The sequence below is a fragment of the Dermacentor andersoni genome, chromosome 1, assembly GCF_023375885.2.
Source record: "Dermacentor andersoni chromosome 1, qqDerAnde1_hic_scaffold, whole genome shotgun sequence".
Classification (NCBI taxonomy): Eukaryota; Metazoa; Arthropoda; class Arachnida; order Ixodida; family Ixodidae; genus Dermacentor; species Dermacentor andersoni.
This window is the reverse complement of record NC_092814.1, coordinates 72,086,897-72,231,075: the sequence shown is the minus strand read 5'-3', so window position 1 is coordinate 72,231,075 and position 144,179 is coordinate 72,086,897. Positions and strand designations below refer to the sequence as shown.

General features: G+C 46.8%; 3 protein-coding genes and 1 non-coding gene across 5 annotated transcripts; 2 read left to right on the top strand and 2 right to left on the bottom strand.

The window, feature by feature from the left end:
- The first annotated feature begins 10,077 nt into the window (after positions 1-10,077).
- LOC126543232 (uncharacterized) lies at positions 10,078-12,213 on the top strand. Its single transcript, XM_050190365.3, has 2 exons — positions 10,078-11,081; positions 12,198-12,213. The coding sequence occupies exons 1-2, from the start codon at positions 10,078-10,080 to the stop codon at positions 12,211-12,213; spliced, it is 1,020 nt and encodes a 339-aa protein (XP_050046322.2).
- Positions 12,214-13,183: 970 nt separating this feature from the next.
- On the top strand, positions 13,184-14,880 carry LOC140215227 (uncharacterized). Its single transcript, XM_072285900.1, has one exon. The coding sequence runs from the start codon at positions 13,322-13,324 to the stop codon at positions 14,732-14,734; it is 1,413 nt and encodes a 470-aa protein (XP_072142001.1). The 5' UTR covers positions 13,184-13,321; the 3' UTR covers positions 14,735-14,880.
- A 16,236-nt stretch (positions 14,881-31,116) lies between these two features.
- jp (junctophilin) lies at positions 31,117-140,652 on the bottom strand. 2 transcript variants are annotated; one of them, XM_050193506.3, is made up of 7 exons: positions 140,013-140,650; positions 74,819-75,117; positions 67,820-67,990; positions 63,603-63,937; positions 61,261-61,379; positions 37,974-38,905; positions 31,117-36,328 (listed from the first exon to the last, which is right to left on the bottom strand). In XM_050193506.3, exons 1-7 carry the CDS (start codon positions 140,389-140,391, stop codon positions 36,242-36,244), a joined length of 2,322 nt encoding a protein of 773 aa, XP_050049463.1. In that variant the 5' UTR covers positions 140,392-140,650; the 3' UTR covers positions 31,117-36,241. The 2 variants fall into 2 exon arrangements, with proteins under 2 accessions (XP_050049463.1, XP_054917580.1); XM_055061605.2 differs by lacking the exon at positions 67,820-67,990 and having other exon boundaries at positions 140,013-140,652.
- TRNAT-CGU (transfer RNA threonine (anticodon CGU)) lies at positions 124,459-124,532 on the bottom strand. The gene has a single exon. It is a non-coding gene; the product is annotated as a tRNA-Thr (tRNA).
- Positions 140,653-144,179: the final 3,527 nt, after the last annotated feature.

The window sequence follows — 144,179 nt, the reverse complement described above, 5'->3', positions numbered from 1 at the left end:
GCAGCAGCTTCAAAGCAATATCCGTGTGGCCTTGACTTATGGCGAGAATTACAGGCGTGCTTCCGTCCTTTAAGTAAACAAAGAGAACGCCTTTATGTCATGATGCAAGCTGACGTGTCGCGTTAAACTTATAGAACAGACTGTGAGCCCCATACAGTACACCAAGAAATTAATATGCGAAGAGGCATGACCGATTATTAATTTGATGCAAACATTCAATTAAAGACGCTGATTAAGGCAAAGGAAAACGGGTCATAGTGGCGCGAGATTGCATATGATTCTTAATGAACCGAGGCACATCCGTCTCATGCAATTAAATTTTAGTCACGGAATGGATTTTAAAAACAGAAAATGAATGAAAAAGGACAATGTGGCCATACATGGCGACCTTCAGCACACTGTGCGCTATGTCATGGCGGGCTGAGAAATTTCGCAAAACAGTATAACTGAGGCTCAAAGCCGTTAGCATGCATGTATTATTTTTTGCCTTTGCTCAGAAGATGGGTGCCCTTCGCAGTGGTACACAGCAGGCGGAATGTTCGGCGTTTCATTATTTTCCAGAAATATACATGAGAAGGAATGATTACAATGTCTACCGCTCATTGCGTTGATCCGTAAATAAACGAGCAAAAGACGTCTCGTAGTTATAGGCATCTTGCGTTTAATGTGTCATGAGAAGAGCATAAACGCAATAAGCACTTCAGAAGACAGCCAATCAGTAGCCTCTTGTGCTGACAGCACTTTCGCATTTGCTGTTATGCGAAGCAGTTCTGACACCTAAAAAGAGGTTACCCCTCCGCTTGCCCTGGCACAAAGCGCGTCTCTCCATGTACCCGCCCGCGCTTTTGATTGGTGGCTGTCTACTGTGGTGTGAGCAAAATGAGACTCACCCTGGCGGTGACATTTACATCGTTTCCAGCATTCAACAACGCTTCTACTGATGGATGGTGGCCGCAGTAGGCTGCAGCAAGTAATGGCGATCTCTTGTACTGAAAAGTAGAAAGACCGTATTATGCTTAAAATAGAAAAGAGAAGATTCAAAGAAAATGGCTTGTTGCAATGCTACAGTAATTTACGTACCCAAAAGGCTTCGCGAATTACTACTGAAGTTACGCCGGCAATTATTAAATTGTGGGGTTTTACGTGCCAAAACCACTTTCTCATTATGAAGCACGCCGTAGTGGAGGACTCCGGAAATTTCGACCCCCTGGGGTTCTTTAACGTGCACCTGAATATATAGGTACACGGGCGTTTTCGCCCCCATCGAAATGCGGCCGCCGTGGCCGGGATACGATCCCGCGACCTCGTGCTCAGCAGCCCTCACCATAGCCACTGAGCAACCACGGCGGGTACGCCGGTAATGCGCAAAAACCTGTCACTTACTAAAACGACTATTACGGCCGTGACCTATATGCGTCGCACTCATGAAGTGAAAATTTTTCGCAGATGTAGAGGAGTGCCGGGTTAGCATTCCTAGGTCGCAGAGAGGGAGCTTATGGATACAGTTCCAATTTCGATTGACCTGTTTTAACGCCTACGTAATAAAGGCACTAATATTTGCTATTGTTTCTTGCATTTATTCGTAAGATCTGCGCTAATATCTGCGTATTGGTCTGGTCTGCACACGGAAACAGGAACATACATGCGCAACGCCGCGGTGCACATCCCGTTTCTTTCGCCCCAAATTTGTCGCCATTCCTGCGAGTGCCGTACGCCCACGATAAACGAGGGGCGGAGCATGGCTTTCAGTTTCTTTCAAATCAACTTCAACAACAAAGTTGGAGCGAGTTGTGCGCTTTTAGGATCTAATCGTGATTTTCAGCACTCTTGGATTCGGTGAGTCGTTCGCTCAGATGTTCAAGTTTATTGAGAAAAAGTGGCCATCAGTAAATCAGATAATAAATTATGCCTCGTTCTCCGATACCTTGTTACAATACACGTACGCCCGAAAAAAAGATAAAGGAACATGGTCGACATTCACCAAATTTCCATTATTTCCTTATTATTTGTGCATATTATTTGTTACTGATGATAACAATCGGCGTGATCAGTACACAAAGGGTGTGCTAAAGATGGTGTGAGCAAATATAGATCTGTAGCCTTGGCGAGAACGCGTTGTAAAAATGTGGAGCATGTATTGACTAAACTTTTAATATAATTTGTTAAAACTGATCAAACACTGATCACTCATCAACATGGTTTCGACGAATATGCTGGGCCTGTATTGACAAAAAAGAACGGCTTCTTACGCTAGAACTGTTGGTAAGAGCAGATGCGAACCAAGCGTGACGTCGGAAATATCAGCGAAGGTGGCCAGCCAATGAAAAATAAGTACGAAGAACAAAAGTTTCGTGAATCCGGCCCCTGAACTGCAGGTATTCTTACTGAATTAACGGATTACCTTGGAGTATGTGTAGGAGTATGTTTACCTGGGTCAATTAATCTCAGGGAACCTGATCATGAGAAGGAAATTCGTAGAATAAAAATGGGTTGGATCGCATACGGCAGACATTGTCAACTACTGACTGGAAGCTCACCATTATCATTGAAAAGGAATGTGTGCAATCGGTGCATTTTACCACTGCTGACATAAGGGACAGAGACTTGGAGACTGACAAGGAAGCTTTAGAACAAGTTAAGGACCGCACAGCGATGGAACGAATCTGTGTAGTTTGGATCAGAGAGCAAACGGGTATAGACGATATTCTAATTGACATCAAGAAAGAAAAATGGAGCTGGGCAGGTCATGTAATGCGCCGGTTAGATAACCATTGGACCATTAGGGTTACAGAATGGGTACCAAGAGAAGGGAAACGCAGTCGAGGACGGCAGAGGACTAGGTGGAGCGATGAAATTAGGAAATTCGCGGGCTCTAGTTTGAGTCGGTTGGCGCAGGACAGGGGTAATTGGAGATCGCAGGGAGAGGCCTTCGTCCTACAGTGGACATAAAACAGGCTGCTGCTGCTGCTGCTGCTGATGATGATGATTATGTTGATGACGACGACGACGACGACGACGATGATGATGATGATGATGGTGGTGGTGGTGGTGATGATGATGATGATGATGATGATGATGATGACATGCAAGGAGACAAGTTGATATTTTTCTCGATTTTAGACAAGGTTCTAACAAAAATTTCCACCCTGAGTTACAGCCTTACGAATAATCTGCGCGTGTGCAGTGGATTAAATCTTGTCGCAAAGAAAGCAGCTTTTATTTTTAGTTCATTTTTGTTCAGACGGCGTGACAAGCTTAAGAAGGACGTAGGTTCAGGTGCTCCCCCGGAATCTGTAATAGGACTATTACTGTTGTCTGTTTATATTAGTGACATGAATGGTGATTTTTCGAAGCAATTTGTACCGTGATTAAGAAATATGCTGATGACACCGTCGTTAACTCAAGATACTAGTCCCTTGATGACAAAACGAAACTAAACGGACACTTAAATTAACAATAATTGTTGTTGGCGTGCATAGCGGGAAACAAATAGGAACACTAGCAAGAAAAAAAGAAGGTTGTATGCAAACGACACTGGAAAAAGCACCACTTAAACCTCATTACGACATTATATATCTTATATACGCGTATGTACTTTTGTAGTGAAATAAAACAATCGACTGTACTTTAGTCTGCATTCGTCATACACCACTCACTGAGTATCGAAATACAGACGTAAGCTGTATCTATATACGTCACAAATAGCATAAAGTGGACGTTTCATGTTGGTAACAGTTGCGATAAGTGGAAAAATAAACTTTGAATGCTACGTCGAAACTTTAACGAAACGGCTCTAAGCAGAAGCTTATCGCGTACAAAACAATTGTGTTGCTGGGATAGGCAAGACCGGTATGGCAGCCATACAAACAATAAAACATAAGCAAAAGTGAGCGCATTCGAAATAAGGCACTTAAGCTTACTGTATACTCATTCCACCGTGTACACTGATAATTTAACTTAGGAGAAAGGCCGGAGCACTGACTGCACGGCCATGAGGCCAAAAATTTATCAGCTTCAGATTCTTAATTTATAACATGACTATTTCAAGTCGAAAATTTCAAACTATTTATCTCTCAGCACGTCACAGTCACGTACTAAGTTCGCCAAGCACATCAAATCTTTAATGAACTGAGCGTTTAAAAACATCTCTTTTTTCCAGAAATGTGGATAAGTGGAACAAGCAGAATAATACATGTACTTGTCTAATAAAATGTTAAGTTTCTCTGTTAAATATGCTATTGTAGCTGGGTGAGGTGACTCAAGGCACGTAGTAATGCGGAAGTTTGCTTCATGTAACATTTCGGCTACGAATGAGCCAGTGTGCTTACTCCCATTTTTTTTTTCCTTTTTTTCGCTTTTGTATCTGCTAAAATTTAAATTACAAATATATGGAATTATTTTTGTTCTTGTAACCAGAATGAATGGCTTATTTGTACCCAACCACATCAACTCCTGTTCTGGCATGTATGCTGACAGTATGAATGAATGAATGAATGAATGAATGAATGAATGAATGAATGAATGAATGAATGAATGAATGAATGAACAGTTGACACGATGATGGCCAGAAGCGCACGGTAATATCGTAAGGAAAGCTTTGTGAACACGGCCTGAAATATCCCCCTGTTTTTCTTTCGACAAAGTGGAGACGAAGGCGACTCTGGCAACACGGTACAAGCAGTTCGCTACGCCATCAAAGAAGCGGTATAGAAAACATGAACCATGCTCTGTTCTTGCAGCCAGAAAGTTTTCTAGCTTTCAACACCGAGTTCTCAAGTGCGAATGTATCATAAACGCATGTGACATCACTGTTAACTTGTGGCACATGACATAGCGAGTCCTACATTTCGCACTTTCGAGGCGTATGATTCAAGTAGTAGAGCGGCTGAAGGCGCTGGCTTCTAGAACAAGATGGCGTAGGCTTGACTCTCATAGGACACATACAAGACGTGAAGTATTTGATACACATCTGCGAATCGGGTCCCACCTCGATCAACAAGCTACACGTGTACACGTTCAAACTTGGAAGATGATTGAAATGTAGACCCCAAAAAAAAGCCAGAAAAAAATTTACCGTATTTACTGGACTATAGTCCGCAGAATATACAAGTTTAAAAGTTGAAGTTTGCGGGATGCGGTTTATCTATGGTTGAAAACTATAAATGATCTTTTTTTTAAGGTCGGAAGCACGCTTGAAAAATAAAAAAACTGATTCACACTGCGCCCACAAAGGTCTTCCGTGCTAAAACACGGCGCAATCAACTGCGCAATTAATCGTCGATGCGCACGAGCAATATTTTCCACCCTATACTGGCAGCTCATGATATGCAAGCGAATGCTGCTTGTGATATGTAAAGTGGCGGCTTTTGAGTGCTTCGACTTGTGAGCGCATGCGTGAAACCTCGTTGCAAAACGCACCGCGCACGTCTGCAATACGCAGCTTCACAGATGCGCAAAACACAAGAACACTTGCGATGGCACTGAAAAGGCATAGAGCCTTCACGACATCGTTCAAGCTCAGCGTAGTCGCGCGTACTCAAGAACGAAAGTGTTCTGACTCAGAAGATTCTGAAGACATTGACGAGGCGTTCGTTGAATCCAACATGCTTGACTTGTTTTGCTCTGACAGCACCGACCAGAGTGATTTTGACGGGTTTTAGGTTTGACTACTATATGCAGTCTATATGCAGTCTGCTAGTTGACAATAAAATGTTTGCTTCTTTACTGTATAACGATTCGTCCCTGCGGACTATACAGCAGGTGCGGACTATAGCACGGTAAATACGGTATATCAGCGCTGCCAGTTCCTTCTGACGATTATGTATGTCAGTTCTTGAACAACCCAACAGATACAAGTCTTTAGCGAACGTGGGAAAATGACCCTATTCAATGCGCTCGAGCAGTTGGCATGAGCTCCAAGAACATGCCAAACTAGCGCCTCCATTCTGACAATCGTGCCTATGAGGTAAAAAAAAAGAACACAAAGAGAACAACAACCCTGTAGAGAAAAGCACGCACCAGTTCTTTGAGCAGAGCCGACTTGCAACGATCGTTGGCGCCCTGAAACACGAGACCTTGCAGGGCCTCCAAGGCGTGACAGACGGTCGAGTCCCACTTGGGTTCCTCCTCGTCGGCCTTCCAGCGCGATCGCTTCTTGGCGCGGTCGAGCTGCTTCTTGCGGACCATGGTCGTGGAAAGAAGTCGCTTCCGGAAGACACGTTTCTGCTATGTGGCACACGTGCTCCTCCACGAGGCGCGCGGCCGCTGTTCTCGGCGCCATAGCATTGCGCGTGGCAGCTTTTGAGCTTCGTCTTCTTTTCTCCGACAGCACCTAGGACGCCGTCGATCGTGACAGAATAGCTTGTGAATTGCTACGGGCCCGTGCATCATGGCCCTTTGCGCTAACAGAGTTGGTTAAACGAGGAAGAAAAGTCAAGCAACGAAATTGAAGTAGGCGCAATGATTGAAGTGAATTGAAGCTGCATGGTCACGTCCCCTGATGCGAATTTTTGATGGATAATTGATAGAGATTTTATTTTCAGGAAAGACAGTGAGGTCGGCCTGCGCTGGTGCGTTCTAGCCTGCTACGCTGTACTAGGAAAGAGAGAAAAGAGCGAACTTATAGAGATTAATGATGATGAGAACAAGGGAAGAAGTGAATGCATGTGTGCATTACACAATAGCCCTACAAAAGCTGCTAAAGCTGCTAAAGCTGCTACTAAAGCTGAATTAGTGGCATGTATTAATTCCAACAACGCTTCCGTTGTCTACCTCGCGCTTTTATTGTTAGGCTGCGCGCCGAGAACGCGCCGACAGTGACTGCCCTCCCAACGCTGGCTAGGAAACCGTCCAGGGCGTCCGTCGCTCCTGCACGTAAGCTTGCCAATCAAACAAAGAAACAAGAGGACATCTAAGCATTTCTTATCACTTGCGAATGCGAAAGCATTAACGTCGAATTGAACGCCGCTGAGCAGTCCTTCGAGTTTTGCACCGCGAGTAATGTACCATAGCGGTACATGCTGCCAGAGCCAACAAGCAGCAGCCTGCGGTGCCAACGCCGCATGTCACTGACGTCCTGCGCGACGAGTGAGCGAGACGTCACGTCACTGGGACGCGATGCCATCACCACGACGCCACGTCCCTGAGCAATAGTGCGCCAGGTGTTGCAACACCTGGCGTGCTATCGCCCAGCAGTTGTTCTGATTCGCCCGCTCTGTTCCGCAGAGGCGCGATCGTGACGTCGCGTCACAGCCAGTAGGAATTTAGGTGCCGTTTCGCTACTGCAGACACCGCCGGCATTTTCACCCAATGGGCAATTTGATGCTTTGGCATCAATAAGTGTTTCAGGCGTCTGGCAGCGTTCGTATTCAACTGGCCTAAAGCGGCAAACACATGCACGCGATGTTCGAGCGACAGCGACGAGCGCGTCGTGGCGTGGAGCAACCATGTGAATGCGACATCCCAAGAAAAAAAGTGGTGGCAGATTTCCATTGTTGCGCGAATAAATGCAATCGGACACTCGTAAAGAAATCTCAAACGTGCCAAGTGGTCAATGTTTGACGTAGATCTAGCTTCAATATGATATCATCCCCAGTGTAAATCTGTCCCATGCAGCCAGCGTAAAATGCTGTGGCGCCATCTGGTGAACAAAATTTAAAACACTTTCGCAGCTCTCGGTAGCATCTCAGGCCTAAGAGCATCAAAACAAACAGCCGATCACAATAATAACGACAAGATAGCGTCGATAGTTTGTCCTCAGTTTGAGATGAGACGAAGCGATTATTGATTTTACTACTTATTTTTTGCTGTCACGGCACAGAGCAAATTGCAAGAGTGAATTCAGATCGAAGGGGGCGTACAAGGACGGACTGGTTGGTGCCATGTTGTTGTGCAATCGCTGTTACCAGTGGATGTTGCTGCGCTGACTTCCTGGCGTCAAGCGATATTTTCTGGCTGGCCAAAAAACCAGCGACGCGACAGGCGACAGCGAGGGATCGCCCTCCGCGACGGCAAAACCTGCCGCTCATCGCCGTCGCTTGTCGCTGTCGCTCGAAAACCGCAAGCAACGCCTCCTCAAATCCTGTGTCGATAAGATGCCTGGCTTCGCGTAACCTTGAGGTGTATACATAATTTCTCATCTGGGTCGAATACATGCAGATGTCTGTCCGTGGTTGTTAGCGGGAGCATTGTACATTATCGTAGCGTCATGCGTGAGCGACGTGAGTGATGAGTTGACACCTGATCGTGAGATGGCAATCCGATCTGCATCAAAAGCATAGAAGGCCGATCTTGCCTCGCTGTTAGCAAGTTCATTGCAGACACCACCATATTGCCGAGACAACCATCGAAACGTGATGGCCACGCTCCAGCGTGAACTTCTGCAATATCTGGCTCCATTTCCTGCGCGTGCAATCTACCGCCTACAAAGCTGGCTTAGAATCACATTTCAATGTAACTGCTGCTGAGGTTGGACAGCTAAGGCCTCATTGTGGTCTTTATAGAGCGCAGCTATTAGGCGCCCGTTCCTGTGGCAAGCGTCGGCGTCGGTGTCGGCGAAACCGAGCGAACGAGCACACCGAAGGATCAAGGAGCGAACGGGGAGCGCAGGTGGGGATGATAGACGCGAGGAGGAAAGCGGAGGAGGACGGTATAGCCAAAACGTGAGCAGAAAAGCGTAGTGCGGCGAAGATAGCTACGAGATGGCGCCAGAGTAGCACGAGTCGTCTGGGAGGTCTGTGTGCGGCGGCTGCTGTGGATCGCGCACACACGTCCCCCATGCGCTGTCTCTCGCGATCACCAGATTAGCGAGGCAGTGGCGCCGCACTTCGCTTCGCTCACGTGCCGCACCACGAGACAGATTGTCCGCGCCAGCCAATATATCGCGAAATGAAAACAGGTATAGTTTACTAAGGTACGTGACTGTTTGGGCGTGTTGGTAGGACATGAATGCAGCTTTTTGCGCACAAGACGACAATGTTGTAAGTCTGCGCTCGTGTGTCTCAGCCTCTCCTTCGTCCTCGTCTTCTGCGCAAAAAGCTACATATACGTATAGTGCTGCGCTCAAATTTTGCATTAGGAGGCATAGTAATCGTCGGCGAATTTCTTTTTTAATATTTCAGACAGAATCTTATTTCATATTTCTCTGGTCGTTTCAGAGCACTTCGCGAGTGCTACTAAGGTCGCGAAGGATAGCTTTAACGTTGCCTTACGAGAATAAGCGGGACTACTAGTGATATAATAATAATAATAATAATACCTTTATTTACATCAAAAAGATTAGGGTTAAATGAAAAAAATTGTGTATCAACAGCTTGACCAGTTCCCTTCCTCTCAAAATAACAATACAAAAAATTGGAGGACGCTTAAGCTTCGCCTTCAAGAGTGAAACACGACAGCGTTCCCGTCGACCCGCCAAGGGGTGTAAGACAATGCGCTACGGCGCAGCGATCACTTACGAGGCGCCACGCATAGAACTTTGCACCCACCAATCACGCGGTGAGCGTCGAGCAACGCAGCGTTCGGCGCGGCAACGAAACGTGCGCCTGAGCAAGCGGAACGAACCAAAGAACTCGGTGTCTCGGAAGGGGAAACGATCTACGCCAGCCAAACGTCGTGATCGGCACGGGCAGAGAGATATATAGATAGTGATCTAAAGAAAGAGAGGACGCTTGATTCTGCAACCCGTGAGAGAGCACGGCGAAGCGTCGTCAGGGGAGAGGGAGTCGGGGCCGCGACGCGCTTCGCACTGGTCCCCGCACAGCCCCAATGCGCGCGTGGCGCGCCACCTGTCGGGGCAGCGCCGTACATTGAAAGGAAGGGGTCTTCTGCGTTTGCCGCAAGATGGCTCTGCTTGTGCGGAAAGCGCAGAAGAAATGTAGCGGAAACGTACTTCGCTACTCGTGTAACGGTAACTTCTGTAAGTTACGTGCTCATAATTACCGATATACACCGCAGTATAACTTTCTACGGCACGTTTCTAAGACAACACCGCATTCACTAGAGGCGCTTTTGTACCACTTTGAAGCATCGAACTCGTGGCTGAGGAAGAAGACGGTGTTCCGAACGGTCGCTTTTTTCATGTTCTCCGCTCCAAAGGTTTTATCGGCCCCTGGCCGAGGTGCTGCTCAGGCTTCAGCCAGCAGCAATGACTACCGTGTTGTGTTACCCCGTCTTCCTACCGGTAAGCTGGTTGCGGACTCCATTTTCCTGCATGCTGACTTAAGTGGTCGACCGTACAGAGCCCAAGACTTCAGAGACGCCCTTCGGAACGTTATTGACCTGAAGGAAATAAGTTCCATCGGACAATTTCAGATGTCGCACGTGTGGATGGTGACGTGCAAATCATCAATTACAAAATCAAAGCTAGTCACGTGCGGAGAATTATCCGTAAAAGGTAGACGCTGCCTTGTTATTGACCCCGAGCCCACGGAAGTAAAAATGAAGCTTTTATGGCTTCCTGAGCGTTTGGAAGACGATTACATTCGAGATGCGCTCCAGGCTTACGGGAAAGTGAAGTCCATATCAGTAGAAAGCTGGAGAGTATCGGAAATGGAGCAAATGCGCACCCTCAATCGTGACGTGGTGTTGACTCTTGCCGATGGAGTCGGCGTGGGCGACGTTCCGCATCTGCTACACGTTTGTGGAGTGCAGAGCCTTGTATTGATCCCAGGCCGGCCCCCGCTTTGTCTCCGCTGTAACAAGGTTGGACACATTCGTCGAAACTGCAGAACCCCACGTTGTGAAGCCTGCCGACGCTTTGGTCACACAGATGAAGAATGTGTTGTGACATACGCCGACAAGTTACGGCACAGGACAAGGCCTCCAGAAGAAAGCTTGCAGGAACACATAATGGATGTTACTGAGGTTCTCGATGCAACGGGAGACGTTCACTCTTGCGCGGATACCAGCTGTGCCAGTAAGGCCCCTCTACATGTTAAAGAGAATGACATCGCAGAACTGCCCGTGGAAAAGGAAAGTACCGAAGAGAAAGAAGCGCCCGCTACCACGCAGCCAGTTGCCGCCCAGCCAGCGAATGAGACAGCCGCTGATGACTCATCTGCTGCACCGAAGCACCTCAACACGTGCGCTGTGCTGGCAGAGGTCAACCGAAGTAGCGCGGATACGTCAATTCCGAAGCGCCGTGCGACTAACAGATCAGAGTCAAGCACGGACAGCGAGACGGCCAGTACCACAAGAAAAGCACGTCGCCGCAAAACATCGACACATTCAGGAAAGTGCCGGCGATCACGGTCCAGGAGGCCTGGTGAGAGTTCGGAGGGAGCCTCGCCGTTACCCTCTAGGACCGACCGCATAGAAAATCAAGTCTAAATAGTGGGTAGTCACCATGGCCCTGTCCCAGCAACTTCTCTTCGCAACTTTGAACGTGCGAGGCCTTAGGTCTTTGCAGAAACAGGCGCAGCTTCGCCGGCTTTTGTCTAGGAAGCGCCTCGACTTCGTCGCCGTGCAGGAGACGAAGATTGAGAGTGATGACGAGACAGAAAGGGCTTTGCGACCTTTTCTGTCTGAATATAACGTCTGCGTTTCACACGCTCTTGGTTTATCCGCGGGCTGTTTCCTGTTTCTGAAAAAGAGCCTATTTTGTTCAGCACTTAGTTACCATGTAGACACTGAAGGTCGATATATATGTTGTGATTTTGTGTTGCAGGGTGTGCCATGGCGATTAGTCAACGTCTATGCATTTAATGACGCTGCAAAACGAATTGTCTTCTTTGATACTGTGCGTAGTCTAATGGACTGTGATCGTTGCATTGTGTTAATGGGAGATTTCAATTGTGTATGTGATCCGTGCGATCGAAGCGGCATTAACACTCAGCGGGACAGGAGTGGTGAAGTTTTATCTAACCTATTAGAAAGTGCAGGGCTCATTGACATAGGAGTGTCGGGACAGGGAGCTCGCTCTTATACACGAATTCAAGGTCGCTCTTATGCCCGCCTTGATCGGATTTATGTTTCTTCATCCCTCCTCTCCCGGGAACTGTCCTGCACTACTATCCCAGTTTCGTTCTCTGATCATTGCATGGTTATCGCAAAAATTGGTGAGAAATCTGTAACTAATTTCCGACCACAGTGGGCACTCTGGAAGCTTAACTCTGAGCTCCTAAATGATCAGGAATTTATTAATCGCGTGCGCATGACCCTAAAAAATTCTCTTTCTACTGACTTGCCGTTATTTGCAGCTTGGGAACTCTTTAAACAAGAGGTTCGTACAGTGGCTATAGAAATTGGATCGCTGAAAGCATTCCATAGAAAGAATGAAGAAACAATACTTCTTAAAAGCCTACACAACCTTTATCAGATGGAATGCGAAATGCCAGGCACTTACATTGTTGACATAGAAAATCTTAAATGTGAGTTGCAAAAGTATGACGCACTGCGTTACAGAGGTGCGCGAATTCGATCTCGAAACATGCGCGCTCTGCAATCTGAGCAACCAACACGTCAAGCTTTACTTGACGAGCGACGTCACGCTGTTTCCAAAGTAATTCCGGAAATATACTCCGAAGGTAGTCTTCTAACAAATACTAATGACATAATTTCTCAGTTCGAAACTTTCTACACTATGTTGTTTAGTGCCCCTCCGGATGATCACGATGCAAAAGTTTTAGAGAGTTTTGTATCTCTTGTAAAACCATTACAGGATGATGAATGTGCAGTTATGAGTGGTAGCCTTACGATCCAAGAAATTGAACTAGCTATTGATCAGCTGCCTATGTCGAAAACACCCGGCCCTGATGGACTTTCCTGTGAATTTTACAAAGCTTTCAAACCAATTATCAGCCCCATATTATTGGACATTTTTATTACAAGTTTAGAGGTAGACGCCCTTCCGCAATCTTTTTGCAAAACCCACACAGTTTTAATTCCAAAAAGTGCAGATAAGGAGAAACTGCGTTCTGTTGAAAGCTACCGACCAATCACATTGTCAAACGTGGATTATAAAATTTTTGCAAAAGTTCTATCGAATAGATTGCAATTTGCGATGTCAATTCTCATTGGTTCCCATCAGACGTGTGGAATTAGGGGCCGATCCATTCAAACCAACATACATATCGCCCGTACACTCCTTCAATACTGTTACGGTTCCACTGAGCAGCTTGCAATGCTCCAGGTAGACCTTGCTAAAGCTTTTGATCGTGTCAGTCACTCCTATTTATTTACTCTTCTGGAGCATGCCAATGTCGGCTCCGTTGTGCTTAAAGGCGTTAAGCTTTGTTATACGTGTTGTACTACTCGTTTAGTTATTAATGGCCAACTCTCTAAACCCGTTTCCATTTGCTCTTCGGTAAAACAAGGATGCCCTATGTCCCCATTACTATTCGCCCTTTATCTGGAACCGCTATGCTTAAGCGTTATTCAGTCGAGTTACATCCATGGCTTCAATATACTGGGTCATGAAGTAAAAGTCTTAGCTTATGCAGATGATTTAGCGTTCTTCTGCACGGATAAGTCGAGTGTTGAAAAGGTAGTATCAACAATAGAGGAATTTGGCAGCGTATCAGGAGCACGAATGAACTCCGCAAAAAGCTTAGGCTTATGGTTTGGCTCATGGTGCTATACACCAGAACAGTTTGCAGGCGTTAATTGGACCGGTGTCCCGCCAAAGTATCTCGGCGTGCCGCTAGACGCATATAAATTAAGCGCACACTATTGGAAAGAACAAGTTTCGGCCCTGCAAAGTTACGCCCAGACATTCGTTCCACACCGACTTTCTATTTTTGGGAAAGCCGAGGCCTGCAATAAGTTCTTGGCAACAAAAATTTACTATGTATTGCAAGTTATACATTGTGCCAGGCTCTACATCCAACGCTTTCACCGAATCTTTGCAACCTTCGTATGGTCTTCAACTTTTGAGCCCATGAGGCGAGACAATATTTTCAGGCCCGTTAGTGAAGGTGGGCTGGGTTTAGTGCATCTTTATGTGCGGCAAATAGTGTCTCGTTTCTTCTTTTTTCGCGATACATCGCATCCTATACTTCGGTCATTCATGCAAGTCACACTTGTTAATGCGTTACCCGACTTAATTGTTTCTTCGAATTTTTCTTCGCGTTTATGCTTGTGGGGATTCATGCAAGAAGTTTACTTGGCGATTCGTTTCCTGACAGTTCGGTTTTCCACTGAATACTTGTACTTTGCGTCGCGTGAAACGTTATACAAAGATCTATTGTGCATGCTTTTTCCGCCTCCATGTTACCGATCACTATACATTCAATGGCCAGGTCACGATGTTCTAAAGCGAGTTCGTAAAATGTATGTATCCCCTTGCTGCAAAACGTTCTTTTATAAACTTCATAGTGAAACCATACCGGTTAAAACATGGCTACAGAAAAAGGGTATCTTTGTCTCTTCTGTTAACTGTCGCCTTTGTGACGTGCCAGAGACGATTGAACATTGTTTTATTAGCTGCACCGACGCCATACTATTTTGGGATGTCCTCCAACGGACTTTACAAAAAGACTTTCACATCAACGCTCATACTGTGCGATACCTGCTGCCGACCGCTGATAATAGTGCCCCTTTTGATATGTTTTTTCTCATCGGAATGCACAGTTTGTGGAAAACGCGAATGATGGACAGAAACGCCGAAACGGTTGTACCTACAAGGGTGAATTTCATCCAAATGACCCTACACCTAAAGCAAGTTTATGATGAACTTGATACCCAGCCGGACTGGTACCCCATTTTGGTGAGGTGCCTATCCTTACCACCCTTCTAAAGTGGAACCACATTTCTACCCACAGTATGCACGATGCCTTTTCTCTGAGTGACTGTCAGTGTGCTCTCCATTCTCTGACTATGCACAACTGGTGAATATCGGGTTGTTGCTACTGTAATAAATACCATGAAAGAAAAAAAAAAAATCGTGGCTGAGTGGTAGCGTCTCCGCCTCATACTCCGGAGACCCTGGTTCGATTCCCACGCAGCCCATGTTGCAAGTTATTTTTATTTATAAATTGCCTGCCGGGATTTTTCACTCACGGCCAACGCCGCGGACGCCGACACCGACGACACCGGCTTTTCGGCGACGCGAGCTCTTTAACGCTGTCGCGTTAAAAATCTAGCACCGCACAAGTACTCAGCCTTCATTATTGTCCCTGGAGGCCACTTATGGTAGGCGTAACGCTTAGTTGCATTGCCAGAGCACTCGGAAAGTACCAGTCGGGTATGTCATTATAAAACATTAGTTTGTTGCAGGTGGCGGACGTCTCGTTTTTGTGCCCGGGTTATATTATACTACGTGAAGAGACGTATGTACATAAATTTGGTACAATTAATCGTATCAATGCATCAAATAACAAAACGATATTTATTAATGTGCTTCGTTGCAGTTTGAGCACAGGTGCTCAAATGTGCAGCTTAATTTTTTTTCATAGCTATTCTACTTTCTCTTACTTTTCGTAGTAAGATCGTGAATCAAATATCACCTGTTAAAACTGCGATTTAAATTTCCTATTGGCGCGTTCTGAAAGTGAGAAACTTGTGCCGAGGCTAGTTTTATTTTGACTGACGAGAAGAATACCTGCTCTAGTATTTCCACAGCCTGCCAACGGATAGACTCCTGTCAGCACTGATGCTGAGCGAGCTCACGTTGACCTTTTCCCTATACTGTATTTGCTGCAGTCGAGACATGCACCATTGCTTGCGTAAGCTGCTCCTGCCGCGGACAGCTTTATGTATAGCATGCACCCCTACTGGAGACAGAGGTCATGTATTTACTGAAAACAGCGTGGTTAGCCACAGCTATTGTGCTGTGGCTAACCACAGCACAATATATATATATATATATATATATATATATATATATATATATATATATATATATATATATATATATATATATATATATATATATATATATATATATATATATACTGGTACTTTGAAGACGTGCACGCTGTTTGAAAGAAATGAAAGTCAAGTCCTGAAAGCCAAGTCAAGTCCTGAAAGTCAATCAGAAATCTCAATCCTTGTAGAAGTTTCTTCAAAGATACGTCCGGACCAAAATGTCAGACGATTACGACACTCCTTAACGGGACCCTCACCAGGCCCCATAGCAAATTTTGGCTATACGCTGGAAGTTGTTACGTGTCCTATAGGGAGCGTTCTGCAGCAAAAACTTTTCAAATCGGCTCATTAATAGCCGAGGTAGTAATATTTCAGCACCGCGAACCCATGATTTGAGTAGGCGAGCTCCGCTGCCAAGGGAGACACTTTTTCCACTTGCCCCGTCTACCGTGCGCTAGCGAAATTCCTTCCCTGCGTTCTCCCATACCGGACCTCGAGGATCGCGTGACGCATACATCATGGGCCTGCCTTCATTTATTTTTCCTCGCTCTTTTGCGGCGCGGCGCACTTTCGCTGACGGCGTCGCACGTGAGCTGTTGTGATTGTCTCGTTTCGCCCAGCGCATGATTTTGCGTGCTGTGCACGAGGACACCTGACTAGCCGTATAATTCAGTGCTACACGAATACTGAGGCAGAACAAGCGGATCGTAGAGCATGATCACGCACTGGAACACGGTAGAAAATGGCATAGTTTCGGTACCTGCGCACGTGACTGCACGGACGTGGAAACAAGCAGACTAAACGGAAGTCCATCTCTCTTGCTGCGGAGCGAAGTAAAACAAAAACATGCACACATTCGGTTTGTGTGTTTTATTACTTCTCTGAGCTTTAATTCGTCTATTCAAGCAAGATATTGCACAAATAACAGATGTTGCCTTGAATAATTCTCGAAGTGACGTGTCCCCACGAGCGACGTCACAGCACAAACACGTGCACGTAGGCGCACTAGCACGTGTACGTCATCCTCCAGCTTGGAGCGCAGTGACCGCGAGGAGAAGGGAAAACGATGTTAGGTTTGAACATCGTTTTCCTTTCTTTCTGCGGCGCGTAGCGATGTGATACTTTGCATGACACGATCTTTATGGCTCATTGTATGCTCTGTGCTTGTCAGCTCAAGATAGACCTGGTGTGGGGGCCCTTTAAAGTGAAACTGTCGATTTTTCGATGTCGACGGATGTTGGTGAAATTTGCTGGGTAAGTTCCTCTGAACAGAGAACGGCCGCTAGGGCGCCGTAGCGAGTGGACGTGTGTCACGTCGGCTCTGTCTTCCTACAGTGATTTCTAGCGGCAAATGTTGGATCGACCATGCAGAGCTGGTTAAAATCGTCAATCGGAAGTTGAGACGACTGTGCAGACACCAGTGTTTTGTCCGTAAGTGTATTTTTCGCCACTTAAGAGCCAAAAGTCTGCCAGCCGTGCAGGCGACGCGCTAACCCTAACGCCGGCCACTAGGCCTAACGAGAGAGAGAGAAAGAGAGAAACATTTATAGGCTAGGGCTTACCGAGGCCCCCCGTGCCGCCGCGTCAGCCGTGCGGCAGCCAACAGGCGGCATGAATATCACCGTGCAAGGTCGCAGCGCCCGAAAGGGCGAGCTCGACGCCACAGATTGGTTCACAGTCGTCAACAAATGCAACCTCGAGGAGAAATGGGCACTGAAAGCCAAGCTCGCCTCAGAAAAGGTGAAAATGATAGACACCCTACCACCATCACCGAAGCGCGACGGCAAACAGCAAGCGGAGAAATCGATCGCCTCGAACCAAGTCAAGCTTTCCGAGAATGGCTGGAGAATAATTTTCCGCCCCAAGGGGGCATGGTAGTCAAACAGTACCATGGACGACCCTGACCGAAGTCATACATGTAACAGCGAAGATAGAATGGAACAAGGCGTGCCAGCTCGTCAAGAACGAATAGGAAGGAATTTTTTTCTTCTTCACCCCTAGCACGGAGGCAAGAGACAAGCTCCTACGCCTCACACCTGGACATTGAAGGGAAAGTGCACTGGGTGACCATTCACCTGGCAGTACCCGACGACTTCTCGAGAGGAGTCATCCACGGAATAGGACTCAACACTACAAAATATCAACCAGGGGATAGCAGAACATGAGGAGAATCCCAAGGTATACTGGAGATCAGACGACTAGGACAGAGCAAGACCATCATGCTCACATTCCCAACCAAGGAGGTACCACGAAAAATCAAATGCCTAGGTGCCATCCTGAACTGTTACTTGTACAAGGAAAAGTACGACGTATGCTATAAGTGCGGAGACCTGGGACACCGATCTGACGTATGCGAGAGCGAGGAGGAGAAGTGCAGGGACTGCGGCATCCCCAACCCAACCGAGGGACATGACTGCAACCCCACCTGCAAGCTGTGCGGTCAGCCGCACCCCACCGGCAACAGAACCTGCAAAGAGATCTTCAGAACCCTATACATCGTTAAGAAACGACAATGGGAGAAGCTCCAGCAACAGGAGGAGGAGAAGAAACTACCAGAACATCGCAGCAGGCGGGACGAGTGCAAGACGCGGGTCACGAGCAAGGAGCGACTCCGGTCCACATCCTTCCCAAGGCTACCGCAGAAGGCCACCACCACCCCGCCCAAGAAGCAAGGGGCACCACCCACCAAAAAGGTAGGCTGGGAAGCGGGGAATTCCCATGACTGAGACATAGTGAGAGAGCTCAAAGAGCAAATGAAACAACAATACGAAATGATGAAACAGCAACAGGAGCAATGGAAGCTTTACCAGGAGCAAACACAAGCTCAGACGCTGGAGCTCCGTAATCACGTTATCGAGCTGCAAAGGGAGAACAATGATCTCAAAATTCAACCCCGTCAACCGGAAGCGCTTCAGGAGGCCATAGACGATAAGTCACCCGAAACCGAGCCAGAGGCGGCTGCACTGCCAAAAAAGGTGAGTTAAAAAGACCGATTCGGGCCTTGAGAAGGCCGAGGGCAGAGTAGACAAACTTGAGGTAGACATGCAGCAACTCAAAGAGGTAGTACAGCAGGTGGCCATAGCTACCCAGCGTAACGCGGAGAGGGTACACCAAGTCTCAGCCCAGCTCATCCAACTTGTCACCCCAATGGGAACTAGAATGGACCAACTAACTGGCAGAACAGCAAAAGTAAATCCTTCTGCGGTTGAATTATGGCCAGACTCAACACTATAGGGCAAACACAGTATATGGCATTGGAACTGTAGGAGCTTCACACACAAAAAAAAAGAAACGTTCTCCAAGCCTACCTTGCGAGACGCGATGGTCCCTACATCATCGCGCTGCAAGATTGTGGAAAAGACGCTAAACTGAACGGATACAAAACGTACCCAGGCCGGTTGCCAAACACTCAGACTGCTGCCCTGGTGAAGAGAAATATCACCGTCATGCAGCATGAGGTAGGATGCACGCAGATTGACTACGTGTTAACGGAGATTATACCGCAGAGGAGGAAAGAACGCAGCCTGCTAGTCCTGAACGTCTACAGCTCTCTTAAACTAAGGAAAGGCTGTGGCTTCAGGGAGCTCTTTGCCAAAGCGCAAGCACTGGTACAAGGGCAGCAGCGTCTCATAATAGTAGGGGGTTTTAATGCGCCACACCAAGCATGCGGCTACAACCACTCCCAGATAAAGGGGAGGGAATTATGGGACGCCATGATACAGTGCAATTTAACACTCCTCAACGATCCACTCGCACCGACCAGGCAGGGGAACAACGTGACATACGAACCCACCCCCGACCTGGCCATGATCGGAGCGGATGTTGAGGCTACATGATGATGATGATTTGTTGTGTTTTATGGCGCAAGGGCCAGGTATGGCCAAAGAGTGCCAAGCCAATGGCAATGAGATCAAAGTGAAACGTTAAATTACAAGCAATGAATGTTACAGGGCTGTAGAGGGGCCTAAAAGACGGTCACTGCAAAATGCATAATAGCTACATGTAATAAAACTATGACTATGATTATGAGGCTACATGGAACAACCCGAGAGAGAACCTAGGCAGTGACCACAGAATCATAGAGATCGTTGTCCAAAACGGGGTCAAAATCAAACGTGAGAGGAAAACACTCAAATACATCAATTGCCATTCCTTCCGCGACAACGGATGGGGTTGCAGGGAGATCACCGACATAGCTGAATGGACCAATGGCATCAAGCAGGCGTGCAAAGAGGCTGAGGAGGAAATAGAATTAGATGAGGAACAAGACTGGGTTGATAGCCACATGAGACAACGTGGCAAAAGAAAAGAGGCAGAAATCGAGCTCGCCCAAAAAAGGGGCAACCATGACCTGAGAAGGAGAATAGCAGCTCTCAACAAGGAAATTGAGAGCCATGCCCAAACACTAAACAGACAACACTGGAACGACATCTGCGATAGACTAGACGAGCAATTAAGCTCCGTCACCACCTGGAAACTGTTGAGACACCTTCTGGACCCAGACAACACCAAAGCTGAGACCAGGAGAAAAATGCACAGACTAACACACAATTTCCATGGGTCGGAGGAGGATATGATCAACCAGATAAAAGAGAAGTACATAGGGGAAACAAATATCAAAACATTCCCCGACTATAGCGGCGAAAACAACGAGGAGCTAGACCTATAAGAGAGGTCCAAGCTGCCTTAAACAAGCTCAGAGGAAAAACCGCGGCTGGCCCAGATGGGATCAACAACAAGATGCTTAGACACCTCGATGACAACTCCCTGCAGCAACTAACGGCATTCATGCAAAAGTGTTGGGAGCGGGGGGAGTTACCTGGGGAGTGGAAAAAAGCAAATCTAGTCCTCATCCCCAAACCAGGGAAAGAACTCAATCTAGAGAACCTTAGGCCAATATCGTTAACCTCCTGTGTAGGCAAGCTCATGGAGCACGTCATACAGAACAGGCTCAACGGATACTTGGAAAGTAAGGAACTCTACCGAGACAGCATGATTGGATTCAGACAACAACTATCCACAAACGACGTCATGCTACAACTCAAAGAGCAAGTATTGGAAAGAAAGACTAGCGACTCGAGAGTCATAGTGGGACTGGACGTCAGCAAAGCGTTTGACAACGTCAAACAACAAGTGATCCCGTCACACCTCAATCACCTAAATGTAGGAATCAAGCTATACAACTATATCAAAAGCTTCCTCATGGACCTCACGGAATCAGGGGCACAATAAGAGAAAACATTAAGCTAGGCAACAAGGGAACACCGCAGGCATCGGTGCTATCCCCTAACCTTTTTAACGTTGCAATGATTGGGCTGCCGGAAAAACTCATAAAGCTAGAGGGCCCCCGCCACACTCTCTACGCTGACGACCTCACCCTTTGGGTCGACAGAGGTGGGAGCGATGGCCAAATAGGACACCCTACAAAGGGCAATCTGGGAAACGGAAAGCTATCTGAGACCCATAGGGTTAAAATGCTCGCCGGAAGAATCGGAGATGCTAATCATGAGCAAGCAGCAGGTCAATATCCAGCTCGTGGTCGACAACACCCCGGTCCCAAGGGTGGACAAGATCAGGATACTGGGTATGTGGATACTAGAAAATGGGAGAAACACCGAAACGATAAACAGACTAGAAGCCACGACCAACCAAACTTGCAGGCTTCTCAAGAGGATAGCAAACGAAAATGCGGGGATGAAGGAGGCGAACCTACTTAGGCTTGTCCACTCTTTCATCATTAGCCGAATCACCTACGCTATCCCGTACTTAAAGACAACTAAAGCAGAGAGAGACAAGGTAGACATCCTCATCAGGAAAGGTGTCAAAACTGCCCTAGGTTTACCACCGTGCACATCAACCGAGACGATCCTCAACCTAGGAGTCTCAAACACCATAGAGGAAATGTGCGAGGCAAAACTCATGGCACAATATGTCAGACTAACTGGCGCAGAACGCGCAGATTCATCCTTAGGAAACTGGGCTACCAGAGCCCAGAATCGCGAGAGAAGATAACCGCCATCCCCAAAGGAATTGCCAACAGGTTAAGAATACACCCCCCCCCCCCCCCATCCCAAGAAACATTCACCCCATACACAACGAGAAACGCCGGAGAAGCACAAAGACTCCAAAGCTCCCTCCTCCATAAGCAAGGGGTAGTGTACACCTATGTGGCAGGGTACCCAGAAGGGCACTACGCTGCAATAGTAGTGAGCGACAAAGGCGAGCTAATCTAATCGTGAGACACTCTTCACCAGGGGAGGCAGAGATGGCGGCGATTGCCCTGGCAATCACAAACCCATCAACCGGAATAATTATTACCGATTCTAAAACTGCAATCAAAGCCTATGACACCGGTAAGGTGTCCAAAGAGGCCGGCAAAATCCTGCAAGCAGGTAAGGAGAACGTACCCAACGACCTAATTAGAATAATATGGGCGCCCGCCCATAGTGGACCCACAGGGAACGAGATCGCCAACGAGGTCGCCCGAGGACTCACACCGGGCCCCCGCGCAGGCAGCCTCCCTGTCCAAAAAGCGAGACTTAACCACATACCGAGAAGTTCTAGAACACTGTAGAATGGGAAGGAGAACGCCCCCCCCCCCCCCCCCCATAGATCTCTCACAAAGAAAGAAGAAGTAATCTGGCGAAAACTGCGGACAGGTACCTTCCCAATCCCGTATATCCTACACAAATGGCATCCTAAGGTGCACTCTTCCAAATGCAAAAACTGTGAAGGCATAGCGACCCTAAATCACATGCTCTCGGCTTGCCCAGTACTAAACGGTCTACATGGGAACAAAAAGTCATGGAAATTCTCCCTCCATAGCTAGGAAGAACAAGCCCAAAAATAAGTCATCGGTCAAGCCCAGGTGGCCACCTGAAGCCAACTGATTCCGGCCGACGTCTAGGGCGGAGGCAGACGGTGAAAGGGGGAGCAGCGTCTCACCCCGATCACCCATACTCCCTGACGGTTGCAAATAAAGTGCTTTCTCTCTCTCTCTCCTCTGAACACTTTCGTCATGTCCTCAAAAAAGCAGGTTTGAGAGTTGCACAGATTTCTTACAAATTAATTTTTAATATAATTGCCTCGAACACCCTACCTTACCTCCTTCTCAGTTAAAGGCCACATTGTGTATGACGTCAGAAGTGTTCCATGCAGAGCATGCCGGGATCATGCAGACGACAGTGACAAGAGCATCGAGGAGTCGACGATCGTGAGCTAGTGCATGGCGTGAGAAGTTGCTGTCGCGAGAAGTTGTGTTTCCTGTAGCCGGGCAAGAGATGAGAGGCAAGTGGTGTTGCGTTGTTGGCTGCACGAAGTTCAGCCCTCGCCATCCGCAGGCAGTTTGAGCCGATGCCGATCGCGTTCAGCCGAGGTTAAGCATATGTGTCACAGTCGCGTAGTTCATGCGTGTACTGCTGGCGGACCTGAGAGTCTGACTTGAATATAATTAAGCTACAGGATGAAGAAAACTGTTTCTGTAGTTCAGTTTTGACCATACAGATTTAAACCATTCCTCATTTCAGACAGTGAACACACAAATAAGCAAGAAGCAACGACACCGAGCAGTATCTACATGAGTACGTTGCCGTTTTCGACGGAAAGCTTCCAGCCGCACTCACCGGCACTTCCCTAAATTAAATGTGACTAGGAACATGGGTGTATTTTTACGTATTTTCATGCAGACTCATTATTTAGCTTTCGAGGTGCACTGTTTGCCTCGTATCCCAAATGGGCAGCAAGCGTAGGCCCCTTTGATACAGCAGCATATATAAACAGCCGCCTCGTTCAGGTGCCAACGGTGTTGATACTTGCAACCAGGCGTTCTCTAAATGAACTATCATACGCGCAAAGTCGTCATCTGTGTCTGCTTTACGGAACATATTGCGTACATGAAGATTATACGAAGAATGACAAGGAGGCAGCATAGCAATGCTCCCGTACTACGGCCTCCTGCTCGCTGTTTTCGAAGTTATGTGGTCGCTCTTATCAGCGCAATTCAGAGTGATGCAACGGTGCTTACATGCACAAAATCTGCCTGTTTTATATGTTATGACATTGATTGATGACACCTATGAGCGGCTAGCATTATATATTAAGCGAACGACAAGTGGGGACGCTGTACCTGCTGTAAGAGTTGGGGTCGGGCATGAAATAGATGATAGCTGGCCCGTGCCGTGGTCCGACTCATCCACGCTAAGGACGTTGTTGAAGGGAAGGACTTGTTCTTATCGAGAATGAGGAATATGGGATTTATTTACAGTATCTACATGAAGGGTGGATAAAATTACAGTTCATCAATGTAGCATGACTGAAAGAGAATGCACACAGAAGAGCCGGAAATGGCTGCTTAAAAAATCTCTGTCCTCGCTAGATCCCTAGGTGAGGGAAAACTGCCGTTCAACCTTCGTCCAATGGGGGCGTCCAAAGTCATCGGAGTCGACCAGCCTTTGAGTGGGAGGGTTCACACACTCACTTCCGCACTTTGGTTTCACGGAACACACCAAGGGGAGTGCGACGTCGTAGACAGGTGTTGATACTCTTGACCCGAGGCGCCTCTTGATTTCAGAGCTGACCCCGCAGTCAGCTGCCGCGTCTGTCAAATGACTGTGACGATCTCTGGGGCCCGTGAGAAAGCACCGTGAAACGCTCTTTTCCAGGAGTTCGGTTGCTCCAAGTAGACCGTGAACGCGACGGCGAATCAACTAACAATACTCGGTCCACCGAGCGTGGCTAGCGTCGCTGGCGCTGATGGGCTGTCCGAGGAGGCGCATTGTAGGCTTCCCAAAACGACTTGTCGCGGCGGGCCAGGAGGGTTCGAAGGTCGCTTCTCCGAAGGATGCCACCCCCGCAGCTGCAGCGGCTGGGAAAATTTTGCAGATCGGTACCTCTGCAGGCCGATCGTAACACTGCCGATGTAAACAAATGCACCGGTAGGTGCTTTGGACTGTCAATGGCGTTCTTGCGGGATACAAATGCGGAAAGTCGTGCTCCACATCTTACAGTGAGCATGCGAAGCGCTTCCCTGAGAAGGGGTAAAACACCTAAGATAGCAAGCAGCACGTATAAAATCAGTGGTTCGGGCTACCCTTGTCTTCATGTGTCAGCGCGATATGTAGCGCATGGGCGGTGGCTCTGGTGGTGGCGGGTCGAATGCGAACGGAGATTCGTGGCTGTTGAATTCGTCAGAATCATAACTGTCAATATTTGACTGATCCGAAGAGCTGGTGCAGCTGGCATTGTCACCCGAAGGTCCGGCGCAGTCACGAATCAGCTGAGCCTCTGCTGTTCGCTGGTTCCGTTCGGCCAGCGGGCGAGACCGGCATGCCTTGCGCGCCTTCCACGTTGGGGACACGTGTGACGTCACACGAAGAGGTTCGTTCGGCAGCTTGGTTAGGTTTCGGTTTCGTTTTTGCGCTTTCTTGCTTACTTAAAATTATTTTCGAATTTGCGAAACAATTATACTATCAGACGCGTGACAGGGGGGTCTCGGGAACCTAAATATTCCGTTACATTGACATGGTAAAAAGTCACCGGAGTTGCCCTTTAATGAGAAATTCGAGCGCAGCTCGATACGTGTTTTCATTTCGCGATATATTCAGGCAAACAATTTGAGACCAGAACCATCGCACCGACTGGCAGTGGGCCAGTGCCATATGCGCCTTCGCAGAGCGAGGGGCAGTATGGGAATGCTGGCATGATGAGCGGCATCGGAGTCAACTGTGGAAGAAGACGACGTCGAAGGCGCGAGCAGTGGCACGAGCGCATTCTCGCGGTTACGCCCAGCAGGAGCGCCGCCGCTCAACCCAGGAACGGGCGCAGAGCTGCGCTCTTAAAGCTTAAGTTATCGGGTTTTACGTGCCAAAACCACTTTCTGATTATGAGGCACGCCGTAGTGGGGGACTTCGGAAATTTCGACCCCCTGGGGTTCTTTAACGTGCACCTAAATCTACGTACACGGGTGTTTTTGCATTTCGCCCCCATCGAAATGCGGCCGCCGTGGCCGGGATTCGATCCCGCGACCTCGTGCTCAGCAGCCCAACACCATAGCCCCTGAGCAACCAGGGCGGGCTCTTAAAGCTCAACTTGTCGTGCACAATTCGCCGTACATCCGCAGCGACTCCTCTGCCATGGCCTGAAAGTTTGTCCGTTTTCACTGAATTTAGCACCGTATATTTGGCTTTTACATGGGTATTGTTAGGAGCAAGACCGATTGTTGAGCTAGCTTACCCATACTGTACTGCTGAAGACCAATGAGAGCGAATTGAAAGATAACAAGAAAACATGTAAACAGGACAAAGACTCGTTTTCGGTGGCCGAGTGAGCTTCATGCAGCATACACGGCTGATTGGTGCGTGCGTCGGGGGTATGAAGTACGCGCACGACGTGACGAGCAACTCCGATTTTTGCATTCTAACCTGTGTTCCAGTTCACACCTAAACGCGCGGAGTGCCTAGAGTGTTTCGCAGTGGTCGTAGTAAAAGACTATAGAAGGTGTTCCACACAACTTGAGCCAAGAATTTAAAAATGAAAGACGCGTCGGAAGCGAATTGAACCGAACGCATACTATACGCAATAGCCTATAGTAACTCGGACAATTTTTTCCCCATAACTCACAAATTAAGTTTGATTACCCAACTTTCTAATTATTGGCTGAGGACCCCAAGTAAGATACGCAGATTCGTCGAGCCTCTTCAGAAACCACCGATCGAGTTGTTTCCTTTACGATACGTCTCACGTAGTCCTTTTTTCTGGGTTGCAAAGAAAGCCCGCGAAATTATGAAAAAAGTCGCGGGACGCAGCGCTTGCGCAGTGGTATTGTGCTGCTCTCAAGCGTGCGTTCGGTGAACAAGGTCGGCTGCGTCGTGACTGGCGACGAGGAAGCCTCCGGGCGTTCTTTATCTCATCGGCAGCGCTCTGCCAGCAGCATGCATTTTCGCCGTTATCCTTCGGGAGCCGACCTTGTTCACCGAACGCAGGCTTGAGAGCAGCCCGATACCACTGCGCAAGCGCTCCGTGACGTGGCTTTTTTCATATTTTGCGGTCTTTCTTTGCAACCCGGAAAAAAAGGTCAACGTGAGACGTATCGTAAAGGAAACAACTCGATCGGTGGTTTCTGAAGGTGCTCTAGAAATCTGCCTATCATACTTGAGGTCCTCAGCCAATAATTAAGAAGTTGGGTAATCAAACTTAATTAATTAGTGAGTTCCAGGGGGAAAAAACGTCTGAGTTACTATATATAGGCTATTGCGAATAGTACGCGTTCGGTTCAATTCGCTTCCGACGCGCCTTTCATTTTTAAATTCTTGGCTCAGGCAGGAGGCACTGGCTCAGGTTATGTGGGACACCCTGTATAACAAAGGGTTTGTTGCCCTGTGGAGGAATCACTGTGCGAACACTGGCCTAAATGGGGCCAAATTCACAGAAGCTTTAGTTCTTAAGAGCTGTTCGCCATTGGTCAGCCGCCTTCGCACATATGTCAATCATCACTATTTACCGGCACTTGCTCTTACGAACAGTTCGATCGTAACAAATACTTTGTGAACGCTGACACTGATCTACTAACGAGCATTAATGTTACAATAAACTTATGCGGTTTGAAAAGAACTTCGCCTGTCTATGCGACTCAACAGACTAGAAGAAGATTAAGTGGTGCCACTGAAACTACGAAATATAAGAGCACATGTATACAATAGGTAATGGCGCTCCTTGGTCTTCAGTGCCTTTGCGTCAGAAAACCTCGTCAATCACGAGAGAGAGAGAGAGAGAGAGAGAGAGAGCAAGGACAGGAAAGGCAGAGAGGTCAACCAGAAGAGCACCCGGTTTGCTACCCTACACAGGGTGTGGGGGAAAGGAATAGAAAGAGGAAAAAAGGGAGAGGGTAAGCACTGAGTGCGTGTGGGAGGGACACTATAAACGGTCTTTTAAGCCGGTGCACTTCAAGTGTTGCGCTAGTGCACGAATCGCTTTTCGTGCCAGTGACGAGCGTGGCCACGGCCCGAGTATCTTTGACTCGGAGAACGGTCTTGAGTCCAGTCGGTGTAAAGTTTCCCGCAGAGAGAGGCGTTGTGCATCGTAACGAATATCTAGATTTCCAAGCATGTTAAACAAATTTGAACAGAGCAACAAATAATGGTATATGAGCACAAGTTTCAATATTACAGCGGCGTTATCCATATTGTACTTGCTCTTATAGTTGTTGCTTACTATTGTCTTTTCTGATAGAGTGCGTTGCGTATTAGTTGATTTATATTCAGTTTCTTTTATTTCGAAGTTTTTTTATTTTGCGTGTGTGACTTTATTGTGCGCGATTATACGTTGCAAACATTTTAAATATCTTTGCTGTTTCCACTGTCTTAATCACTTCATTCTCGGTATTATCGCTGCTTGCTCTCTTTATGCTATTTATAGCTATTACATATTCGTGTGATTAGATAACCTGATTTTTTTTTTTTTTTGCATACGTCTTTTGTTCATGTATTCTCAGGAGGACTTTCTGACGAATTTTTTTCATGGGACCTCTTTTTGTAACAATTCTGTAACCCGCCATGGTTGCTTAGTGGCTATTCATGGTGTTGGGCTGCTAAGCACGAGATCGCGGGGTCAAATCCCGGCCACGGCGGCCGTATCTCGACGGGGGCCAAATGCGAATACACTACTGTACTTAGATTTAAGTGCACGTTGTACCACCCCAGGTGGTACAAATTATTCTGGAGTGTCCCACTACGGCGTGCCTGATAATCAGATCGTGGTTTTGGCACGCAAAACTCCATATATCTTTTTAAACTCCTGCAGTGTATTGTTTTTGAAACAAATGTGCAAGGGATCTTAATCTCAATTGTACCTAACCTTTTCCCTCTTTATTCTTCTCTACTTCTGGGCAAAATTGATTTCTGAACTTCCAGTAGATGGCAGTTCTTGCGGAAATCAGTTGACTTTTCTTTGTTGGGCGTGCTCTTAAGGTCCTTCGTGTTTCCGTTCTTCTTTCTACACAACTCCTTTTCATTACTTGCAGTGTAAAAACATGTCTGCAGCTTTGATACGTTGTATAGTGCGATTGCACACGATATTTATTTATCCTGTTCAGCCTTTTCGTCGGTGTTGCTGGTCGCCAAGGGTAACATTACCGGAAACGGAAAACCATGAAGCAGCTTCCAGCATTCTTTCCTATAGTGCAAATCAACCATTGCGTAAAATAAATTAATTATATTGTTATGAATGTGGACGGTTTCTTATAAGAATCTGATCAGTATATCTGAAGATTTCCGAGGCGCCAACCAAAATGCCGTCCACAACACTTTTCTTGGTGCCCCGGATGACTTAGACGTTGGCCACCATTTTCGAAACATCACAAATTGTGAGCCACTACGCTATTGGCCTATGCGGATGGTGGTAGCGCGAAACAGGGTGTACCGTCCTCTACCGTATTTATGAGACTGTTAAAAAAATCGACAGATGGTAGCATGATATGTACTCCGGACAGTGGCGCTCAGGAGGCGCTGTTGCCGGTACAGCGCTTTTTTTTCATGACATTTATGCACATGTAATTCTTCAATCATGCTATTCATACTAAAATCTGTAATTCTTCCATGTTAACGATTTGTAGAAACTGCTGTAATTTGTTTTATTACGCTTACTTTGTAAAGGAGGTCCCATTTCAGTCTTTGACTTCGGGACCTCCTTCTGTATATTAACATCTTGTAATCTTTCTAATCATCTCAATAAAAACCGATTCTGATTCTGTAGCAACACCACCACCAACATAGTTGTAAGGCTGCACTCATAGCGCTTTGGTCTTGTTGATCTGAAAGAATTTCTCTTATTTCCTACGGTTCTCGACCCAGCCCTCTTTAACGATATACTGCGAGCTCCAGAGCAAAGTGCACATGAATTGGTTAAAACATTAATTAAATTATGGGGTCTTACGCGCCAAACCCACTATCTGATTATGAGGCACACCGTAGTGGAGGACTCCGGAATAATGTGGAGCACTTGGGGTTCTTTAACGTGCTCGTAAATCTAAGTAGACGGCTGTTTTTACATTTCGCCTCCATCTAATGTGGCCGCCGTGGCCGGGATTTGATCCCGCGACCTCGTGCTCAGCAGCGGTACATGAGTGGATATGGTAACGACAATTATTGCTTGCGTTTAAAGACTCACGCGCACGCGAATGCTCGCAAGAGTACTGCGAGCTTCATGCACCGTGTTCCCGCGTGGACAAGGGTTGCAAATTTTAGCAACGCAATTCCACTTTCACGAAGAGCCACTTTCACTGCCACACACGACGGAGATGTTATTCTCCACGTGTCCCGTGCTGGGCGAGGTCACTAAATACGTATCTCGCGGCGTCAGCACTATGCAGTCTTTTAAAACAAGACTGGCTCGTCTGTGCAGCTCTTTCGTAACCGACGTGAAACGAGGGTCAAACAAAGTACACCCTAACGTCGACTTACCACTCGTTTATGTATTGAGCACGAGCACATCCCGACAGCCCCATCAAAATTGAGCGGTTCATTCCAGCGCACGTTGGACGCATGAAACATCTGGAGCTGCACACATATCGACGTTGCGGGTTGCTGCACAAACCACTATTACAGCGCGGACAAATCAAACACGCACAAAGCAGAGCATGAACAGCGTTCGTGTTCGCCTCTCTTCTTTGTCCGCGTTTGATATGTTCGCACTGTAGTAATAATGCAGATGTACCGACCCGCCCAGCTAGCCATCGTACTGCGCAAACCCTGCCACACTCTGAGAAATCCATGCTAGTTCCGTGCTCGCGTTTGTCTTCCACAAACGCCTATAAAAATTTTGCATTACGCTACACCAGAGCCATGCTCTTTCATTTCTAATGTAAAGCGTTTGTCAAAATTTTCAAAGTCCTTGCGTGAGTTGCCGGTGCTGACGTCGGGTGTTGAACTGATGCCCCTGTAGAAGTTTCACCGGTACTATGTCCCACAGGCATGATGGGACGGTACTTCGTTAGCTACATTAAATTTCTTAGTGTCTGGAAGGGTATACAAGCACTGCAACAAGGCCCGGCGGCAGTGCTCGTAACTCGCCCAGTGGCTTCAGAACTTTTGACAAAGGCTGTACGTTCAGGCTGAACTTCGTCAAAAGCCATCAGAAAGCTTCGCTTGCCTGCTGTGTTGAAGTTGCCCATTGAAAGTTAGAATTTTGAAATTGACTCTTGAGCATACCGGCAAGAGAGTGCACATAAACTTAGTTGACGCTGTGTAGTCCATGGCGCTCACTGCCACATTTCTATAAATTCCATTCTACGCATGCAAATTCAAACACGCGGAAATGATGTCACTATAAAAGAATTTATTTCAGAATGTGTTCACGTCACATCGCTGTGTCTTGAAGGCAAAGAACGGGTGGTCACGAACGGCAACAAAGAATAACTGCAAGAGGCATAGGCACAACCGCTTCTCACAAAATATCAGAACACAACATTATAAGTAAAGGGAAGAAGTTCGTTCAACTTTGATAAATAGCTGGCTTTAAAAATGAAGAAAAAAAAAAAGACGGAAGAAATACGAAAGACTAGGAAATTCAAATAGTTTGTGCATTGCAAAACAAGTTTTCTTATTTATTTTCTCGTCGGGCTCGGCCTTCGTAAAGAGCATAGTACAGTTCGAGGAACACAAAACAAAGAGCTGTCATAATCCCGTTACACCAGACACGAACTCACGTCCTCGCGGAGGTGGGGCGATCGAACGGAAGTTCCTTCGCATTCGATTACCACACTCGGCGGTCACCGAAAGTCTATACGTCACAGGGCTTGGTTCCGTACAGCCTGGAGTAACGAGGATTACGATCGCTCACGCGAAAGTGGCCGCCGTCTAGGTAACAAAAGAAAAAAAAAAACGAGACGCACGGTGTTGTTATACCACAGCGCGATGGAGCCACGTTTTAGGAAACCTCACGGCACCGCCCAAAAGGAGCACAAGAAAGAGAAAGGAGGAAATGCTTGTGCGCGCACACGGAGTAGGCCGTCCAACCAGTAGCATACAGTTATCTCAGTTGTCGTTGCCAGATGCAACTGGTACACGAAGTTAATTAGGGGACACTGGCGAACAGTGAAACCTCTCCGGGTGACACGAGTGTGTGATGGGTAGCTCAAAAAAGAAAACTGCCACGTGGTTGGTCGGCGGAATCCGTGTCATTTACAGTGCAAGGGAATCGGGCAGGAAAAAACGTGCGTACTGGAATATCTGCACGCGATGGTGCTAGGCTAAAACCTGTGGTTTAATCGCGTCGCTCCATCCACTTTACATCAATAGAGCGAGTGGCGAGGAGGCAATCGCCTGCACAAAAATACATGCGCATAAAGTATTTGCGACGACGCCTGCAAAACGAACGGCACATGAGCCCGAATAGGAGACGTTGGGCCAAGCCAGTGGCAAAGCTGCAAAAAAAAAAAGTGCCAGTTCACATTTATTTCTGGTTAATTAAAGTGTCGCGTACGGGTTCTGATGTTGAACGCCCGTCGGTACAACCACGTAAATTCTTTGGATCAAAGCAAATAAATAAGGAAGTTTCGCGTAAATAACAAACGACACAGTTAAAATAAACTGTTGAACTGTCGTCCTAAAATAACATAACATCTTGAAGAATGAGAATCAAGTATAGTTTGGGCAACAATAATGGCTGCTTTGTTTTACTGCGGGCACACGAAAGGTTAACGCGCTCAGAGCCGCACGCCTAGAAAATCGTCAAAGCTTCTAACGTATAAATTTCTCCTAACAGTTGTTATCAGCGTTTGGCATATAACAGGTAATGAAAAGCTTCCGAGATAATTTGAAACATTAACTGGTTTGTAACATAAGTGTCATTACCAAGGCTTACAACTTTGTCTGCCGTGTAAATTCGCAAGTGACTGGTTTTCGTAATTCCACCATCCCTTTTAAAGGTTAACATCCAATACCGACGCGTATTGCCTTGGAAACATAGCATTTGGAGTTGAAGCAAACAGTTCTTCGTGCATCCGTGAGTGGTTTATCAGTAATGAGTTGGCTGAGTACACAATAAATGATTAGCGACTTAAAGTATACGTCATTGGTTCTTCAGCGATACTAATTGTTAGGTAATCATGATAATCGCAATTCTACGTGAGACGATCTATTTTATAAGCAAGATCTTAAGGCTCACTGCGATCGCGAATGCTCACCTGTATTGTAACTCGGTCTCCGAAGACTCAGCCGCCCATATGCCTCGAAAAACTTCCTGGTTATATTTTTATGTATCGGGAATCTCGAGTGACTTAATCCGTTTTCCAGTCACTTCTTGCGTGCACAAGCAGCGTTCACCATCTCCAGCAACTACGGTGCGGCCGAGAAGCCGAATGACTAGACGACAGGCACAAGTTCCTGTGCTCATATAACCGAGTGATCCGAACAAGACTAGACGATGTTCCCTCTGCGTCTACCGAGAACCTACGCGGCAAGATGAAGCCGCATTTTTTGTTCACTACACAAGAAACCTCTATCGTATGCTCCCTACCTTTTCACAACACACAACTTCCGGCAGGGTAAAATGCACCGCGCGTACGCGGCGAGAACAAAATGGTTTAATAAGAAAGCAAAATTTCGACAACCAGAAAAGAAAGCAAGCAAGATTTACAAACAAACCGTGACATACGTCCTGTCAATCCACGGCAGTGGACAATATTGATTCCCAAAGTAAGTGGCAAAAAACAGAGGACATGAACAATGTAAGCATTGATCATCGTTCCGAAACACCGAAAGAAGAACGGTAAAAAAAAATAATCCCAGGATTCCTATATAATCGGGCTTATGCCAGAAAGCAGAATTAAACGCAACTGAAGGACGGGCGCAAAAATAGGTAAATCCCAAGTCGAACTAACGCTACAGCATCGCTACCACTAGAAATCGAGGCACTAATGGTGCTGCAGTACATGCTGTCACGAAAGCTGCTTTGCGCAGCGCCACCACGTAGCACTGTAGCGTTGTCGAGGTTCCCGGAAAGAAGACTGCGAACATCGTGCTTCATCGGTGTGCGCGTATGAAAGGCCAGCCACTGCGCAGGCCGAAGAAAAATAGGATTTAAAAAAACTACGGCAACCAGAGGGCACCAAAATACTCCTTTTGAACAGATCCACTTCTGGCTGCGCGCTGCGTGCGAACAATGACTTGTGACAGGCTCCTCAAGCGAGCGAAGTGCCCCACCACGTCCCGCCTTTCTGATTGCTTTTCAACAAGCGACTCGAACATGTCGGCCGCACTAGCGGATATGTTGCCACACGGCAGTGGCCCGTCCCAAGGAGCAGAGCACGGCGCCCTAGAAGATCGTGGCCCCTTACGGCGGGGCGACACATAGAGTCGCCAGGGTACGCATCGAGATTGTATGCACTGCTCTTCAACCGCAGCTACCTCTCTTGATACCAATGCCGTGCGTGCCGATATATGTAACAAAAACGTCGTCTCTAGCGATCGTGAACGTGCCGGAAAGGTACAACCGTCAAGCTGCTTCTGTCCTTTTCAACTTCGCCGATCCCAGCGGCCTAACCTTAGTCGAAATCCAGCCGACATGATGCGACAACAACGCGTTCCCAACAAACAGCGCAGTTCTTCCGAGTGAAACGTGGCGACAGGCAAGAACAAACGGCAGCCTTTCACCGTACAACGCCGCACCGCAAGAAAGCGTCTCGTGCGCGTGCTTCTATATAGAGAAAACGAGCACCTAATTGGAAGCGCGTAAACAGGTGTGCTTCCGAACCAAACCTGTTCGGTTGTGCGAAACACGGCCCACCGTGCTGTGCATCCTAGCGATGCGCTATAGCTAACACTGGAGTAGGGCACTAGTGTGCCCGTCTGAAACCATCACAATGTTTGTGAATGCGCTTTGCTTGAGCTATAACATGCAAAAGTCTAACCTGAAAGAAACAGGAAAAGAAACGGATAGAGAGAGGCCCGTAGAAAGGGCACACAGCACAACTAAGAACAACCACAGATTGTTTTTTTATATATATATGTATATATATCAATGCTAGGTCTACATTTTGCGTGCACTTGTGTTTGCACGTTTTAAAAATGCGTATCACCCGGGGCAAAACATCACCTCGTGTTCGTATGCTCGTGACCTTCTAAAGGTACGCTTCTCATTCACTCGCTTGACACGTGATCACCTGAAAGATGTACTCTAAGATAAATATAGTGCACAGCACGAACAGAAGCCACTAGCCGGTTTCTTCGCGCAGGCAGGTGTGTGTATGTACGAAGAAAAAAATGCATGATTCACGTCAAGTTTTGTAGTAGGGCTCTGAGACATGACGATGAAACGTGTGCCTGGCCGCTGGCGCGGTGCGGGCTAGTAGTATGAAACACCAAATGCAATATTCACTGACAATAGGCTTAGTCGAGGGCTTGACCAAGTGCAAGCGAAAAACTGAAAAACGACATGGCGTCCGCTCGCTATTAGATCTGCTGTAAAAATATGAGACCGGTGCCTGCAGCAGGTTACAGGTGATGGTGCGATTGTGCATTAAGACGTTGTATTCGTACACCATGTGTTACAAGGAAGAAGAGCGAAAAATGCACGTCATGGGAAGAAAGGAACGGCGACAGTTGGCAGGGGGGTTTCGCGCCTTCCGAGACCTGAAGTTGTCCTTTGATTTTACAGTCGTCACCCGCCTGCTGCACTCTCCTTCGCCAACCACACCGCCTAAGCGAGAAATTGAGAGGTGACAGTGCTTAGACGAGAACAGGACGCAGCCGCGCCTGGTGGAAATTGTAAACGGCTCGGGCAAACGAGGGTACACCCGGGGCACGACACTGCGTACTGCAGGTCGGCCACCTGAGACAAAGCGAACAAGGGCAAGCACCGCGCATGGAGCTACGAGGCGATTCTGGAAAGAACGTGGCAACAAGCTGCGTTATGTATACAACCTGACGGCTCGGCCGAAGGAGGCGGGGAACATTTCTCTCTGTCTTTTTGGGCGTCTCGCGTCTCCTCGCCCTCAAAAGCAACCCTCCTCGACGATTCTGCGGCGCCGGCCGTACGGTAGAGCCCGCTCGGATTCCGCTGGCAATTGGTGCGGCGCAACCGGGGGTGGACGCGCGTCGTTCGAGGCTGCGCGTATACGAACCGGCGATCTCGCTGCCGTGCACGCCGCTGGGTGGAACGCGAGAGAATTGAGCAGAAAGCTGACAAGTGCATGACAGTGAGGTACGTTGCAGAGAGGGAGAGATTATGTGTCGTCGTCGTCAGCCAGCCAGTAACACGAACAGCCACCGCCGGCCGCCGCAGGTCCGTGCCGCAGTGACAAGGCGAAGTCCATGCACCCGGTGCAGGTCACGGAGCAGGAGTCCGGGGCAGGGGGACTGACGGGCGCCGCCGGCACACGGGCCGCGCGACCGGCGCGCCGGAGACACACACGGGGTCCGAGTCCAGCTGCTCCCAAAGGGAACGGCTACGTCAGCAGCTTGAAAAACATGATGGCCAGGCTGATGTTTATGAACAGCACGAGCATCACCAGCTGCTGCCTCGAGAACCAATCCTGTAAAAGCGGCGGCGAACAAAGGAAACCCGCAAGGCGGTTGGTGAGACGCTCCAAGAACTACATCACAGGCGCTTCATAACCGAAGGCATGATATACACCGGGTGTGTCAAGGCAAGATTCGAGACCAGCGCCCATATTCACAAAACTTCTGTTAACGTTTCCTCGTCGATAGGTGTTCAGGCGCGCGCCAGTTATGGTAGCGATCGAGGTGATAATGAGATGGTCGACCGTGGGTGGCACTTACGTGCGATAAGTTTTGTGAATACGGCCCCTGCTTGACATCATACACACAAGAGGTCGTCTCGCGTCCCATTATTTTGGTCGTGTCAAGAAAAAAGAAAAGGGAAGCGCACATTCGCTTGCCAGTTTTCGAATCAACAATGAAAGCAGGGAAGCGGAACTCAAGAGCAGATTTCTTAGTTAAAATCACCTAATAAGCGATTTTACCATATTGTATCTCTTCTGCAAAAAACAATTGTTCTCTTTTAAGATGCTTGGAGAGCGAGGTCACACAAACATGAAAATATCATTTCGCTTTAACGCCTTTTTTTATTATTCGGACTGCACAGACAGCAGAGCGTATGTAGATCAAGCCGAAAAGCCGCTTATGCATAAGCACCTTCAAAATAAGAGAGCTCTGTTTGTCCCCTTCTGTGCACCTATAGGCTTTTTATTTTTTTCAACAAAGCCAAGTAACGAACAATACTGAATGAGAAGGTGAAGTCAGGGTAAAATAATGAAAGTTAAATAGCAAGCAGTCAGACGACGCAGCACTGTTTATGATCCAGCCGCGTTGGTTTACTGCACCGGGTTGCGTTTTTTTCGTAATATCTTTATTTCTCGTTTGTCCGCAAGTTTCCGAAGCACTTAAATATGTTCAATTGAAAAGTTACTCAGAGAAAACTTAATAGTGAATCTAAACTGTCATTCGCTAGTTTAGCGAAGTGGCGACATCACCAAAGTGATACTATATGAACAGCTATCTTTTTTTTTTTTTTTCATTTTAGTGCGACATTGACGCGGCCGGACATTGAGAACCTGTTTCGCTTATTTTGCAGCTAAAGCTGAACACGACTCAGCCTAAGACTCCTATAGACGCTGCCGATCGGAACAATACCACTCGCACCAAGAGACAGAGGGAGAGAAAAAAACACAGGGTAAGTTGGGGTGCGGACACGAGGCTGGGGACGCCCCTTGACGACAGCGAGAGTAGGCGACGCGATAAATAACTCACGCACGTCATACGGCGCAGGGCGTAACGAGGTAGCAGGACATGGCGGCCTGTTTACCAGGTGTCAGACGCTGTACACGCGCTCTCAGGCGGCGTACATTGCTGAAGCACAGGCAGCCACGTCCCAGTGCACGCAACGCGAGATGCGGCATCCATGGATGCCGGATCAAACTTGGCGCATGCAGTAAGATATCTGCCCGGGGGCAGATTTCAAGACACGTCACGTTTGTACCCTTTAGAATGATTATCACACGTATATATCACGTGAAAATTGACGCTTAGTGCTTTCGAAGGGCATCCGCAAGCCTGAAAGGCGGCAAGCGAAAGTATAGCCGCAGGCGTTTCGGCAAACTCGGGCAGAGAAAATTGGCGGTGCTTCGTGCGTTCGCATTTATGTACGGGCGGACGCACCTTGACGTCGGAATTGAAGAGGTAGAGCAGCGGGTTGGTGCGCAGCCTGTGCGCCTGCTCCTGCATCCTGCGCAGCTCGTCCCTGCGCTGGGAGCTGAGGACGGACACCTCCTCGCGCGACATGAAGGGTGGCGCGGCAGCCGCGGCGTCGGCGATGTTGGGAAGACTCTTCTTGCGCGTCAGCGCCTCGGCGGGCGCCGGCGCGGCCAGCCGGCGCCGTGGCGCAGCCACGTACAGGCTGGCCGCCCGGTGGTGGCTGCCCTCGTCCGGTGGCATGTTGGGCAGCGTCGAGCGCCGGCCGCCGCCGCCTCCGCCCGGCACTCGCGTCGGCGACGAGTCGCCGTCCATGGACTCGGAGACGCCAGAGTCCGGCGTACAGTCGGCGCCGCCGTAGATGGCCGTCAGCGGCGGCAGCTGCTGGTCAGCTTTGTGGTGCGGCGGCGTGCGGGACGGTGGCCGCTCGCGCCGGTACTGCTCGAAGTGGTCATTCATCGCCTGCTGGAAGGAGTAGCCGTCGCGTTGTGTCTGCCGGCCGTGCAGCGAGCCGTGTGGCGTGCGCGGCGGTGGCTCCGGCGCGCCGGGCACCTGCGGCATGGTGTCTTCGACGCGCTGCGGCAACTGCTGCGGCAGCGACACGGGCTGCGCGTGCTGCACGGGCGCCTGCGGCGGCGGCTGCAGCGGCGGCGCCGGCTTGGCGTTGGCCACGGGCGGCGTGCCCTGGCGCGACCCGGCGGGCTTGCTGCTCTGCTGCTGGTGGGCCTTGGTGAGCGCGTTGAGGAGCTGCTGCTGAGCTGCGTCCAGCTGCGGCGCCGTCAGTTCCTGGGCGCGTGTCGGCTGGAACAACGAGCGCCTGCGCTGCGGCGTCGCGCCGCCGGCACTCACGCGGAGCTTGGCCAAGTCCGGAACCTCCGCTAGCTTCTTTAGCAGGTCCACTGCAAGCACAAGCAGCCGCCATTGCGCCGACAGTCACGAACAGCAGAAGCGTGCAAGGAAAACGCAATTTTGATCTATAGGTGACACCTCATGCAAAAGAGGCGTCACATAATAAGCTCGCCCTCCTGACACCGACTTCGCAGTTCGTAAGAGCTGCGCCTGCATGCCATTGGCCGGCCGTCTTCGCAATAACACGTCCAACCTCACGAGACTTAGCCGACCCCTGCTCTTACGAAAAAAGATATACGAGAGAGTTAAGTCATAAGAGAAAGGTAGGGGGTCATTCGCTAGTTTAGCGAAGTGGTAGGAATGACGTTGCTCTTACGAAGAGTTCTATAGTATCGTGCCTCATAGGTAGGTAGGGTTAAATGGGCATCAACTGGACAAGTTTGACTCCGGCTACCCCATTTCACTTGTATGAAAAATATAAATTTGGTTTAAGGAATGAATAAATGAAGATGAATAAGGAATAGCAGAATAATTAGAAAATTACACTTGAGCACGCGCAAACACGTATACTAAACAAGAAGAAAAGATGAGGGGAAGGGTTGGAAGAACAACGAACATGAGCCATTGTGCCTAAAATCGTCCCTGTATTTTGACCACATCTTCGTACTAATAGAGAAGTATTTCAGTTAAGTGACAGCTGTTCTTTCAAGTCCAGCAACTCCACGGTCTAAGTAACGTCCCCTAGTGACAATGGATGGTTGCCCAGCGCCATAAGTTTGTAGCATAGCTGTTGCCTTTGCTGCTAATATGGAGACAGTCCAGCAAATCGATAACTACGTCCTCGTCCGACACTCCACACGCACGCGACGCGTAGTTTGCAAGATCAGTTTTTAAAAAATTTACCGCCCTTCCACTACTATCAAGAGGGCTGCAAGCGAAGCTCGGGATCCGCAGCTCTTCGTTGTCGTAGCGCCTCGGCTTCGCGCTCCCTCACAGAGCAGTCGGAACATCGACGAGGAGCCCTTTCTCGAGCGAGGTCCCGGTGGCGTTCACGAAACGCCGCCTGCTCTTCGGCCGAACGCACCACGCACGGCCCGCTCCCGCTGCCGTTCCTTCAACGCAGCCTGCTCTTCGGCAGAACGAACCAAATGCGGCCTCCCCATCTGACGGCTGGGCCTGAACTGGGCGGAAACGGCGGTCGCGAGGCGAGCGAACTCGCAATCACACGCTTCCCCTCCTCCGGAGGGAGGGGACGCCTGTGACTGGCTCACACCTTGCGTTAAGTCTACTTCTTCGCACATATAAAACACCGCTGTAAAACGCGCGTATGATGAGCCGACAGTAGCTGAATCGATCAGCGTGGTGGTCTTGCAACCCGTAGGTCCGTGGTTCGAAACCGCAGCCCGACAAGCATTTTTTTTTTTAATTTTCGTTCGGCAACACCGACACGAGTGAGGCAATACAAGCTTCGCCTGAAAAAGGAACTGCTTAGGGCATGCAATACGAAGGCGAAAGTGTTGAAACAGGGCATCTGCACTTCCCATGTACGCCTATTTCTGTCGATGGATCTGTGCATTATATAAAATTGAACTCCTGACCTTCTCATCGAACCATGCCACAGGTGATCCTCTGGCTAAGTTTCCGTATTATATTTTAATGTCGTGACTGAACAACGGAATTGCGTTTTCTTCTCTACGTCCATTCTCCCACCCTCACCCCTGTAAACCTGCGCGAATAGCCACTGAACCTGGAGATTGACTTCTCGCTTCCAGAATCTGTGCTACGCAAAGTCCAGTGTAAGACCTTTTTCGTGAAGATGCATGGTCCCTCTCTTCTGTCTGCATTGAAATGAGCAGTAACAAAGATGCAAAAAATATTGGCTATAGCGCATTGCATCGTATTCAATCATAATTATGAACTTTCCTAAACTTCAGATTTCTTCGCATTCGGCGTCCTACCGATTTTAATGACGCAGATATTTCATTTCCTTTTGCAAAATATTTGCCATTTCCACCCGGAGAAGTCATTGAAGAAGCCCTGCCTTCGATAAAGAAACCTTTGCTTGTCTTTTCTTTTTATGGGCTTTATTTTTATTTTTGCGCAGCCGTGAAGTACGCGAAGGGCGTGTCGAATCCATTGGGGGAACCAGCCAGCAAAAACAACGAGAGTTGCATGGTTTAGTTGCGTAACAGACAAAACAATTTGCTTAAACGTTCAGTTGGCTTCGTTACTTAGCCATAATTCATGTGCACCCATGGACAAACCCAATTTTAGTGGGGGTATTCGATGCAGCACTCCTGTGTAGAGCCCGAAGCAGGCGCGTTTAGCAGCAGGCTGCACGCATCTCTATGATCATAAAGATCCATACGTACGACATATATATGACAAGAAGGCGATGCTAACCATTAGTGACTAAAACAAATTGCATTGGCGCAGATTTGTTTAGGGTCGAAGTGTTTAGCTCAACATCTGTGTTGCGAGGAGTTGATTATCGATCGTAAACAGCACAAATAATAACACCACATCATTTAATAGATATAATCTAAAATGTGCATCTCCCTCATTCCTCCCCTACCCCACTTTATTTTATCAAAAAGGTCATGATCCGCCCTGTCAGGCACGCACCCACGATTTTTTTTTGGGGGGGGGGAGGGGGGGGGGCAACCCCAGGTAACATTTCTGTGCAAATGAGGGGGGGGGGTACCTTTACTAGTGTATATACGAATAATGCCCCCCCCCCCCCCCCCCCGTTCGCCATAAAAACGCGTAAGCGCGCAAAAAAGAAATGAAATAAGGTGTATCTCACAGGTATACGCCTGTGAGAAACACCTTTATTTTGCTTTACAAACAAGGAACCACATCAAATGGACTCGCGCAGAAAGAAGCGCAGGAAGAACACTGCCAAGAACTAGTAGACAAGCGAAAGTGTAAAATAAAGATTTCTAGTATCATATTTTAAAATTAGATCTGGAGGAAATACACAGAACTATATATTTGCGGAACAGTCAAATTTTTTTTTTTGGAACCCTCATTTACTGCTCTACCAAGTGCCAAAACCGACTCGTAATGTTATTTGGGAAGTTGCGTAACGATACGTTGCTGCCAGTCCCGTACAACTGCGTAGAGCGCAGGACACTGCGGTTCTAGACGTACTGCGCCCACCGCGGAAGGTTAGAAAAGCACCCACATAAGCATAGCAGAGAAGTGGCTACGTCAGGCGGTTAGACTGATAACGGTAGAAGCGTCATTCAAGACATACGGAATCCTTCTCCACTTCTGGCGGCGATTTCTCTACTTCCTCTTTAAATAAAAAGATGTTGATCAATAAATAGTTTCACAAGCAACGGTTAAATTCGTTCATTTTCGTTTTTATTTCCTGTTTGGCTATTGCCTCGGCTCTCTCCCTTAGTAGACCGCTTAATTTCTCAACTCCTTGCGACTCTTGTACCCAGTTGCCAATTTTGCAGAAAAATTGCTGCACAATTAGGGAAAAACCCGACGAGGTAACAGATGACAGTAATATTGCTTATGGGTTTAAGGGTTATTGCAGGGTTTGATGATAGATGCTGTTTTGCATTTTATTTTCCACCTTATCTAACCTATATCACGGGTATAAGGTTTCGAGGATATGCCAGCGTCGCGGCAAGCCATCGCTCGAGGCAATAATGAAACAAAAGGAAAAGTTAAGCGCAACTGGCGTTGTCTCCGGCCGCAACTCGTTTCACAAGCATACATACCAGCTGACTACGAAGTGAATCCCCTTCTTTGTCCCTGGATCAGACTAAACAAAGAAGGTTGAACTAACGAAGCAACAAATATGTGCCTGACCGTTGCAATAGATGGTGACAACTTAGATGGTGACAACTGAACGCATCTCGAGTTAATCGCGCGGGCACCGAATCGATGAGAAATCTGGCCTTCACACTCCAGGAGATACCTATAACTACCGCCATCCAAAAGGAGTGAAAAAGGCAGCAAAATGTTGACCGCCGAATAGCTGTCAAGTCTCACGATTGATTGGGCGGCGCTTTAGGAATGTGTGTGAGCCTTCAGGAGTGGTGGCGCAGGTAGGGGAGGGGGTGGGTATGCCGCTTGGTTTGGGGGGGGGGGGGCTTCCTCCCCCTGGGTACGTGCCTGCCCACCGTAGTTTAGTTATACTTACACGGGCTTTGGAACACAATGATATGCTTTCTATATGTAACATTTGCTTAAGGACGCAGACGCTAATTTCCGAGTAATATTGAGCTGTTTGTAATACGGAGTTTATTTTCGCGAATGAACAGCTTGAACGAAGAAGCGGGAGTGTTATACAGTACACTCGTCTGTCGAATTCGTGAGAAACGCCACACAGTATGGTCAACAGAGCGAACTAACAACTAACGCGTCTATTCGTATTGTACTGATTGGCTTCGCTATCTCTTGCAACCAACAAGTTGCTTTGGTGGTAGCAGTGCTATGACGTAAAACTGGATGAAAAAATTGTACCTGAAGTTATGTTTCGGAATGCATTATTTATGGTAGACTCCGATACTGCAATCGTATGCTCATAGCTTGTCGTTTCTAATTTTTTGGCACTGTTGCACTTAGTCGCATCGCAGTGCCAGATATGGAAAGCCAGTCGAAGCTGAAGGCTTCCTTTGTTCGTCGTTCTTTACTGCATTGGCTTGCAACAGAAACTGCTGTTTTGAGCTCTCTCTCCCTCTCTCTGTTTTTTTTTCTTTCCTTTTTTTTTTCTTTGTCAGTGCAGACGTCTGAACCAACTCGTTAGGTGGTCCATGATTGTTTTCTTTCGTGAGAAGCTACATCATTGGATTTCTTTTTTTTCTCTTTCACGTAATTTGGATCTAAAATATTTTGATCTTTCATTGGTTAATGAACGCCTTAAGTTTTAACTATTCCTATATATTAGTATTTATAACTAGATGAGGAGTTTGGAATTTCAGACACGTTATAAGTAAAGATCGATTAAATACACATGTTTCTCATTCCTGTGGAGATCGTAAACAGGTGCTGGGCATTCGGCAGGTGATTACCACTAAGCTGTGGGCTGTACTCGTCAAGGCGGCAATGGTTTGAAGTTTGAAGTTTATTTTATTTTCCTTTCTTTCTTGCAGAAAGAGGAAACAAGAGCTAAAGGCCCTGTGGCCTGACAGGGGCTCTTGTTCTTGCTTCTCCCCCTCGAGTTGTTTCATACTCGGGACAAGTTATCCAGGTTCTTTTTATACGGCGCAACGGCGCCATTGCGTCTTCATGAAGTTATTTTTTCATTGTCAGCGACTTCCTGCTAACTTTTCCAAAGACTAAACGATACATACCGCAGCAACGCCGGTTTCTAAGACGCAGGCGCTGACAAGTCGAATGATCTAACTTAAAAATATATTTCATTTCTTTTTCATTTCTTTTTTTTTTTCAGTATGAGGGATGAAAAAGAAAACGTAATGCTGGGACCCTTCCGAATAGGTATAGGCACTTTGCCAAGAAGCCGTGCTCTTCGCCGCAAACAGCTGCGCTGCCTTCCAGATACTGGAGAAGCTGACAATGAAAACATGACTGTTGAGGGAAAACAGTGTTTCTCCATGACACTTATACACGAATGTTTCTCAACTCTATAGAAATGACAGGCTTTACGCACAAAAACATAAATGTGACATTAAAGTTGAAGCAAGTTGACAAATAACATGGGAACATACGAAATACAGTCCCATGACGTTGAACATTGTCGACCTGAAGCCCCATAATTCTCGCAATTCTTTCTCATGGTACTAACAAGGAGCAGTGTAGTTCAATTTCTTAGCGAAGTTTTGTTCTGTTTTGCATGTTTGTTTGTTTTATGGAGGGGCGGGGGGGGGGGGGGGGGGGGGGGTCAGTCTGAATATGGCGAACGACAAAGTTGTGGATTGTGCGACGCATAAGCACAAGGCTGGTAGGTTTATCAGTAACAAAGGCAGTCTATATGTAACAGAACACTTGAGTCAGAGTGCTTAAAGCGCTAGTTTTTCAGAACGAAGTTAGGTCAGCAATGCCGAGGCCTGCTTGACAGCAGGCGGGAGAAAGGTAAGGGCTAGAAATGAAGTTTTCTAGCGGTAATACACACAGACAGATCACTCCACACTAGGCTGCCATTTCTCCGCTTCGTGAATGATTCACCTGAACCGTCATTTTCAAACGGAGGGTGCCAGTAAAAAACTTAAACTCAATTCTTCTTCTCAATTGCCTTGCCGTGTAAAGTTTTCATTGCGTTTAACATTTATGCCTCGCGATCGATAGTTTGCTACCAACGACCTTGAACCACAGCACGATGCAAAAGTACTTGCAAAATATTCAAGTCGGAAGAACGCCTGCACAGAAAGCAACCTACCGTAGCCAAAAATAATTCACGCAACTACAGTGACATAAGTTTAAAAATTACGACTATAGCTGCAAACGCCCTAAACTAGGAACATGCGAGCGCAGTGACGGCTCGGACGACTTGCTGAGAGCTGGGCGCCCTCAAAGCAGCCCAGCTGGCCGGGAGATCGACGAGAAGCCAGCGCAAAGCCGGTGTGGCCGCGGCGAGCAGGCGAGATGCAGCGTGCTCGACGAGCGATTGCGGCTGGGCGCCGTTACGCGGCATATTCCGAGCCTACTCCAAGAAGCTGAGCAGAGGTCGATTGCTGATCGTTTGCCGCAGGGCAGGCATACGCTCGCGAAGGCGCGTTACCGCAAAATGCGGTCAAGTGCAGAGAAAACTCACCCAGCGCCGGTGAAGAGTCACCTCAATTCCGAGTGTCGCGCGCGCGGGGCCGACCGCTTTGGGCCACTCTCGATTTAGCTGTGGAGCAAGGTGGCGCGGCCAAAGGCGCGCGTCCCGAAGAAAGGGGAGCCATTCCGCCCCCGAGAGAACTCGTGCCAACATTCCCCCGGCGGCGCAGCGGCCACTTCAGGCGACGCGGCGGGTGCTTGTCGCGTGCAAAAACGCTCGCGTGCAGCAGCAGCAGCAGCAGCGGCAGCGCAGGTCTCGCTGCCGCGCACCCGCTCCGCTACGGAGGGTTTTCATTGTATGATCCAATAAGCATAGGGCGCAGGTGCGCGTACGTCCGTCCGTCCGCGTGTTTGTGTGTCTGTGCGCGCGTGTGCGTATGTGTTTGTACGTGTGTTTGTACGGGTGCGAGTGCGCACGCGTGTCAGTGCGCGCGCGCCTGCACGTGTGTGAGTGCGTGTGTGCTGTGTGCGTGCGCATTGTGCGCGTATTTTCATGGCCGAGCACTTTGCGTCAGTGATGTGTACGCGTCGCGATCCTCACCGCGTCAAATTTCCGTCCTTCACCGGAGAGCTCAGGATAATGGAAGCCACATGAGCCAAGTATTCTTGGACGGAGATATGTCAGACTTCACTCCGAAGCCAGATTATGCAGTTTGAATTATGACAATCTGTCCGCCAACAAATAATTTTCCGGGTAGGTTACGATGATAGTCAACTCACATTCAGTGAACTAAACCTCGAATGCGCGTATAGAAAATACATATCCGGTCGTGGTTTCCAAGATTGCTGCATCTTGCGTTTCAGACAGCTGCGGCAAGCTCGTAATTTTTGGCGTTTGTTTCATGCAAGCACAAGCTAAAGAAAACATCCCCATTTCACATGTTCATGCATCCACATTTCACAATGACGCTGACGACGACAACGGCGGCGGCGGCGGCATAACAGGGACCACGCACGACAGTGACGACGTCGTCATGATGACGAAAGCGGCACGATGATGATAACGATGAAGGCACAACGAGCATGGCCACAAGGACGACGATGACGGGAAATCTTATACTCGTTGCTACAACATACTGCGCGGCCGACGGGACACAAAGAAAGGAAACAAATTAGTGTTGTTCTGTTTGTTTCTTTGTGTCCAGTCTATCGGGCAGTTCGTAGCAATGAATTCGCAACAACTCACCCAGCTGTCAACTGTAATCTCCGTATCTCTCTTAGCTTGACGACGAGAACGATTTCGAGAGCGCACATTGGACGTTGCACTATAGCGTTACGCTCAAGCGTTGTTCCGTATAGACATGACTGTTTTGAACAGTAAAACGAAACAGAAAATAAAAAAGGAACGGGAAATGCAAGCTTGAGATAGGAGGCAGTGGAACCGTCGTTGTAACCTGTGGCTTCATGACAGCAGATTCCAGGTTCAAGTCGGTAAGCATAGTTCAATGGAAATGTAGCAGCCTGATGAGCCATCGCATAGTTCGCAAGGTATAGTCAACAAGCCCGCAACCGAATCAAGTGAGCGCACGAATGTGACAATCGCAGCACGCGGCGTCCACTGTCGCGCTCGACCTGAGTGGACGGACGGGCAAACAACTATAGCCGCGCAGTAAAGCGTGCCGCAAGATGTCACCGCGCAATTTATGCCCCGAGCGGAGACGAACAAAAGTCGTTGTTTGTCGTGTACAGCCTCGATAGCCGAGGTATTCGGCAGTGAGCTTTTCCGCGAGCAGTGGGAGGAGGCGGCTGCGCTGGAGACACGAAACGCACGCGGAGGACTCTCGTTCGGATTTACGATCACGATAATAAAGGTTCAAGCCGAAAGAAGCGTTCCGCGGAGCCACCCCGGCGCCGGCGCGACAAACATTCGATATTTCACCTCTGCCTTGACGGGGCAAACTTTGCCGAAGAAGCGCGCCTCCCCGCGCTCTCCCTCTACCCGCTGCAGGCGAAGGTGATCCCCAGAGCACTGCTGCTGGGTCGGCCGCTGGCAACATCGACAGAACCAGGGGCGCCCAGCCGCGGCGAGCAAACACCTTGCGTCACACCGAGAAGACCGGGCACAACGAGTCCTTGGCGTCGCGCGAAGAAGCCGGCGAAGCAGTGGCCCCGCTCTTCTAGATAATGCGGGGCACGTGATGTCACAATGTGCGTGGAATATAACCTTTATGAAGCGATCGGAAACAAGTGGGTGTGCCTTAGAAACGTCGTGACATCATCCTTATCCTTTCGTCGTACGCGTTGTTTCATATAGGGAATTATTTGCATTTCGTAACAACGGCGATTATCAGTGTTTGGTTGTTGTACTTAACAACAAGACTAGATTTAATATAAAACCTTCAACGAGAAAGGTCGGCAGAGTAATAATAGACGCGTACAAAACCCTTAAGGTTCCAACTAATTTCTAGTTTTTTTGGAATTTCCCATAGTCCTGATGAAAAGGAGTCCACAGTTCACTGAGTATTCAAGTCTAGGAATAAGGGGCATGAACAACCAACGCGCCTAGCGGCCGCGATGTCACCGAAAGCACGCTTTCTATCGGAAAGTCCTGTTTCTCGGGCATAACTTATCACACAGGCCACTAATGAAAAAAGATGTCCAGAAAAATAGAGAGAGAGAGAGAGAGAGAGACGAATAAACCAAGGTTGTGCCCAATTCGCTACCCAACAGTGGAGGAGTAGTACAAGTGGACAGATAAATAAGAAAAAGTGAAGATAGCAATAATAATAAAGAGACAATCAGTCTGAAAAAAACTTCAGTTCACTGTCAGAAACAAGCGTTCGTACAGGCCAGTCGCCATCAAGAAGCGCAATAATACTTTTGCGGCCTTGTGCATGTTGGAGTGCATGAACCAAGGTTCTAGGATGTTTTCCTCTAAGATCGGTTTGTCTTTCAAGTGGCTGAGACTAGTTCGCGGAGCACACAGTTCAGCGTCGTAGGGTGGATATAGTGGCCCAGAATAGATTCTACAAATATAGAATCACGTCGATACATAAGCTTCACTGTCCGAAAAACCGTCCCAAATTGCATGCGACGTTTCAAGCATGGAAACTCAAAATTAGGAGGCATTTGTTTTACGCAGAGGAAAAAAAAACAACTAAGAAGCTTCGGTGTCGATTGGAATGTTCAAGTGTTTTAAAAACACGCCGCAGTGGCTCAGTCAAAATGGCGTTGCGATGCTGAGCACGAGGGCGCGGGTTCGACACCCAGCCGTCAAAAATCCCCAGGTGGTGAAATTTAATCCGGAGCCCTCCACTACGGCGTCCAGCTCGTAACCCACTGTGTAATTTCGGGACATCAAACCGCACTATTCAAACTTATTGCACTATTCAAATTTAAGGGTATTATAATGTTGGAAGACTGCTTGTTGCAACAACGTGTCTCGAAGCGACCAAAAAGATGTTCCGAAATCGCTGTCCTCATATAGCGCCAAGTGCCAGTCACAGCACCAAACCCAAAATTAGAGATATGCTCCTGAGACTTGATGACAGCCAGGGATATAATCAGTTTTGAAGTGGATTTTCATTACTGACTAGTGGGTCATACTGCGCCAAACGCACGAGGCGAAAACTTGACCCTCTCCGATTTCTCTATAAAAAATTGTCGGCACTTATTGGGCCTATAGAAATGCACTAACAAAATATTTTGGGTGAAAAAAAAATAGTTGGCTGCGTGAGCACCATTTGAATTGTGATTCAAATGACGCTCAAGCAGACAAAGGCAGGAAAACATGACGTACATGGTAAAAGAAAAAGAAAAATTCTTGAATCCTAATTTAAGGAAAGCGGATATTTAAATTGAACTTTACTATGCACTCTCCTTTGTTGGACCCGACTTTATTTTTAGCATATTAATAATGCAGGCAGAAAGACCAATTTAGGGCAAATTCTGAGATTTTCTATACACATTTAGATTTATCCGTAGTTGTTTTGTCAAATATTCCTGGCAGTCTTGTGTCCAAATAGTCAGCTAAAATATTTTAGCTAGCGACAACTACGATATGTTCGAGAACAATGGTCCCAAATGTACAACAGTTGCATTAGTGTCACGTTTACCGCTGTGAATTTTTCCTTGAGGTGGACAACCTAAAAATATGAAGATTTCTGTGTTTCATAGAAGGGCACCTAAAAATTTGTCGAAAAGTTTAATGAGAGTAATTTCTGCGTTTTAGGCGAGAAAAACAATTTCAATTTCAGTCCCTACTCCGAAAGGCGCCGTTGAGCAGCCAGCCGTGCGTCTTCACAACAATACGCACCTCGAGGAGGCGAGAAAGTTTGTGCACTAAGCGCGTTTTTTAGCAAAAGGGCGATGAAAAATTGCTTGAGACTGGTGTGCCACCGTTTATTCAACAACGTCCAACTCCTCTGTCCATGACCACGAAGTCAGCCCCACACAATTCACGGAGAGTGACTATTGGTGGAAGGAGTGGAATAGTCGTGTACCTGTGACTTACGCAGCTCTTTCGTAGCATGGCACTGGTTTGACCTTGAATGCGATTAGCATTCTTCGGGAACTTGACCCATTTCGCGGTTTGTCCGCTTGTATTTAACCTATTTTCCGTCAACTTGGGTAGCTGGGGAATTAGTGATGTTACGCCCTTGTAGCCCATGCTCTTCGTAGTCGAAGGAGATATTTAATGATTGACTTCCTATTAGAAGATGCCAAATGATACAGAAAAGAAAATTTACCGACGATTACGATACTATGTAATGCGAAATTTTAGCGCAGCTCTTTAGGTGTCTTGAATTCCACCGGTTGCGTCGCTCACTGTTTAGAAAGAAAGCGTGAACACGGGAACGCATGGCTCGCGCGCAGCAAATTCTTCAACGGCGGCGGCGCAGGCGAAGCAGCGCATGCCAGCGCTTTGTTTCCATATATGGTATCGGTGGACGCGCTCGCCGCATGCCTTAGTAATGACGTCATCGGCAACCGGGTGACGGCGCACGCTACTATAGGACCATCTTGTAGCGGGTCGCCGCCGTGGAGCCCGTCTCGCGCGGCACTACGCTTTCCTCTTCTCCCTGTCGCCATACTCTCCTCCTCCGCTTTCCTCCTCGCGCTCTCTTCGCTATCGGCGGCTTTCATCCCCCGCTGCGCTCCGCCTGTTGGTTCTGCCAGTTACGCCAAAGCCGAGGCTATGGCTGACGCCGTGGCCGATGCTCAAGATAGGAACGGGCGCCTAGGAGCTGCGCTCTAAAAGGTAAACCTCCTTCAATGAACCTCATTTATTTAAAAAAATATGAACGTACACACACGTGTACGCTAGGAATACAGGGTTTCACTTTGTTCAATCGACCTACCGAAGCAATTTGCTGATGCATCTTCCTCAATGCGAAGATACCCCTAGCACTTTTTGTAGTGAGACCTTGCTCTGCGTGTACGTATATATGTAAAAATAAAATTCTTGCGATGTTCCGGCTTGGGAAAGAACTCTACAAAACGATGTAGAGAAGCTGAAAATCCGGGAAACTGAAAATCCTGAGAAATTCCGCTTGGAACGCTAACAGATATTTTGTGACGTGTTCTAGGCACTCTGTAATGGTGACAGATGATTTAACACAGATGGCATCGCTGCTTTCATCCGAACTGAAGTAGACGACGGTTGTACTGACGGCGGCCTATTCGTTGATTCAAAGAAAAGACTGTGGAGTATCCTGAACACTGAAGTATCAATTTTCAGCATAACCCATAGCGACAATTTCCTCTGCCACGGTGGGCGCCGATTCTTTTTAGTAATAACTTCTTGCTCCCGGAACTAGTTGGCTAGTTGTTCGCTATGTAAGACAACAAACTTTCAAATCCGGACTGACTTAATTACTGTTTGTCGACAAAGGAGTTGGAGGTGGCTAAATAGACGAAGCCAAGGCATCCTCAACCAATTATGCAACGCCTTCCTGAGAAAAACGCGCTCCGTACGTGAAGCTTCCTGCCACCTTGAGGCGTGTATTGCAGTAAAGGCGCACTGCTGGTCAACGGCCCCGCATGGAGTAGGGACAGAACTTAATTTTTTTTTACCTCTGGTGGACTGGGCACGGGCCGCGGCATTAACCAACGGCTTTCTGGACTGAGAGAGCCGCCTGCCTATAGGCGAAGAAAGAGCACTTTCTCGCTGTTTCGCACAATAAACGTTTATTCCTCCTCCACTTGGCCTAAAACAAAAATTACTCTGATTAAACTTTCTGAAACAAATTGTCAGGCGTCGGTATGAAACACGCCGCCTTTTATATTTTTAGGAGGACCTACCTCGATGTGGAATTTACAGCCGAAATGTTTTTCAATTTTAGTATCATTTCTCTCCACTATTTCGTTGTTGCATGTCAAAATATGTTTGCCGATTATTTAGACACAGCGCTGCCAGGAATAGTTAATAAAACAACTGTGGATAAATCGAAAGTCTTATAAAGAATGTCAAAAATGCCCCGAATTGGCGTTTATGCCCACGTTATAAATAGATTTAAAATAAACTCGGGGCCTACAAAGAAAAGTGCATAATAAAGCACCATTCTTTTAAAGGAATTCAAGCGAAATTTCCGCTTTCAGTTAACGAAGATTCATTTGTATAATATATATATATATATATATATATATATATATATATATATATATATATATATATATATTATTGCAATATGTCTTGCTCTAAGGGTAAAATTAATTGAACCTCAGGCAAACAAACTTTTTTTTTCGCACAAAATATGTTGTGAATGCATTTCATTAAACTAATTTTTTTTTTTTTTTCAGGACATCGGCTAGGGCCGAGTTTTTGGCTGCTACGTTTGGCATGGAATGACCATGGTGCGTCACGAACATGTGAACACCCCCTTATTTTTCTTTTCGGAGCGAAGCTGGGTGCTGCGGCCTGGCTGTTCCCTAGCCGAATAGGCCAACCAATCACAATTGAGTACACGCACCGCGCACGCTGCTGGATTCCTTGCACCGACGCCAGATGGCGCCCGCGCATCCGTGGCAGAGGCATTGCATTAGCTTCTCTACAATGCCTCGATAAAGCCTTCCGCATCACTCTGTGCGGACATTCAATAAACACGAGCTCGTGTTTCGGCTCTTTATGCATTCACACAAAGTTTCGCTGTATGTAGATTCGGAGTCATTGGATCTGCTGCACTTTTTACTGCCCGTCAGTTTCTCAGTGTAAATGAATAAAAAAAGCAACCATCTCCTGATATTTCACGTGGTAAAAACGGCTTTCCTTTGCATAAACGTAGAGATTAAGATAACGTCATGTGGCTGGTTGCCATACTGGCGCTGCATCCAAGATTTTTTTGGTCACTTGACGGTACTCGCAACGTACTTACGCGGTTATTTTTCATAGTCTGTGACAACACAACTGTCTGCATCAAATTCGCACCAATTTTTTCGAAATCTGGGGGCAAGAGTACGATTAAACCGCCTTCACACAGTTGCGCATGCATCTGACATCGTATCAAGGGTGAATATGTTACTAATCGCTTCCTAGTTGTATTTGAAAAGGATTGAAGGTAATGCGCAATATAATGTACAAGAGGTCACAGGAGGCTATACGGGGTGTTTCAGCGAACACTTTCAGATTTTTTTTTAATTGCCTGTGGCAAGTAGCATAATTCTAGTGTGTGAGCTGGTCTACTCCAAAAGGCGGACATTACTTGCTCCAAAATTGAAATGTATAATCGACTAATTAAAAAATTCACTAATTCAGTTTTTTAACTAAAAACATTATGGCACATATTGCAATTGACGCATTCTAGCCGGAAAGTTCGCAAGGAGGATTCACTCAGAACGAATTCTCAGGATGACACCAGTTCCGAGATATTAATTCCCGAACTTTCCGGAGAAATGCGTTGGCGTTGCACTTACTTTTGTGTTTCATTGTATAAAAAGCAATTTTGTTCAGAAACTAAGTAGCAGTTCAGTATACTAAGTATACTAAGAAACTAAGTTCAGAAACTAGGCATATCTCGTAAATGGTGTCATCCATACACTTCTCTTCAAGTGGATAGGCCTTGCAGTCTCACCCGCTAGAATATGCAAATTGGAGTACGTGCCACAGGGTAATTAGTTAACCCGTGGATTTTCGTTAATTAGTCGATTATGAATTCCATTTTATTTGTGTGTGTGTGTATGTGCATGTCCGCCTCTTCGAGTAGACCAGCTCATCTACTATAGTTGTGCTACCCGCCACAGGCAGTTATTTATTTTTTTTTTTTAATTTGAAAGTGGTCGCCGATACAGCCGGTATAAGCCTGCTGGAGCCCAGGAGCGCGGTTGCGACGAGTCGCGGCCAAATTCTACGATGAGGTGAACGCGGCGAGTTCACTGCCGGGGTGCGCTGCCTCGATTTCGGCGCTTGCCGCATTGCGTTTTCGCCAACCCCGTCCACACTGGAATGTGACAGCCGGAAAAGCAAGCCTGCGACATCGTGCTTAGCAGTGAAACGCTACGTGGTCGCTGACAGGGTTAGATTAGTTAGAAATATAACAGGGTTACATCTTCTCTCGACGTTGTCGCAGAACAAGGCCAAAGTTCCTTTTTTCCATATATCGTAAAAAAAAAAAAAAGGGGTGTCCGCATAGAGCCATTACAATCGGCCTCTTTGCGAGCGCCGTATTTTTAAGCTCGTCATTTTCCCTTGAACTTTATTCTACGCGTGTTGCACGCCTTCTTCGACACTTTATTCAAATGCCTCGCTACATGGCATCTTATAGCGAGCTTCGAGCAGTCCAAGTGCCATTAATAATATCAGTGTCAGTCACGTAAGTCTTGTCGTCGGGCATGCGCCGCGTATGTGAGAGCAGTAGGTTCTTCAAATGCGAACGAACATAAGTTGTTTGGGCAAAATGTCAAAGTTTATTAAAATGATGAACCTGAAAGAGCGTGGGTAGCCCAATGTGCGTCTCCAATATAGTGCGCTCCTTTTTCTTCTTTTTTTGCTTCGAGCACTTTTTTATTTAAGTCTAAAAAGTTTACGCAAATTACGTCACTAAGAATGAATTATCTGCCCAGGCGGGCATCATTTGCAAGAAAAACAAAGCAATTCATTTACCAATCGAATTAATTACAATAATTAAGTTAGTAGTTAGTAAATCTGCGGCACATTTTATATTGACAGGCTCTAGGCAATCGCCATAGAAATCTGTTGACGTGTTTCTCCTAGAGGTGGGCCAATGTAAACTTTTTCGAATGTGAATAGTGAGTATCCAATATTGAATCGAATAATCGAATAGGCATACGGAGACACATGCATTTACAGCAAGAATATTTATTTTTGTGTAATTAGGTAACGCTCCTGTACTGAACAGCGCAAGAAAGGACAGCTAACGATAAAGAACAAAGGATTGTTTAAACGCATGATCACTAATTGTCAAAAAAAAGAAAAACTGCTCAAGTAGCCTTACAACAAATTTAGAGCTTCGTTGCAAGAAAGCCTTCTAAAACAGGATGGCTGCTGTATGACTAGCTTTCCAAAACGCCAAATAAATGGTTGCCGAAAAAAATACCAGAAGTTGTGAAAAAAGAATAGAAATGTTCCTAAGGGCTTGTGTGCCGTAGACGCATGTAATAGATGCTGTTGAAAAGAAACCACCAAAGATTGTAGCGTAAAAGATGAAGCTGCTACATGGCTAGACTTCCAAAAACACTAAATGGCAGACTACAAGAAAAATGGCAGGCTCTCATATAGGCTTTCGCCGCGAAACCCAAAACAAAGCTTGCATCACCCATTTTGTTTCTGCATTGCTTCGAAACATTTCGCTATTCACTCCTGATAATTAGCGATACTTTGTTTAGCAGATGCAGAACAGTAACCAGACTTTAAGATTCGGTTGTTGCGAAATATTTCGTAGGTGAGTTTTGAAATATTCGAAAATGCCGAAACAGTTTCTTTTGGTTTCCCTTCGAATACGAATAGTTAGTGTGAAGTATTCGATGCACATTCCACACTTGGAATATTTGCCCACCCCTAGCTACAGGGTGCCTACCGGAAGATTGGAAAACAGCATTAGTGATACCGGTATTTAAATCTGGTAATACAGCAGACCCTAATAATTACAGACCTATATCACTGACATCTATCTGCTGCAAATTACTGGAACACATCCTATACTCTCACATTATAGCCTATCTTAACGATAATAACCTGCTCCTCAATAACCAACATGGCTTTCGCCAAAATCGCTCATGTCAGACGCAACTTTATGAACTTGTAACAGATATTCACATTTCTTTGCACAGATTGATTAGTACAGACGCCATTTTTATTGACTTTTCTAAAGCTTTCGACCGAGTACCTCATAATCGACTAAAACTGAAAGTTAGAAACCTACAGCTTAACTACAACACGACGCGATGGATTGAGGAGTTCCTAACGAACCGATTTCAAGTAATCAGTCTCAACAACTGTTTTTCTAACTGCACTCACGTCACTTCGGGAGTTCCTCAAGGATCCGTCCTTGGGCCACTGCTATTTTTAATATACATAAATGACATCGCAACTAATATTACCTCACAAATACGTCTCTTCGCAGATGACTGCGTCTTATATAATGAAATAAGCTGCCCTGCCGACATCTCTGTATTGCAGTCTGATTTAACAAAACTAACTGACTGGTGTGACACATGGCAGATGGAAATTAACATAGCCAAAACTAAACACGTAAAATTTGCTTCGATACCTCGACCTACCTCTGACCAATATGCAATACGCGGTATTACTGTTGACTCAGTATCTTCAATCAAGTACTTGGGTGTCCTGTTTACCTCCAATTTAAGCTGGAATGCTCACATTGAACACATCACCACAAAAGCATGCAAAAAACTTGGTTACCTGAAACGTCACTTACACCTTGCTAACACAGATACCAGACTTCGAGCATACAGTTCTCTTATCAGGCCTTCTTTAGAATATGCGTCAATAATTTGGCACCCCCATCAGTCTAATCTCACGAACCTACTCAAATCAGTTCAAAATAAAGCTGCGCGGTTCATCTTAACTTCATACTCGCGATATCAAAGTGTGTCCGCCTTAAAGAAATTACTTAATCTCCCTTCACTTGACATGCGCAGGAAATGATCACGGTTGACCTTCTTCCATAGCCTTTACCACAGCAACACTGCATTCGCTCGAGCCCATATTCTTCCCGCTCCCCACATCTCTACCCGCACAGACCATGTTCATAAAGTAAAACCTATATTTGCCAGGACTAACGCTTATCAAAATTCGCCTCTAGTTTTATCTATTGCCGAATGGAACTCGCTACCTGCAAACATTGTCTCGCTTACGGAATCATCATCATTTCATGCAGCACTGCTAACCTTTTTAGAGTGTGTCAACCTGTCAGAACCCACATTTTCTTGAATATTTACTTAAACAGCGTTTTCAAGTGCTTGGCATTGTGTAAAATTCATTCCGTTTCATCTGCTATGTATCTGTGTAGGCTGTTTACCTAAATGTTTGTTTGATTGTATCCTTAAACTCGTGTTCCGATGGGTACTGATTGTTCGCATCACATTTTAGGTTCTTATGCGTGTTTCACACTACTAAACATTGTATAAATTTCGTTACCCTTTTCTTTCTTTCTTTCTTTTTTTGTTCGCTTCTGCTAGATGTTTTTTATGGTATATCGTTCCTAATGCCTTCATATATTTACATTGTACAGATTTCACTCATGCTTGAACTTTTTCGTCCCCCCCTATGTAATGCCCTAATGGGCCCTTAGGGTACTCAAATAAATAAATAAATAAATAAATAAATAAATAAATAAATAAATAAATAACTGGCGTCAAATTATTCGTTCAATTTACCTGATTACGCATGCGGCGCCGCGAAGGGTGGCTATCTGCCCACAGCTCTCTGATGTGACGCACCGAGTCTCCAGAATGCGAGCTATGCCATGTGCGCGAGACTATATCTGCTCTGTGGCATACATTTTACATACACACGCACACGCACGCGCACACGCGCACGCACGCGCACGCACACACGCGCACGCACACACGCGCGCGCACACACGCGCGCGCACACACGTGCGCGCACACACGTGCGCGCACACACGTGCGCGCGCGCGCTTATGGGTTTCCTTTGTAGCAATTGCTACCAACGGGTGGATGTCTGATTTTCGCTATATTCATTACTTCTCTCCACCTTGCGGGTTTCCGCAGAACTACTACGTCAATCACTTTGCTTTGCTTCGTGTTGTCGACAAATTCGACTTCGCCCTGCCATATGCTAGCCGCTTGGCTAGCTCACATGGTAGAGCGGCTGCCCCGGAAAGGCGGTGGTCCCGGGTTCGAGTCCCGGACCAGGACGAATTTTTCTTCAACTCTGAGGCTTTTCTTTCGAGGATCCCGTATGGGTTTCCTTTGTAGCAATTGCTACCAACGGGTGGATGTCTGATTTTCGCTTTATTCATTACTTCTCTCCACCTTGCGGGTTTCCGCAGAACTTCTACGTCACACACACTACGAGGAGGAGCGACAGAAGTTGACTAATGAGTTTGCGTGCTTCGACAGCCAACCGTTGTCAGAGGACGTCATTTTAGGTCCTTGGCGTGACGTTGAATTGCTTTCGTTTCTTATGCAAATTATGTCCACCTGGGCAGATAATTCATCTCTAAAGGCGTGATTCGAGTAAAATTTTAGGGCTTTAACAAAAAGGCTCAAAATAAAATAAATGAAGTGACTCTATAAGCAGCCACGCGACGAATAATTCGGGTATTCAATATACCAACAATGTATTTAAATGCCGTTGAAGCGACTCACTTAACTGATTTGCCAGAGCATGGAAGTAGACCAGTCATCCTTTTACAAACAATACTTTAAAAGCTGGTGGTCGACACTCTTCTACCGCGTAGAGATAGGGAAAGTTAAAGGAGTGCTGGCATGACATTTTCTACTTGCCATTTGTTGCTTTGAATGAAGGTCGTAACCTTCTAAACCATAGAAAAAACATTGGTGAGTGCCAGAGTGCCCTGAATAATCTACTACAACATTTTTAAACCGGAAGAATTTGCCTCGAGGCATAAATAACAACAGAAGGTTAAATAAAAGTTTCCAACTATTGATCGTGCAAGAACTGCAACAGTATCTCTTCAAACTTATTGTGCATCAGCCAGCGGTCGTAGCCTTTCGTAAATTCTTAAGTCTGGTCGCCCGCGTTCCAGGACACATCCGAAGCAGGGGTCGAGCATCTGACGTTGACACACAGGATGCAAGTACATGGCGAAACTATCAGGTTCGATTTCCGTGCCCTGGAGGTGGATGCGTCATGACATCACGATAAACGTGCTCCGCTCCGTTCCTGCGACCGCTGCGGATGCCACACGCGAGCGCAGGCACAAGAAGCTCGTGCAGCATTCCAGTATTTTTTTTTTTATTGGCAACAACACCATACATAACACCTTACTGCTCGGCAAAATATTCTTGTGTAATGGCGCCGTGATAGCGTCTATGTATGGCATTTCGAGACAGCTTTAGTAGATCGTTAAAGTATAAGCGTTTCCCTACCTGCGCATATTTGCCATGTCGGACCATTCTGCGTGCGAGAAGCACTTGGAAAAGTTACTACAATCTAGAAAACATATGTCACTAGTCGTTTAAGCGAGGCCTACGCAAAAGAAGAAGAAAGACGAGGAAGGAGTCTATTTGCCGTCGGCGCGCCGTAAACAACGACACATCGGCAATATTCCTCGGAACACGAAACAAAACGAGCAAGGAATAGAGGAGTTGAAGACGCGAACGAGAATAGGTAGGGGGTGAGGCATCGCTAACAGACCAGCGATTGAACGATCCCACACTGTGTTGCGTGTTTTTCAAGAGCAAGCAACGTTCTTTTATATCATAGTAGGAAAAGATGTCGCGAACATAACAAAAAAAGACAAGGTAAAAAAAAAAAGAAGTGATTGGCGCTACTATGTTCAGGTTTGATTCCGACAAACTGCCGGTCAATCCAATCCTATCAATACCTGTCGCCAGGGCTGTCGTCTACTCGTCTCCTTGTCTGCTACCCTAATCGCCTGCTAGAAAAAGATGTCACAATGAAAAAAAAAATTACGCGTTTCTTCAGCTGCTGTGTAAGGTGACAATACTTTAACGTTTTTATGCGAAGAGAGTAATCCAGTATTTTCACTTCTCTGCTAACTATAAATCAAAAGAGTGTAACATAATGTACGTCAACAAGGAAAGCAGTTGTTCCTATTGAAGTTGTGAGGCAAACTAACTTATATTACAGCAGCCTTACGCCCTTTGCTTAGATTGATTAGGAATATACCGTGCACTACACATTTTCTTTCTCTACTAGCCTAAATAGCAAATCTACCGTGAAATTTCAAGAGAAAGGTGTCTTTCTAGGGAGATGTAGCGTTTATAAAAGGCATAGCTCAGATATACCTAATATTTACTGAGAACGATTTGTTTCAAGCTAATGTGAAACTGCACTGAGAAATCAGCACTGCGAAGGTGATCTTCAGTATCAGCAGTGTAAGCTAATTGCCCCTTACAGCACGCATACTTTCCCGGTCAGTTTGAAATGCGCGGAGCCGCCCAGAAAATTGCTGTTGTCCGCTTATAGTATAACCGTAACTGTGAAAGGCTGTGCAGCTTTCCTTTTGTTCAAATCTGTTTTCAAACAGCGCAAGCACAGCTTAAAATCACCTTGTTGAAGAATGTGAGTCCCACAATACCTAAAAAAATAAAAAAAATCACAAGTACAACATATTCAGAACTTCTTGCAAACGCGGCACAGGCGGCATGCTAGTAAAGTAAATAAATCTCTTGGACTCTTTCTGTACGCTGAAAAACACAAATATGTTGTGAATCAAACCCATGTGATATCACAAGAGATCTCACCGGCAGTGCCCTAAAAAGCATTCTGTCGTGTTAAAAAAAATAACACCTATATACGCATATCACATTGTAAAGAAGTTTACCAGTGCACTGTCGACGACTCGGTTACGGCTCGTAAGAGAGGTCTCGTCATATACCTTAAAAATGTCCTCGCTGGAATGTCTGTTCTGCTAACATTTTAGAGTTGAGACCTGAATTATGCTATTTCTTGCACTGTGCGCAAGATATTGGAGCTTCGTCACCGTTCTCGCATCGCGCGACAACCAAAGTGCGCGTGTTTGCGGTGGTAAGCATAACAAGGGAGCTCTCATGGCGTTCTTTTGCTTCGCGAATACACTAACGTGATATGGCTTGTGTTGCGCAAACATTTGCTCAAAAGGGAGTCGTTCGCTCATACCACTGCACAGTTCGTACGTTGGAGAGATTCGTATGAACACACGCTGGCTAATGTTACACCGAACACATTAATGAAGACGACCGGCCAGCGACAACCAGTTCTTGTGAGTAAAAAGCTTTGCGAGTTTCGGCCTAGACTCCGGACTGCTGCTCATTCTTGGTGCACGCTAGTTCACGCTGATCAGGTCGTAGCGTACTATAGTGTGTACAGACAAGGCTAGCGAGGGCTTAGCAGCATTTGAAGCATATAGCAATCTATTGTGGCATTTCAATTAGAAGTCAAATTGTGGTTGTTTTTTCTACTGTACTTCGTACTTAATCTATTGCTCATCTGAACGCATGAATCTATCAACGACCTCACGAACGTTAGATGCTGATAGGAAAACCGCCAGCGTCTAACGGACTGGCATTGCAAGACACTGTCGACACCGCTTACCTGGTGTGTAAAGCTCGGGAGCGAACTGCTTGGATACGCTGCGTGCCACCTCTGCATCGTCCTTGGCATGCAGGGCTGCAACATCTGCCTGCTCAGCCTTGCCCCTTGCCGTTGCCGTCCTGCAGAAATGTCGACAGGCGTCAATGCAGAGGGGAAAGTGGGCCGTTATGCACAAAGTACCAGGAGCAAAGGAATTCGTACCTGCCGAGACAATGCCTCGCCGAGAATGGCCTAGATCGGGAGCAAACAAAAACTAAGCGGCTGCAAGTGTTCGTCAGTCTCTCCCTTTCGTTTGACCAATGTCACTCGGTCGCGTCTTCTCCTGAAACCACGCTAAATGGTATAGCTTCAGTCGAGTAGAACTTGTTGCTGGGCGAGTTGGTCGGGATATAATGAATACATTGTTGCACCAAAAATGAAAATAAAGACTTAGGAGGGAGAGTATATCTGTCGTTCCACACTCTCCCTCCTAAGTCCTTATTTTCCTTTTTGGCGCAACAATGTATTCATTATTGGTATAGCTTCAATATGGCGAACACGCGAGGACAAGCGTAGCGATAGCTCTTATTAGCGTTCCAGCTCCACTGGTTCGGAACCCAGTTAAAGCTGGGAGGGTTTGTATTTAAGGGAAGCTTCCTTACCGAACCCTTCTGGACTTGCCTGACCGTGGCTGTTGCTGCCTTGCCGAAAAGGCGAGTGCCTCGCGTTGCGTATCACCTCCGCGCGAGGACATGTGCGCGAGCACCAGCAGTTTACATTAGGCCACCGACGCAAGGCGGAAACGGGAAAAGAAATAGTCCACCTCACCCCTGTCTTTCGCGTCGCATAATCCTCTCGGCATACATATCTCCTCACCACTCTTCCCTCGACAAACATCCCTTTCGTCCTCGGGACATCACGGCATCGACGTCTCACAGTGTGCATTCGCATGAACTGCTGCTTGCATTTCGACTTAGATGGTGGACGGTATAGCGTATAAACATAAACGTGGCATCACAGTAAAGTTGTGGCCGCCGCTACGATGGATAAAAATAAGCACTGCATGAGATTACATGTCGCATCGATGAAAATGAATGCAATTGTACTCACCGCATTTAGTTTTATACAGCATTTGAGCAATCGCTTCACAAAAGATTCGATTCAGAGCGATTCAAACGTCTGCGTTGGACCTGCACAATCTTTTTTTTTTCGTGAGCGGCGTCATAGTCGCACAGTCATGCGCTGAAGCATGACTGTGCATGATTAAGCAGACATTAAGCATCATTTTTTCACATAGGACGAACGTAATGGCAGTTAGAACAGCGGAACTAGTTCAGTCTAATTTTTGGCATGGGTGCAGCTGTCGCTCTTTGCCATGTCTCGTAAAGTTAGAACTAGAAATTAACAGGACCGCAGCTTCGCAACAAGCGCGAGTTTCGACCAGCGCTTGCGTTGGTCAAGACACAGAAGAAAAAAAAAACTCCTTTTTCGAGACGTTGGAGCAGGAGTGAGGCTCACCGCTTGTTCGTTTCCACTTCTCCTAAGTCCCCATATCCGATATATCTCTCCTGTGTTTTATCCTGCATTTGCATAAAGCCCATAACTCAGTGCTGCAGTCAAGCGACGCTGGTTTCCAGTAAAGCACCTCCATCCACGCGCCACCGCACGCGAAAACGTGTAGGGGGGGGGGCTTTAGTTTCCGGCTGCCTTGGTCAGGGATAGGCACGGGAAAGTACCCGGTCGCCTGCTCCACCACGTGATTGTATCTTTTGTGCTGTTTGTCCAGCGTTCCTTCACTGAAATTCCGCAAGACGACGTACTGCAGTGAGCAGGTATGCAAGCAGTGCGTCTACGTTGACAAAATACTACCTTTTCTGTTTGTCTCTATGTATACGCGCCGCCCCGCCTGTGATATGCATGTTTCACCGAAGTATATTCGACCGAAATCAGACACTTTGGGAGATACTAGAAGTAACTGGTGGTGTGCACATCAACCAAATAGGTCTTTTTTTCTTTAACAGAGCTTAACATCTCAGAGACGCGTTCCGACTCATTCATCAGGGGTGACTTCGTGAAGCCGCAGATACTTTCTACGGATTTGACGTGCGCACCTGGCTGCGGTTTTCGCGGAACGTTACCTTGTGCAAGATACTGTAGGATTCCAATGACCATCGGTTTCTGCTGGGTTCTGACATTGGTCTCCCATTAATAAGTTAGCGTTTTGGTGTTTACTTCATTAGCCTATTCGCAAGCGTTCCACAACGTGCCATAGGCGCGCCGGAACTCTCGGTGACTGGGACTTAATGCTTAATACCGCTCGACTTTCGCCGCACGCGCGACACACACTGCGGCCACCGACTCACCTGGAGATGGCGATGTCGGCTTTCTGCAGCGCGATCTGCGAGGCCCGCAGCGCGGCCGCGACGGCGGCCTCCACTCGCTCGCGGAACTTGGCCGAGCGCAGCAAGAACAGGTGCTTCTTCTTGCCCGACGTGACCAGCAGGTTGTTCTTGTACTTGCCCTCTTCCCGGGCGCCGTCCTTGAAGGTGGTGACGCCGTAGCCGTACTTCTTGTTGTTGTACCACTCGCCCTCGTACTTGAGGCCGTCCGAGCGCTCGGCGATGCCGTAGCCCGAGCGTCGGTCGTTCTTCCACTCGCCCATGTACGTCTCCATGACGTTCTGGTCTGTCATGTCCTCCTGCGAAGCACACCCCGCCCGGAACCCTGACGGCGCGCTGACAGCCACGCGGGGCTGCAGCAACGTCTCTCGAATGCACACTTTCGACGTAAGCGGCGTGCACGCGTCAGAACCCTTGGTTGTGCCAAGGTTAGAACAGCCTTGAAAAGAATGCAGCCGCTGTCACAGCATGATGGAAGTTGGAGACTCCAATTGGGTGACCACATAAATTAAAGACGATTCGGCTAGCACTTGCCAATTTTAAACAGCGAGGAATTATCTCAAGATGAATACGTGTTTTCAGTTAGCTCAGAAGCGATACACCCAACTTAGCAGGTTTAACCTACGACCTCTATGTTGCAGATACTGCGCAGTAATTTCTAGTTAGTACAAAAGAAGCTGCAAAAGCTAAAGCATCTACAAAAGCTAAAGATATAAATTATAGCTAATATATTTCAACATTCCTTAGTTAAATTTTTGTTAAAACTGTTCCACTCACATGTAGATAACAGAGACATACGCTTGAATATTTCTCAGCAGAATGCACCAACCAATAATTCGGAGCGAGAGAAAAAAAAATGACCACTTAAATATGCGTATCTTGAAACATTTTCTTCGACGCTTTGTTCCGCGCGGTAGGCAGAACGAATGAAGCATACCACATAGCAGTTTATTTGACAATGCAACTCATTGCGCGGTCGCAAAAAAAAAAAATGTTATGCGTTGTAGTGTACTACACGTATTCGCCTGAAGAGAAATTCGAGCTTAAGGGGGATTGTGGGATGTATTACGGTGAGTAATGGAAATAATCTGCGAGCTGTGCTTCGTAAAAAAGAGCGACATGTATCACACAATAAAGAAAAGGCGGAAAAGAGGGCATAAATGGAATCAGTAACCGAAAAGCACTTGCTCAGAACTAGTAGAAAAAGCAAACGATAAGCAAACAAATGATACCCCAGCAAAAATAATTGCATAAATTCAAATACGCGATGGTTGCACCGGAAACATGTAGCATTCTGATTTGTTTGCGCAACCGTGTTTGAGTTTTATATTAGGACCTTAGTGTTTTAGCGAGGTACTACACGTACACTAGTTCTTTCTGGCATAAATTGACATTCTGTCAAATTTCATCACGGATAAATAGATTTATTTTCGAGGCCACGTCCAGAAAACTGCAGGCAAACTTCACGGAAAGCGGGCGGCGATGTTCATGTTAACGTACGTCGGTTAACAGTAAGATACCATCTAATTTTCCGAATTTTTAAGCGTTCGGCAAATCGACCGAGGTTTGTATTGAAAGAACATCGGTGTTGCGTGTTAATTAGAAGGCAAGGTCTTCGCGGCTTCGTCGCGTGATACTTGACAACAGTGTGGTTGTGATCGACCGCGGACGCAAAACGCAGCGCACTCTCCCCCAGCAGTTGCGCAGCAACTGCTGGGGGAGAGTGCGCTGATGATGCGGACTGGCTGCGTCCTTTAGACAAGGCGCAGCTATAATAACCATATGTAGCGAAATACTAATTTCTGCTTCGTGAAGTGCGAACAGCCGTTCGCTGCTTGCGCTACTCTTTTTACCGCGGGTCATTACGCGGCCAGCGATGGCGGTGCTTCAATAGCGCGTTGTGAACATTCGTTATCAACTGTAGTCAACGCGTTACCTATGGTGACCTTCGTATTACAGCTCACCGCGAAGCGCTACAGAACTAAGCGAACACAGACTACGGACTACAAATCGCTGAACGTGTTCGGACTCTCATCAATTTCCAAACGCGAGAGTGAAAACTGAGCCACATGAGCGGGCTAGCGGGGCGAGATAGGATGGATGACGTTCGCTCTACTGCGCCTTCTTCAGTCCCGTATTCTTCTGTAAAGTCTCGTGACTAGTCTCTTCAGTGACGCCGTGTAAACCTAGATTCTGTGTTCATTGGGCGCATTGAAAGAAAGAGAAGACTCTGCCGCACTTGTTAGGCGATGCTTTCGCGTAGTATACTAGTTACCCTTGGTATCAGCATAAGTACTCTTGCTGCATCTAACCCGCGTATACTCCACCTTCATGTGGAGTATGATCCGCGGCATCCATCTTAGAAATTGAGAAGAACGTACAGGAGCCAGGATTGCGCTGTTTTTTTTTTTCTGTTAAATTTTAGTTCAGTCAAGCAGAGCAAGAATCTCAGCTGTCCTGTGTTTCGGAGAGTCTTAACACGCAAAATTTGAAACAAAATTGCTGTATTCTTCAGTTATAAGCGACTCGCTGTGTCAAAGCCTCGTTTCTCGACGGTCTGCGTCTCCCACGTGGCCTCGAAAACATTAAAACATTAAAAAAGCAACATTAATCCAGATTTATCGCTTGAAAAGAAGTTGGCATTACTCGTCAAAAAAGAGCTAGCATAGCAGCTATACAATACATCTGACATGTTAAGGTTGTAAAAAATGATAGCTACTGAAATGCGAATGAAAAGTTATTTCATTCGGGCATCCTTTCAAATGGTAGCAAAATTATTTTAATTAACCAACGCTTGTTCGAAGAAACACACGCAAAAATACGTTAGTAACGCATGCCACACTCAAATTAATAAAATTATGTAACTGTAATCAAAGCTGAATGCCAGTGAAACATTTTTTTTTTTGGTAATTGAGGAACATGCCTTGATGTATCAGTACACCAACAGCGCAGTCAAGACCCGGTGTAACGAAACAGAAAATAATGTTCTAATTATTCTGTCCGGAATCTAGCCGCGCTTGTTATCATGAAAGCCAATAACAAATATACCACCAACGGAAAAAATGAAGGCGGTGTAAAACTTAAAGAAAAAATTAAATCCTGCCCGGCAGACAAAACAAACATGCACAGAGCAAACAAACAAATAACCTACAGAACATTCCACCAAACATTCAAACGTGCATGCAGTGTTATGCATTGTTTAGGTTGTTTAAGTTGTATGTAGACCATGTCGCTGAAAACCAAATGTATGACGAACACCGCAACAGTTGCCAATGGCATTTGTTTTGCAGGACCCCTAACGGTTAGGAAGGACTTCAGAAGTATCAAAGTTGCTTGCGAAATACAGGAACGATGTCGCAAACATGTACTCGGCACATGTTGATCCACACAATTTCCTGTGACGATCACGGCTAAGTAGCACGTGAAGCGGTATAACTTGAAATTTGTTAGGTTAGGAAAAGAAAAGAAATATTTGAACAGAAGTAAATTTTCTTGCATAATTAACCTTAACGCTTTTTTTTTTCAATGATTCCGTGACGGCGCATAAAAATGAGTAGCGCTTCGCAATTCCGATAATTTTCTTTCTTCCTTATCCTCCCTCCCCGTTTCGTGGTAGCAAATGCACCGCACATTCCGCCAGCACACGCCGGCATGCAGCTTTCTCCGCTATGCTTTACAGCCCCGCAGCAAAGCCAACCTGCAAACAGCTTTTCAGCGGCGTGTTTTGCCAGACTTTCGCTAGATGGCGCTAGAGTGCCAGAAACGCCCGCCGTCCGCCGTTTTTTTGGCGCCATCTGACGTTGGTTATGGCAAACGTGGAAAACGCAGAACGAAAGAAGCAAATAACAGCGTTGACCAAGAGGATAAATCAAAACGAAAAGAAACCGCTTCAAAGAAGACAAAAAAAAAAAAAAAATTCAAGAAGCGGAAAAAACATGTAACATGCTCGCAGCTTTTACAGGCTGTAGCACGGAAGCTTGTCTCGGGCAAGCAGTAAGCAGCCACTGCAGTTGGCCTGTTCTAATATTTTTTTTTTTTTTTCCTAGCAGCCGTTGCGACGGCATCGAGCCCGCAGGCCGTGCTCGTTATACCGGGTTTCGACTATTGTGCGTCTAGCTGCGCACGCGAAAAAAAAAAAAGAAACATGCAGAGTAATGGAAAAACAATGAAAAGGCACAAACTTGTGACACGAAGGAGGCGTTTGAATCGGTGTGCGCTTCTGTGAGCCCAGACTGGGCAGACTCAGAGCTGGCCGAGCTCATATTTGAGCCCGACGAACGCAGCGACGAGCCCGAGCTCACACCCCGCTTATCGATGTCGCCTGTGCTGTGCTGCTTCTTGATTCGGAGGCCCTGGAAGCAAAGTGCTCAAACAGTGAGTTCCCAGTGTCCCAAACAAACGGTCGGTCCACGCCATGCAACGGCACGCGTGTCCTAATACCGCGCCGCTGTGAATGCAACGGTTTGCCGGAGGAAGCCCCCACTTTTCGCCTCCCCAGTTTGAGCTGAAAGCAGTACGAACTTCGGCACACATGGCCACATGCACGGCTCACACAGTAGGGATAGTTGCAGGGGTCATTAGAGAGTTTTAGAATAGGGGCCCCAAACGTTTTGGGGCCCCAAAGAAATAGCGTCGAATCCACTGCGCATGCGCGAGACGCAAACTGCGTTTGGGTTTTGCGTTGGGAACGCTATTTCACCGATTTAGCGGGAGCCCAAATAGCGGTCCCAAAAGCTTTGCGTCAACAAACATGGCGGCACCCATCGAAGCGACGGCTCTAACCTAGCACCAAACTGGGTTTGATTCGCGGTAACGCGTGAAGTTCGCAAGCTAGGAGAAGTGACTGCGGTTATCGCTTTCTCTCAACTAGCGGGTGTTATGAACATTGATTCATTAGACGCCGCTGATTCGAATTCGAGTGTGGATTTTACTGCTCGTAGGCCTAACACGACTAAGCTTGGCTGGTGAAGGCACGTAAAGTTGGGTTTGTTGCTCAAAACTAAGCGCAACTAATTGTTGGCTGCTTGAAGAATAACCTCTAAATTTTAATTAAACGCGAATACACGCAAGTCAAAATTACTATTCCTATCATAAAATGGTATATTTTATTTAATTATTTCTAATAGCTTTTCTTAGACGCCGTAGTGGAGCTGTCAGCGCAACACGCTATCCGCAAACGCAAAGCCCTATTCTAAAGCTCTTCATTCCTGCGTGCCCCAACGCTAATACCCGCAAAGCTCTTTGGGGCCCCTATTCTAAAACTCTCTATTAATTAATTCACTGTGTCGTAACTGAGAGTTCTTATAGGGCAAGGGCACGTTACGTGGCCTTAAATTGACTAGAACTTTTGTAAAAAATAAATGTAACGCCTCTGCGTGTGGAGTAATGTTCAAGTGAGTAGCTTGCCACCAATATATTAACCCAAGAGGTAGAAAAAAAGATTATCTTCAGCAGAAGAAAAAAAAAAAAACGTTGAGAAGTTGTATTTTTCTGCGTGGCATGGCCAATGACAATAACATATATATATCTTCAATGGAATTCGTTCCTGTATTTGCGAAGAAACTTAGTTGTGTGGTTGCACAGCCCCTGCCAATAACCTGGTAATGTTGTTTATGCTGCAAGCAGAAAAACAGCAACAAAAGAAAAAATAACACCTGAAGCTTTGTCGCGGCTGCTAGTGCAACCAAATTAACACGACAAGCTGGGCGAGTTGGTGATTGAACATGTTCCTATGGGTGGGCAGCGCAACCCGGACGAAAGGCGAGAGGAAGTACACAATACGAGCGCTCGTATTGTGTACTTCCTCTCGTCCTTCGTCCGGGTTGCGCTGCCCACCCATAGGAACAAGTGCAGCCAAGTTATATCGAAAGCGACCCGCTAGGTTTACGACAAAGAATGGGGCCCATAGCGTGGCAACAGGAACAGACATACTGCGAGTGCGACTTGCGTTCCGAATGGGCCTGCCGCCTGTGGGTGGTACTTTGCCGCTTGTCTCACGCTGCAATACGAGCTCCCCTCAGAAAAAAAAAAAAAAAAGTACGACTGCCTGGAACATTTTAGCGAGTGACATTTTATGTGCGATGTCAGGCAGCTGGCAGTGAAAAGTTGACACAGAAACGTCCGTCCGTTTCCGTACCAACTCTGGCTTCATAATAAATTCTACGTTGAAAGTTGCGAAAAACCCTCGTAAGCAGAAAGTAACCAGTAGTTTTTTTGTCACAGTTCTTTTTTTCGTTGGTGTTGCACGACATGATGGTCTTTTTTTTCTTCTTCTTTACTCGTACAAGTACGCGACAGTGACTTTTCGTAGCAGTCTGTTTTAACTGTACGTTTTTATGCTTTGATAATTATTTTTCTCCTAATGCGTTTAGCCCTCAGACCTAGAACTCCTTCGCTATACTGTGTTTACTCTTACTTACTCTGGTGTCCTAGTCTACGCAATTCTGAGTTCGTCATCCTTAACTTACATTTGTTTATCCAAAACTCGGTATATACAAAAAAAAAAAAGAAAAACCATTCAGAGATGATCTGGACATACGCAAATTCTTGTACAGTCTAAAATGCGATAGTTATTTTCGTGTGATACTGCAATATGAAATATGGAAATGACCTCTGCCAAAAACTAGCGCCATCTGAATTGTCTTCATTCGCCTACGAGAAGCTGAGGGTGTTTCACCTAATAAGCAGAACGTTTAAGGCGTAGCCAGCTTTCGGTAGTAAAGCAAGATGTTCATCTTGTCGGCATGAAATGCGGGGGGATAATGGCCCTTCGGTAAAAAACGGCGGGTGTCAGGTCGTTCTTGCTTGACTTAAAACAGGTGTGACAGAGAGTCACTGCTACCCATCTTTTCCCTTTCTTTCTTTCTTTCTTTCTTTCTTTCTTTCTTTCTTTCTTTCTTTCTTTCTTTCTTTCTTTCTTTCTTTTATGTGCGAAAGGTAACATTTCAGCAGACCTTGATGTTGGATAAACTTACTTCAATTCGCCCATGGCTTGGCTCGATAAACTCCTGCTCCAGGGTGTGACGTCGGGTCGAGACCAACCCAGCACTTTTTCTTTCTTTCTTTTTACCGGTAGTGGACACGCATCCTGTCTATCGCCATAAAGTGAAAAGTTGCAGTAGACCAGTATTCCGGCCATAATGTGGAGAACAATATTTGATCTGTTATACATGTGCTCGTATCGCACACCATGCTGGCATCTGACTCCTAGGGTTGCATTCACAAAGATTTACTAAGTGTATATCCAAGGCCAGCGCCTTAGCTAATATGCCGTTTGCTGTCACAATTGTCCGGCACCCGCGCTTACAAGGCGCGCTTGCTTACGAACGGTTTCGCGAATCCTAGCACTATACGCTGCTATTAAGTTGCGATGTTCATGATCTCTCCCGTGTTTTGCGGTCCTATGCTTTTCTCTTCATTACTTTCAAAACTTATTATTTTCTAATTTCAAGGCGGAGGCCGCTGTAGGCTGTTGGGACCAGAGTTATCGGCCAGAGGAAGATGGATAGGGAGATAGAGATGCCCGCTTTTCTTTAGCTTGCATTTCTCACTTGCAAGTTTGCAAGTGTTCAGAAATTTCTTGTTAGTTCCCGCATAGTTGCAATGTTCAAAGAAAAATACCGCGATAAGACGAAGAACAATGGTAGAAAATACACAGAACTGCCTCAGTTCGTAATGTTATTGCTTCCTGCGCGTTCTGCTTTGGCGTCGTGATTTGCAGCGCTATCTTTCTTCAATGCTTTCAGTGTGCTAGCTAAAGTGGCATCTCAAGCAGCAAGTGACCAGACGTCCTGGGTTCTAACGGGGCAAGTCCCACTTTTTCGGGTGTGGTCCTACATTTCTGAAGGCGCTTTGTATTGCCCCGTGCCAGCGACCTATACGAAGCTGAAATGAAGAAAACGAAACAAGCGCCGACCAAGGTGAAGAAATTATTAAAAACTTGATGTTTAGGCCCCCCACACGGCCATCCATATTCACAATGCATCACAATTAATCACAGGACTCCCGTGTGGGAACCGAAACGACAAATTCTTGACAATTTTTGTTCCTCTTGGTCGGCATCTCTTTCGTTTTATTCATGATTCTACGTGACTTGGCCCTCTTGGTCGGCATCTCTTTCGTTTTATTCATAATTCTACGTGACCTGATGAGATTACGTCAGATGTTTGACTTCACCAAGCTGAAATGCAGCTTGGCGTATTCAAGATAGGGGATATGGGGAGCTGCAGTTGTGACGCTTCGGAACCTAGGCGTTGATGCCGGATCCCCTCGCTTTTGAAATAAAATGTCAGGTGATGTCGACTAATGTTGCCTGTATAGGAAACGCGTATGCAAGAATCGTCTGGTTATCCTGGCCAAGAAGAGGAAGGATGTGAGCGCAATATTCTTGCGTCACGTCGGAAGTACACCTGAAGCATAAATCAAAGCGTTTGGTTCGTCAAAAATTATTTGTCATTAGCCTTCGCTAATCATATGTTAGCTACCACAATTAGTCTGTGCCTGTTTTTACGAAACACTAGTGTGCGAAATGTCTTGTGATAAAGGCCTCAGATTTGGCCAATACGCACAAGCACAGCTCTTTATATACTTACCTCGAAGGGCAAACTAGACCCTTCCTAACCCAGAAAATAAGAAGCAAAACTGGTCATTGACACCGAACCCGAAATCAGAACTTCGCTCTCTCACGCCTTAAACATCAAGAACATTTCTTTTGTTTTTTCGTGCGAGATGTAATGGCATAAGATAAGATACAGTTTAATCAAGAGCATTACATCTTTCCACTACTGCGAGAAGGCTATTGCGTGGAATAAGCAAATTAGCAGAGATATCCTGACCCCGTGCGCGATGCAATTGTTTGTAACTTTATGCCTTCCATCCTCTTCCGTGACCTCTCCATCTTCACGACGGTTTCACAGACTCAGAAACCTGGTCATTTTACTCGAGCAAAGAAATTTGCATGTGCGTGCACGAATGCCTCTGGCAATCATCGTTTTCTTTAACGTTCGAACGCTTCGTTCATATAACTCTGTGTGCGTGTTTTTCAGTGATTTCTACGTTTCTGCTTGGTTTGATTCAAGCAGCTGAAGGTCAACTAGACTTCACCTAATATATTATTTGATAACAGATGCCGTTTGCTTCAAAACAAGTGTTGAACGCATTGAACGCAACAGAACTGTGCACGGGCGGAGTATATACGATATATACGACTCAAATAGACGCGTACGTTGCTGAATCGTGTCACTAGAGAATCTTTGTTAAAATTTACGTATCTGCCGAAGTCCCTGCACTTATCGTCACAATGCATTTATTTTTTTCTTTGCACAACTTCCGTAGGTGCCACGAGCGACATTTATTGATGAATAAACTCTACAGACACAAGCGTTCCAGCAAGAATGTAATCTACTGAGCAGCGATCTTCGTGTGGCGTGGCAGAAACGTTCAAATTGTGAAAATTCAGATAAATTCACGAGTCATTGCAACCATGTAAACATTATATGGATAAAACAGCTGCGTTTGTCAAACGCATAGAGATAACGAACGTGCGGTTACACGTGTTATTAAAGGTGTGAAGTTCTCAGTACCTAAAGCGTAACGCGCAAGAGAGAATTCAGCCATTTTCGGCACCTATACGGTACATCCTTGAACTGATTTATGCCTTTCAAATAAATGAGAAAGCTCGTACCCTTCTTGGTCCATATTATGTAAAAAAAAAAAATACCAGTGACATTTCCGCATTATGTTCTAGAATTTATTCAGAAAGAGCTTTCTACTTGCATAAGAAAGTGAATGCGTTCCGTCGAGTGTTATTATTACGTTTATAATGCCTACAACAGCTTTCTTTTTTTTTTGTAATATAGTCACACAAAAATAACGGGCGAACTTCTTTATTGCCTTTCGTAACACCACTTTGATACTTTTAAAACTTAACTTTGTTTATATCTGCTTTGTTTATCTTTTCGCCCACCCTGCTTGGACCTGTACAAGGTTTGCAGCACTGAATAAATAAACAAATAGAAAATATTCTACGTCGTATATGTGTACGATGGCGTGCTAAGGAACGTTTCTGTGCCGGATATGGTAATGGCGAAAGGAAGCTGTGTGCGTGTGCTATTGGCTACTTTTGCTCCATCGCATAAATTATGCAAGTTTAACTACAGAGCATAATTTACCGAAATACCAGTTACTACGCTGCAGTTGTTGCCAACATGCAGCGCACGCAAGCACATGTATGCGGCTATGTGCATTGGTGAAAAATACACAACAGATTTGAAGCAACAAAAATTCAAAAAAGAAAGATAGAAATCGGTTATTTGGATCTTGTGTAGCAATCCAATGGCTGCAGTACTTCAGGAAGAACCTCGAAATATGACATATGTGACATTAGCCACTGAAAGAACTGCTTCAACTACGCGCCCCTGCATGCAGCGTTTTCTTCGCTCTGATTTCAATGCGCCTAAATGCGTCACGGATCCACAGAACCACAAACTTATGTTAAACTGTGCTGCGGCTATTTATTTATTTATTTTTTTGTAAGCACGAGTATGTGTTGTGGAAATGGTGCTCGTGTGCCTGCATATTTACGACAAACTTCACAACGCGGTGACGCCGTGACCATGATTCTCGTGCTACGAGATCTTTGTACCTTGGGAAATTGCGCCAGGCACGTGCGATCGCAAAAACGCTAAATTGAAAGTTTCCTAGACTCTGCGTCACCGAAACCGTCTGGAATTGTAAGAACTGGAGCGGGTGAGAACCTATAAAGGCCTGAATCTCCGAGGTAGTGTCTCACGTAGTGGAGGCTAGCAACCTGGCCAGCGCCCATGCGCTGACGGATCGCCGCAGCCAGCAGTGCAATAGCCTATCTAGACCAGACCATGTCCTTCCTGCTTTTGATTTGCTGTCCTTGAATGCTCGACTTTTGCGACAACTGATCAGTGATCGAGGGAGTAGGGGAATTCAACGCCTTCATCCCTGTTATGGCAATATGCGCAGACATCCATGACGGACAATTACTAAGTATAAATGAATGGCTTAATGAACGAATTGCTCGTTTCGCTGGCCACATTGCTGACGTACGCGCCCAGCGTTTCCCCATTTCGCGTAGCGAGAAAGAGCCCGAGTCGGCGCGCCCAGTGGGGCCCTTCGCCGAAGCCACTGCCGACGCCGTGGGAGGCACGCACCTGGAGGATGGACTTTTTAAAGTTGGACGACTTCTCGACCAGCGACCGACGACGCTGCGGAGGCTCGTCGCTTCGCGCCTTGAGCACGAAGCCGCCGCGGCAGTCGTCGATCTTGCGGTCCCTCTCGGAGGCCGGGTCCACGGGGTGGCTGCTGCTGTCCAGCGACGTCTGCGAGGTGCGAACCTCGACTTTGCCACCGGAGCCCGGATTCCGGTTGTGCGCCGCCAGTCCGAAGGGGGCGCTCGACCGGACGCCGTAGCCATGCCGCGTGCCGCGCAGCCACTGGCCCTGGTAGGTGCCTGCGTGCGCCCAGTGCGAAATCACATCGGTGACACGAGAACGGATGGCCAGCTGTAGCGGGGTCGCCGGTTCGGCCGTGTCGCCGCGCCTATCTGCCGCTCGTATATACGCACGCGCGCTCTCCGCTGCCTCTGGCATTTCGTGCACTGAGTCGACACTATAAAGACACCTTGAGAACCAAACAGTTCTTGAAAAAATAAAATGACAAGCACGGCGTGCATAAGAGTCCTACCAAGACGTTCGTTTCTGCCTGTTGATTAAAGCGAAAGTAAAACACACACACACGCACACACCAAATACGCCAGAACTGCAGCTCAAGGATTTAATATATATATTTTTTTTCCTCGCGCAGCAGGGCTGCATTGGGCAGGCTGTTTTAATGAAACACGTTTATGAAATGCAAGCATCGTTTCAATACGCTCAGCTGTTTTCTGCGCTTTGTTTAGCTTTCTTGTGAGATGACGCAAGAACTTTCTTCCGCCAAAAATGGAAAGAAAAGAAAGGAGAGTACGTAAATACCCTGCCTTAAATTGTATCCCTACAATCCTAAGCAGATAATTTTTCAGCGATTGAAAACGCCGACTTACGTTTAGTGGCGACAATTTGACCTTGACTTGTGCCAAAATGAGCAGGCGTAATTCAACAGCTAAGTCGACCTCGGAGAGACGTGCACACACTGATTCATGGTAACTATTCCCACCATGCGGCTTCGAAGATAAATTACTCAGCAGGAAGCGATGATGGCAAATTAATTACTGCGTTTGAAAAACGACAAAAGTTTTCCATGAGGTAGAAATGACCACATCGTTGCTGAAACAAAATATTTTAAGGTGCAGTTTTGTTCATTTGAGCTATAGGTGTAAGAGAAAAAAATAACGGTTTGACAGTCATTTCCTCATACCGTCCAAATCTTGGCCAATGCCCCGCAGTAGGTATGCGCCATAATGAAAGGAAAACCAAACCAAACCAAACAACGACTAAAATAGCGCCGCGCAAAAATTGTGCCGCAGGAAGCGAGGTTCGATTTCATAAAGACCGAATCATAACGGTTGGTCAGAAAGAAACAGCATCTCCGCCTTCAGTCGGACACGTCCCCGAACACCGCTGGGCAGGGCACCAGAATAGAGACCCCGGCTCAGGCCCCTATGTACACTCGGTAAAGCAAGCGCCAACCTCGCTCTCAACCGCTTGATCAACATCAGTGGCGGAGTTGGTGGCGGTCTGTGATCTGAACGAAACTGGGAAAGGAGGAGCAGAGAGCCGCCGGCTGGTTGCGGACTCGGAGCCGCGGACGGCGGGGCCCCTTGCTGCCGCATAGCAAAGAGAGGAGAGCCGGTGCCATGTATAGACCCTTCCCCTTTCTCCGGTTTTTTTTTTTGTCGTTTTTTTTACGTATGTCCCAATGTTTGCGACGCCGCTCATTGCTGAAAGCTAGTCACGCCATGTTCACGGCGCGTTTATCAGCGACGAGAATGCGATGTGCTGCGTGTTGAGCTCAATTCGACCGCGCTGCACATTGTGGTGAGAGGGACAGAGACATGTGGCGTTGGCGTGTTTACTGACGAGCGTGAGCAAACGAGCAGGAGGAGGCAAAAGCGGTGGGAAGGGAAACCAGCGCGAATTCTTTTTCAAGAATCTGCGCCCACTCAAGCGTGGCAACAACCGAAAAAACTGTTCATATCGTCGCTGGGGAGACGATGACAACACGAAGGACGGCCAGCCCTGCACGCGACTTGCCCAAGTCCATTCTCTGGCCACTTTCCATAATGCTGCCTCGGATGGGTCACGTAAAATTTTTTTTTTTTTTGCTTTCATTCTGCTGCGCGCTTCCTAAGGGCGTACTTTGGCGGGACGTCGAGCGAACGCCCGAGGGAGCACGACGACCGCAGACCACAAGGCTGTCGCGACTGGGAAGCCGAGAGGAGTGGCGTGCACGCAGAGGGAGGGGGAAGTGTCGCCGATGTGGAGCAGTCGAGGCAAGCGGCTCCCGCGTGTCGCCCAGCCGAGCGATCTATCGATTCGCCTCCCAGGGAGAGACGCCGCGGCCGGTTGAATGGTGTGAGCGGAACCACGCCGCCAGAAAGCGCTGCCCCATTTCCGCGTATACGCGCCGGGGCGACACGAGAACGCCGCGTTCGCGCGCCGCGGGTCGCCAAACGCGTCGTGGCCATGTCGTTTGCGCGGCGATCGCGGTCGAAAAAAGAGAGAGAGAGAGAGAGAAACGGAGCAAAATAAGAAAGAAAGAAGACGGCGGCTCGAGTATTTTACGACGATTCCTCTGTACTTAATTGGTCGTCTCAGCAACGGCAAATTTCACGTGCATATAATTACGTGCGCCACGTTGCACGTTTTACCGGCAAGTCGTTCCTTGCTCGATCAATGCCGTCTTCTAAACGACCCCATAGCCACTGTGGCTCGGGAAACGACACGGGAATTAAACGCGTTTGATGCAAGGGGAAATCGATTTTGTGCTTTTCGTCAGAACTGGAATGAACGTGAAGGAAAGTGCAGCACTTAGCACCACGACCTCTTAGCACTCGTCTAGATCGTATAAATAGTAGCGGCAAGTGCTGGCGCCATCTGCTGGAGGTCTCTGGGTCAGGACGATTTGTGTCGGGAGCGAGTGCGGCTCGAGTGGCAGGCAGCCGTTAGCCGCCCTGTTCAATGTGAAGCGAAGAGGGCTGATTCAATGAACGCCAGGCCACGAGACGCGATAAGGCCCGCCATCGCTTTTCATCTTGGAAGATTGCTGAGGCTCGCCTGGCACAATTCGGAGTTGCTGCTCCAAGGGAGCCGCGAAAGCCAATCGCACGAGAAACGGCGGCCAACCCATGTGGCGGCACATGTGATAACCTACTTGCGTCACGAAAAATGCTTACAGCGCACTAACGAAGACGAAACACAAATGCGAAACGCACAGAACGGTTCGTTGGTTTGGGGTATTGTGTTTCGTTTCGCTTCGCGCTGTAACGATGTTTCTAAATGCCAGTAACCAACTCACCCTGATTTCAGCAGTGACAGCTACATACATTGCATATCACGAAACAGTTTGCTGCGCTGGTTCAAAAACCAGCCTAGAGCCAGCCAATCATGATTGTGAACGTAGTAAGGAACATAACAGACGCTACCACCCAATCAATATCAAATGGCTCTTACGAACGAAAACCTTCGCGAATTCGGCCCTAAAGGCGAGCGTCAGATGACGTGAACGCATTGCTTAGTACGCTGCTCCCGTGCTCTGTAATATGTGCTGAGGGCTGGTCAAAAAATCGCAGCAAACCACCATTGTTGCTTTCTTATTTTTTTTTTTTTTCTGCTAAGGTTGAGGCATCAGTTCAGTTCATTCCAGTTCAGGCATCGAACCCACTATACCGGGTGTTCAAAATTAAGCTTTATGGTTTTCTTAAATTAGGCACCTGTGCAAATAGGTTATGTGACCAGGGGGACGCGAAGTGAGATTATAATTATCGCTGTCAGCAGCCCAATTAACTAAAAATGAATGATTAACTTTTTGTTGACTGCAGTAAGCGGGCATGTTTGTATTCAAAAATTAGAGGCAGTCGTGTTTTTACACGGTATCATTTGGGAGAATTCTAGCATGTCTGTGCTCCAAGATATCCGACTCCAAATCTTAATTGTCGTCCGCATGATTACGCATGCAAGAGAGTGAGGATCGGCGCGAAGCTCCTCCCTGATGTGACGCACCTCTTACGTGCGGCGTCTAGTCTGACAACAGGGCGGAAGCATTGGCGACGATGATAACTGTTCCCCTTCCCCTCTCGGCTGGCGAAATGAAGATATGACAGAGCGGTGTGCCGTGCAGTTGTTGGTCTTGATTTCAATAAAACTTACGATACTTAGAAATCAGCAGTCACTTTATTTGCGTAGCCACGCAAGGACCATGCCCGCTTGTCTAGTCACCATTACGCAGGCGCACTGCCCTCCGACCCCTACGCTCGCGCCATTATGTATATCGGCGTGGCGGCTGCCACCATCGTTACAGGCTGCGCGGTGGCGTGTTACAACAGCGGTTCCGGGATCTTCCGATTTTTTATTTCGCCAGCCGAGAGGGGAAGGGGAACAGTTATCATCTTTGCCAATGCATCCGCCCTGTTGTCAGACTAGACGCCGCACGTAACAGGTGCGTCACATCGGGGAGGAGCTTCGCGCCGATCCTCACTCTCTTGCATGCGTAATCATGCGGACGACAATTAAAACTTGGAGTCGGATATCTTGGAGCACAGACATGCTAGAATTCTTCCAATTGATACCGTGTAGAAACACGACTGCCTCTAATTTTTTGAATACAAACATGCCCACTTACTGCAGTCAACAAAAAGTTAATCATTCATTTTTAGTTAATTGGGCTGCTGACAGCGATAATTATAATCTCACTTTGCGTCCCCCTGGCCACATAACTTATTTGCACAGGTGCTCTTCGCGTGCCTCACTGTGCCTAATTTTAAAAAACATCTGTAAATATGTTTTTTTTTTTTTTGTAAATGTGCTCCTGCTTTCTGAACTACCGGTGCGCACGTAGTTCGGAAAGAAGGAGAACACTTACAAAAATTAACAAGCATACAACATTGTACGCATGCAACCCATACAACTTTGGTAGAAATATATATATATATATATATATATATAAGAAGCCAACAAACAATGACACCAAGGACAAGACAGGGGAAATTTCTTGTACTTATTAATTCAATTAAAGAAATGATCAATTAGTGGCAATGAAAGTAGATGAAAAAACAACTTGCCGCAGGTGGGGAAGGATCCCGCGTTTCCGCATTACGCGCGCGATGCTGTAATCAATGCCAAGACGTGGGATCGTTCCCCACCTGAGGGAAGTTGTCCTTTCATCTAGTTTCATTGCCACTAATTTATTATTTCTTTCATATATATATAAGAAGCCCACAAACACTGACACCGAGGACAACATAGGAGAAATTACTTGTGGCTAATACATGAAATAAAGAAACGATAAATTAATGGAAATGAAAATGGATGAAAAGTGAGTGAGTGAGTGAGTGAGTGAGTGAGTGAGTGAGTGAGTGAGTGAGTGAGTGAGTGAGTGAGTGAGTGAGTGAGTGAGTGAGTGAGTGAGTGAGTGAGTGAGTGAGTGAGTGAGTGAGTGAGTGAAAACGTTTATTGAGTCTTTTAAGAGTTCCGCGGTTACGAGGTCTCCGTGTTCTTCATCTTCTTGGCGCTGGCGACTTGAGACTTCTCTTCAGCAAGGGTGGGCCCCTATTCGAAGGCTCCACTGAGTCGTGCTGCATCGCTCGCGTGCTGCACTAAGGCCCTTTGGGCCGTGAGCTTGCTGCTGGTGAGCCGACTCTCCCATTGCTCCGCACTCGGGTGTTCGCGTTTGTGGAATGCTTTGTTGCGTTCGCACTCCCAGGTGATGTGGTAGAGTGTAGGTGTGGCACCGCACCAAGGGCAGGTGGCCCTGTATTGTGTCGGAAACATCTTATTGAGCACGAGTAAGTTGGGGAAGGAGTGGAATGGATGAAGGAACAGCTTTGCCGCAAGTGGGGAACGATCTCACAACCTTCGCATTTTGCGTGCGATGCTCCACCAATTGAGCTACCGTGGCGCCGTTTCCCCATCCCCTTTCTTGGGCATTTATGTTTCCAACACTACCATGAGAGTGTTAGACAGCGACACCACTTTGTTGGCTTATCATGACTAATAAAAATCGGGCCCCTCGGTTAACCCCCTTTCTTCTCGTTTATATATATATATATATATATATATATATATATATATAGCAGCTTTGAATTTACAAAGCTTGCGTTAGTAAGTGTTCTCTACCATTGGCCGGTCGGCTCCGCTAATAGCAACTCCGGTATCAGGATTGGCGGAAATTTTTTCTTACGACATATTCTAGCGTACAGGGTTTTTTATGAAAACAGGCATATGAGTTCACACGGTGACGCTTTGGAGTCGATCCCCTAACACCGTCCTCTTCGAAATGTTCTTATTTTATTTTTCGTCTTTATTTCCTTCTCTTGCAACGCAGACGCTGCTCGGAAACGCTTATATTCTGTTAGAGCGGAGACAGAGAACACGAATCTCAGTTCGTTAGGTGTAAGCTTACCGGAAACACCGCGGCGATTGCATTAGGCACGGCGGCACATCTAACGCGCAGAAGGGGGGGGGGGGGGGGGGGGGGGGCAGCAGCTATAGCACGGTAAGTTCGCCGCTCGGGCTCGGGCCCGAGCCCGACCAGCGGGGGGCTCGAGGCCTGAGCGACGACAGGAGTCTGGGCGGCGGGTACCGGCTGCATAGTGCGCGCAGGACGAAGGCTGCAGCCCCTGCCGTCGTGGTGGGGCCTAAATTTAGCCGTCGGTTTATTCTTCTCATGAGAAAAGCGGACGCCTCGGCTGCTTTGCTATAGGGGTAAGGTTCAAAAGAGCGCGAGCTAGGCAGGCTTCATCGCCATGAAACCCTGCAAGTATAGAAGAAAACATTTCATAAATTAGACGCTGTTACCTCGCCGTCTAGTGTCCGTAACAAACTCGCGCCGTATATATATCCGTGAAACGCGGGAGACAGCGCTTGTTGTCTTGGGTGTCACTTCACGTATAATTGTCGCCCGCTATTCGGCGCAGCTGAAGAAGCGACGTGGTGTAAAACCACCGCCAATTTATTTATATATTTTTTTGTTCACGAACAAAAGCCTTCCTGTCGGCACCAGATTGTGCTTCATGGCAGTACGTGAAGGCCACGACATAAGCGGCAATAATATACAGCGCACAAGATGGTAAGCTACTGCGTTCCCAGAAGAAAAAAAAAAAATAGGTCGATACCATCGCTAATATAGGTGAATACGTTTAATCATTTTAAGCAGGTCGAACGGCGTTACTGCTTTATCTGTGACTACGTCATATTTTTCCATTTTTTTTCGTGCACTAGCCACAGTGAATTGAAGGGCCCTTATATATATATATATATATATATATATATATATATATATATATATATATATATATACATATATTGAACGTCGTTATAATAGGCACAGTAATAGGTCTGTAACCAAGAACAAATCGTCGAGGGCATTGTGGTTGCACTTGTTTGTTCAAGTTTGTGAAGCATTTCTTCTAACTATAGCGAAAATGAGGCAGTGACATTTTCTCTGCATTTTTATTAGTGAGTTTAGCAAAAAAGAAAGAAAAGAACGGTATTGAAATCACGAAGACGTTCGCACTGAATAATAGTTCGCATCAATTATCTCCGTTTCACGCCTCAAACGGCTAAGCGGGTCGTCGTACAGTGGAGGGCTCCGAATTAATTGAGTTCAAAATGTTTCGCGATCGTATGCCGTCCACTATGGCCATGTTGGGAAAGGGTGTAATGCAAAAATAACTTGTGCACTTATACTCAGATGCGTGTTAATGGGCCTCATTGTGATTGTTTCTAAGAGGATGCTAGGAGCGCAAGTACTGTAAAGACATACGCGGAGAAGAAAGAAAGAATAGGGTCGAGACAGAGCGCTGTCTAGACTGTTCTTCCGTCTTATTCCCCGCGTACATAGACTGCAATCATCCTTTTAGAAATGCCATACCATTAAACCCAAGTTGTCGCGACTGTGGACTTATGTCGTCTGTGTTATTATAGCGCAGCATTCTTTGTGCGGAAGGTGGGACCTGTTTTGATGCTGCTGCTCGGTGCTTTAGAAATGGTGAGACCACTTCTGTGCAGTTAGACAGTGCTCTGAAGCAAGCAAAAAAAAAAAAAAGATATTTTGAGCGCGAAATTGACGCATGCACAAACGTTAAACCAGAAATGGAATGTCATTAATAAGTTCCTAAATCGAGACAGTTTTCTATCGTCAAGGCTATCGCTATTGAAAACAGGGTCGTACAAAACTACGAAGAAATGAGTAATGTGGTTTGTAAGTTTTTTTTTTTTTTCCTCCTCCGAAATCAACTTGTGTCCTACAGCGCCACAGCTAGAAAGACAGCCACAACCTTGCTTCCTACGGCCTTGTACAGCTCAAGGAGTGTTAACTATCATTAACAATTTGAAAGATACAGGCGCTGGCGTAGACAACATGCACTCAATAGATATTAAATCGGTCAAATATATCGTAGCTGAAGCTATCTGCCATATAGTCAACCTCATTTTTACCACAGAAATATTTCCCAACCAACTGCAAATAGCTAAAGCAATTCATACACTAAAGAAGGGCGACCCCACATTGTTAGAGAATTATAGACCGATTTCTGTACTTCCGTTTCTGAGCAAAATAGTTGAAAAAAAAATTGAAATTCACATTCCTGGCTATTACGCTAAATTTAATATACTCTCTTTGTTACAGTTCGGGTTTCGCGCGGGTCTTTCGACAGAACACGCAGTTATGAACTTTATTTACTGGATTAGAACACAGTTGAACAAGGCAATAATAGCAGGTTCAGTCTTTGATTAAAAAAAAAAAGCCTTTGACTTTTAACCATCAAATTTTGTTTTCTAAGTTAGAAAGCTCTGGCATTACTGGGCCGCGTTTGGTAGTTTTAAGAATTATCCTTCAAACAGATGTCAAACTATTTTCATTAATGGCGCCTTTTCCCAACAAAGGTTCATCACCAAAGGAGTGCCCCAGGGATCAATTCTCGGTTCGCTCTTAGTCTTGACATTTATTAATGATCTACCAAATTATTTATATAATTCCAAGTGTTTTCTTTACGCCGATGATACCACAATTGTAACATCTGCCATAAACCCCATTCAATTTTTAGATAACATGAACTACACCGTACGCCAGCTCGAAAAATGGTGTCATAAAAATTATATAAGCATACACCCTGCTAAGTCTCACTTTATAGTTTTCCATTCTCCTCAAAGATCTATGACAGCTACTTTACACATACGGATAAGCAACGTTGAAATTAAGGAAGTAGGTTGTACTAAGTTCCTAGGAGTCATTGTATATTCCGATCTAAAATTTCACGCTCACATTGATTCAGTTGTTAAGAAAAATGGCTTCAGCATAAGATCTTTAATTAGAACTCGTTCAGCTTTTAGCATTAATACTTTTGTGTCACTTTACCACGCTTTAATCCAAACACACACAATAAATATTGTACTACTGCTTGGGGAAATACTTATTATACTCACGTCTCGCTTTGTATCCAAAAACGGGCTCTGAAAATTACATCTGCATCCCTTCTTTCATCATCTAAGCCCCTATTTCTAAAATTGGGTGTACTTCCTGTTGTTTCCACATATGACGCTAGTCTGATGGTCCTGTTGTATAAAGTCATCGACCATCAAGTTTCCCTCGACGCTTTTTCCCATTATCGATTCACTAACAAAATCCAACTAGGTTTGCTTTGTCAAATAACTTTCTCCTACCAAAAGTCGCTACATATTACGGCAAACAAACTGCCATTTTCAGTGCGATTTCCATTTGGAACAATCTAAAACCTGATATAAAAATATTGTCGCTGAGCCGTTTCAGGTCGTCTTTGAAAACGTATTTGCTTTCGTCACTTTAATTAGTCTATTAATCAGTTTTGCGTTGTTTCTATTGATGTGCTTCTATGTTCTTTTTAATCTTTTATTATATTTTTCTCAATTCATTCCTGTGCTTACTGAAATTATTTTATCCGATTCTGAGAGGAGGCCCTCCCATAGTTCCTACTTTTGGGCCTCCTCCTGGAAATGCATCACCTTCATATATGTATTGTATTTTGTATTTATGGTAATAAACTTGAAACTTAAAAACACTTGAAACTTGAAAACTATACAGTGAAGAGGAATAGGCAACGTGAGGAGGAGATTTGGCGGAGAGAAAAAGAACTGGAGAGATGATGATGGGAGAGGGGTGACAGGTAGATGAGGAACGGTTGTGTAGGGCACGGCGCAGGTTGATTGGCTGAGTCAGTGATTATGTCATCCCCGCAGCGGCGGATGCACAGCTGCGCTCAGTTGCGGCAGAAGAGACGCGTCTCAACATAGCGTGGGCTACCGCGGCTATGGCTGGCGCGTTTTGTAACATCACAGAGATGGCTTCAAATGGAGCAGCCTGTCGATCAGCGAAAAAGTGGCACAGCACGTGCAGCTGCCAAAAAGACGAGGGGTCAAATTCAGAGCTGTTCATTCGTAAGCACTCTTTGCCATTGGCAGGTCGCCTTCGCAAGTAATATGTTCCCAGTATCAGGATTGGCTGAACTTTTCTTTTGCGAACAAATCTAGCGTAAGACGTTTTTTGTCGATACGGGCCGAAAATAGACAGTTTTAGATTAGGGGACGCAAGCGGCCTGCGTACGCAAGAACTAGGGGCGACGGTACTGCGCATGCGCAGACCTCATGCGGGTCTGCGCATGCGCAGTACCGTCGCCCCTAGTTCTTGCGTACGCAGGCCGCTTGCGTCCCCTAATCTAAAACTCTAATATCGACGCCAAGACTGGGCGGCCGAGGCAGTCGGCAAACGAGAAGCTTCGCTTATTTTTACAATTACCTTCAATTGTTCCTGCATAAGTTTTGGTTTGTTTGTTTTTTCTTTCTTTCCTGCTCTCTCTCCACCTTAAGCCTTTCTTTCCCCCTCCCCGGCCACGGGACAGTTCAGGGCACGTATTCACAAAAACCTCTTACGCTAGAATTGTTTATGAGAGAAAATTCCGTCCAATCCTGATGTTGCACATATCATTAGCGAAGGCGGCCGGCCAATGGCAAACAGCACTTACGAACAAGACGCTTTGTGAATTCGACCACGCGTGCCCATGTGAAGGTGAAGAAAGTTACGCTGCCGGGGATTTTTACTTCATATTCCCTATACAATAAACACTATGCCGCTACTAATCAGCGAGTTGTCTGCAATGCTTTGTAAGAACTGGTGCCAGCCAGTCGTGGTTAAGAAAGGTGCGGATTAAGAAAGGCGCCTGCCAATAATAGAAATTTCTTGTTGTTCATGGACCCAATAATTTCTGGTTACTGAGTGGCCTACGGTCTACTGCCATGAAGATGATTCAAGTCGGCGTCTTGGTCTATCATGGAGCAGGAATTCTAGAAGAGTTGATACGTGTCTTCGTCAACAAAGTTACAATCCCACTGCGGAATTTCAGCGCGGCCAATTTCACGTAAAAAGTGCTTTTTGTAGACGTCTCGATGAGTCACGCAAAAGTGCGCTTTGATAGCATTAAAAAAATTATTGAAAAACAGCGGCATTATTGGGCGTCATTAACGCATGTGAAAAAGAAAACGCTTTGTTTATAACAGTGTTTCTTTCTCAGTAGTCGCTGTGTATGATATGCGTTATTATCGTTGTTGGCATTGTCGCTTTGAGAGTTTCTTGTCATGTCGTTGTGTCGTTTTGACTGCAATGTGATAACGTCGTCGCGTGTGTATTAACCGTTCTTCTGCTCTTTCTCCTACAAAATTATGCGCAAAAGTACCGAAACTATATGTGTAACTACACCGCCAGTTCAAGAGCCGAGAAGTATCCGATGCCGTATTTTGGTGCCAAACCCCCATTCATCATGTCATCAAAGAAAAAAAAGAAATTATTGAGAGGATACATATTTGTGAACCTAGCTTTCCTTCAATTTTGCTTAGTTTGCCTTGTAAGTTGTACACTTCCCGCCTTGAATGGCGCAATGTGTAGATGCTCGCCTTTCGCGCGAGCAGTCGGTAAGGAAGAGGACTTGCCAGCGCACTTTTTTAACCTCCAGCGCAATAAAAACGCACCAAATCGTTCTTATTTTCTATGCTGAAGATATAATGACGATTTTTGTTTTTATACGGTAGTGCTTTGTGTATAGGAAAAATTTATTCCGAATAGATGTCAGAAACAAGCGAAGACTTGCGACATAGACCAACCTCCAATAAATGTGACAAATTATCCATGGCTATTCAGTAACGCCGCTCGTAATGCGGTAGCATTACTGCGACAGATGCCTACTGCCAGCGATCTTTTGGATACACTGCACAACGCGAACTCTTCCGAAGAATGCGATTCGCTTTGTGGCCACAGGCTGCCCACCAGGTCTGAACAACAATCGCTCGAAAACATTACATCCAACACGGAAGCGGTCGCAAGTGAACCTGCGCAGAGTTGCACACCCGTGCCATGTTGTTGTTGACGATGATGATTTATTGGCATCCCCTTTGAAAGGTGGTAGTGACAAATAGTCATTTAGCCTGCTTGAGTTACTCAGGTATACATGGTTTTCATTCTAGCATTTTTTGTAAACATCTCCTTAATCTTTATCTCGTCCTCAAAACTTCTCTATCTACCTTGTACCGCTACTTACGCCTTTAACAGATCCGGTTGTATCAATCTCTTCGCTGCTTTTTTTTTAACCACTATTCTAAACGTCTTTTGCTTATATTGACTGCTGACCGGTTGATGTTTCCGTCCCCTCTAAATCCAAGCGCTTCTGGAAGGTGCACAATACGTAGGGGTGTCGTGGTATTTGCCTTCAGAACACCTCCTGCCATTCGCCTTGCTTACTATCATTGTCTTGCAGGCCCTCAGCAGCCGTTTCGCCTCAGCTAGCAAAAGCAGTACGTGCCTCTGCATAGCACGCCTTGAGAGCCATTTTGCCCGGGGCATCATTTTTGAATAACAGTACTTGCACCAACCTCGAGTAACGAAGCTGTGCGATTCCGATTACAAATTATCTCCTGAACTGTCAATTGTAAATAAAAAAAGTTGACAGTCACTTCTGCATACGCTAAAGAGGATGAAAGCGACAGCCTGCGCGCTCACGAGAGATTCATTAAATTACTTGACATTCTCACTCAGCAGAATCGAGCATGCATTACGTTGGTCAATGGGCTGTTGCTAAATGAAATGAGGTTAATCAATCCTCGATATCTTCGAAATGAAGCACTATGTAAGCTGCATGACGGTCACCAAGACATCTCACGATGCCGTAGTATAGCTAAAGGTTCTACCTGGTGGCCAGGACTTAGCACTGAAATAGCATCTTTCGTGAAACATTGTGGTGTTTGCGCAATGCATGCCCCTGAGAGGATGGAACCAATGATGGCATCGCCAACACCCTCTTATCCGTGGGAAAGAGTCCGTGCAGATCTGTGTCAAATTAATGGACAACCGTATCTAGTAGTAGATCATCTTTCACGCTACCCAGAAGTAGCCATTCTTCCGTCTACACAGTCTGCCACTGTGATACACAGACTAAAAAGCATTTTCGCTAGACATGGTATTCCTGAATGTATGATGACCGAAAATGGTCCCCAGTTTGTGAGCAGAATTCAAACAATTTGCCAAATCATACGGATTCCGTCATGTTACCTCGAATCCGAGGCACCCCCAGGGAAACGGAGAAGTGGAGCGTATGGTGCAGACGGTTAAGCATCTCATCTTGAAATCGAATGACCCTTACTTGGTCTTACTAGCTTATAGAACAACGCCTGGTGCCTTAGGAGTCAGCCCAGCGGAGATACTAATGAATAGAAGGCTCAGGACTCGAGTCCCAATGCTGCCTCAGCACCGTACTCCGGGACAGTGCTCCCCGAAAAAGTCAGTGGATAATGATCGGAAGGTCAGGAAGAGGCAGAGCCGCTACTTTGACCGACGTCACCGATCTAAACATCTCCCCATGCTGGAAACAGGCGATGTGGTGTGGGTGACTGACCTCCATACAAAAGCTACCGTGCTCGGAGCAACGCCACAACCACGTTCGTACCGTATTCAGACGGAGAACAGGGTCGAAGTTCGACAAAATAGGCTGATGCTCAACCGTCTCCCGAAAGATGCGATAAACAGTGGAAGTTACGAGTTTCCGGATAGTCAGGAACAGCCCAGCAGTGTTCCACTGAATACTGGAACAGGCGACAAAAGGAACGAATCCTGGGTGCCCCTGACTCAAAAGTAAAGAGACGCTAACAATTCCCAGACTAAGAGTGTGACGACTACTAGGTCCGGTAGAGTAGTTCGAAAACCCACCAGGCTGGGCGTAGACGAGTGATGTATGAAGTGATTTTGTTTTTGTGGTCCTTTGTAGGTGTGTATCCAACCTGCCGGCCCCCATGTATAATTTTATAAATGCTTGAAAAGGGGGATGTGTTGGAATCAGTTATGTGTTCTGTTATGTACGCGCGACGCCACATGACAGAGGCGGCGCCAACAGCGTCTCTGTCTGCACGGTGGATCACGTGATGCGCGGAGCCTATATAAGAGGCGTTCGCTGAATAAAAGGGGCTCCTCGATCACCCGAAAGACAGCGTCCTGACTGCGTTCTTGGGACACGGGCTTTCATCGCGACAAAAGAGAACATATTGAAAAAGTTGACATGTATAAAAGAGATCGAGGGTCCGCAATAAAATGGAAGGTCTAACAATGGAACGAAGAAAATATTGCAAATAATGCGAAAAAGATCTTGCAATTATGCAACATTTCATCATCTTTAATGCACCCCAATTTTAGACCATATGTACCATGTACGTCGGCCGGCCTTGTCTTCTTTCGCGTCGACTTTTTCTCATGGGTTACCCCGCGGCATCACATACCTTAAATGCGTGCAGGCCTGTTTCGTGTGCATTTGTTCGGTGTACCTATTTCCATCTTAACTTCCTTCATCCCTCATTCTAGGGTAGCAAACCGAATTGCCTGTTCTGTTTAACCTCCCTGCCTTTCTCCTTTCTTTCGTTTCCCTATTACTATTCTCGTTACGAACAGGGCCTTAGATAATTGTGTCAAATAAAAATGCCGGATTTGGCTTAAGAGAGGCACCTTAGACTCATTCGAACACATGAAGGCCCCATAATGACAAGCAGCCAACGTCTGAGAATACAACAGTTGCCTCATTCAAAAGGAGACTGCTTATATCACACAAATTTCTGCACAAGATTGCTTGTTTGCTGTTACTTCCGAGGCGTCGCGCGTTTTGAACGAGTTAACCAAGAGCTACAGGGCTGCAGCTAACCAGAAAGAGCATTAAGGAGGTCACTGAAACAGTGTGCGCAGAAAGAGAGAGAGAGACAGAAAGAGAGAGAGAGAAGGCAGAGAGGTCAGCCAGATATCAGTCTCCGGTTTGCTACCCTACACTGGGGTTGGAAGTTAGGGGTTAGAAAGAGGAGAGAGAGAAAAGCATTTAAAAAAATGCAGAAGCAATCAACGTTCTAGGAAAGTTGTCTCGCGAACAGAAAAGACAAACAAGGAAAGAGCGTCGGCCGTCATATCGGGGAGAATGTGCAGAAATCGAAAACGTTCGATATTGTTTTTCACTCAGCGCCGCGTATCGTTAATGGAGCCTGGCATGTCGGAAAAGTTTGCTTCCGGGCGTTCCCTCTATACGAGTATTTGTCATGGACACTCGTCGCCACAGCGTACATACAGCACATGTCCGACGAGCGTCACGACGGACTTCACCTTCGCCGAAGCGCTGCAAAGACGTGGAATTTGTTGACGTCGCCAACTCTGCAGTACGCAGTCCAGCGAAGATTGCCAAGGGTCGGCGAGAGCTGGCACAGAGAAAGCAGCTCAAGTGGATCCGAAAACATTCGAAATACAGCGCGTGAAGACGCCACAGGAGCGTCAACAGGGAAGCCTATGAGTGTCTTTATCCCTCGGTAGCTTAGCCGGAAACCTGAGGAGTGCGCGACGAAGCTGAGCTTTTCCAGACACTTTCCCGTGTAGCGAAAATGGCATCGGGAGCACGTTCACTTCTGTTTTCATACACTGTTCCGAATCGTGCTCAGTGGCATGGTCTGGGCTTGTAGAGTGCGGATTCTTCGTTGTTTATTTAGAAGTGATGCAGCAGAGGGACTTTTCCAGCGTTCCTCTTCTGAAATTACGAGCTGTAACCAATGGAGTTGAGTCTTTTCGAACGATATGACCAAAAATAACGTTCAGTCATTCTCTCTCTCTCTCTCGTCGTCGTCGGACATCTGAAGAAGTAAATGATTCGCCGTTGGGTTTCCAACCGTGCTCACTCATTTAAAATGTAATTTAATATTACATTGAGGCTAACATTACATTGTAATATTACATGTGATATTATATTTACAATGGAATGATCCTGCAATGTTCTACTGTTCGCATGCAATGTTCGCTAACCGCCCTCGTGAATGCACAGTTGTGAGCCTGAGCATGCAGTGTCAGTATTTTTCATGCAGAAAAAGGTAAACGACAAGAAAATCAGCGCTCTCTTTCTTCTTGCATATTACTTCATCCAAAACGTTTTAAGGAACTGGTCGTCAGTGTTCCAGAGTCCAAGCGAAGCTTTCTGCTGGGATGGCATGCTAAGCCGTCGATTATTATAACCTACCCTCATTAAGAGTGGGTAACATATAATATGTTTGTCGTAACTATTGCACAGTTTATACAGGCGCCAAGCGCGGGCTTCGCACCGGCGCCGCTATGTGGCGCCACGTGTCCAGAGGGAAGCGCGAGAGCGGAGCTCCGCTGCATACACGACTCGTACATGATGCGATTCGGCAGAGCGGCGCGTGTCTACATTGCTTCGATGCTAATCGCATTAACGTCGACGTTCATCGTGAGATGGGTTCTGCCGGTTTCTTTTTTTTCTTTGTTTCTTTAACACTTCTTTCAGCGGAAAATGTTGAGACTATGCATAGCAAATTCTAATGTCCAAAGAGGCACAGCGGGTGGAACGCAACGTCATGAAAGCTTAAGGCGTACTGAACCATAATGGTTTATTGCAGACGCCCGGTTGGCTCAGCGAATTCGTTCCGAGCAAGCCGGCACCCGGTTATACCTCTTGAAGTTAACGACGGAATTTCCTACGCAAAACACGAAAGTTCAAGGGGACTAAACTGACACAAGTCTACAATAGTACAATAAAGGTCGCAAGTGCCAAACTAGCGCGAAAGTTCTAGCGCTAAAGAAAATCCGCTTACTGCTGTATGGTTCTCGCGCGTTTCTGAAAGCAATACTAAATGAAAAAAAAAAAACGGGAGCGAAAGTAACATTAGTGAATCTAAAATATCTAGAATAAAAAGAAATTCCCGCAGAAGCCAGCGTCGACGTTAATCCGATTAGGATTGAAGCAATGTAGCGATACACCATACTGCCGGCGCAGAAACGCGTCATGCACTGCACTGTATGAGGCGTGTAAGTCCGCGCATGGCGCGTGTGTGAAAATGCATTTAGACAAGATTGTATGAATATGTATTTACTATAACGCGGTTTCGATTTCGCCTGCAGCAGTGGATGAATTTTAATGATTTTGTTTTTGTCACTGAAGAGCGGCACATAGCCAGTGTCGCATACCTTGTAACCGAAGTCGGACCGACGGTTGGTTCCAAACCCGGTTCCCTTAGCATAGTAGCCCGATGCTTTACCCATTAGACAAGGGGTCTCCAAACTTTCTGGCGGCCGGATTGACAACCAGGGGCGGTGTCGAGGGCCGGATGATAAATAATTAAGCATTCGTGAAAATAAATTCGCAAACATAAGTAACAGTGCTTGGATTTGAAGGTATTGTTGCAATTGATCGACGTGCTTTTCTATAAGCTTTTTTATTTCAATTTGTTGCCTTCACCTACTGGAATAACGTCTAAATAAAGAGCAAAATAACTATTTTGGAATCAGAATTTCGCTTTCGCCAAAAAGTCTCCGTGGTGGTATTGATTGGAAATAATATAAAACATTCGTGGCAGCGAACGCTTGCTCACCCTTCCGGTAGCATGCAGCACTTTTCCTCTCTTTTTTTTTGTTTGGCTTCTTCACACTCATTAGATCTGTACCAAGCAGATATCTACAAAACCTTGAAGTGTTCTGAGAAACGTTACCATTCACTATACAGAGTCCTTTGTTTTGATGATGTGTTATCACAACTGCGTTGTTTCCACGAATTCGTGTTGCATTTTGTGCACAGTGTTTACGTTTATGTAGTGTAGAAGCGTAGGCTATTTGGTGTCACATTGTCAGAAATAAGATAGCCCAATACGAAGTAAGACGCCACTCTTGTTATTTCGTCTTGCTCCCTGTCATGTGCATTACGTTTTAAGAGTTGCCAGATAATGTTACTCGAGTAAGTTGAAGTATAAGCCGACACCGCAGCATGTGGCGATTGCGGCAACGCGGAAACAATTCGCCATGTTCTTTGCCAGTGCCCGCAGTACAGCGTGCAGAGCCAATCGCTTTCCGTCGTGCTGAACCAGTCGGACGACCAGCCTGCGTCGGAAGAAAGAATTTCGAAACATCCACTCGACTTAACACCGTATTAGAAAGCCGTGCAAGCGCTACTGCGCTTCTTGAGATCGACCGGCCTGTGTGAACGCCTGTGATTGAACGCCTTTTCTGTTACCTGTTTCTTTTTTTTTCTTCCTTTTTTTTTCATTTTAGACTGCGGGTTTGAAAAGCCGCCTCATCTTTTTTTTTTTTTTCTGTTACCTGTGATCACAACTTATGCGGCCTTAACTGCTAGATTTTGTGCTATATTTATAAACACTAATAACTGCCCTTCTGGATACAATTACTCCTTGAGATGAGAGTTACTACAAAAGTTATCTTTCGGTCCGCACAAGAATTTCGGATGGCACGCGGAGCTTATTTTCTTGAACGGTTGAAACGAGTGACCTGGTTAAAGAATAATAAGTTACTCGACAATCATTCGACTAAATATTAAAGCACCAAAAAGTAATCCTTTAACCACAGATATTCAAGCGGGATTAAAAAAAAAATATCTGAGGCAGCTGGTCACAAGCTATATATGTGGGAACTCCTTATGTGACCACATTGCACAGTTGTGACAAAGAACACATTGAGCACAAAGGGCTAGAGCACGCAGGAACCTCAAAATATATACGGAGAACGGGTGATGAATCGAAATGGCACATACGGCAATCACAACGTGCGACAGTACTAAAACAAATCACGAAGCGCTATATCCATGAGATCGAAAAAAATATTCAAGATAATTACAGAGGCTTTCAATTTTCGACTCAGAACGACGCTGCCGCTCACTGTAGTGTACAGTATAGGAGACACAGCACTATTAGAGTGGCACCAACAGGAACGTATACGAATTGCAGCATAATAAAGTCGAATCAGGTGACTAACTACTATATCTAATGTGATAATCACGTCAATAACATGTCGAGTAGAATTCTCATGAAAAATATTCAAGAGGGAAGAAAATATTCGCATACGCACGTGTTCGCATATTTGCAACATTACCATATTTACAAATGCCAAAGCATGTAACGACAGAAAAAATGCCGCACGAGGCACTGAGCAAACTGCACCGTATTTGATTGCATGGAAATTTCGCCCCGTTGCCAAGACATAGGATGGGGGCTAATGTGAGTCGTGGATCTCATGCTTCGACTTTATTATTTCAATTAAATGTGGCGGCAAGCGTGACGAACCAATAATAAGCGGACTAGTCAAGTGTTCATCAGATAAATTAGTCCTGTATCTTGAGTTCCATTTTTTTTCATTATGGGGAATGTTTGCTTACAAAGGTAGGTAACGCCAAAACTAGCAATGTATCCGTGAGCAAATCGCTTTAAGTATGGGAACCGTTCACAGCCTAGTAATTTACAGGTAATGATTCTTAGTTGGTACAGGTAATGATATCTTAGTTGAAATCAAGAAAAAGAAATGGGCATGGGCAGGACACGTAATGAGGAGGGAAGATAACCGATGGTCATTAAGAGTTACGGAATGGATTCCAAGGGAAGGAAAGCGTAGCAGAGGGCGGCAGAAAGTTAGGTGGGCGGATGAGATTAAGAAGTTTGCAGGGACAACATGGCCACAATTAGTACATGACCGGGGTAGTTGGAGAAGTATGGGAGAGGCTTTTGCCCTGCAGTGGGCATAACGAGGCTGATGATGATGATGATGAATGATTAGGATTTCTTCTCTGTACTTGTCCCTTAGATGCCGTGTGCCTGCAGTTCACTTACTTATAGTTAGATTGAACACGGAAATGCGTCCATATCACTGCTAGATGGATTTTGAACAGTTTCTGCTTTCTGTCTTCGAGATGAAAGAATCACTCACAAAATTGTGTTTGCAGATCGCCGATGATATATGTCGTAAATAAAGAAGAAAATTCTGTATTAATTCCCGCGCAATTCCTCGAACAGCAGCGGGAATGCTGCCACTTTCGATTTTGCGGCCACTTCTCAGAAACTGCAGTTTTGCCCTGAAGCCTTTTACTCCTTGTACAGGTCACGTACATAGACATGCACGTATGTCCATGTAAAAGGGCCTCTCCTTGCAGCTTCACATTGAGCTTATTCCTGCACTACGTAAATTTGACGCAGAAAGACAATTTCTTGGGCCAGTCGTACGAGTCTACGGTAATAGCTAGGGGCGATCGACCTCCTGTGCAAATGATCTTTTTCTTCTTTAAGGTTAAAGAAACGCGACCACACTTGTCCGCAGCTCAGACATCGCACTGCGGTGTGATAAAAACTCAGCTTCCGACGCCTTCAGAAATTTGTGGAACTAACGGTGATTGATTCCATGCGAAATGATAACCTCGACAGCTGAAACAAGAGTTTTTCAGGACGTGTCCCCGTATTTCCCACAGAAAGTCTGCTCGTGAAATATGCAGTGCAATGACATTGGCTTTGAAAATCCGCCCACTTTAGCTTTTATTATTGCCCAGTCTTTTTTTTTTTTTTCGTATTTTCCCCATCAGTTGTGACAGATTTTAATTAGGCCCAGTACAATCCTAGGGCAGACACAGACTTTCCGAATTATTTAAATATGTCCTCCCTTGTTACCATACCATGCATGCCGTGTACTGATGAAAGGGGCCTCATGCATATACAGCCATTTCCGTGCTGTAGTTTCGCAGGCGAAAGTCTTGCCAAAGCGCTCTGCGCTCAAGGCTCCTGCGCCGACTCACGAAAGCTTCGAGGTGTCTACTGACGTTGCGGCTTGGATCGACCAATCGAAGCATCACGTGATACTCACGCGATGGTGACGCCGGGTTCCAGCTTCCAAAAAATGAAAAAAGAAAGAAGTGCGACAGCGCAAAGTTCTTTGGCAAAGCTCCGCTCTCAGTGCGAGTACATTTCGGAGAGAAACGTCCCGCCTACGACCGTCCCTGGACAGTTTCACGACTACCACCGGCCGCGGGCCGGTCGTGAAGCCTTCCCGGGCCGGATCCGGAACGCGGGCAGTAGTTTGGAGACCCCGGCATTAGACTGTGGACTACGCAGTGACCCAAGTTGGCGGGAAAACGCTAAGGGACATAGGCAGATAGGTGGACAAACACTGGAAAGTGCGTGAAGTATCCTAGTGATGCTAAGCGCATTAAATGACCCAGATCTCGTTCCGTTTTCGAAGAAACAAAAGTCCTCCCACTGATCACATTGCCCCATAGACTGCATTCAAGTGCCGCACAGATCGCTTTGGAGACCGCAAGCGTTGCAACAAAGCGAAACACCACCAGCGTCCATCAAGACACGCGGAGTGCGCCTGCCTGCCAGCCTGCGTGCGCACGAGCTCCCACCGAGGAGCTGCCCCACCAATGAAAAACGACCGCGTGTGGTATCGCCAAGAGAGACCGCATGCGGCGTTCGAGGACAGGGGCTCGCGGCAGAGGAGGTTTTTTGGTCTGCATTCGCTGCGCAGGCGACAGAGTGATCTTCTTTAGCTCTGGGCACAAGTTCGCCCGTTGATAGTTTTTTTTTATATATGTATAAACCTGTGTTGATAAAGTCGCTACAATATCACTCGACCTTGACTCATTACGCCGACGCGAAGGAGATTGTTTAGTATTGCTGCAGCAGTATACAAGAAAAGGAAAAGAAAACTTCCCCTGCTTAGCATTTAGGCGTGGGAATACGGTATTTAACGGAATAAACCAAGCGACAACGCTTGGTCATGGTGATTGAGCATTAATTAGTTGTGGATGTTTGCAGTTTTGAATGACAGCAGGATAACTATTCGTAACTGGTTAATTCCACACAAAACAGATCAAGCTTTAAAATGAGTCGCCTTTGACTTTTTCGGAAAAATTATGGTTCGTTACCATGGATGGTGCGAGGAGCTTGTTTCGAAAGTATCTTGCCCGCGAAAAAAATATGTTCGCCATGAGAGTGACGTTTTAATTTCATCATCATCAGCCTGGTTATGCCCACTGCAGGGCAAAGGCCTCTCCCATACTTCTCCAACTTCCCCGGTCATGTACTAATTGTGGCCATCTTGTCCCTGCAAACTTCTTAATCTCATCCGCCCACCTAACTTTCTGCCGCCCTCTGCTACGCTTTCCTTCCCTTGGAATCCATTCCGTAACTCTTAATGACCATCGGTTATCTTCCCTCCTCATTGCGTGTCCTGCCCATGCCCATTTCTTTTTCTTGATTTCAACTAAGATATCACTAACTCGCGTTTGTTCCCTCACCCAATCTGCTCTTTTCTTATCCCTTAACGTTATATGCCAATCATTCTTCTTCCCATAGCTCGTTGCGTCGTCCTCAATTTAAGTAGAACCCTTTTCGTAAGCCTCCAGGTTTCTGCCCCGTACGTGAGTACTGGTAAGACACAGCTGTTATAAACTTGTTGTGTTCATATAGAAGGTTGTGGCCAAGTACTGCACCAGGGTGGACAATCCTGCTCTGGCGAGGGAGTGCGTTACCGGTTCTGGTCACCGGGATCAGGCCACACTCCAGGCCTGTTTATACAATTTTATCAACACGCGGAATTTTTATTTTTTTAATCCAGTGGAAAATTGCGCGGCACCGGGATTCGAACCACGGACCTCTTGCACGCGAGGCGGGTGTTCTACCTCTACGCCACCGCTGCTTAATTTCATAGCTGCATTTTAATTTCACTGTGCCACAAATGGCGAGCACTGACTATATTCATTCTCCGCAGGGGATATTTCTTTTATTTCTCTTCAGTTCTTTTGGCGGATCAAAACGTTAATTATGTATTTGATTTGAGATTTTATTTTTCATATTTCCGTCTATTTTGCTTAACAACGGCTTGTGGCTATCTTAAATATGAATATATGGTGAATAATGTTTCAGCACGCTGAACAAGTCCGAAGTGAACTCGAGAAATAGTTCTGAAGTTGAAAAAATTACATTTGTTAATAAAAAAAACCTCTTGACAAATGCAATGTAAAGATACAGGAGATTATTTACGTATCTGACAACACGTTGGAGCAATATTTATCATGAAAGCTTTCATGACAGTCACTTTTGTAGTAATGCAGAAATCATTCTTGAATTTCTTAATATATGTTATATTGAGATCTCGGAATTAAAATTGATATTGAAATTATTCGCATTAAGAACGGCAGATAATTCCTTTCATAGCTGCATATATTGAAGCTCGTTTAAGAAAAGTTGACCGAAGTATTTGTTGTTCCAAGTGATCAAGTGAGCTTTGAAGTCAGCTCATCTCTCCCACCTCAGTACTGCTCAACACTTCAGCTTTCCTGCATTACGTTATGCGATGCAGTGAAGTTGCAGAACAAAGCAACGTTCGGGAATAAAAAATCCGAACCCGTATTCACAAAGTTCTTACGCTGTAACTATTCCTAAGAACAGGGGCCAGACAATCGTCATATAAAAATATTATTAGCAAATGTTGCCGGCCAATGCCAAACGACTCTTACGAACGAAAAGCCACATGAATTGATTTTGCTCCGGAACTTATTCTGTCAAAGAGTCTCAAAAACGTCCAGTGTTTTAATACCAGGAACGTTATATCAATTTTAAAAGTATTTCTAAGTTCGACATTTTTTAAATACATCAACTAGTCTTTTCGCACAGTACTGCTAATTTTAGATAAGTCTGTAAGCAGGAGTGTAAAATACAGGGATCCCTTATGGTTTAACAAGTTCCACCTGACGCCCTGCGACACATGTTTTTGTACCCCGTAGCAGCTTCCAGTACAAATAAATGTTCGTAATTAAACTTTTAGACAAAAGCATCTTTTCATTATGCTATCTAGAAAGTTCACCATCTCTTGAGTTTCTGTGCTGACCACTCTGTACGCAATTGGTGATCGACTAGAGTCAACGACGAAATTATTTGAGTGTCAGGGGTCTAATTTGCAAAGCTTTTTCGCTCGTAGAACTTTTTTTTGTTCCTTGGTCAGCCTCCTTCGCTATAGCGGGTATGAACTCGCGTTATCTAGGCCACCATATTTTTGTACAGCCAGCAGGGTGAAAAGCTGCGCTTTATCTCGATTCGCTGATCTCCAGCAGCATAGTGCAAGCTGTGAACAGAACAATACTTTCTATATCCAGTTCAGTCACGGCGTACACGTTTGTGGACGCGACTTATTTTTTGCCATTTCTGTGCAGTGGTTGCAAGCAAGAGACAAAGAACATTAAGCTTTGAGTAAATTGAACATTAAGCTTTCCTAACCGTACACCCGTTTTCCTTCCGAGTGCAATGTGTCACTTCAGACGAAGGCTTTGGTGAAGGCACTGCCGTGTTCGATGGTCGTTTGAAGTGGGGCGTCTCGGTAGTAATTGCGAGAAATCTTTTTTTTTCCTTTGTTGCAATGCTTGCACCCAGTAATTAACCTGCGCACGTAATTCGAGCGGGTGATTCAATATATTTAAGAAATAAACGTAGCATGACTGACTGTACAATGCATGAATACTTAATTACTATGTATTTATGATGGGCCACTATGTAAAATGCAGAGAGTCATTCTCCCACCTCGACTAGCTTTATGTGGAGTCTCCAGCACCTTGGCATAAAATTGTGTAAATTTCACACATTTTTCGACATTCGATCGTAATTCGTGAATGAGGGGAATATATTTCTAGTACGTTCAATATGAAGATTGGCTGGCACTCATTTGCTCTTACGAAGAGCTCAAGCGCACGAACTTCTTGCGAATACGGGCCCCTATCTATTTTTCACACGCATTCTCAGTGGAATCTTGTTTTTCTGTGAACTATAAAATTAAAGTTATACTCGCGCGGTGAAAAGTTATTTCGCGCAATATATTCCGGTAGCACGCTTCTCAACTATTGTAATGAGCTGTGCTTCTTTCTGTAAAATTGGAGATATTGTAGCGTTCAACAGTTGCTGTGTTTCACGTAGAATCACCCAGCTTGCATTCATAGTGAAAACCTTATCGCATGCTATGAAAAAAAAAAAAAAGACGCAGAAAATATTGGCCCTCTGGAAGGGTGCTATGCTTGTGTTATATATTAGCTGGTTTGTCCTATAGCGGTGGAAGATCGTTATTTGTGATAAGCGAGGGCAAACCTGTGGATATTGCGTGGTTACTACTGCAGAAGAGAAGCACTTCCCGCACAGTACACAGGGTAATACTTGTTCTAAGGAAAGAAAAATAGCACAAAAAGAGAATCGAAATTATTAGATCAGCAGCGAAAGAGTGAAAAACAAGAATTTAGCGGCAGAGAATTTAAAAACAATGCAGTAAGGACGAAAAGTTTTTTTAAATATAATCATAATGGTGCCTTATAGGACGATACCGGTAAGATCACTGACAAACAATTTTATTTACTAAAGTTCGCAAATTAAGTTTATTTATTTGCTACGGTAACGTGTCGCAACTGTGGTATTGAAGCCGATCAGCGCTCAAGGCGTGTTACGCTTAGCACGAATCCAAGGACTACACCACAAGTTCCACAATCTTCGTCACCAAAACATGCCACTGGACGCACGGGTGTTATACTCCGTTTTCTCCCGCAGCGCGCAACGAAGACTTTCTGGGAAAATAATAAGTGGAGCGCCAGCACATGTACGTACATCACTCGCACACTTCGCATATTCGCAGCAGCCTTCGCCGTTGCAGTAGGAGCAGAAGCGCCCTTCGCAATTTTCAGTCATCATTTCTGCACAGTCACGTGCCTTAACAACGAAGCTCGAAAGTCACCAAAATGAACGCAATACAGAGATGCCTCACATCAGCACCTTTCGCGAGGCAACCGAGAAACAAAGGTGCTGACTGTACAGTGGCGCCCAAGATTCCCAAGTAAAACATCCCCGCAGTCAGTAGCCAGACGGCGATGCGCTGCTCATGAAGCGCATATTTATCTTGGCTCCGGCAAGCAGAACTACAAGGCATGAAGAAAAAGAAAGAATATTAGCAGGTCTGTGCTTTTCTGCGCCGAACCTCGCTCACAGGCGAGCTTACGTGTGATGAGGAAATGTGCCTTTCAGAGGAACCAAATCCGCGAGTCGAGAATGTTTACACTTGTAAAGACTAATCAACTCAGGCGATCGATGCCAGACGGCGCCGTGTATGCCGGTATCTCCCGACAAGCAGTTCACCGATGCTACATGCGCTCGCGCTGGCGACGGTGTGAAGCGGCTCTTACATAAAGCGGGTGCTGGGCCCGTAAAGCACGCTTGGGCTTTCTTGTACAGGCAGGTGGCTATCTTCGAGCGCTCTTCGAAGCTCTCTGAATGCCGGGTCTCTCACGACCTTAGCGAGACGACTCACTACGCGCTTTCACACGCTTCGGTCTAGGTCAAGCCTTTCTCGGACAAGTTTCCGTATAGAAAGCCCGACATTAAAAAAAAAAGGCGGGGGGGGGGGGGGGGGTCGCATACCACTCGATTATATTGATGTTGCAGTGAATGACCAACATCCGACGCTGGCGCAGTCCGAGCCTAGTGTCGAACAGGCACACACAAGTGGGCAGACCACCGCGCTAATCAGCCGGCGTTTGCCCAGTGGCCACGCAGGCACCTGATGGCTCGGACAGGCGCGGGCTCGTGTTATGCCACGGGGGCACGCGTGATGTATCGCTCGGTTACCAAGCGAGCGGCCAAGAGAAGCTTTGAAAATAAGCGCGCGCAGAGTTCGAGCCTCCTTCGCGCCCGGACGCTCGAAGGACCCGGGAACAAGCGGATGAGAGGAGGGTCGTCGAAAAGGAGAGCGCCGTCCTCGCTATGCGGCCTGCTTTGGCTCCCGGCCGGAGCCCGAAATAGCGGCCGCGGGTTGGGGCCCCGCAAGCCGGCGGCGGCTTCGGCGCGTGGGCCGCGCCGCCGAGGGCGGCCTGCTTAGGCGCGCTCACCTTCGGCCTCCGAAATGCGCCTCCTTCCCAGGAGCCAACAAAGAATCCGAGCAGCCCACTTGGCAGCCCGCGATCCGCCGAGTGGAAAATTGGGAAGCGGGCCGCCGCCCGACCAGCGCGGATGACCCGCGAATGTCGCACCTCTCCCTTCCGGCGGGCCACGCGCGGGCCATCCAGCTCGGGGCGCGCGCACGCACCCCGCGTGGGCGGCGAACGTGGCTCTGCATTTCCGTTCGATCACCTTGCGGACGCTGTCCCTGGTGTGCCACTTTGCCTGTGAGTGTGACCAAGGCCACGAAGGCTCTACCCGTTCCTGTGCATTTCCATGTACCGTAAGGTATCGCCCGTCATCTTTCTCTTCAGGCATCTGCGGTGAATCCCGTCGAGTCTTTACGTCTTCTCTTTTCCGTTTTTCTTTTGAAGAAACGTAATTTTGCAATCGTATCCAGCTACTGCAGCAGGAAGGCGCAGGCAACTATTAGGAATAAAGGCAGAGCAGTGATGCTTCAACAAGAGCAAGCGCCGAACAAGCCACTAGCGGATGGCCCGCATATACACATCCACGAAACAAGTGAAATGCAACTATACAAAATAAATTTGTCTCAGTCAATACCACAGCAATTTTAAAAAGGGGGGGGGGGGGGAATCGAACACTGATAGCCCAGAACGCTGACACTGAGTACACCGACATATTAGTTAATGCGGGCGGCCAGTGACAAACAGCACTTACGAACGAAATGCATTGAGAATTCGGCCACTTTTCTTTCGCGAGAGCTGTTCGCCGTTGGCCAGCCACCTTCGCTATTCAATATGTCCAACGCGATGATTGGCTGGCACATATGCTCTTAGGCCAGTTGTAGTATAGAAGAACTTTTTATTTCTACCTGCCCACGGGCCGCATTCACAAAGCTTTTCGTTCGTAAGTGCTGTTTGAACATTAGTCGGCCTCCTTCACTAATATGTTCGACTTTACGATCGGCTAGCATGAGGTCGTAACTATAGGGTGTGGAAATATTCGGAAGTTTCGAATAAGGAATCGAATATTGTTCTATTGGATTCGGTCTTCAAACCGAATGGTCACGATTCGTAAATACGGATATTTTTCGAATAGTTTTCGAATATTTGGACTGTACGCAGTCAAGCACAAAATTGGAGCAAAGCTACGATAAATATCATCACCGCTGGCATAGCGAATCCATAAAACATGAGAACTTATGTAGTGGAGCAGGGTATAGGTCGCTCAGAAAGCCAGACATTACCAGCTATACAGCGATCGTTCACATTCTGCGAAGAGTCCCGTGTACGCGAACAAACTGCTTATTTGTTCCTAATTACTTATTTATGCCTTTAATACCGCTTCATACTGTGCCAGAAACATATTGACAGAAACTTGGCAACGTTATGAATACTGGACTGTGAACGTCGTTTTATATTAATTGTGAATACGGCTGTTCGTTATTCGAAAACTATTCGATTCGCATCTGGCACTTTTCGATTCGCATTCGATTCGGTCTCAAAAAGCGTGTGTGTGTGTGTGTGTGCGTGCGTGTGCGCGTGTGCGCGTGCGTGTGTGCGCGTGTGCGCGCGCGCGCGTGTGTGTGTGTGTGTGTGTGTGTGTGTGTGTGTGTTTTCGTTCGTAAGACCCGTCTCCTACTGACCAGTCGTCTTCGCTAACAGTATGTCCGGCCAAGTCCAAGGTATGTCACAATTGGCTGGCACCTGCTATATGAACAGTTCAAGCGTAAGAACCTCTTTGTTGTTCGTACGATCATTTGCTAGCGAAGCTTAAAGCTGGACATATTAGCGAAGGCGGTTGGCCAATGGCAAACAGAACTTACGAGCAAAAAGCTTTGTGAATAAATTCACAAAACTTTTCATTCGTAAATGTTCTTTACCATTGGCCGGCCGCCTTCGCTAATAATATGTCCAGTATCAAGATTGGCTAGAAATTTGTCTTATGAACAATTCTAGCGTAAGAGCTTTTCGTGAATCCGGGCCCAGGTGTATTTGACGCCATCGCCATTCTTCTTTCTTCACGAGTGTTACGAGCAAGCTTGAGCCGAATCGCCATATTACGTTTAAAAAAAAGAAAAAAAAGTAACAAAAAAGAGATCTTAAAGCAGGCTGTTCGCGTTCCGCCGCAAGCACAATAGAAAAATTATGTCGAATATCGTGGCCTTGAAGCTCTTCTCGGTGAAAAATATTCACGGCCATTCTGTAAAACAGGCAAAATGCTAAAAAAAAAAAAAAACAAGCTGCACACACTCCCGTATGGTCGTTCGCGGTGCGCGCAACGCGTTTCCAACTGGCGACTCTGCGACTACAGCAGCTGTCAGATACGGTTGTTTACGCACAGCTGAAAAGCACAGATACGCGACATCAGCAACGGTAGCGGTAAACAAGCTGGCACACATAATCCACACGAGTCGCGGTTTCGGCGACCGTGAATTGGAAATGGGAGAGCCGGTGCGACGTCTCCGGCTCTGCAGGTGGCGTGCGCAGTGCACGTACAGCACTGGCGCGTGCAGCCGAAAATGCTCGCATTTGTCTCGTTTATTACAGAGAGCGAGGGAGCGCGCCTCGAAATCCCCGCTTTTCAAATATTCACGCGTTCGGGAGGCTCGGCGCGTAAACACCTCCGCGCGACGCGGCACCGCTTTCTACCAATACTTGAACCAGTCAGTCAGTCGCAGATGCAGCGCCAAGGTCAACGAGCTGCGCGCCCGCAGGCACGCTCCACTGCTATGCACCAACTGATCAACGGAAGGGATCACGCCTCCGGCCGCGATAAGCATACAAGCGTGGCGACGCGTCGCGTTACCTCGCTAACAACTGTCGCCTTTAGTTGTGATTATACTTAGCTATACGCCGCAGATACTTTTGTGTAAAGCTGGTCGTTCGTTGCGCGAAATGATATATTTGGCAGAACGCTAATGAGGCTGATAGAAACGCAGAGTATAGTATAAAAAACAAAAGACACAAGTGGAGTGTAACAAAGCGGCTCAAGGTCTCGCCATTCGGCAACGCCTGGGTGTTCCCAAATGTGTTTTTTTTTTTTTGAATTCTATACAACGCAGAATGTTTTAATGGCCTACAATTCCACGCGCATCACAAAAGATATATCGGGACAAGCAGTGCATCATCCCACTATAGAGAAAGGGGGAAACCAGAATCATAACTGCTCCTTGGCTGCGATGTCAACGAAAGTTTGTGCTTCTCACTTTCTCTCGGTATCAAGTGAATCAGCCTTCCAGTTTCATGAGCAAGTGCCGCTGCGTGAAGCTTCTCGACCGCGGTGCGCTAGCGGAAATGAGCGCCTAACTGCTGGACACGAGGTCGCAGATACGATTGGCGACCGTGGCAACCGCACTGCAACGGCTGCAGTGTACCGAGAACTCGCGTGCACATTAGAGAGACCTAGATAGTCAAAATTAATATGACGCACGCCCATACCTATACCGTCTATCATGCCGTCTACAGCGTCATGGCGTCTATATCGCAGTGCGCATAGCGTCGAAGTCTGGCATGTAAAACCTCATTTATTATCGTAAAATCACAACAATACCGGAAAAACCTAATCACAAACGGCATTATTATGGTACTTTAGCCATTATTCGCCCCTTTTTGATCTAGTTTATTTTTCTGTAGTGCGTACCTATTGCCAGTTTGCACTTAGATAACAGCCACTATTCTTTTTATTTTTCACCAGCTCTGCGTGAGCTTGTGCAGTTTAATGCTATTCTGGAACGAAAATTGCACAGCTACGAAAGAAACACGGAGTCCAGAGGAACGGAAAGGAGAAAAAAAATGAAATGGGATTGGTCGTCGCTGTAGCCTAATATATATATATAATCGTCTTTCGTGAATCTCTATGTTTACGCGCACGAGTGCGCAGGGGAGCGCATTCGAAGAAAATCTGGTTACCTCCAAAAAGGAGTTCACGATGATTAACGGACTGCGCGCGCTATCACTTGTGCGCAGCAACCTTTCCTTTCGTTACAGCCGACTCGAGAGCTATAAAATGATATAGCCGTTGCGATTCAACATGCGTAGCACAAGAAAATTTGCTTGTCGACGAACAACCAGCCGCCCAAACTAAAGGGAAAAGAGGTCTAAGCGCCGCGGCGTACCTTTAAGGCACGTGCTGCGACCACAACGGTGGAAACTTGGCGCGCAACGCGCCAGTGCCTCTCCATTCTGCGCGTAGAGATAATCTGCGAACAACAGAAGCGAATCGCAAGAAAAAAGAAAGAAAGAAAGAAAGAAAGAAAGAAAGAAAAGAAAGAAAGAACTATCGGCGTAGTAGAAGAGAGCGGAGACGAGAGAAGATTGGCGGGCGGAGAGAGAGAGGCGCGCATCGAGTGCAGAGCCAGCCGGCGCGGCCTTGTGAGGAGAGACGAGCAGCCGCAGAGAGTCGTCCGGGAAAATAAACGAGCAGCAGCGGATGCGGGAGAGAGGCGCTGGGTATCCGGCGCGCAGGGGATGCGGCATGCGCTGGCGCTCGGACCCGCGGAGCGAGTGAGCGCCACTGGCCGAGAAACCGAGCCTGCAGCGCGGAGAGGAGGACAGCACGCTCCGCAGAGGAAGCACACACACGCACACCCGGGGCCGGAAGTAATATGGAACAGCTCGGCCGGTCTCGCTACAATGTATGACGCCGGCGTAGACGCCGGGCGCGCCCATTTATCCTTCATTCATCGCCATTCTTCTTTTCCCTTTCGCCCTAATCACGATGCGCACGCCGCGGACGGACCTGCTCTTCCCGCGCGTGGGTCGAGGAACGCCATCAGTCCTGCAGCGACGATATCCCGCGGGTCCGGCCACCGGACACCAGCAGCGGCGGCGGCCAATTTTGTGCGCGGCCGATTCATACGTAGACCGAACGATTTGGCTCCGCGGAAATATTCTCTCCCCTTCATATCATAAGAAGCCAACCTAGAAGAAGAAGCCTCCCTAGAAATTTCGCGGAAGAGGCCAGTGGAGAAGAAAATGAGAAGAGCGCCACGCGCCCGGACCGTTTCGCAGAACGGAGAACGCGAACAGCTAGAGCAGCAAGAACAACGACGCACTGCAACGCGCCGCAGTGCGCGGCTCCCGATTCGTGGTGCAGGCGCGCGTGTTCGGGCGCGTGTGTAATAAGCCCCTTCTTTGCCGAAGTGAAATTGGTTTGCACGCGTTTGCTTTTTTTTTCACGGCAGAGACAGCGAAACGAAATGGAGAGACAGAATAGCAAAAAAAGTGACGTCATTGTTTCTGCGGTTTGACTTGCGCCGTCAACGAGAAATTCAGCTAAAATAACTCGTTACAAGTGAACACGGCATGACACGCTTTACCGAGAATGTCGTATTTACTCTGTTTATTGTAACAGCCATTCGCGCGAGAAAGTTATTCCAGATGTTTGCACTTTCGAATGTGAGAAGCGTAAAAGTCGGGGGCCGCAATCACAAAGCTTTTCTTTCGTAAGTGTCCCCTGCCGTTAGCCGCCTCCCTCCGCTAATATACCGTGTGTCCCAGCCCACGTTAGCTAAGCTGTTCAACAACAACAAAAAAAAAAGGATTACAGAAACACGGTGCAAGATACAATGATGAGACCTATGGTGTCTGGTCGTCAGAGGTTTGACGACCGAATACCGCAGGGTTTAAGATAGTATCTTTCATCCATTTTTCATCGTTTTTTTTTTTTCTTCGTTGAAGATATTGGCTAATGTTAGCTGCGACACCCTATTTGTCCAACATCACGATTCACTGGCGCTTTCTCTTCCGTGCACATCTGGCATAAGAACTTCTTTGTGAATACGGACCCAGATCCAAACCGACTCCGCGTACACCCCGGCTTGGTTATTAAAGAGTGGACGATGCGCTTCCCCGCTCTGTGCATTCTGTGGTGATATGGTCGACATCGAACGTTTCGTTTGGCTGTTCCCGCAATTCGACACAAAGAAAAGCGATGGTCGACAGCCTGCAAAAGAGTGCTCTTTCGCACAGCACCTTTGAAGACGTCGTTTTTCCCGGAGGGCCTCCGGCTTTCAGGAAGAGAGTGAAAGGACTGCTGATTGCCTTCGTGTGAGACACGGGGCTCTTCGACACCTGGTGATCCACATAGTGACATTCACAGGAGGCTCAGGCGGAACAATCGCCTGCTATGTAGGCCAAGGTAACCCCGCCTGCTGCAACACTACCACCACCACCACCATCTAAGGCTTTACGTGCCAGAAGCACGTTCTGATTATGAGGCACGCCGTAGTGGGGGACTCCGGATTAATTTTGACTACCTGGAGTTCTTTAACGCTATTACGATGCATAATAAAGTCACTTTGTCGCGCGATGGACATGAACGTTAGTGGCCACCGTTGGTAGTATTTGGCCTTTGGGCACTGGAAACTCGTCTACAAGATATTCAGCAGGCTTCAAAAGAGTGTGGCAAGCCCTCAGACTGTCAATGTATGTTCAGATGTGGCAATTCAACAGAGCGACCACACCCCCTGAGAGATGCAGAAAATAGTGCAGCTTATGTGCAGCATATTTCTTTCTTCAGAAATTGGAGCAAAGCAAACGAAAGCTTCCCCGAAAAGAAACTGATTAAAAATTACGCAAATCCAACGCACTTCTTGGAATCTATGTGAAGCAAAGCATTCGTGAAGCGGTTAATCCAATGCTATAAGTTATCCCATTTTATTCCTGCGTCCTTGACGTAAAGGAAACGGGCATGCGCACATGTGCTCTCGCGCTCCCGTGCTGCACAGTGTGACACACGCGGCAACCATCACAAGTATAGCTATAGTTGGCCGTTGGCGCGATAGAAGTACACGTGCGTTAAATCCAGTTGTGTCGGCAAAGACGGGCTGACTCGTTTCAGGAATCGCACTCTGTTTCTCTCTGGCCAAAACCGGCAATAAATAAATAAGTACAAAAAAAATGATTGTAGCCTAATGGTTAGAACATCGGGCTGCTGTGCTGGTGGACAGAGGTTCCACCATCGGGCACGTAATTCTTTTTTCTTTTTCTTTTTTTTTTTAACGTATGAGCTGTTTGGCAACGCAGCGGCAGCAGCCACGGTCGGGAATGTCCGGGAGGGTTCGCAAGGAGAGCTTCGCTTCAGATTCTTACCTGCGGTACAGTATTTGTCTGAGCCTTTCAATACGCTAAATTTCGTGCCACACTTGGAGGCGAGCGCCGTCTCCGATGCGGAGTGTGCATTCTGAAAATCGCCACATTTCTTTCTTAACGCTTCGAATTTCGCAGCGCCGACGTTGCCACGGGGCAACCGGCGCGACGTAATAATAGCGCCGCCTCGGAGGATTTACGCATTTCTAAGAACTTGGCGCCCCGCGAACAGTGCGGCTCGAAGGGTCTGAATAATACGCGCGCGCTCGATAAAGGTGGCTGCACGCGGAGGAGGCTCGAACGCGCAGCAAAGTAAAACGGTCCGGACCCCCTGGGAGATTTGTCGCACGCGAACGGAGCCGCGGGCGTCCACGGAAAAGCAGTTACGACACGCAATCGGCAGTTTCGCCCGAGGGCCGCGAGCACTCGACGGGCGAAGCCTGTATGATACTCGTCGTCGATCTCAATTATTAAGCTCGCCTATTCGTCAGCTCTCACTTGCGCCACTGAAAAGCCTCAAAATGGACAAAGTGTCGATTGTCGGGCGCGTGTGGACACGTGTGACTGTAAAGAAGAAAAAAAGGAAAATGAACACTATAGAAGAAAGTGATACGCCCGTGAACTCATCTGAAGTGATGCGTCCCTTCAACTCGTCTGGGGTCGAATTCACTAAGCTTTTCGTTCGTAATTTCTCATTACTATTGGCCGGCCGCCTTCGCTAATAACATGTTCAGCATCATGATTGGATCGCATTGCTCGTATACGAAGAATTCTAGTGTGAGAACCTTTCGTGAATTCAGGTCCTGTAATGCGGTCACGTTGGAGTAACTCACGGCTAGTTCGTCTCTGTATGTGGCGGACTCCTGTGACGGAACTATTACAGACGTATTCGGCATCTTGGAGTAAAAAGGCTTCAAAGCAAAGGGTGTACATTCCGCTTCAATATCTTCAGTATTTATGCGCGCCGCAGTAAGCACGCACGCAAGCACGCATGCACACGCGCACATACACACATGCACGCACACCGAAGAGATTGTTGTAATGCAGACTCCCCTCCATTTTCGCATACTCCAAGTGTAGGGTAAGGAACCAGGCACGTCCTTGATTAAGCTACCTTCCTTTCCCTCTTCGTTATTCTCTCTCTCTCTACCTAAGTATCCCAGACACAACGAGCAAGATGTCATTCACGCTATTCTATCGCAGCAATAAAAGAAAGAGAGAGAGAGAAATTATCAACACTGATGAGGAAAAGCACTGAGAACCCCTTATATTAGATGTTTAGTCGATCGAGTTCGAAAGTAACCAGCGGGCTATACCGCGAAGGCCCTAGTGGGGTAGTCTTGTTTAATTTCGAGCTGTTGTTCTCAAAAGCACAGGTCAATCTACGGACACGAGTATTTAGCATTATTGTGTACCTGCTTTCATCTTTTTCGCATGTCCACAGGCTAATGCTGAAAGGTGTTCATTTTTATAAGAATCAAACTTGATTTAGGCCTACTTGGGGCGCGTCAGTTTTGCCGGTGCGCCGTTAGATCAACGGATTGGTGGGTTTCGCCCAGTGCAACGTGTAATCGATCCGTTCAGGGCGCTATTAAAGAAGAGTTTAGGCGTCAACGTTTAGCGTTTCTTCCGTTACCAAACCGTCCATCAATTCGTGATTGAGTGAGCTCAAGCGGCAAGTTTTTCTGCTTCGTAAATGATAAAAGTACTCCTTTGTGGGCCATATCAGATGATAAAATACGGGCGCATGCGCGGCCGAACGGCAGCAATTTTCTTAAGCTGTATCTTGTTGTATTGATATCTATATTACATTTATGTGGTACCTTGTATATACACGAATGATGCAGTTTAAACGTATTTATAGTATTAAACCGAAATGCAAAGAGTCGATGCGCACGGTTAGGTCGTCTGAGAGATTTTGCCTAAGATCCCATCGCCGCGCTGTATCGTTTTAGAATAACAGGAAATGCGGCTCACATTGTCGCGAGCGAGGCGTGCGGTTAGAGAGAAAGAGAAATCTTTGTCACGAAGACGTATACTCACACGGATGCAACGGCGCTATTTTTCTATAGGGCCACTAAACGTGCCTCTCCATTCCATCTGCGCGCAGGATAGAAAACAGCAGTTTGTTTCAATAACGGTTAACGCGAAGACGCTGGAGCACGAACAAATCGTGCTACCGTTCGTCTGTCAGGGCGCGCGCGCGAGCAGAGCGGTCTTTCCGGCAAGTGGGAACAACAGGTGGCTCCCTTGTGAGCGGCAAAAAAGAAAAGGACATAACGGAAAGGCCGCAGTTCACTCGCGCGTACACCGTCGCGGGAGGTGGCGCGTCCTTCTAGCGGCAGAGATACGGGCGCATGCGCGGCCGCGCGCCGTGGATGGAGTGTATGGCCGGCGCGGCCATAATCGCGGGGCCTTTCCAGCCTGCATCAATATTTATACGCCGCGGCGCGCCTCGTCACGAGCGGCGAGCACGCACGGGCGTCTCGTGAGGCTCGGGCTCCGCTCGTGCGTGCCGCGCACGCCCACCCCGCCGAACGTCACGCGCCGGACACTCGGCCGCACGGACTCGGGGGGCTCGTCCGATGTTTTACGAGGCAGTGGCGCCGCTGAGGGCGGTAATCGGAAGTGGCCGCCGTGGATCCTAGAGACGGGCCGAGCGCATTCGCTACGTGCCAGATTTCACCACTGCTGGGGCACACCCTGCTCCCGAGTCCGGCCCGCAGGGTACCGAGCGTGTGCCGATGCGTTTTAATTTTTTTAAATATAATTATTTAGTTGCGTACGCTACCGCGAGTGCCTTGCGCGGCCACCACTCTCGTATCCTCTAAAGGTTACGAAGTTAGCGGCACGAATTTGTTGCGTTGTACGCGGCTGACGTTCAAGGCTGTCTGCCGTCGTGGACGGACTCGGCGGTCGCTCAGCGGCTATAAAGGCTGCCCAGCGCGAGGTCGCCTGTTGCACTCGCTGGTCACGTCGACGGCGTTCCGATGAAGGCGAACAGATGTCAACGCGCGTTGAGCACCCGAGTAATCGAAATCAATGTTGCCGTGCAACACTAGTGGTATAGACACAGCTTCCCAGATTTTAGATTATGTTGCGGTGAATATAATATTCGTGCACACGTGGCGGCCACAACAGTACTGCATTAAAGAGCGCTTGTCGTCCTCCGGGACGTTCTTGAAGTTCCCGCCTTTCTCTGCAAGTGAACTTTTCTTTTTCTTTACTTCTGGCAGTTGAAACCAAAACTGTTTCAGCTCGACCAGTCAAAAGTTATCTGGTTCAAGGTAGCGGTCTTCTCGACCTAAGCGACACATCACTGGGTACCCCTCTAGCTGGGAACAGCTAAGTTCGCGTGGGACTATTTGGACAAAGCTAAGGTTATACTGGGACACTTACGCTGGCAGTTGGGGGCGCACTAGGGACCTGGGGCAGCTTGCACGAACATTTAATAATGAAAATAAGGATGAATTTAAGATCGCGTTCTAGTGCGGACTAGAAGTTCTCTAAAGATCACTTGCGAACGCGTTCTTAAATTTATTATTATTTTCGTTATTAAATGTTCGTGCAAGCCGCCTCTGGCCTCACCGAATTAATACTTGCAATAAATCTTAATATAATCTAATACTTGCAAAAAAATTACTTGCAACAAATCTTAATCTTGCATCAATAACTACGTTCCATTAAAAAAAAAAAGATAAATAATAAACTTCCTTGCCTTAACCGGGATATCCTACACCAGTCACGCCGTGTTGGTCGACTAGGTAAATCAAGGCATTCTAATCTTGCTCTTCGCGTTCCTTTTGAAAAAGCCAAGGAGGAACTTCGTACTCGTACTAAATATGCTACAGATTTATATTTTTCAGTGCAGCTCCCTCCGCTACTGAAATAATATCCTCGCAGGTTCTGGACATCAATTTTACCTAGTGAAACGTGCAGTACCGCTTTCAATATTAACGACGCTATTACTAAAGACCCCACGGTAGTTTCGAATGCTTTTAACTCGTACTTCCAATCTGTTTTCACCCTCGATAACCATGTAGTTGTAAAGTTTAGTTACGATGCACAAACTAATTATTTAGGCGATATCGTAATAAGTTCTGATGGTGTCCTAAACCTAATCTTGAATCTCGACACTAAAGGGTGTACCGGTTCAGATGGTATCCCAAATTCTTTCCTTGTAAGATACACCCTATGGACTGCTCAGTACCTTACTGTAATCTTCCAGAAATCCTTAGACTCTAGTGAAGTACCAAGTGGAAAACAGCCGAAGTCCTGCCTTTGTATAAATCAGGTGATAAACAACTTCTCTCTAACTACAGGCCGATATCTCTTACACTCCAGTCATACAAGAAGTTAGAGCACATCATTCACAAACATATAATCGAATTCCTTAACTCTAATGATGTTCTAACATCTGCCCAGCATGTTTTCCGTGGTCTTTATAGCGCTGTAACGCAATTAGTCGATTTTGTTCATGATATCGCTCCTAACCTAGGCATAGGTAATCAAGTGGATGCCATCTTTATTGACTTCTCTATATATCTTTTGACTCTGTCATTCATTCTAAACTACTGGTAAAATTAAACGCCATATTCAATAATCCCTGTCTTGTTTCTTGGATAGCGAGTTTTCTTCGCTGTCGCTCACAATTTGTTTTCTTTAACTCAGTGGACTCAACTCCTGTCGACGTTACGTCAGACGTTCCTCAGGGATCCATATTAGGTCCTTTATTATTTCTAATATACATCAATGATTTACTTCGTAGCACCTCAACTAAAATCACACTTTATGCAGATGACTGCGTATTATATGAATCCATTAGCTCCATTGATGACCACCACCGTCTTGCCCAATCCCTTATGTCTTTCTGTGCTTGGTACAAAACGTGGCAAATGAACATCAACTGTAGTAAGACAGCCGTGATGTCCTGTCGCTGGTCCTGTCCCGACAGGTGTCGGTCCTATCCGGTCATGTCCTGTCGCCGACAGGCGCCGGTCCTGTCGTTTGTGTTCTTCTCCTCGAGTCCTGGTCTTCTGCGCCTTGCCTTTACTACTTCAAGCATGAACCAACTAGCCCAAGCAAGAGTTTTACGTGATGTCATTTTCCAAGAGACAGCACCCGCTCTCGTTCGATTATTCTCTAGATGGCATCCAACTTCAAAGAGTATCTCAATATAAATACTTAGGTTTCATTCTAACCGAACATCTTTCGTGGTCTAAACATATTGAATATGTAAACGGGAAAGCACTAAAAAAATTAGGTTATTTGCGCCGCACTTTAGCTAAGACTCTCCGCGATACCAAACTGCTATTGTATAAAACGATAATTCGCCATGTTCTAGATTATGCATCTGTCGTTTGGTTCCCCTGCAAACAATGCGAAATAAGCTCGCTCAATAACGTTCAACGAAAATCTATCCGTTTCATTTGCCAAAATTACAGCCGCACTTTCTCACCAACAAAGGCTCAACAATCTTTGAACATGGAGCCATTACTTTCAAGTTATCACATTGAAGCCTTAAAACATTTATATGCAATTAATAACTCCACCTCTGGTCTTTCTGATTGTAACTATATCACATTTACTAACGCAAGTTGTACCCGTAGCTCCCACGCCTTGAACATAACACCTATTTATGCCCATACTAACACTTTCAAGTACAGCTTTTTTTCCACGTACAATAGAGCTTTGGAATTCTCTATCCGGTAACACTCGTTCACTATCACTAAAAGATTTCATAGCTACAACTGGTAAGCACATCGCTAACATGTAAAGCGCTTCTTTGTGATCATTCATCTTTTTATGTTTATGCGTGTTTTTAATGCGTAATGTATAGTAATGTATACTGTTCCCACTCCTGCTATAGCCCTATTTTAGACTGCAGTATATTGTAAATAAAAAAATAAACAATACTGCGCAAGTGCAGACAGTATTTTGAGGGTACTGAAAGCCACACGCTCCCGTGTTCACCGATGTAGATACCAAAATAGTACAAGTTACTTCCCCGCCAACACCTCTTCTTGTCAGTGTGCGGGTGAATACCTACGACCGAGATGCACCACGAAATGCTGAATGGCCAGGTCAATTCCTTCGCATAGGGCACTACTCAAACTTGAAAAAAGAATCACATCAGGGAGAGAAGTTTCACTAAAGGAAAGCGCCTGAGCAGGACAAAAGCCGGGGACATGGATGCAAAGCATAAGGAAGATACTGAGTTAAGGACGAGGTGATTTGCGCTTGCTCGTGTAGACGTTCCCTCTGAGGATCACTTGCCACTGTATTCTTGGCCCATGCATCACTGACTATACAGCCCAATAGTTACCGCCAGACGTCGTGCAACACGTGCGGAGCTGGTTGCTCGACAACTCAAGGCAAGTGTGGCTCGATCTTGTAAAATTATGGGGTTGTACGTGCCAAAACCACTTTCTGATTATGAGGCACGCCGTAGTGGAGGGCTCCGCAAATTTCGACCACCTGAAGTTCTTTAACGTGCACCTAAATCTAAGCACACGGGTGTTTTTGCATTTCGCCCCCATCGAAATGCGGCTGCCGTGGCCGGGATTGATAAACTTGATAGAATACAGCGCATGGCACTCCGTTTTATTTATTCCAGATACTCTCCGTACGACAGCGTCACTGCTTTACGTGAACAAGCACATATCCCCACTCTAATATCAGGACGGCGTATCGCTGCCTTGAAGTTTCTTTTCCTTCTTTATCACGGGCACATAATTATTGATAAAACAAAGTACATTAGGCCACCCTTCCAACATTCGGAAAGAACAAATCACCGTAAGTGCATCAGACAGTTTTCTGCGCGTTGCAACACATTTAAATATTCATTTTTTCCATCTGCAATTGAAGCCTGGAACCGCCTGCCGGAACCAATTGCACATGTTGACTCCATCGAAGTATTTGCAACCAAGATACGTGCACTTTTTTATGATTAGGTCTGTTTCCGATTATGTACTGCTTTGCTACAACGTTGCGCTGCGCAACTGTGTTTCGGCGGTTTCCCACCACATCTGTATTGTTCGTAGCTCTTACCACTTCCCTGTATTATATGCCTAGTACTAATTGCTTTGGTCTGTCGTTTTGTTTGCGTTTTGTTTGCGTGTTATATCTTTGAATTGTAATAATTGGCGTGTTTCATTGCTTTCTTCTGTTTTGACCAACAATGTTTCGTTGTTTTGATTGTGACCCACTCCTGTATGAGCCTGTAAATGGCTTACAGTATTGCTAAATAAAAAATAAATAAATAAAATTCGATCCCGCGACCTCGTGCTCAGCAGCCTAACACCATAGCCACTGAGCAACCACGGCGGGTTGTGGCTCGATCTTACGTACGCGAGCGGCGATTCTCGAAGGCACAAAATCTCGTCCTCGCATTATTCCTTTTTTTTTCATCGAGCTTTATCTTGCATGACAACGCATGATTTTGAGTGGTCGAAAAAGCGAAATTCAAAACAACACAGCACAAGCCGAACCAAAGTAAGATACATAACAAAAAGAAATGGACCCACAGTGTAGTCTAACTGAAAACATATTGGCGTTCTTATGTGCCAATTTCGCGTCGTTGTTGAACACACAGCGGAACCATCACCGGCAGGGGCTTTCCATTTTATATTGTTTTATGTTACACGCTGCGAGGCTGTTTTTAATGCTCGCCAGTTGTTTTTTCACAGCCAATCAGCACCTCTCAGAAGCTGGCGCACTCACCATTGTCCTGTTGCGCGCCTTTCAGTTGGGCGTTACATGGGAGCCTGCTTGGCCCCAAGGTTTTGATATGCAGCTGGAGGCAAGCAAGCCCGTGTCTTTCATAATAAATGGGCAGATGATCACTTCCCAGTGTCATTTGCGTCTGTCTGAGGATGGGAATTGCCTTTGTTACGAAACCTCTACTTCACGGTAATGACGTGGCAGGTTTTCAGCCAGCAGATGCATTATGCAATGATGTGTTTAGATTCCCTGCTCTCACACTTTCTTTTTTTTTTATTTTTGCAATCGTGACTTCTTTACATAAGTCACCTTCTACAAATATGAAATTTCATGCGTCAATCCATGTAAATAACGAACCTGGCGTTCATTAGAGTTCCGTCACGTGATAGCTTCACTTTAGCTTAGTTTTTATATTACGGTTGCAGTACTTGCACAACGAGAGTGGAAAAACATGTCAGGCACGACAAAAGCAATTACTTTTGAAGAAAAACACGGATGTTGCGATCCAATGGAAGCCGTAATTTTGCTTTCTGATGCGCAGTCTTCAGCAAAATTGCTGTGCTGTTGCGTAATCAAGCGTTGTGCGACAGCCTCAGCATTTATTCAGATAAATCCTGCTGAAATGAGCGAGTTATATCTATAATCAGATAGAAACGCCTCCTTTGTTGGACGTCGATCATAGTATACGGGATGATTTGGTGGTAAGCAAAATTTAGTTCAGGAAGAGCCTTAAGCATAGCTGTCGTTCTATCTTTGTACCAGAACAAAGCTGCGTAAGCTAATCTGTGCGCACAATTTTTGTGTACAATTCCTGGTAAAATGCGTCACCTAACCTGTGCGCAGAATTTCTAAAGCTTGAAAAAAGCAACCGCAAAGAAAGTGACCATCTTAGCTAGGGTGGTTGGTTGGTCTAGTAGGTAATTCACGAGAAAAACGACGTACAGTGCGAAGGACAAGGACTGCGAGAGATGACATGCACTGCGCTGACTTCCAACAATATCTTATTGCGTTGCCACATCATGTGTATATATATACACGAGGGGGCATGCGCAGAAAACGAAAGGCTAGTGACAAGGGTGTTCTAACAACCAGTCATTGTACTAAGAACATGGTCACATGAAAAAAAAAAAAAGAACGCACATTACTATTTCTATATGTTGAGATACATGACTTCACTAGGGGCCAGAGCGATAGAGGGGACACTAACGCACGCACTACCCAGTTTTCCGATGAAATCAGCTTCTATAATTTCCCTCGTGAGCTGTGAGCTGTGTCTCACTAAAACTTCCGTATCTTCAAAGAGGGGCACGAAGCCGCAGTCCCGGCAAAAGCTCACAGCTCACGCGGAAAATTATAGAAGCTGATTTCATCGGAAAACTGGGTAGTGCGTGCGTTAGTGTCCCCTCTATCGCGCTGGCCCGTAGTCATGTCATGTATCTCAACAGATAGAAATAGTAATGTGCGTTTTTTTCAGGTGACCATGTTCTTAGTACAATAACTTGCTGTCAGAACACCCCTTGTCACTGCCTTTCGTTTTCTGCGCATGCCCCCTCTTGTATATATATATACACATGATGTGGCAACGCAATAAAATATTGTTGGAAGTCAGCGCAGTGTATGTCGTCTCTCGCAGTTCATGTCCTTCGCGCTGTACGTCATTTTTATCATCTTAGCTGCTAAGGGTTCATCAGACAAGTTAGTTGTTATTTTGATTGCATTAAATGCGCAGGAATATGCAAATTCAAACATCTATGTCTCTTACACAGGGTCTGATCGGTTGCGCGGTTGTCATGAGAACTTCGCACAACGACTCTGCGTCTGTCCACTCTTTAGCGCGGTAGGGCAAGTGCCGTGACGTGGCACACAGACTGGACAAATGTCCACTCTCAGGCCAGTATATATGTTCCGAGTCACCTAATGATCCCAAACGTCGTCCGCGCCGAACTATGTAAATGCACTGCTTCAGTTCTACGCGTCCGTGCGATAGCCAGTAACAACACTGTTTGTTACCCCTGGGTTGTGGTTGTGTACGCGTGTTCTTCCTGCTTCGCTCTTTTCTCTTGCAGCCCATAACCCCCTAACCCCCGTGCAGGGCAGCCAACCAAAATTATATGTGGTTATTCTCCCGGCGTTTCTACACCTATTCACTTTTTGTCTCCGATTGGTAAAAAGGGCTCACATCCACACTGGGTGTCTTGCCTCCTAGGTGCGATATTTAGAGATAAAGAAAGGGAATCCAAGGAAGGGACGGGTCGACAAACCTGTACTTGTGGGCATCGCAGATATAGCTCAGAAGTCGGCGCGGCTGAAAAAGACTTTAAACGCTGTTTTTTCTTCGAACGTTCCTCTATAATTGAATTGTGTGCTAGCGATGAGATAAATTTCTTTTACACGTTTCGACAGGAAGTGTGTGGAAGACGTAGAACTAGGACGCTTATTACTTAAAATCGCTAATTAACGAAGGCAATGTTTGATTACTTTGACCACACGGCACTAACCGTAGTCGCCTGTAGAGGACAGTTATTTCGGAAACAAATCCCGGAAGTGGGCCGTTTTACCACTGAAGAAAATCTTTCGCTTTCAGGAAAAGTGCTAAACAAGATATGCGGCATCCAGTTGCCAATTTCTTCTTATTTGATACGTTAACTAGATGGCTTTATTTAGGAGTACTCACCATGGTTGCTCAGTGGCTATGGTGTTGGGCTGCTGAGCACGAGGTCGCGGGATCGAATCCCGGCCACGGCGGCCGCATTTCGATGGAGGCGAAATGTGAAAACACCCGTGTACTTAGATTTAGGTGCACGTTAAAGAACCCCAGGTGGTCGAAATTTCCGGAGTCCTCCACTACGGCGTGCCTCATAATTAGAAAGTGGTTTTGGCACGCAAAACGCCATAATTTAATTAATTTTATTTAGGAGTGAAACTAGAGAAGAAACGGCGCTCATAAAGCTCGACGCTAATGTTCGTAAGGCCCACACATAAATTTATTCTTATGTTTCTTCTTTGCGGCTTTCTATACGTATACCTGTGAAGTACTTTCTCAAACCGTACTTGCAATCCAGCGTTCTTCATGTCCATTTCGTCTTCTCTGTCTTGTTTCACGGCGCTGGTAAATAGGCACTCTAATTCAGTAACCAACTAGCCCGCCTTTCAGCCTTAATTATAGCCTTCTTGAATGGAGCACACCCTCGAGGGGAGAGGCCAACTTTTGCAGATGTTCTCACACAGCTGATCGAAGCTTTCTCGTGCAGTATTATTGAATATAACGCAAATAATCGCGTTTGTTGTCGAATATGTTTCGAGGCACAGTGCTTTGAACGTTAAGAATGTAAAAATTACACTCCTTGAAAACGACTCAATAAGGACTCCGCTGAACCAATGTAAAAACCTCGTCGATACGAGATTTTGAATGCATCGGACATATGCAAAATGACTGCCGCATTTCCTATCTCCCATCTCTACGTGTCCATTTGCGTCGTGCTGCTCTACCAACTTATTACATGACGCAACTCGCTGGTACTATCAGTGGCATAAGGGTCCAGGTGGTTCATATCCCTCGCCGGCTGCATGCGACTGTTCAGTCATTGCTAGCCTGAATCCTCTACGGCGCGGTAATAAATGCCTCCTTGCGCAGCTTGACTCTATCCAGCGCTTTCATAACCGCGGTTCCTCGTCCCTGCTCTTCTCCCTCACTCGGCGTCCATTGTCCCTAAATGAGCTCTTTTATTAATCCAGCCTCTACCGAGGGACACCGGCGGCAGCCGCAAAATATCGCAGTCTGGCGTTCGCGCCCCTGCTGCGATGTTGAGGAACACAGCGAAGCTAAACGCACAAAACGATTCGCGCCGTTCTGTCGCTATGCCCGAAAGTAGGCGCACAGTCCCTCTCTCGCCTCAACCCTTCTCCACACCTGCATCCGGCTGGTCGCGCATTGCAAAGCGTCATTAACGAAATGAGCGCGCAGGGAGCTCACTCCGTTTTTTTTTTTTTTTTCTATCGCTCTCTCCCTCTCTCTCTTCTACCTTATCACCACTGGAGCTGCAGCGAAGCCTGGCCCCGCCGGGCTGCCGATCGAAGGGACGCGATGCCGAGAGCGACCCACGCGAGCAGTGACGGATAAGCGGCCCCGGCACTCGAACCTCGAGTCGATGTGGCCCGCAGCTGAGTGGTTCGGTCAACTCTGACGTCGTCTCGTCCGTGCACAGCGGCCTCTAGGGCACTTGGCGACACGCCATCGAACTTTGCGTCACCCTTTACGAACGCGGAGAAACCGAAGCCGTCGTGGGCGAAGCGATGGGCTGCGGAACAAAGGAAACGGATTTTGTTCGCGTAGCTGCTGACATTGAGAAATTGTTTTGAAGCGCAGATGCAGCCACACTCGGCATCCAAGCCGCACATACGGGAGCGTTGTACCTTGAACCCAGCAGATGCTGCGAGATGTCGCACTTTATTGTTCCGCAACCCACTGAAACAACGCTCTGGACTCGAACCATGTCACTCCTACATACCTAAACTGAAGGAGCAGAAGACGGAAATAAGTGGCTACTAAGAGTTTACCCTGGCATAAATACCTCGCCCAAGGCAGAGCAAGGGTTTAGGTAAGTCGCTGATTGTTGGTCACAGCAGACAGTCAGTGCCCGACCAGTCGGAGAACACGAAGGGCATAAACACAGCTCAAGGCCTGAACCACTTGGCATCAAATAGAAGGTAGGGTAGAAGAGGGAGCAACACAAGATTATAAGCAATTAACCAAATGAGTTCCACGAAAACCAGCGGTGAAGAGATATTCACAACAGTCGGTCGCCTTTTCATGGTACAGAGGTGTTTCTCAGAGAATGAGTGAGGGGTCGGTTTACAGGAAGTACTTTCTGGCCTTGCCGCGAATATCTGGCGGACGGCTGATGTTTGACCAGAGTCAGCATTAGCGGGAGGGGAAGAGAAGGGGTGAAAACAGGACAAAGAGACCGGCAGGAGTGTATATTGCATTGCGCACTCTGAGACGTCAGCTACAAGTCGAGCTTCTTTAAAAAACATGCGTAAGTAATGCAGCTATTCTGCTTTATCAAGTCATAGGCCACAATAACACCGAAAAACAACCAAACACTACAGTCGCACCAAACCCTTAATGCGTGCATTAAAAAGAACGGTCGGTGCTACAGCAGAAATAACGTAACAGCTGTACCACTGGAATTGTTAAGCGATCTTAGTAGCACGGTGGAACGATGTTGTTATATACGATCCTAGTGCTTATATGTACAAGCTCCGGCATCTTCTGCGTGCGTAACGAGTACGTTCATTATAAGAGTGTGCACGAGGCAGTTGCCCGTTGCCTCGAAACTGCTGGGGTCCCGGTTTCAAAGGAAGCAGCTCAAAGTTTGCTCACGAGAAATGCAGCAACAGCACCACCGCGTCGTTGAATGCAATCTCTCCGTCCCAACGCCAGAGCACTCGAATACGACCACGTCTCACCTTTGCTTTTGTTTGTTTTGTTTGCTTGTTTCGATAAATTAGCCGATTTTGTGAGTAATATAAACTCCATTCTTGGCGAAAAATATTTATCATAATGTCGATGCCAGTTAAAACTTGCCTTAAGGTAGAGGGCACCTAGGTGCGTTAACACATAAATTTGCCAAAAGAATCAGTGCTCTTTAGAACAGGACGTGGGTACAATGAAGGCACTGACTTTGAGAGCAGCGAAATTATGCGTGTACTCTTTAAGGACTTAGTTTAGCCGAAGTGACAAAAAAATAGTCGACGAAAATAACCGGAGCTCTTACACTTATTCTCTTTAGGAAGCATAGACTATCAAGACAAAAATTAGGAGTAAGCTGGCCACAAGCATCACCTCTTTATTCGAAACACACAAGCAACAACAGAAATTCAAAATTACCCGAGTTTGCATAACCCGCCTAAGACATATCCTACACATAGTGAAGAAACATTCCATTAAATAGTCTTCGACAACGTGGTTCGACGATGTAGCGAAAATATCTATTCTGTACGTAGTGAACCCTGAACTAAAATTCAGACATTCTGTTAACTTGTTGAGAGGCATGGAAAGTAGGTCTAACCGACTTCGGCTACAGGTATGACCTTCCACAACCATTTCTTACATAAAGTAGGGGGCGCTGAATCATGTGCTTGTGGGAAAGCAGATTAGGGCAACTCGCATGTGCAACTAACTTGCCTGCTTTATGAGCAGCAAACGAGTGAACTGTGTGTCAAGTTTAGTGCAATGGGGAGTCATGCACTCTCTTTAGGGACTATTCTTGGACCGTGGCCTTCTCCAGACATTTCAAAGAGAACATTTTATGTGCAATGCGGATTTTTTTCTTTTCTTTTTTTTTTTTTCGTGCAATCAAGCTTCAACATACGGGCAGTGTGCATGAACTTGAACTTTCACTTTTATTTTACTTTATTCTTTACTTTGTACTGAGTCTGCATCTGTTTGACATTTATTTTTATTCATATTTTCAACTTCGCGCTTAAGTGTAACATCAGGTAATCCACTACGTTCTTTTGGTTTTCATTCTTTCCATGTTCATCGGAATGTATTTTTTAGTAATGTTCATCACTCATAGCCCATATATAAGTTAAATACTAAAGTAGCAGGACGGACGTGCCTCTCCCCTTCATACCCTCGTTAAATATATCTACTATCACCTACATAGCCAGATGTGTGACTTATGAATGACCTGTGCCTGGATTGGCGAACGTTGCACTTCTACATCTATCAGTAATATGTCGCAAAGACCGTAGCCCATTTCCTGAAGGTGCGATTTCGTTTACGAGTTAAACGTGATCCTAAAAAAATTAAATTATGGGGTTTTACGTGCCAAAACCACTTCCTGATTATGAGGCACGCCGTAGTGGAGGACTCCGGAAATTTCGACCACTTGGGGTTCTTTAAGGTGCACCTAAATCTAAGTACACGGGTGTTTTCGCATTTCGCCCCCCATCGAAATGCGGCCGCCATGGCCGGGATTCGATCCCGCGACCTCGCGCTCAGCAGAAAAACGTAATCCTCGACAAGTTAAATCCCACAGAGATTGATAAAAAAGAAATCTAACGAAGAGATGAGAGTGCAATTTAGAAACGTCGATCCCTAAATACACATTAGAAAATGAAGATTAAAGAAAAAAACAGAAAAATTCATCTCTGTCACGTGGCACTGTACGGAGAGCACGGAAACGTCGAAAAAAAGTAATAAACGCAATATTTTCAGTCCTCCTCACCCTTCCATTCCACTACACCTTTCATCGCCTGAGGAAAACAGGCGATTCCTGCAGTGTAGAAGCCCTTCGTGTCGGCCCAGTTTCCATCCTCAACCATGGTGCTATGCAATGAAGGTGAGTTGTAAAATAAAGCATCGGGTAACCCGTTAACTGTTGCATTGCCTTTCTCGCTTGTAACAAAAATAAATTTAATATTTTGACGTCGAAAGATCATACATAACTTCGCCTATCATCTCATGAGAAGCCAACAACCAAAGACACCAAGGACAACATATGGGAAATTACTTTTACTTACTAATTGAAATAAAGAAATGATAAATTAATGGCAATGAAAGTGGATGAAGAAACAACTTGCCGCAGGTGGGGAATTGATCCCACGCCTTCGCATTACGTGTGCGATGCTCTAACCAACTGAGCTACCACGGCGCCGTTTCCATATCCACTTTCTTGGGCATTTATGCATTACTACTGGAACTAACCTTGGGAGTGTTAGCCAGCGCCACCACTCACAAACCTTGGCGGCGGATGTCGACCATCCTTTCTGCCGCAGGCGTCACGAGTACGTGGTCTTTCAGGCTGAAGGCAACTGGTCAATAAACCCGCACATGCTACCTGAAGGCATCAATGTTGCCGGATTCGAGACCCTTGTTACGTAAGAACGAGAAGAAAGGGGTTTAACCGAGAAGCCGGAATTTTATTAATCATATCATGAGAAGCCAACAACATAAGACACCAAGGACAACTTTGGGGAAATTACTTGTACTTGCTAATTGAATTAAAGAAATGATAAATTAATGGCAATGAAAGTGGATGAAAAAACAACTTGCCGCAGTTGGTGAACGATCCCACGTCTTCCCATTAGGCGTGCGATGCTCTGCGAGCGTAACGCAGAGCATCATCGCAGAGCATCGTCGTGACGTGTTGTATCCGTCGCAGCCGAACGCGCGCGCAGTAGTTTCTCTACGGCTCCGAAATGGGTCGACCACGGGTCATACGTACTCCTGAGGAGCAGGCAGATTTCGGTCAGCAACGCCGCGAGCAGAACTGGGAACGAGCTCGTCTACGTCGTGTCGATGCTGCAGCCCGAGCACAACAGGCTCGTGCAGCCGAATGCTAGCAGCAACTGCGTACCGAGGATACGGCAGCCTACCAAGCTGTCGTTTAATGAACCGTCGGGATTAACCCAGTGATAAACACCGGGGCCGTACGTTTCAGATTCGCTGGTTAACCATCTGTACGGAGTGCTTGGGTGGTGATTTTTTTTTTTTTTTTTTGTTACAGCGAAGCTGTCTAGCTGTGTATGGCTAGGATCTGGCGGATTGCGTCCACGCGTAGACCGACAATTTTTCGTACTTGGGCCGATCCCGAAGATAGTGCAATACCGGTCCAACTCGCGGCGGAGGTGAAGCAGGCCTTAAGCACTCCCCATACGTGAGCCAATCCCGAAGGTAGTGCAATGCCGGGCCGAGCCGCGGCGGAGGTGAAGGAGACGTTAAGCACTCCCCTGGGCCGATCCCGAAGATTGTGCAATACCGGACTGAACCGCGGTGGAGGAGCAGTTCGCCATTAAGGTGCCCACATTCACAGCTTCGCTGGTCATCCTTATTCTGAGTGGAAGGGCACTGAGTTTTACATTAGCTTTCATTATTTCCAGCGTTTTCCAGAACGAACATCATTGTGGTAACAGCGCTATTAGCGTTACCGGTCACCGCTTGGCCGTGCCGGAGCGCCAACAGGTTAAGAGGTTAAAATCAGGCCGGTGAAGTAGGGCATCCATGAGTCAGGCGTGAAGAGGTCCTATCGTAAACCGCAGCCACGCGGCTTCACTCATCGCATGACCGCTGCCTCAGCAGGAGGCGCGCGAGAGAAGCGGCGGCGTGACGAGCCAGGTTCGGACCGCGATTTCCCAGTCCCGCGGAAACGGGGCCTCGCCCAGACGCCATAAAGCACTCGGCACGCCGAGAGCCCCCCTCCCCGCGTGGCGTCGTCATTTTCGCCGGGCCGCGCGCTTTTGAGTCAGTCCAAGGTGACGCAGCCAGCCAGCCAGGCGCGTTGTTCGTCGCCTGCACCGGCGCCCCCACCGTGGGGCACGCGGAGAAGCCGCGGCTCCCAGCGGCGGCCCATGCAACCTCGCCCCGTGCGACGGGGCTAGCTCCCACGTGCTTGCGCGCTGTCTCGGCCGGTAAAAATAACGCGACCGGCCGACGCCTACAAGTGCACACGCGTTCACGTGCAGCGCTGTCAGGACGAGCGGTTCGGACGCGACTTTATCGCTGCCGTGGCTGCAGGGCGAGCCGCCTCAAGAGAGAGGGAAAGGCTTAGCCAGAATTGCGCACGCTAGGCCTGCCCGCACTGGGGGAAAGGAAATACGGAATGGAAAGGAAGAGTAGGGCAAAAAACGCAGTAAATGTGCACGCATGGGCGTTCAGTAGGCGACCACATAGTCCGGTAGACGTCACGAAGCGCAGCAGCGTTCTGTTCGCTTTTCCTGCGTTCAGGGGCCGAATTCACAAAGGTTTTCTTTCGTAAGTGCTCTTCATTATTGGCCAGCCGCCTTCGCTAATACTATGTCCAACATCATCATTGGCTAAAGCTTTCAGGAACAATTCTAGCGTAAGAGCTTTTTGTTAATACGGGCCAAGTCTTCTGTGGCTACAGTCTCAACCTCTTTCTTCTTTTTTTTTCTTCCGTATCAAGCGCGCCGATGCCCGCTAGACGGTCGTAGACCACGTGCCTGATTGGGCTCAGCACAAACCACGGGCGAGTGCCAAGGTTATTTTTCACGAATTGAAACTATTATTCGTTTTGTTCTTGCTGTCGTTGTTCCTTGCACTTTGCCTATTTACTTACGAGATATGTGCCGGTATACACACAAAACTCTATAAATGCGCTGGAATAGTTCGTAAGATCAAATTTCAGCCAATCCTGATGCTGGACATATTAGCGGAAGCGAGCGGCCAATGGCAGTATTTTCTAACGGTGTTGTGTAATAGCACTGCATTGCGAATCAAAGGATTGCCCTCGATTTGACCAAGCTTCATTCTTGGTAGCTTTGAAGCTATATGAATACCTCTGATATGAAAGTTTGCAAAATTTTCATTGATTGGTTGACTGAATTATTTATTTATTTATTTATTTATTTATTTATTTATTTATTTATTTATTTATTTATTGAAGTGACGCATTACCTTCATGAACTTTGCATCTCAACTAGCAATACAGGCTGACGAACGTATTACTAAAGTATTCCATTTTTTTTTCGTTAACATCAGAAGCCCTGACAGCCAGTGGGAGCCAGACAAAAGATTTGCATGAAGATTGCCGTGCTATACCAATTGAGCTACAATAGCGACTATCCCTCTATCCAGTTTCCTGAATATTTTTGTATGCGTACTAGATCTTCGCTAGTAGCTTTAATCCTTAAGGTTCCACTACAACGTGGTGGCGGTGGTGAGTTGCCCTGTGTTACTTTCGGACGTTGAACCCAATAAATTGATCAAACCAAATAAGGAGACATTTCTGGAAAGTATAGTTAAGATTGCAACTTTAGAACTTGACTCATAAAATCACTACCTAAGCAAACCAACAATGCGCTTCGCCAAGGACACCACGCCGACGCGGGAAGAAAGTTATTCGCAAGTTGACGAAGCAGCGCTGTACTGACTGCCGTGATGGTGAAGGCTGCCTTTCCTAATTAAGCAAGAACACATTAAGTGTCATGTAGTTTTAATGTTCATGTAACGAAAAGGTTCCTGCAGCGTGTTTAGAGAGCAGGTCCTCAAAACAGCAAGAGCAAAGAGAAATCTCAGTCGACGACCGTAAAGGGACAAGGCGCGATTCATTGCGCAGAATCTTATGAAACGATCGACCAACAACACAGCGAGACGCACCCGTTCTTCTGGTAGAGACCAGTGGTGCCTAGTGCGCCGCCTTGTAAAAAAACCGGCTGGGCTTCGAAGCTTTGCGGACAATGAAGCAATTCTATGAAAACGTTAGTGGAGACAGCTAGCCTTTATGCGCTACTTTTGACGGTGGGATTGTGGATTCCATGTACGGACACTAGTCCGCCGCGCAGCAAGGGTAGAAGGAAGGGGCAAAAGGAGGCAAGAGGAAGAAGGAGAGGAGAGCGCGGGCATGCACAGCTGTAGCGTGTACCATGGGTATTGCGCAACGCACACTGTCTCACTCGCTAGAGTCGGGGCCAAGTGAGATTGCGAGATAACGAGCGGGAAGCGCATCTGGCGACGTTCCGGCCTCTCATTTTCACGCTCTCGTAGAGTATTTGCGGTGGGCGGTGGAGTCGACGAACAAATGCGCGTCGCTCGCAGTGGCACACGCTGGCAGAGATCGGCGCCAAGCCGTGGCTAGGTAAGGGTATGCGCGCATGGTCGATGTGGTAGGGTGACAACAGCAAGTCGGAACAGGGGAATAGATGCGGAGCAGTAGGGACGCAGTGAAATCATTTAGCCGACGCTGTCAGCTGCAATTTATCGGGACAACAGTGAGCCTCGCATTTCTTTCTAATTTTTTTTTCATTCACATATGGTTATTGTTGCGCACTCCAACGCCTTGTTTTTCTTTTGTTTTTTTCAATATGTTTGAAATGATGCTTCCTGTCTTCTACAGCTCTCCGTCCGAAATGCAGTCATAGTTACTGCAAAATGACTGCATATTGTATAGCAGCTTCATCGACGCAAACGTACACTCAGAATACGGCACTTATTAGTGGTCAGTAAAGCAAACGCGGAGTTCATCACGATCTTACGCTCTCCTCCGCTTCCAACTGCAATACCATGAAATTTTCCCATCACAGACGGACATAAATGTTGTGAGGCTTCCAAAAAAAGAAATCTGTATGAAACTGCACTATATCTTACTGTATATATGTATTTTTACACCAATCATTATGTGGATTCGTGTCCGCCAAGAATCTGAACTGACTTCTGGCACGTTGGCCATTGAGCTGGCACGGCGGGTCAAGCGGGGTCAGTCGAGAATAAGGCTGTTCTTTTTAGATTGCACTTTCGCTTACATCTTTCATTTGTTCTACAACATATCTTTTTTCTACAAACGAGGTCAACGATCGCAAATAATGACGATCGCAGGAAAATATAGAAAATGTTCCGAACGAAAGAAATCAAACTCGGGAATCCAATGGACACCAAAGGTAGAAAGAAAAGTAACTGAAAAGCTCCAAGTTGAAGACTTGAATTGAAGATTCTGACGCGCCTTAATGAAACAGCATGAATTATAAAGGAAAATAAATGTTATCTGAGATTTACAAAACTCAGACATATACGAAGGTTTGAGTTCTTTACTGTTCGATAAATTTCAGTTATTAGAATTGATCATAACTATTAATCTGTAATAGCGGTTGCATCGGACCGAAAACAGAAAAATGCTTACTTTTGTTAGGAAGAGTTGCGCGTATGAAAGGACAAACCCAGGAAAAAAAACTGCAGACGGAAAAAGCGAGGAAGTGGTGCAGTGGTGAGGAAGTAGTGATGTGATGGCACATACCACCACACCACTAGAAATGAGAATTCACTCATAATCGGCGCCGTGGTTGCTTAGTGGCTGCGGTGTTGGGCTGCTAAGCAAGAGTTCGCGGGATAGAATCCCGACCACGGAGGCCGCATTTCGATGGGGGCAAAATGCGAAAACACCCGTTTGCTTAGATTTAGATGCATGTTATAGAACCCCTGGTGATCAAAATTATTCCGGAGTCCCCCACTACGGCGTGCCTCATAATTAAATCGTGGTTTGGGCACGTGAAACCCCATAATCTAATTTTTTTTTTACCCACAATCATCGTCACCACCATCATCACCGCCATCATCATCTCTGACATAGTTGCGCTCAAAACGATAGTCAAAGGAGAATAAACGATAAGAAAAGAGAAAAACAAAGCACAGGAACATAATTACTGCAGTTCACGTACAAAAAATATATGTTGTTGTTGTCATCGTTGTTGTTGAAGACGGCTATGTTGCCACTGAAGGCACGCGGATTACGTCTAAACGAACTTAATGGCAAGTCACGTTTTGCGCTTACAATGGAAAGCAGAAGTGAAGCGAAAATCCACCACTTAGGTTCTGATATTTATAAGCCTGCATATTAGAACATATTGCTTCCTTCCTTGCCTCAGTTTGTGAGTGTTTATGTTCATGAGTTCGAGTGTCTCTCTTGAACATTTAAGGAACAAAGGAGACCGCAAATTCAGCTGCATGGCGTCGTGATGGACCGCCGTGTAGCACACGCCAGGCGTGCTCCTAGGATGAAGTCCAAACGCCGCGAACTCGGGTGACAGAAGAAGTTCCCCTGGTTCTCGCGTCGTCTCGCGTCGTCTTATATAAACTTCAAAGCACAACACCACCTTATTATCTCGCGGCTTTCTTGTATACACATCCAAGCACAACATAGTAGGATCAATGACATACGCAGCTGTCGCCGATCAGCTCGGGTCTCTCATGTGGCGTCGCACATGAGATATGAGAGAGAAATTGGTTGGTTTCCTGGAGCACCGAGTAGCAAAATAAACCGCCATTTTCTTGGAATATGCTAAACATAACAAGGACAATTACAGTGCACCTGAAGAGCAGTAAATTTCATGCTGATTAAGAGGAAGCACGCGAGCACAGAGTAAAAGCAAAACAAGGAGCAAGACAAGTACCCTCCCTGCTTTTTTACTTGCCCTTGTTTTCTCCAGCGCTCATTTTCCTCTCAACAATTGCAGCACTTATAATTTACAGGGACACAAAAAATTAGATTATCGAGGCAGATGTTTCTTCAGCTATACGCACGTTGTTTTGGTTCCAGTAGCCTAAAAAATAAGCATGTGTTTTGTGGCTGCAGTGAGTTATTCTTCAGAAGGAGGCCGCTCACCAATCAGACCGCACTTAATTCCGTCCTGAGTCAACCTATTCTACTCTAAATTTTCTAATCTCCTCACGCCATCCAATTCTCTGCCATCATCGACTTCGTTTTTCTTCCCCTGACGCCCATTATGTTGCCTTTACTAATAGGTGCCTTCTCTAATAATGAGTTGTCTGCTATGCTAGAAGTCCTTGAACGCGACAAAGAAAAGCGAGAGCCCCAGTGTCAAAAAGCACTGAAAATCTTTTTGCGTTTCACTTGTGATATGTTCAACAATCATCTACGAACGAGAAGCAAGACGGAAGTGTGCACCACTAAACACTCAACCAAGTAATGCCAATTCAGATTATAAGCCGCTTACCGGCAATTTTTTGAAACAGAGACCTGCGCCGGATCCAAGCTTTGGCTCCCTAGTGAGGAGCAGAGGGGAGAAACTGAGGAGACACATCGATGCCTTTTTTCTTAAAGCTTGTGCAGCTACCAGCTTCACGTGAATGACTAACGTATAGACTATATGTGACCAGATAAGCGTAACCAAGAAGAAACCACAACATACACAGGACAGGGACATGGAATTAAACAGTACCTATGAGCCTTACGGAGCACCACACACAACGCTGTAAGCTTGCATGTATGTAAAGACTTTCGTGGCAGGTAAACATTGCATGGTTACCGCCACAAGTGCACAATGCATACGACCCTCAAATGCATGGCGCGCTCTCATAGTCGCAATGCATGGAGCAAGGAAACACACTACGGTAAAATAGGCTCGTTGATTTTTTTTTCTCTCCCTTTACATGAATTTAGCGGTGCAGCCGGAGAAGAAAGTCGAAGAAAGGTAAACCAAACCCCGAGTCCTTTCAAGGGCCGCGAGCGCGCAATATGTACGGAAAGCATCTGTCGCTGTGTAGCCTACCTTTCCGTTTGCCTACAGTTATTAAATAATGTCAATATATTGGCACGATTTGACCCTTTTTACCGCTTTATTTTCTTAAAATGTGTTCACAATTGTGTTCCATTGTATCCCCCATTTATCTCTTCGGGCATCCATTGGCTTCTACATTGTAGCAATTCGAGTTCAAGTTCATTTATTTACCACATACATGGAGTTTCACATAAGTGGTTGGGACTAGAGAAAAAAAAAGCTGGATGGGGAAAAAAGACAGCCATGAAATGAATTCGCTAACTGCGCTAGATTTTATACTTATTGACTGACAGTAATGCACGTATGCGAACTGGCATAAGATAATGTGAGTGGCCAATTTTTAGTTTGCTCTGGCTCAACATGAACAGTTTGCTGGTGTTTGGCGCTCTAGGAGCCTACCGACACAGACAGTTTGATCAGCTGGCAAAGCATAAAAACAACATCTAAAATCAAAATATTCAGCGATATGAGTTGTGCTCTCGATAAAGAATGTGAAACCCGAAAGCAGGCTCACCCGAAGGAATAAAAGCGCCAAGATTCAGGACGCTGCAATAAATGCTTCGCGACTATAAGTATGGTATCATTTCGTAGTTGGATAAATTGAGAATAAATCTTTGGATAAATAAACAGTGACATAAAATCACAAACTCAAAAAATAGGTGAGGACGGCACCGGGAGCACAAAATAATTCTAACAATTAAATATAAGAAAATGAGAAGGGTTCTGCAGACGTGGGAACTCGGCGCTCTCGAAGCCCCTCCGAAGCGTGCTTTCCTGCACCAAACATAAGATAGAGAGGAAGCCCAACGCGCCAAGCCTGAGGACAGTGCTCTCGTTCAGCGATATAGTATTCACGTATGGCAACTTCCACAACACACGTATAGTTGAGGCATGTCGAAGGTGTTATACGGATTTACAGTGAAGTTCATAGCCCTCATTTACAGCGGAACCCGTAGCCACCGGGCAGTCCCCGACACCCTTGTTCGTCCGCCCGAAGACGTAGCAAAAACTACACCCCGTGACAGCGTCTTCTGCGTTGGCCGACATCTAGAAGGTCTTAGGCGGCATTAGTTGAATCTAGATGTCGAGTTTCAAGACGCCACCAGCTCGGTGCGTCATCAACTCTTCCGATGCAGACAAGGTCTAACCTAGGAAAGGGGCTCCCTATTCCCCTCCCTGATGTATTGAGCAAGAATGCGTACTCACTCAATGCTGACGCGTACAGGCATCGATTTATATGCTCCTAAATTTCGCGACATGCAAAAGGGATGCCAGACTGCGCCGCATCAGGTGAAAACCGGGGCGCAGCCGGGCAGGCGCCGTTCGTTCCGGCCAACAAAAGCTCCGCTCACGTAAGCGCGCGCGCGGCGAGACCCCGGCCATCAATCCCAGCCGCCTCGCGGCCCGATCGGCTCCTCTCCTGCGGTGCCCACTCCGGCGCGTACCTCACCTAGCTTCCTCCCCTTTTCGCGCGGCCCCTTGCTTGCCAAGGTCAAGAACACGTGTTCTGACCGCGGTGCTCGAGGGCGGCACGTTGACAAATCACCGGCAGCTCCCTCGGAGCGACAGCAATGGTGTCGCATTAGCGCCGAAGAGAGAGCGACGTTGCGCGAAAACCATCTTTCGCGCTTTCGCGCTCTACTTGCGAGCCGGAATCTCTTTCCCCTCGCTGCTGGGACGCGCCTAAATAAGGCTGACGACAGGGCCGTCGGCTGCAGACACAGGTCCTCGCGGCCCCGCGCAATCATCGGGCCGTTCCTTCACGTGCCGCGCCGTACGGCGCGTTCCGGGACCGTGCGGCAAACTACTTCTCATTTATTTTTTTCGTTACGCGGCAGCGAGAGCTCTGGCTCGTTTGTCATTGTCAGAGGCAGCAGCGCACGGAGACTGCATGCCAAGACGCCGCGCGGGCTCTCACGGCCGCCTCGCTGAATCGACGCGCTGGCCCTGATTTCCTGTTTCAGTCAATGCCCCAATTTCTTGACTCGGGTCGAGCAAGAGAAAGGGAAAAGAAAACAACCGGGCGAAGGTCTTGGGGAAAGCTTAGCGACCGTATCGAGTGGATGCGCATCCCCAGACAGAAAAAAATATTGATCCCCTGTGCCGACTAAGATTGCCCGTTACTCTTGCTGCGCCCTCTTCTCCCATCGTTTTACTCTATCCGACAACAGGAACCTACTACTCAGCTTTTTTTTGTGTCTGTTCGGAAGTTTCTCCCACGTTTCCTTATTGTCATTCTTGCTTGTATTATTGCATCTCTTGTCACTCTCAGATATTCTTTGTCACATTTTATCTTTTACATCGTCGTGCTCTACGTTTCAAACTTTTGATGTGTTTTGTCAATGCTCACTTGTCTTTTTTTTCTTATTTGTTTTTGCCTTTCTGTTTGCTTGCATCACAATTTGAACGGTAGGCAGAAATTATTGGAAATTTTGTGTATGAGAACATATATCTCTAGCGTTTAAATGAAGAACGACGCAAGCTGCTTTACTTCTTCATAACGTACTAAACATGAAGCTAGCTAATCGGCGCTCAATTTTGTAGAATATATTGTGTATCTATATACCACGTGCAATAAGTAAGCGCGGATGCACTGGAGTCTCCTAGAGCAAAGCTTGAACGAAACCGAAAACAAAACCTTATGCTGATTGAGATCGTCCTTTTTGGCGTGGTAGTCAAGACTAGTGAACCATGCCCCTGCAATATATATATATATATATATATATATATATATATATATATATATATATATACATATATATATATATATCACGCTTTTCACGCCGATAATCAATAGGCCTAAGGGAGAGGAAAGGACAGAATTCAGCCAGACAGTGTACGAATTGCTGCGCTCTAAGACGACACTGCAAGCACGACTTTGACAAGCCTCTTTCACAGGCGGGTTGAGTTGAAGGGCCCCGAGTCAAATTAAATTGAAATGCAACCTTAGTTGCAGCACGAACACCAGCCGGACAACACTGCATTAGTTTTGCGGCAAAAAGTGCAAATCAGCAATGCGAAGGAGACCGTGGGCCCTACGGCCTGGCTTCTCCTATGCCGAATAGGCCAACCAATCACAGCAGAGCACGCGCGCCACTGGGTTCCTAGCGGCACCACCAGATGGTGCTTGCCTCCGCGCGTCCGCGGCGATGCGGGCCGTGCCGGACGAAAAAAAAGAACCAGAAAGCTCGCCTTCGCGCATCCGCGGCTGCACGGTAATAAGGAAGTAAACGCTTCTTGCGCATACAGTGGATTCGAATTGCGCTACGTACAGTCAACCGCAAAAGTTTACGAGACGTACGATATGCCAAGAAGCTGAATTCTCGCGAAGCATGGTCACACAGCCTCGAATTAAATGTTCCAGCCTGTAGTAGCCTTCGCCACCTACACAGTGACTCATTAAATACGAAGCGTCATGCCTTAACAGTGCAGGAATTCACATTTGAAGGGGAAACCGCATCCGCAAACTTTTGCTTTGACTGTACGTACACGCATGCTGCCTGTGAAACCGTGGTGCGTTCAAGGCATCCCTGGTACTGGATAGTAGTCTGCAACTCCTCTTTAAAAAAAAAAAGAAAACGTTCGGTATAATTTGTGTGCGCCCGCACTCGTGTGTGTTTGTGCGTGCGTGCACTCGTGTTTCGACTCTTCATGCATCACACAAACCTTCGCTGCATATAAATTCCAACTGGAAGTCTGCTGCAGTTTTTTTTTTTTTTCTGATTTACGGAGATCTGCAGAGGTGACGTGGAATGCGGCTGTCTGTCCTTTTGACGGCCTGCGATCCAGTGGAGCAGGGAGGCCTTCTTCCAGCCTCGCTCATGTTATGCCACTTTGACAAAACGCGGCTGCTCATAGAGTTGCTCTTTAAATTAAGATTAGAGCACGGACGCGGATAAGTCTTTTCTGCCCGCAAAGTACATACTCACACTTGTGTGCCGATAGCGTATATCTCTCTGTAGGTAAATCACAAAGCGCTGCACTGTAAAGCTGGTGTGCTGCGCCTGAGATTAAGTTTCAGGATATACTTGCCACAAGAAGAAGCGAACATTGATTTAAAAGATCAAAACCGTTCAGTTTTTAACACTGCTTCCATAGCAACCTCAATCCTATTTTTCACTTAATACTTAGCAATGTAAATTCTAACAGAATGGTGTATAGGCAGGTATATCGAGCTTGAATTCACAATAAATATGAAGAATATAGTCTCACCGGCTTCAGATTCGGACGACCGCACTTATTTTTTGGAGGCTGGCACTCATATTCTGAAATGCAGATATGTCAAACAATTTTACAATAACTGCGACACATAAAACTACGTGGTTTGACGTGCGTGCTAAATTTTAGTTTACCAGAACGTATCACTAGAGTAAAAGAACTGTAGCAAGATAAACGTAATCTACAAACGTCCTTGACCCGAAAAAAAGCTTTCTAGCAGCCTTAAGTGGACGAACGAAATTTTGTGACCTCTAGAAAGGCGCGACGCGCATTGTGGAAAGGGTCGTGTTATTTTTTTTTTTTTTTAACTTTTAAACTGCCGAAGTTCAGCGGCAGCTTGTTCGTCGAATAAAAAGCCATAGGACGCTGATCGCTTTGGTTTTCAGCTCTACACTTACCAATTATCTTGCTCGGGGTCTTTCGGCTTTCAGGACCACCGTACGTCTACCGCGTGCGTGCTAGCTTTTATTTCCGTTTCGTTCTGCAGGTTGGTTTGAGAAGGATGCTATTCTTGTATATCAGTGCCCTAAAATAACACGTACTGCTGCTTTCCGTCTGGCTACTTATTGTAGGCATCTGATAGGAAATATCTGCCTTCAAATTATAAACTGCATACATTATGAGGGCCAGTTGCCTCAGTTGGCATAAAGAAGCTGCGAGCACGTTACAGTCATCAAATATGCATGTGCCTTTCTCTGGTTACGCACTGGTGACATCAGTGACAAGCCATGTTTTGTGCCGTCAAAAGCGGGAATTCCTTGTTTGTCTTCGTTCCTTAATCGAGGGTGGTTTCTGCAGCCATCACTCATGACTATCGGCACAGTAAAGCAACCTGGAGATAACATCTCAGGAGAGATAGCTTAATGGTATGTGGAGAGGTTAGTCTGGCATTCCACTGCAGTTGGTGGTCAGGGATGAAAGAAATGGAGTGGGATAAAAAAAACATATACAAAGCACGCGAGTCATTGATACTGCCTTTTTTTATCCGCAAGCAAAAAACTTAGAACCGCAAACGGAAGCACGTTGGTGCCCAATACTACAAATTTGACTATAGCTGAAGGTGAAAAAAATTATGGGGTTTTACGCGCCAAAACGACTTTCTGATTATGAGGCACGCCGTAGTGGAGGGCTCCGGAAATTTCGACCACCTGGGGTTCTTTAACGTGCACCTAAATCTAAGTACACGGGTGTTTTCGCATTTCGCCCCCATCGAATGCGGCCGCCGTGGCCGGGATTCGATCCCGCGACCTCGTGCTCAGCAGCCCAACACCATAGCCACTGAGCAACCACGGCGGGTTATAGCTGAAGGTACGCTTAATTATTGCGCTTACTGCTGCAAACCAGAAGGAAGAAATCGAACCAGGTAAGTGGGTTCAATAACATTATACTGACACGAAATGCACGCCTTACACGTCGTCCATGTCTAAGGAAATATGCATAATTTAGTATACCACAGAAAAAATCTTCATATTCATACACTCAAGATTCAAGCGCTGCACATGAATTTCGCCACGTGTTTACCTCGACTCGGAAAGTGAATAACTCAAGATTTAATGTTGTCGTTTCACATTAGTCTCACACGTACCCGGGGAGCCTCTACAGAGCAAGAAAAGCTTTCAGAAACCATAATCAATAAAAAAATAGCAGCATCAGGAAGCATTATGGCGCGCACTATAATTTCGCCAAGTACTTGAGAAAGTAACAGTGAACAACAAGCCGAAAAGACGAGAGCCGGTTCCCCCTTCCTTGTGGCTCATTATTCGCTGTTTCATGATACGCTTTTACAGCGATCACGCCAACTTCCCAATAAGATAAATGCCACACTACTTATTTCCAAGCTAATAAAGTCACAACCAACTGCGCAGCTGTCACTCAGATAAACACAGCCGCTGCCCGAAACAGTCTCCCGCGATACAGAAACCCCTCATGCGCACTCTATGGAGGTTCTCCGAGCAGCTCCAGCTTACAGGAGCGTCACTACAGTGCAGCTGCAACCTGTGTTTTGAAGCACGACATCCCGTACGGGCAATATGAACGCGTACCCGACAAACGTAACGTGAACGCCAAATAATGCGAGCACTACGTCGTATACGCGCCATGCGCCTTGCAGGGCAAGCCGAGGTTTCCTTGCCTCGCTTCGAACGCGCCGACTTTCTTTGTGCCGGCGGCGCGGCACTGTAAATAGCGCGGCTCGGTATACACGCGACGGCAAAGGAAGCGGAGCAAAGCTTTCTACTTGATTGTTCGAGCAGACCCGGGGCGCGCCAGGTGAGCGCCGCTTCGTGTCAGAGGGCGCGGTTCGACCCGTTCTCTCGGGCCAACACTCGTCCCCGACGCTCACTTTCCCAAGTGCAGGTTAACCGGTCTTGCCCGCACACTAGCGACGAGAAAGAAAAGCTCGCCCTGTTCGGGATAGCTGACGTGAAGCGCTGGTCTTACAGTTTCGTGCGACGTTATATCCGTTATAAAGGAAGTGTGTTAAGCGACCGTTGCTTTCACCCCGCGACGCACTGTGTTTGCGTAGTCCTTGTTCTTCTCACGTCCGTGTTTTGTACGCTTGCCTTTTCTTACCATAAAACCTATGCAGTCGAAATGCCTGCGCATTCAAAAAGTGTCACTCGTCGGGGGCGCGATGTTAGAATGGCAACGGTGCGCTTACACTGCATTTAACTTCGGCGCGCGCAATGTGATATTTATTGTCTCATCTTTGCTTCTCCGAGCAGCAACGTGCAAGCAGCGAGTAGGAGACTCAAGCGAATTTCCGCTGACAGGGCCACAGGGCAGCCGCAACATGGCGCAATATACCTTTCTGTCGTGTACTGCCAGTAATTTCGTTATGTCACGCTACACACGTCACTTTTCTTTTGATATACGATGACGCACTTCTGAAGAAAAAGGAAAGAAATGTTTCTAGGGTGCAATGAAAGGAATTCGTTCAGTAGAATAGCAGTCACTCTGATGCGAATATGTTCATGAGTCGGAGAAACATGTTCGTGAGCATAAAACACGTTTAGTAAAATGAGCATAAAAGAAGTCTCGTAGCAATCACGTACTTGACCCTTTGCAAGTATAACAAGATTGGCGCTCTCTGTGATGCATTTATACGCAATTCGCATACAAAAAGAAAAAGCGATAACGCTCTACTGTTTGTAAACTGCACGTTCACTTTTCGAGCTAGAGGCGTGCGCGCCGTTATCGTGTTAAAGAAGTGTTTTACAATTCCACTCGTGCTGGTCTGTTTCAAGGTGTTTCCGAGTTCACGTCTAAACAGGTTGTTACCTTTACATTGCATGTGGTTCAAAACAGATGAACGTTGCGTTTTCGTCCTCGATACTTGAGATCGGAGCACTCAAGTCTCTCCTTCGCTATGCACTTTCACACATGTGGCGGACCGTTTACTTCATCATGCTGAGACATACCCATGCATGGAAGCACAGCCAAGCACACAAACTAGTCATGGCCATTGATGTGTCTCTGGTGGTATCTGTTCATTGAAATGGGCCGCTCGCATCCTGCACCGCTGCCATTCGAGGAACGTCGGCCAAGCACCGACGTAAATTGTGCACCTCGCTCGTGATCACGGCAGAAAAGATTCCCGCTTCGATGGGGCGTGGGGAGTGGCCGAAGGAACACATTGCCAAAGAGCACGGCCGCTATTTGGTGTGCGCGTGTGTGTGTATTATATATAGCCTGACGCTGACTTGCGGGCCCTGCCCTTAGCGCACGCGGTGTGCTGGGTGGCCCTAAAGCCAGGGAGACCGAGAGGCCAGGGATGTGGCCAGCAGGGCGTCTCGGTCACCATGGTTACAGGCCGCGACGCCAGGTACGGTCACCGGAGTTAGCGCGAAAATAGTTGGCGGCGGCGCCCAAGGTCGGGGCGGACTGACCTCCGTCGGCGTACGTCTCGGAGCCGTAGCCGTCCTGGAGGCCGTTGGCCCAGGTGCCCTCGTACTTGGCGCCGGAGATGAGCGACTGGCGCACGCCGTAGCGGCCCTTGAAGCCCTGCGTCCACTCGCCGCGGTAGCGCCAGCGGCCGCGCGTCTCGACGCCCAAGCCGTGCCGCTTCCCGTTCTGCCACTGACCCTCGTAGCCGCTGCCCGAGGGCCACGTGTAGACGCCAGACACCTCGAAGCCGTAGTGCCACGAGCCACAGTACTCGCCCTGGCCCTTGGGGCCCGTGCAGACGCCGTGGCCGTGCGCCTTGCCGTCCTCCCAGCCGCCGCAGTAGGTGCCGCCATCGTCGAAGTCGAAGCGGCCGCCGCTCATCCTCTAGCAGGGCACGGCCGTCGCCACCGGCGACATCTCCCCGGTCGTGCTCCCACTGGTTCGGGGTCGTTCGAAGGACAGATCGGGCGGCTTCGCAGTCTTCGCGGCCGCCCCCCCCTGCGAGACGCGCGCCGATCCCCGCTCCGCCGCGCGAGGCGCCAGCGCCTCTCTCGGAACACGCCCTCGTGCGGTCAGCGACGACGGCGCCGAGGGCTCAGCGCCGCCGCTCGGCGCGCGCCGCCAACGCCGCTTCCCCGGCGCGAGATCCAGTGTGCAAGTGCTGTTTACTCTGCGCGACAACGCTGCTCTGCAGTGAAGCCCGGTGTCAGCTACACATCGGCGGGGTTTAGATACTCGGCTGAAAAACATAATTAGTAGCGTTTGTAATTCTGCTCTGTGCTTAGGACGCATTAACTAGCAAAGGAAAATCTAGCGAAGGAAAATCTAGAGGCTGCGCATTAACGTCAATAACCGCCACGAGAAGATTTGCGGGACTGCTAAGCATCAAGCGTGGTTCACTACCGAGAGTTTATTTCAATTGCTCTTTATCACTTCTTTTTTGCGTTTAGGTATTGATAACACTTGTGCATATAAAATCTGAAAATTTTCTTCACTCACTGTCTTCTGTAAGCATATTTAGCGCCAGCAAACAAGGACGGAAGGGAGACGACAACACGATGCGCTAACTTCAACAACTTGATTTTTAGGAAGTACACCTATATAAACCATGCACAGTGGCGCCACCTCATCCAAATCTTATCCATCCAAAAAAGCCGTCTCCTTATCTAACAGGTCGATTGAAGGGGCACTAACACACGTGTCTCTATTCCGCCAGATAGCCTGCGCTTCAATGATCTCTCGCACGTCTTTATCTTTGTGCTTTGCAAGAACCCGACAGGATTCATAGACCGGCGCACAGCCGCATTCTTGACAGTGGGTTGACAGATGACCGATTTGCTTATTTTTCACAGTTTGGCAATGTTCCCGTAATCGGTCATTAAGACATCTCCCTGTCTGTCCGATGTATTTCTTCCCACAGGACAGCGGAAGCTCATATACAACACTTTCTGCGCATCCCACTGGCGCTTTCCGATGATTCGTAGAGCACCCGGCAGCTGGCTTACGGTACGGGTCTGTCAATCGACATATTTTTGCCAGCTTTTCTGGTGCGGAAAAGACCACTTTTGTGTCCACCCGGCTAGCCATTTTCTTAAGTTTATGTGCCGTTCTATGCAGGTAGGGCACTACCGCTACCTTCCTTCTACGCTCCGTCCTTTGATTTGCCGTGTCCTGAATTGTGCTATCCGACCTGCACCTTTTTAGCAGCCCCTCGACGACCAAAACTTGCACTGATTCCGGAAACCCTGCTGCTGATAGCCTTCCCGATTGATCCATAAGGCTCGTATAGATCTTGTGGTGGCAAGACTTCTTTAGAGCATTTCCAAAGCATAAGTTGGCAATGCTCCTCTTGACGAGCTTCGAGTGGGCTGACCTATATGATAACAGGGGCTTATTAGCTCTAGGTTTATACTCCCAACACGTGTGCCGTTCCATGAACTCGAGCTGAATGTCTAGGAAGCGCAGCACGTTATTGGAGGGCTCTTCAATCGTGAGAGTAAGTGGGCTAAGGCCTGCAGAAAATACTTCGTAAAGCTTGCCTACCGTAAAACGTGCGTCAGGTTCAAAAAGAACGAGATAGTCGTCAACGTATCTGACAACTTTAACCACCCTGTGCTCCGACAAGGTACGGGACAGGATTCTGTTATGGTGAGCTAGAAAGATGTCACTTAGTATGGGCGCCAAACATGAACCGATGCAAACCCCTTGCTTTTGAATGAATATGTCGTCGTTCCATGCTGCATATGTAGAGTGAAGGTAGCAACTAAGCATGTCTAAAAAGTCTTGAACGGACAAACCGGCTGAATTTTGGAACGGTACCACGCCATACTCGTCTATGCACTCTTCTACACAAGTAATTAGTTTCTTTTGAGGCAAGGAGTAGTACAAGTCCTTTATGTCAAAGGAGCAAGCTGATAAGCTTTTGTCAGAATTTCTTTTCAGGAAATCTACGATTTCTGCAGAGCCCCTAACCAAAAATGGGTCGTCAATATTAAGAATTCGCAGCTTATCTTGCAAGAAAAGAGCGAACTTTTTCTGCCAAGAACCTGTTTCTGAAGCTATTACCCTTAATGGGTAATCGGGTTTGTGCGTCTTCGCACTAAACATAATTTGAAGGCAACCAGACTTTGCGTTGTCAATTTCACGAACCAAGTGACTAAGGTCTGCCTTCTTACAAAGACGCTTCGCTTCTAGCTTAATTTTTCGGAGAGACACATTACTACACTGGTCGAACACAGAGGCAATCGCAGAGCAGGCTTTCGTATTAAAATCACCTTCCTTGAGGACAACAAAGCCACCTTCCTTGTCCGCTGGCAAAACACACAGACCATTTTGCCTCAAAAACGAAGTTGCGCGCTTAACCGGTACACGTGTGTTTTGCCAGCGGACAAGGAAGGTGGCTTTGTTGTCCTCAAGGAAGGTGATTTTAATACGAAAGCCTGCTCTGCGATTGCCTCTGTGTTCGACCAGTGTAGTAATGTGTCTCTCCGAAAAATTAAGCTAGAAGCGAAGCGTCTTTGTAAGAAGGCAGACCTTAGTCACTTGGTTCGTGAAATTGACAACGCAAAGTCTGGTTGCCTTCAAATTATGTTTAGTGCGAAGACGCACAAACCCGATTACCCATTAAGGGTAATAGCTTCAGAAACAGGTTCTTGGCAGAAAAAGTTCGCTCTTTTCTTGCAAGATAAGCTGCGAATTCTTAATATTGACGACCCATTTTTGGTTAGGGGCTCTGCAGAAATCGTAGATTTCCTGAAAAGAAATTCTGACAAAAGCTTATCAGCTTGCTCCTTTGACATAAAGGACTTGTACTACTCCTTGCCTCAAAAGAAACTAATTACTTGTGTAGAAGAGTGCATAGACGAGTATGGCGTGGTACCGTTCCAAAATTCAGCCGGTTTGTCCGTTCAAGACTTTTTAGACATGCTTAGTTGCTACCTTCACTCTACATATGCAGCATGGAACGACGACATATTCATTCAAAAGCAAGGGGTTTGCATCGGTTCATGTTTGGCGCCCATACTAAGTGACATCTTTCTAGCTCACCATAACAGAATCCTGTCCCGTACCTTGTCGGAGCACAGGGTGGTTAAAGTTGTCAGATACGTTGACGACTATCTCGTTCTTTTTGAACCTGACGCACGTTTTACGGTAGGCAAGCTTTACGAAGTATTTTCTGCAGGCCTTAGCCCACTTACTCTCACGATTGAAGAGCCCTCCAATAACGTGCTGCGCTTCCTAGACATTCAGCTCGAGTTCATGGAACGGCACACGTGTTGGGAGTATAAACCTAGAGCTAATAAGCCCCTGTTATCATATAGGTCAGCCCACTCGAAGCTCGTCAAGAGGAGCATTGCCAACTTATGCTTTGGAAATGCTCTAAAGAAGTCTTGCCACCACAAGATCTATACGAGCCTTATGGATCAATCGGGAAGGCTATCAGCAGCAGGGTTTCCGGAATCAGTGCAAGTTTCGGTCGTCGAGGGGCTGCTAAAAAGGTGCAGGTCGGATAGCACAATTCAGGACACGGCAAATCAAAGGACGGAGCGTAGAAGGAAGGTAGCGGTAGTGCCCTACCTGCATAGAACGGCACATAAACTTAAGAAAATGGCTAGCCGGGTGGACACAAAAGTGGTCTTTTCCGCACCAGAAAAGCTGGCAAAAATATG

Excerpts from the sequence above, each read along its gene's own strand:
- LOC126543232 (XM_050190365.3), top strand. The coding sequence starts at position 10,078 with ATGTTCTCCGCTCCAAAGGTTTTATCGGCCCCTGGCCGAGGTGCTGCT.
- jp (XM_050193506.3), bottom strand. The coding sequence starts at position 140,391 with ATGAGCGGCGGCCGCTTCGACTTCGACGATGGCGGCACCTACTGCGGC. Across the intron at positions 38,906-61,260 it reads TCCCGAGCTTTACACACCAG|TGGACCTGCTAAAGAAGCTA; the intron begins GTAAGCGGTGTC and ends TTGTGCTTGCAG. Across the intron at positions 36,329-37,973 it reads TCTTCAATTCCGACGTCAAG|GATTGGTTCTCGAGGCAGCA; the intron begins GTGCGTCCGCCC and ends CCGCTTTTACAG.
- LOC140215227 (XM_072285900.1), top strand. The coding sequence starts at position 13,322 with ATGTCCCCATTACTATTCGCCCTTTATCTGGAACCGCTATGCTTAAGC.